This window comes from Xenopus laevis, chromosome 9_10S (genome assembly GCF_017654675.1).
Source record: "Xenopus laevis strain J_2021 chromosome 9_10S, Xenopus_laevis_v10.1, whole genome shotgun sequence".
Classification (NCBI taxonomy): Eukaryota; Metazoa; Chordata; class Amphibia; order Anura; family Pipidae; genus Xenopus; species Xenopus laevis.
The window spans coordinates 71,856,992-72,001,170 of NC_054388.1; the positions used below are offsets into that span (position 1 = coordinate 71,856,992).

At 39.2% G+C, this 144,179-nt stretch overlaps 3 protein-coding genes across 4 annotated transcripts; 2 read left to right on the forward strand and 1 right to left on the reverse strand.

The window, feature by feature from the left end:
- Positions 1-2,507: 2,507 nt before the first annotated feature.
- On the reverse strand, positions 2,508-13,967 carry slc19a1.L (solute carrier family 19 (folate transporter), member 1 L homeolog). 2 transcript variants are annotated; one of them, NM_001092530.1, is given in 6 exon segments: positions 2,508-4,734; positions 6,731-6,872; positions 8,050-8,242; positions 8,950-9,703; positions 13,029-13,311; positions 13,888-13,967. In NM_001092530.1, coding segments are annotated over 6 exon segments (1,596 nt in total). In that variant the 5' UTR covers positions 13,929-13,967; the 3' UTR covers positions 2,508-4,551.
- A 9,658-nt stretch (positions 13,968-23,625) lies between these two features.
- On the forward strand, positions 23,626-63,825 carry pcbp1.S (poly(rC) binding protein 1 S homeolog). Its single transcript, NM_001092743.1, is given in 14 exon segments — positions 23,626-23,661; positions 24,234-24,383; positions 25,187-25,272; positions 40,362-40,455; positions 41,125-41,148; positions 43,846-43,878; positions 44,050-44,166; positions 44,634-44,765; positions 44,900-45,028; positions 46,582-46,656; positions 50,412-50,453; positions 57,921-57,973; positions 58,951-59,120; positions 62,056-63,825. Coding segments are annotated over 10 exon segments (678 nt in total). The 5' UTR covers positions 23,626-23,661; positions 24,234-24,383; positions 25,187-25,272; positions 40,362-40,386; the 3' UTR covers positions 58,955-59,120; positions 62,056-63,825.
- A 39,909-nt stretch (positions 63,826-103,734) lies between these two features.
- Positions 103,735-141,379, forward strand: col6a1.S (collagen, type VI, alpha 1 S homeolog). The gene is made up of 35 exons (XM_018238906.2): positions 103,735-104,017; positions 114,047-114,176; positions 115,077-115,268; positions 115,552-115,711; positions 115,860-115,982; positions 116,945-116,965; positions 117,117-117,137; positions 117,323-117,367; positions 117,452-117,505; positions 118,994-119,038; positions 119,127-119,153; positions 119,934-119,960; positions 120,999-121,043; positions 121,436-121,489; positions 121,686-121,748; positions 122,203-122,265; positions 123,247-123,300; positions 123,651-123,686; positions 127,886-127,948; positions 128,782-128,844; positions 129,914-129,976; positions 131,398-131,460; positions 132,267-132,317; positions 132,969-133,004; positions 133,099-133,161; positions 133,739-133,804; positions 134,430-134,465; positions 134,684-134,720; positions 135,964-135,972; positions 136,488-136,621; positions 137,032-137,141; positions 137,770-137,953; positions 138,040-138,214; positions 138,568-138,597; positions 138,815-141,379. Exons 1-35 carry the CDS (start codon positions 103,840-103,842, stop codon positions 139,426-139,428), a joined length of 3,135 nt encoding a protein of 1,044 aa, XP_018094395.1. The 5' UTR covers positions 103,735-103,839; the 3' UTR covers positions 139,429-141,379.
- The last annotated feature ends 2,800 nt before the right edge of the window (positions 141,380-144,179 follow it).

A 144,179-nucleotide genomic window follows, 5' to 3' on the forward strand; every position in this document is an offset into this window, starting at 1 on the left:
CAGGACCTTTATGCATGCTAGTGTTGCTCTGCAACTTTTCTTTTTTACATTTGAATGTGGCTCATGGGTAAAAAAGTTTGGGGATCCCCGATCTAAGGCATGTAGCAAACAAAAGATATACAAAGATGCTAACTTGTGTTAAAGGGGCTTCTCATCTCTGAGTTAACTTTTAGTATAACGTGGGAAGTGTTATTCTGAGACGATTTGTAATTGGTTTTCATTTTTTATTTGTAGTTTTTGAGTTATTTAGCTTTTTATTCAGTAGCTCCCCGGTTCGCAATGTCAGCAATCTGATTGCTAGGGTCCAAATTACCTAGCACATTATAAATGTGTAGCCTTACAGAGATTTTTTTGTTTTTAGATGGGATCAGTGATCCTTAATTGAAAGCTAGAAAGAGTCAGAGGAAGAAGGCAGATAAAAAAAACTATACAAAAATAATTAAAACCTTTTGAAAAGTTAGACTTGGCCATCTCTTAACATACTGAAAGTTAACTTAAAAGTAAACTACCCCTTTAAGCCCTTTTTCCAATGTAGGCTATGTCTCCAAGGTTTGGTCTCACTCAGCACTATGTTGTGATACAGAACAGTATTATTTCTAACTACCCACATTGGCAGCACAGGGCATATATTTTATTTTATCATAGCCTCAGTTTGCCTTTACAAACAAAGCAAAGAGTAGGAAACAATTCCCTGCCTGGTTACTGCATCCGCTCCCATAGCTGCCATCAATAACATGTCCAATAACAATATGTGCCCAAAAGACAGTTCCTTGCTAACTGCTACTCCGCACAGACCTGTAGAATAGGAAAGAACTGAGGGAGGAGGATCCTAAAGAGGAATAGGAGTTGGGTATGCTCCTGTGCAGTTAAATTAACAAATTGTACTCTGCACCTTTACCTAAGACAGTGAAATTTCAAACAAGCATTTGTTACCGAACACTCCTAGGGGCCGATTCACTAAGGGTCGAATATCGAGGGTTAATTAACCCTCGATATTCGACTAGGAATTAAAATCCTTCGACTTCGAATATCGAAGTCGAAGGATTTAGCGCAAATACTGCGATCGTACGATTATTCCTTCGATCGAATGATTAAATCCTCCGAATCGAACGATTCTAAGGGTTTTAATCCAACGATCGAAGGAATATCCTTCGATCAAAAAAACTTAGGAAAGCCTATGGGGACCTTCCCCATAGGCTAACATTGACTTTGGTAGCTTTTAGCTGCCGAACTAGGGGGTCGAAGTTTTTTTTAAAGAGACAGTACTTCGACTATCGAATGGTCGAATAGTCGAACGATTTTTACTTCGAATCCTTAGATTCGAAGTCGTAGTCGAAGGTCGAAGTAGCCCATTCGATGGTCGAAGTAGCCCAAAAAAAAAACTTCGAAATTCGAAGTTTTTTACCTTCGAATCCTTCACTCGAAGTTAGTGAATCGGCCCCCTATACAATGCTAAGAAAACAATTGCAATGACTTGGATGGCTCCCAAACTCCCCACAGTACAGCACTGGATCACATTGTAAAATTAAACTCAACCTCTTATTAAGCTCACCTTATTGGCCAGGGGTTCGATAAAAAGGTTTGAACAAAATCTGGAGTCCATGTTTCTGTAACCTAGAACATCTACATTACATATGCTAAGAACCAAATACTGACTCTGGTGTAGATAACTCTAGTGAACGGATGCTTATTCAGAGATCAAGAGGACGGGCACACCAGCTAATTTAGTAAATTCAATGTTGCTTAAATTCATATTGTTTAAATACTCTGTAACATAACTCCATAGCTCTTATGGCATGTGTTATAAAACAATAAAAACATTTTACATTAAAAAAAAAGCATTTGTAATGAGCATAGCTTTGCTTTATTGTACAGCAAATATCTGAATGTAATGTAATGGAGACACAATAAGTAAATGCCCTCATAATCTGCACTCTGAGAAAATACATGAATTACTCTGAGTAATTACTTCATATTAGAAATACAGCAGTTTTGCCGGCAGTACCACATCAAACAATGCCATAATATCATACTACCAGCTTTTATCATTTGGCCACTGTGATGACTAAGGATACGGTTGCACAGGGAACCAGCAAGGCTTCCGTAAAATATAACTCCCACAGAAAGTGGGACAGTTAAAAATTCTGTATTGGCAAGTCACCTTTCTTTAAATCCCTACATAAAAATAGGAATTGTACATTTTCCAGTAAAGAGAGACATTCAGGGGTAGATTTACATAGGGTCGAATTTCGAGGGTTAATTAACCCTCGATATTCGACTGTCGAAGTTAAATCCTTCGACTTCGAATATCAACGTCGAAGGATTTACCGTAATTCGTTGGATCGAACGAAAAATCATTTGATCGAACGATTAAATCCTTCAAATCGTTTGATTCGAAGGATTTTAATCCATCGATCGAACGATTTTTCTTCGACCAAAAAAAGATCTTCCCCATAGGGTAACTGACTTCAGTAGGTTTTAGGTGGCCAAGTAGGGGGTCGAAGTTTTTTTTTTTTTTTTTTAAAGAGACAGTGCTTCAACTATCAAATGATCGAATAGTCGAATGATTTTTAGCTCGATTCGAAGTCGTAGTCGGAGGAGCCCATTCGAAGGTCGAAGTAGCCAAAAAAAACATTCGAAATTTTTTTTTATTCTATTCCTTCACTTGAGCTAAGTAAATGGGCCCCTCAGTTTAAGGAATATACTGATATAATGTTTGCTAAAAACAATAGCATTCTACTGAGTGTAAATATACTACAGATGATTTTAAGGCACAAAACGGTTTGTGATATGTTCATATTAAAAGAGAAGCTCCCTTTAGCACTTTAGAAATCATGACTCTGCGATTTCTGTAGATCAGTGTACATGAAACTGTTGCAATTAATAGAATTCCTAAAGAACCTGGAGTTTATAGGTTTAATAGCTGACCAAAGAAAACATGTTGCAAGCTTCCAGTACTAAAGTCTGTTATGCAATCTTCTTAAAACTCTGTAACCGCTAAAGATTCCAGCAACTTCTGCCCATTGATCATTAGCAATCAAGGCATTTGGTGAAGGGGAACTACACAAATATACTGAATATTCCACAAGTAATGGGGGAGATATACAGAGCAATGAGAGGCAAAAGTAGGTACTGAAGATGTTGTTTAACTACAGCTTTCAGCTTTCCAAAGCAGCCTAATTCCCTTGGGCACACTGGAAGTGATAGTGTTGAATGAGGCAGTAAATGTGTGAAACAGATCACCGTCTCCATGAACAAATTAAAGGCCCAGTGCTGTGGGGTTCAGTAAATTTAAAGTAGAACAAAAAGTAGAAACAATGAGGGTACCAATTTGTTAGGTACCCCACAGTGATTCAAGTAACTATCTTTCTACCCCCCAAAAAATGCACCGGTCTGAGGTACTTTTCCTCTCACTGTACTGGTATATATTCTGACTTTTCTAGGCACCCACCCATGCACCTATTGAAATCAGGGAAGAAGCTCTGTACCATATATGTGCTTTTCCAGAGAAGCACAAGCAATGTCTTAAATACTGAGACAATATGGTGGTGCTCAGAGGAAAAGTATCCCAGCTGGGGCATTTTTTACATAAACTGGCATAGGGTAGGAAATAAGCAACTAGAATAAATGGGGTGTGCCTAACAACATGGCACCCCAATTATTCTAGCTTTCGTTCTCCTTGAAGCTATGCCACTGGTTGATAGAGGTTACCTCGCTTCCTGGACTCTCTGAACCTGTAAAGTTGATATGTGAGGACCTGAGTACAGTCACAGACCTATCATAAGAAATACAAACAAATTCACGGATTCATATTATCCATAAAACTATACACAGAAAATTCTGAATCATTATCTGCTTGAAACTTGGTCCAAAAATGTTCACCATACAATATAACAGGACCTAGTGCACTTGTGCATTGTGAAATGGATACCAGTCCAACACATTTGTCTTACTAGAGTATTCTAGTATTAATAATGCATTGCTACTGGAATATTTACTGAAATGCTGTACCTAGTGAATATGGCAAAAAGTCAGTTATTGTCTATTTCAAAATTCATTTTCAGAAAAGCAGTTATTTCCTTGGCCGTCGTAGAATGTAACACACTCTAAGGAACCAGCAAAAATGTCATACGGTATTGAAGATTCTGATGAAAAGTCTTTCTACTTATGCAGATTTCTACATCCAGTGTACTGCGGGAAGTAACATTTTATCAAGGAAATAAATCTGCCTATTAAAAAATATCTACAATATCAGTATTTTAGGTCACTTAGAATCTTGGAATCCTTCAGCTTGGATGAGTCCAGTAAAACAGAGATGTGTGAGCTTTGACTCTAAGTCAAACAAGTTTTTGTAAAGGATGAAGAAGCAGAAACCACATTAGTTCCTACATTTCTCTGAAGAGAGAAAGAGAATATCTCTAATCACACTTACCTTAGTTTAACCCAGTCTCACTAATCCTAAAATTGTTCTCCCAAAGTTGCAGCAACACATACAATTTTTCTGTGGATAATGGGACTCCTTGGCTTCCTATTGAGGGTCTGTGCCAGGAATTATGCACGGGATTCACATGTGACTGCACTGCTGGATGTCGTTTTGTGCTCACTTTCCACTTTTGGAGGGATTTGAGGTTTTTCTTTCAGCCTTTCTGCATGATAATGCTTGATAATAACAAAGGCAGCAGCCCCCAGGTACAGCACAGCCAAAACAGTAAAGTACACAAAGTAGACATAAAACTGAAAAGGTAAAAATTAATTTCTTGTTAGAATTACATCATACATGGCCCTATCAACATACAGATATACAACATGGGTACTAAATGTGTAGAAACTTATCTATCTGGGTTATTGCCCTGGTGCTAACAGAATATATGTATAAAAGTTGAATAAAAGCTGTTGTGCAACAGCTTTTATTCAATATATATATATATATATATATATATATATATATATATATATATATATATATATATATATATATATATATATATATATATATATATAAAAGATAAAGCAGCACACGAATGTTGCAAAAAGTGTATTAAAAATTCAATACATCATATAGCAGTAACGTTTCGGACAGACTGTGTGCCCTTTATCAAGCCAAATGAACCACAGCACTACACAGGTGTAATCTTTTCAAGGCAATAAAGAGGAAATGACCCTGCAATTTGCATCTCCATTAGTTCAAGTTATTATAATATATACATATTCATAGATACAAAAACCCAATGGTCTTACCTAGGGTCGCGGCCTGGCCGGTAAAAACGTTGCTTGATGCCAATGTTATTTATAAAAAAAACCCCATAAAAATAAAGGAAGTATTTTTTTCCAGATAAGGTGGCAACCCTAGTCTTAACCTACGATATGAAACGAGGGGAGGCATTCTAAATTCTTGTATACAGTTACGTGGACACTATACTGGTATCTCCAAATTTGCTACTTATGTGTTGGCATGTCCGTGTGGTCTCATCTATATAGGTGAGACCACACAGATCGTCAAGTCACGCATCTCCCAACATCGTTCGAGTATTAATCTTGGCAATACTATAGTGCTGTGGTTCATTTGGCTTGATAAAGGGCACACAGTCTGTCCGAAACGTCGCCTTGGATTGATGTACTGAATAAAGGTTTCTTTGATTAACTACAAATTGGAGTGTGGGTCTTTCCAAAAAAATAAATAAATAAATATATTTATACACCTCTCCAAATAGCATTTAACAAAGCCTGAACCTATAAATAACTCTACAAGAGGTTAGAGCCATGTCAAACAAAGTATTTTCTCCTCCAATCCAATTCCTTCCATCTTAACACAACTGTTCACTAACGGGCATATCTTGTGTTGTTTAGCCCAACTGTGCACTAAGAGGCCCATGTCATTCCTGTCAATGTACAGTGATGTCAGGGCAGAAGGAAGCAGATCAATATTCCCCCCCCCCCCAATATGTTAATGCCTCATCTGACATGGCCCTTAAGCTGGCCATAGATGCAAAGATCCGATCGTATGAATCTTCGTTTCGTACGATTTTCGGACCGTGTGTGGAGAGTCCCGACATTTTTCGTCTGGCGGAGATCGGTCGTTTGGTTGATCGGACAGGTTAAAAGATGTCTGTCGGCTGCCGATAATATCACTGCATGTATTGCCGATTGTACGATTTTCAACGGGAGACTGACACTAGCTTTGGTCGGACATAACTTTCGTACGATTGCTGTCAGGGGCAGAACATCGGCTGATCTGTTCTTTTACTACTTTATTTGATCTGAATGGATAGTGGCAGGTCGGGAGATGGGGAAGTCAGATCATTCGAGGATTCGAACGATCGGATCTTTGCATCTATGGCCAGCTTTAGACCATCATCAATGGTACAATGCCACCGTCCCCCCCCCCTTACAAACCTCTATTTTACAACATTTATTGACCAACCTCCGACTCCCACTTTCTGTCTCTACCTAAATGTAAGCACTGTCTCACTGTTGCTCTTGGCATGTTTCTTCACCTTATCAAAACCAAATAAATTATAATCACTCAACAATGGATTGCAGTTCTTTTAGTATTCAATAACACAATAGCAGCTAAATACAGGTTTGGCATTGCTTTAAATACTGCAGATGTCTTCGCAAATCTCATGTGCCCAAGAACTCCTTACAGATCCCAGAGTAAACACCTAACATAAACAGAGCATTGTTCAAAGAGCTCTGCTACTTGTGTAGTGACCATAAACTATTGCTTTACCTGCGGGTGTACAGAGAGAGCCAGACCTCTTTTATCCGCGATGATGATAGTAATTATAGTTTTCAGGATTGTGGCAAAGAAAGTGTTTACTCCAAACACTAAAGCGCAAAGCTCTTTGGATAAGTTACTTGCAATCTGGAAGCTAAAAAAGAATAGAAATTGTGTACACATCATAATGAGTTATATTAGGCACCCCTAAGTGATCGCATGTACTTACCTGACACCTCAGGCCGGTGCTCCTATCTGAAGAAAACTCCACCAGCCCGGGATTCTTCTAGAAAACCCCACGGAGCAATCGTCTTCCGGCTTCTGGTATCTTCAAATTTCCCGAGGCAGATGTGCAGACGCAGCTTTTCACACTACTGCATATGTACAGCCGCAAGAAAAAAGGAAGAGACAGAAGACTAACGTTTCGTTGTGCTCACTGGAAGAATCTCGGGTCGGTGCAGTTTTCTTCTGATAGAAGGTGTCAGTTAAGTACATGAGTTTACTTGGGGGTGCCTAACTTTTGGCACCCCCCAAGTTAAAAGATCTTTCCTTTTCCTTTAAATTATCACGTAAATAGTAATATACTTAGACAGTATTGGTCTTAATTTAATATAATAATTTTTTTCATTTTAATTTTTTTTAAATGTATTTTGAATTATTTAGCCTTTTGTTCAGCAGCTCTCCGGTTTGCAATTTCAGCAGCTAACTGGCTGCTAGGGTTCAATTTACTCTAGCAACCAGGTAATGGAATGAATGAGAAACTGGAAGGAGAGAGGCTTGAATAGAAAGATAAACCATAAAAAGTAACAATAGCTGCCGAGGTCAGAGTTCCTCCACTGAAAGAAAAGAGGCAGAAGGAGGCACAAATAATTGAAAAGTTGCTAAGGCCATTATATAACATATTAGTAAAAGGAACAGTAACCCCAAGAAATGAAAGCATTTTAAAGTAATGAAACTATAATGTACTGTTGCACAACACTGGTACAGCTGGTGTTTTTTCCACAGAAACTCTACTATATTTTATATAAACAAGCTGCTGCTGTGTAGCCATGGGCGTAGCCATTCAAAAGGCACATGATACACAGCAGATAACAGATAAGCTCTATAGTATACAATGGGATTCTTCAGAACTTATCTGCTATCTACTGAACATCCTGTGCTTGAATGGCTGCCCCCATGGCTACACAGCACCTGGCTTATATCAACTAATTGTGTTTCTATAGCAAACACACCGATTTTACCAGTGGAGGGTAAAAGTACATTATATTGTAATTCCTTTAAAACACTTTCATTTTTAGGTGTTACTTTTCTTTTAATGTTACACTACTTACATGGCTATGGGAACCAGGAACTGGTATGAACTTCTAAAAAGGATGTAGGCTACATAGCACACCCATATATTTTCTGTTGTGTTCATAAGAATAAGAAGCCCCGCCTGAAAAGCAGTCACCAGCCCAATGACCAATTCTGACCAAAGATTCCATCGAATCTTTATATGTCCTGCAGCAAAGGATGTGATGGCTCCTGAGGAGAAAGAGCACAGGTAAATATTTAATATAAAGCCGTGGAGTGTGCCACTAGTCCTTAACAGAGTTATTGCCAGCAGTTCACAAATAATATGCTTATGGCACCCAGGGTGATACTCAGCTGGTTGAAAAGTGCTCTAAAATTGCCTAGCCACCTGCTATTGACCTGAATAGAAAATATCTGTCCGAACCAGTACTGACACTTTTCAGCACTAATAGTGCCAGGTTTTTCCATGCTTTTCAACTAGAAGGGGTTTTCAACTCCTTTAAACAACTTCTATACAAGAAATACTTTGAAAAATATCAGGGTCAGAGACCACAGATAGAAGTGTAAGAGCAATAAGGAAAGCAAAAGTGTGCCCCATAGTGCTCATTCAAAGGACACTTTAGTTCGGGTCTGTACCTTTTGAATTTTTAATCTGGCGTGAACTGCAAAGCATGGCCTCGGCAGGCACAAGGCATCCCTATCCTTACATTCAGCCATAAGTAAGTACAGGGCATCAATGCAGCCTGCCCCTGCCAGGCACTCCTACCACTTCCTCATGTATACAGGGATGCCAAATGCAGACAGCCATGTATTCATGCGGCAAAACTGCAGCAAGGCAGGGAGCAAAGTGCAAAAAACATGGCAGATTTTTTGGAGATAGAAAATTACCCTTTTACATTTTAAAATCTGAAGGACCCCCCCCCTTCCCCCATTCCTACCAAGGAGCGTGGACGCTGCATCAACACCACCATTGTACACTTTTCGATTATCAGTGGCAGGGTAGACCGTGTTCCACAGAATCTGCACATAATATAGCATTAGGTAATAGCCAGCAGAGTTAAATATCCACCACAGTGACCACAGACGGAGTCGGGGGTGACGTACAGTTCCTTTGAGTTCCATCAGCATACGTATAATCACGAAATCTCTCCATCGAGAGCAGAGACCCCCAGCTTTAGTTCCAGTACTTGCTTTTGGCTCCTCAGAAAGGTGAATGCCATTCTGATGCTTAGAAATGTTTTTATTAAAGAAAAGACTTCTTTTAGGCCGTTGAAGAAAAAAGGTAAGAAAAAGCCCAAGTACCATACAGCTCAAAGATATGTAATTAATGGTTCTGTATTGTACACCACCCAAGCTGATGCACAGCTGCCCAAGTACAGCACTTGTAAAGACACCCATAAGTATTGAGGAACGTGAGTATCCTGCTGCCCGCTGATAATTTGTTGGTGACACCAGAGAGAATATGTAAGAAGAATAAGCGACCCGAGCTGCCATGGTGATACCATAGAAGAACTCCATAAATTGCATGGCAATGACATCTGTACCAAAGATGAGCAGCAACCACACGGAGATGTGACTTAAACTCTGCAGGATCAACACGGGAGTGTAACGTAAATAGTCAGTGAGAAGAAAGACTGGCACAAGGACAGCCATGTATGAGTAACTCAGCACTGGTGTGATCTCATTGGTAACCTGCAAACAGATATGAAAACAGATCAGCTAACCTGATTATACATACAATTAATACATATGTATATCTGTCTAAATCAAATGCTATTTATACAGCTGAACATAAAATAGCAAATTACATGTGAAAATATTCAGTCACTTCATCAATGTTTTAATCACTAAACCTGCCATCTGTGGCTTTTGTACTGTTTCTACTGAGCCAAACTTCTGGCTGTCTGGGGGTGTCTGGGCTCAGATTACAGCACGGAGGGGAGGCAAGAAAGGGGAAGGGGAGCAAACTGAGCATGCTCAAGCCCTAGCCCTGGAGGTTTATGCTGAAAGCAGGAAGTCTGATATAGAAGCCCATGTATACACATAGAATGAAAGAAATGCTGTGTTTGTTTTGACAGAGGACTCAAAACAGCAGTACTGAGGGTTTACTGGTGTATTTATATAGACCTTTCTGATAAAGCTTACTTAATTTTAGCCTTTCCTTTAAGGAAGATATAAATCCATGCCTTACCCATAAACTACATAAGAAAATAAAATATAAGTCCCTATAATTTTTGTAGCTACAGCTGTGCATTATGTGAACCACGATACGGGATAGGAAGGAAGCAGTGAATGGATTCCAGGCAATTTACTTGCTCAAGCAAGCATAAAAGGGACTATAACCTACACTATTTTACACACCGTTTTTAGGCACAAGTACTTTAGAAATACAATCCATAGTACTGTGGAATTATTTCACTCTGTTTCCTTACTGCGGGAAAGTGCAGAGTTGTTTTCTTTGGGAAGTGTCTTTGGCTTCATAACTGAAGTCAGCTGGAGAAATTGTTGGTTTATTCCAATTGAGAAATAAACATCTTAACAGTTTAATATGAAAGTATAAAATATGTGTAACCAAGTAGGAAGTCCAGACCATTCAAAATGTAATAACTTCCTACAGCTCCTTGGGTTGAACTTTACAGAAGCAGAGGAACTTAGTGCTTATAAAACCACATTTTCATTTCAAAGAAAGCACAGGGTAGTGAGCTACAAAGACAGGTCAAGCAAAGTGATGAACTATCACTTTCACTAGACTTTCTGTGATATGTATGGAATATTTATGGAATAAATATTGAAAAAACATTGCACAGTTAAATAAGTTTTTAATATAGTTTATAGTTTTTTTTATATATAAAAGTTGCCCATGGTCAGACTTCAGCTGGTGATTCGAACCCTGCAGACTAAGTTGGCAGCTTATCTGCCTGCATATAAGACCCACGGACAGGACCACCCTCCTGATATATGGACGAAAATCCCGTCAAAGAAGAATCGCATTGGCAAGTTGATGCAATCCTAGGCCAATGTCTGATTTATATGGTTATAGTCCTACTACCATATAAATCAGAAACCCTAGACTGTGAGGTGAATGTTCTCACAGACATTTGAGAAATACAGTAGTTACTTTATTTAAATGAAATAGACAAAGGGCACATGCCATCCCAGCAGTTTGCAGCTTAGTACATTCCTCAGTAAATATGGAATGTTCAAAACTCCTTAGTCACAGCAGTAAGTCTTACCCCTAACAGCACAAATGCTGCATTACAGGAGTTCAGCAGGCACCATGTGGAGGAGAGAAGGGTCAGAGCTCACATTTACCTAGTTGGCTGTTGGCTGTGGATGATTTGCTATTGTCATAAACTTATTACACAAATAACAATCCATGGCCAAAGGTGTCTTTTACTGGTAACTTTTAACATTCTGACAATAAGTGAAACTGCACAGCAGAAGTGCAGATAAAAGGAAAGAAAGCTACAAGCACCATTTATTTCACCTATAATAGTCTATTAGTAAATTTTTACTATCCTTTAGGGCAATGACACATAGTAAAATCTGCTGCCCATGGGTAAATCTGGGCTACGTTTTATGCAGAGACTATACCAGTCCTTGCCCTAATATAGCTTAGACTGAGTATAAGGCTATGGGCACACAGGCTGTTGTCAGCCTGGGGATGTTTGCAGGCTGAAAGAAGCAGATCTGTTCCATGCCCCTGCTCCATTAATTTGAATCTGATCAGCCTGTGTGTGATCACACACATTGAAGCTGAAGCTGAGATAAGTATCTGGCCTGACATCAGCCTGTGTGTGACAACACATACAGGCTGATTGGATTCAAATCAATGGAGCAGGGGCACTGAGCAGATCTGCTTCTCTCAGCCTGCAAGAATAGGCTGACCAACAGCTGGAGACAACAGCCTGTGTGCCCATAGCCTTAACGCACACCATACAGATGCAGGCAGTGCAGCAGAAAAGGAGCTGTGCGGTAGTGGATTTTTGGCCTGCATTTCTCCAAAGACCAAGAATCTACCCCCACGCTGCTTCTCTTCCGCCTGCATCCAGAAACATTACCTCTACTCATGTGCAAAATACAAATTCTCACATTTTAGCTCCAAAATCTGATGTGTCTGCCTGCAAACGAGGTATTATTTCCTGGTGTAGACAGTGCAGCAGAAGAGGAGCAGTGGGCGAGGGGGAAACAAAGGCCAATATCCATATGATGTGGCCCTAACCTAAGACCCCTATTGCGTGCAAGCATACTATGGTCAATATCCTCAGAAGCCAAATACCTTTCTTGTATGTTTTTGAACTATGGGAGGAAGCTGGGGTACTGGGAGGTAACCCATACAACATGGGATGAACAAACTCCTTGCCGGAATCGAACATAATACTGCAAAGCAGAAGTGCTAACCATTACTCCACTGTGTAAATGTCAACATTAACAGATATAAAGTAAATAATGTTTTACCATTAAATCCATTTTTGCATATGCAGTTTGTGTACAAACAGCTAGCACACTGGCTATTACCTCACTTTGCAATACCGGGGACCTGAGTTGGACTCAACCCGATTACTAGCTGCAAGGAGTCTGTAGATTCTCTCATGTTTGCTTGGGTTTCCTCCAATTATTCAGTGTCTGGCCAGATTCAAAAAACATACAAGTAGGTTATATGGGTGCTGATGAAAATGACCTTAGAGAATATACCAGTATATGATAAGGAAATATGTTTTTGAGCTCCACTGGGACAGAATCAAAATTATCTGTAAAACAATGCATAACATACCAGTACTGTATAAACATATGTGCAGATGCTAGAAGCAGCACTAATAGCAGGGCTCTGAATGACTAACTAACCAAACAGATACTAACCTACTACCAGAGTTTGTAAAGAACCTTTATAAAAATAAAGTTGAAATGATACAACATGCAGTTCAAACAAGACTGAAGAACAAGGTATGAGTTCAAAGATTGCAGAATATTCAATTGGGGTTGCACCTCCAGCAGATGCATACCAATGGGTCCTCACCTGTTCTCTTGTGAAATTCCTTTCTGTGCTCAGTAAGTATGGGGTTATAAAGCTTTCTCCAGGACGCAGCTGAGTCATAAAGCCATACAGACACAGGTAGAAGAGCAGGAACTTCCATTGTGTATACTCCTCTGGTGGACTCTCCTGGCCCTCTAAATGAGAAGGCAGCTCAACTGTAGGTGACTGAAGCTCCACGGGAAGAAATTGCTGTTCCTCACTAGGGGTTTGCTCCACTTTCATTTGCCCATTCTCTGAAGTCATCTGGATACCAGGCACAGTAAAGCTGTATAAGACAAAAAAAAAGTCAGATATAGTTGACAAATTAATGTTAAAAATGCCAACACTACCCTTTCACAAGGAACCTAATGAAAACTATACCGAGCAGGTTATGATAAAATAAACCAATTTCATAAATCCAGTTCATTTTATACCTTATGTATGTACCCTCTCACTTCAAATCAATGCACCCTAATATCTCACCCTCTCCATCAACCTGTCACTCACACAAATGCACTCGGTCACCCTATGCTTTTCACACAATCCATATGAGACATTCAATCTCCAGACAGTAAGCCCTTGCAAGGCCCTTGTTGCATGCGGTATCAGTGTGTTTGTATGTTGCTTGTTATGTTCCATGCTGTGGAATGTGTTAAAATGTATAATCGATTATAATTATAAATGTACTAGATTATAATCTCCCCCTATATATCAGACACGTTTCACTGGGAAAAAAATCAAGCAGCTCTTCCTCTGGGGTTCTTCTCTCTCACTCTACCTGTCAGTCTCTATCAGTCTGCTTGTCTTTATATCTCGTTTTTAACTAACTGTCATCAGTGACATTGTCTCCCCATCCCTGTACCTCTTCTCTAATGCTTGGCCGTCGCTCTCATTCTGTGTCATCTCGGCAGCAACTCTCCACTCGATTAACACGTTGTCCTGATTCACTTCAGTACTAAGAACCGACCGTAGAAGCACATTGCCTCTGGAACTACATTTCCCGGTGTGCATTGCACTTCTAATGCAACTTTATGTGTATGCATCCCAAAAACTCATGGCCCATTGGTGTATCACCAAGTGCCCGCCCTATTCGCTATTAAACCAATCACGCTCTCTTAATCCCTATTAGGGCGGTACCTAGTGGTAGAAAAGTTGTACTGCAAGAGTGACGCGCCAGTCTAAACAGAAAGAAGGCTAAAAAATTTGTTTTAAAATGTTTACTGCTCTGTGACAACCTGAAGCACTATCACCATTATAACTGACCGGTTTATAAAGCACTTGCCTATGAGCATCGAGCACATTCTCACAGTCTCACTATTAAACACGCAAAAGCAGTATATGCAGTACTTAACTAGGGGCCAAGCCTGGACTGGGAGTCAAAATAGGCCCTGTCATTCCAAGTACACAAAGGCCCAAACAGCCCACCACCAGCCAACTATATGGTAACATTCTATAGAACATTACAGCAGCCCGGCCTCTGGCATTGCCAGAACCCACATATTACCAGTCGGGGCCTGCTTGTGGCGGAAGAATAGCACACGCAACATGGGAGCATGGGAAACCTAATGGGAAGATATAACTTGAGGCCGGAATATTTTGGGCAATCTTTCAGCTTGCTACAGGTGATTGGTAGAACAGCATAGGGAAAGGGTGTGGGTGTGACACTTGAGCAAAATAGGAAATGTGAGAAGGTGAAAGGTAGGGCGAAAAAGAGTGACAAGGTGGGCGCAAAAGAGGAGAAAAAGAGCAGTATGGAAATAGAGATGAAGATTGGGAGACCAGGCCCGGATTGGCAATCTGTGGGTTCTGGCAAATGCCAGAGGGGCTGCTATAAGGTGCCATAGAAAGTCACTATTTAGTGGGCTGATTGGGCCTCTGTGTGGGCTGATTGGGCCTCTGTGTACGTGAAATGCCAGGGCCTATTTTAATTCTCAGTACGGACCTGCGGGAGAGTAATTATATAATAGGAAGAATGCATGATACGTGTAGGTAGGGTTGCCACCCGGCCGGTATTTTAACGGCCTAGCCGGTAAAACACCTGCCAAGGCCGGGGCCGGTATTACAAATGTAATGTAGCTGCCGGTAAATTTGTAATACCCTTAAAAAAGCCCCTCGGCCCGCCCCCAATTCCCTGTAAACGTATCTTTTTCCTCCGTTTTTGTCCTGGCCATGCCGTGCCCCGCCCCTTTTACGCACAACCCGCCCCCTTTGACGTCACACCCGCCCCTTTTTGTACCCACCCCCCACCAGCCGGTAAAAAATCTAGCAAAAGGTGGCAACCCTACGTGTCTATGAGGGGGCTGCCATATTTGTACAGCAGAAGTCCGTTAGCAATAGAAACTTTAATTGGCAGGCTGTGATGGGACAGTCAGGTTGCAAAACAGTCAGGTTTAGGAACATCAACTAAAAATTACTTACAAAAACAGACATCAGTAAAAAATGATCAACATGACCTATAGGTAACTTTTAATGTTCTTTCATATTGTAAAAAGTAGTTTTTTAAAAAATCAGTATCACTTTAAGGTAAATTCCACTGATCCCCTTATACGAACTAGTGTATTATAGTGTAACATCAGCTGTTTATTTAATTAATTTACTGAATTATATGCGTGTTTCCAGTGTGAACTGGAAAACTTACATTACTTACATTGTCCAGCTGTTGCAATATATTCAAGCTGGCTACCTCAAAGTCATCCCTGGTCTGGCCACTTCTACACTTAACTTTCATCTGATTCATTAAGAATTCTATTGCTTCATTATACATTTTACACAAGGGCTAAGTTTTACCTGTGGAATGCACAATGATTCATATGAAAATGAGTGTAGGACTGGCCAAACTAGGGATGACTTTGATGTAGTAGCCTGAGAAAACAAAAACACCAATGGCACTACTGGTACAGTTGAACCTGTGTTGGCAACGTTTCAGGCCTGCAGAAGGGCTTCTTATCAAGCGTAATGGTATAATACACATAAAAACCTTTATAGTGATATGGAGGCTCAACCCCACCTACACAAAATAAAGTCCAAAATGTATTTTATGTAGCCACACTAAATCCCACTTAAAGGAACAGTAACATCAAAAAATAAAAGTGTTTTAAAGTAATACAAACATAATGCAGTGTTGCCCTGCACTGGTAAAACTGCTGTGTTTGCTTCAGAAACTCTACTATTGTTTCTATGAATAAGCTTCTGTGTAGCAATGGGGGCAGACAATCAAAGGAGAAAAGGCTCAGGTTACACAGCAGATAGCAGATAAGTGCTGTAGAACATAATGATGTTATCTATTATCCACTATTTAACCTATGTCATATAGCCTTTTTTCAATTTCCTCTATTGCTACACAGCAGCTTGTTTATATGAACTATAGTAGTTACTGAATCAAACACATCAGTTTTACCAGTGCAGAGCAACAGTACATGATATTTTCATTACTTTAAAGAACTTTCAGTTTTTGTTGTTACTCTTCCTTTCAGATAATTAGAGTTCATAGCCATAAAGCCAAAAAGGTAAAGCTAAGTCCTTGTGGCCAAGTGTCTAAAACAATACAAATTGTTAGCACTATCCTTATAAATGATTCACACTGAACAGTGTTGTGATAACATACAATATATATGAAAAATAATAATCTGATCATATATGCACAAGGTCAATTCATTCTTAAAAAAAGGAGAAATAATCTATACCTGAGAGACCCTATAGTACCAATGTAACATACAGCACTGTATGCACCAGTATGCACTGGGTGATCATTGTAGATGTAGTAGTGCAGAGGATCACTTGTATTTGTCTGTATGAATTTTGTGCCGGGCTCCCTAGGCAACTCGGTTGGCCACCTTGATTCCTCCCTTGTGTGTTGTACTTCATGTACTGACATCACATGTGCGTTGGCTCCTTTGCACGCTGACTTCAGGAAGGGGGTGCCAGAGAGTGCATATAGTGTGCGAAAGATGGCCCGGACTAGGGGTAAGTGGTTGGAAGAGGTTCGTGCCCGGTGCCCCCTTCGTCTTAGCACCATAGGCACATGCCTCTTCTGCATACCCCTAGTTCCGACCCTGGCCTCATTGCATCCCCACTTAATGGTTTAAAATTAGTGGTGCAAAGGAATTCCAATGGCACACAGGACTGTAGGAAATCTTCGATATTTATTTCAAAGCGGAGTGCGATGCAACGTTTCGGGGAGTAAAACCCCTTTGTCCCCGAAACGTTGCATCGCACTCCGCTTTGAAATAAATATAGAAGATTTCCTACAGTCCTGTGTGCCATTGGAATTCCTTTGCTGTACTCTGTCGTGGGGTGGCCGAACCTCTATCATTGTGCACCAGGCATATCGTTGTTACTGATAGGGTGTGCGATATCCTGCCTCGTTCCTAACTTAAAATTAGTGGTGAACACAACTTTCCCATTTTTCCTATAATAAATCATATATTAAAGGTGTGGATTTACCAACAGCGTATGTAGAATTATCCTTGCTTTCCTTGCAGTGGTGCTGCTGCCAGTCTTGCCACCAACTATTCTAAGATTTATTTCCATATCAGATTAGTTCAAGTAAAATGTACTTTAATGTAGATACCTTGTTATTGCAGTGCTGGCTCATTTCATTTCTTGTACTGTATGTACACTGAGCCTCATTTTCCAGCTTTGCCCAGTTTCTGTAGTGAACAAATGTCCATCTCTGGTTTAACTAATTCAGTGTATGATCATACAGTGCATTAGATTCATACTTTCTAATAGCTATATATATATATATATATATATATATATATATATATATATATATATATATATATATATATATATACTTTCTATACCTTTGACAGTACCACTAATAAAGAGACAAATAACTATCCATTATTGCTCAGGTTTCTACTCTGCTATTTTGAGAAGCGATGAAGCGCCTATAGAGAGTGCAGGCAGACTGCGGGACAGATAGGACCCAGGCCCGGCGCCTCCTCCCTCTCTCTTTCTGCTTCCTCCAGTCGGTGTGCAACACAATCCCCCCTTCCTGTCTTGGCCCTCCGATGACGTCACTATTTTAAAGCACAAACTAGCCAAAGTATGGATTTGGGTTTCTTTTTGGGTCTTTGGCTGATTTGTACTTCGGAAACCAGCCAAAGTTTTTTCTCGTCTCCCAATGCATGTTGGGTAATGTAGTTTTTGTTTAACATTTTGCCGACTGCCAAGTTTAATGTAAGACTACAATACCCATCATGCAATGGAACTTACTTGTGTAGAAGTCATGAGTTACCAGATTTTGGCCTCTGTACCCCAGTCTCCCATACCTCAATTTCAGACAATTTTGTGGCAAAAATCTGCTGGCCCCCAAAATGTCTAGAGGCTGACTTGTTTTACCAATATATATTGAAATTCTATATGTATTAGGGCCTTATGGGGCACCTGACGGGCGAATCCCTTTTTGCTTCATGGAATATTTTCATATATATTGGTTTTGATCTTGCTTTCCACATGGCACCGCATGGGCTTCATGCCTTTGTGTACCGTTACCTTTTGATTTTGCAGTGCAATGTGAAGCAAGTAAACATGTAGCATAATTTTAATCAGTGGGAAACCCAACAACATAGAATCTGCTGCACTTTTTTTTCCAACACTTTGGATTCAACATTGTGTAGCGCACTTTTTTTTCCAACACTTTGGATTCAACATTGTGTAGCACAGCAATAAAGTAACTAAAACAGACCCCCTACTTTAAAAAAACAAAAAAAGGAAACATGTACATTTACTTAATCTTGTTGAATCATACTGTACTTTGCTTCTGCCTTTATTAACATTGCAATCCACAGATTTTGTCATGTACTACAAGGTTTGTATGTGGATGTGATTATTAAGTGGTGATCAGTCATTTAGTCAGTCTGTTAATTTTAACATGTTTTATTTGGTATTAGCAAATGTACATATCTGTGCTGTCAGTCAGAATATAACAAGATCATATGGGATGAATTCTGCTGATGAATTGCAGATTACACTCACACATCCTGATGCTCCAAAAAAACAAGTATCATAAAACAAGTATGACAAACAAGGTGCACAATGAAAGAGGAATCGGAAACCTCAAAACCAACGAGGGAAAAAAAGGAATTCACTGGCACACAAGGGTAATGCTGGCAGGGTGAGCCCTTGCAGAATGCAAGGTTTGGGGGAGAAGCCCTTTGACAAGCTGATATTCTGCTGATATCTTCTTTTTATATTAAATAGTTAAATAACCATTCTTATGACAAAATGGTCTGGCCTATAATTTTTAGTTTGTCAGACATGCATGGATTTTGCAGTCAAATGGTCAGCTTTTACAAGGTATTAATGGCTAAAAGCATAAGTGGGCAAGCGTTACACAAGAGATTTTCCAAATGTTTCTATAAGTTGTTCCCTTGTCAATATAAAAGAACATAATAAAAATGTATACCTTTTGTACTACCAGTAATTAGGGGTATTTCTTAATTTGTTCTTATTAGAGACACATTCTTTAGTTTGTATCTTACCACAGTGGTGTCATAGGGGCAAAATTTTCGCCAGCGCAGGCTCCTCCATACTTTGCACCACTTTGACAGGTGTATATACGTAACCGCTACGCTAATTCACTAACATGCGAAGTTGTGTCTCTGTAGCCGAATGCTGGGGAAGTTTTGCTACTGTTAATTCATCAGCTCAAGCATTTCATAGCAAACTTTCACTAGCATTAGTTTCTGCTTGGTCAATTTGAATAGTGCGGGTACATATAGGTCATATATATGTCTTAATTAGTAATGTTGGTGCAAATGCTTGAAGTGGCCACTTATTATTACAAATGTCCAAGGAATCAAAATAAAGACAAAAGAGATCCTCTAATGCCCTAGACATGAACCCACCTTCAAACAAATGTGGCATACCCCTCAAATTGACACAAATTTTTAATAGTTTTTAGAACTTTTGTAGGCAATGCTGCTTTAAAATATGAAAAACAAGTTTTTTAGAACTTTTATGACTTTTCGGCATACAGGATATGATGTCACTGACATAAAATTGAGGCGGATGTAACTGATGCACAACATGTTTTGGATACAATAATCCTTCCTTAGGTGCACCTTATTTATTGTAACTGAAACATGTTGTGCATGAATAAAAAAAACACTGAACTTCATGTGGTTCTCCAGAGTGAAATTTATGCTGATCTTGGAAATTGGATTTTTCTGACGTTGCCATTACTCTGTGGAGAGGAACCCTTTACAAAATAAAGTATGGGAGCATATTACCAAAAAGATTTTAAAACTACCTGTGAGGCGTATGTAGCTTCATCTTATCAGTTCGCCAGGTCTAAGGTGGCGAAGGAAACTTTGGTGAAAGGGGTAATGTAAAGTAAAATTCACATTAGTGAATTTGTGGAGTAACGATCGTTTGCCTCTTTCGCTATCGAATTATCCTCTACGCCTATTAGTAAATTGCCGATGTCCCTGCAGATTGGATTTCTGGTGAATTTTCCATAGTGACAGCCACTTCGCCCTTTAGTAAATCTGCCCCATAGTGTGTGGCTTTTCTTGACTGTAGTCAATGATCTGACACTTTATAGAACTGCCACCTGCAAGAAGCAAATAAACTTATACTTATATATATTATATATAATAATGGTCCGTTGCAGTATATTTGGAGACATGATTTTGGGTACAGATTATGGGGTGATTTTCAGTTTTAAAAACAATTATCCTTTTTTTTTTTGCTTGAGAGAATTCCATCCCAAAAATAGACTTTTGCTATACTTAATCTGCTTCTCAAATCTGAATTTCTAGTGTGTCTCTGTTCAGGGTCAGACTGGGGGGCCCGGGGGCCCACTTGGGCTGCTGTCGTAGGGCCCCCCTGCAGGGTTCCCCCGCCGAGAAGCCCCCCCCCGCACATGCGCACGATTGCCCCGAAAAGGGGTGGTTGTTGCAGGAAGATTTGAGCAGGGGGCTCATCGGGTTTTTTCCAGTGCCCCGCTGGCCCAGTCCAACCTTGTCCCTGGTTATAGTTGGATTACCGTAGTGTTGGGCACACTAATATCAAAAACATATAATTATTTAGTAGGTTTGAAGTCCATTTATTGTGTTCTATTATTTGACAATAGTCAAAACAGCATCATACAAATACAAAAAGTGCAAATATAATAACAATATTAGCAAGTTAAACATACAAGGTGTGTCTCCCTTAGTTAAAATGCACCATCCTTGTAAGTGGCAACCAACAATGTGTTCTCTACACTCCTCAGGAGTTCACAAGTCCTTTTCTATGCCTTTATAAAGTCTTAAATTCCTGCTACTCAGGCTTTATCTTCACACAAATTGTGAGATGTAGTTCAAAAGTATGCAGAAATCCTACTCCATCACGATGTGTAATGTAGAATTCCTGTTACACAGGGGTAATCCTTTAACATAAGTTGTGAGTTATATTGCCCCATTCTTGCTCGTTCCACAGTGCTGTTAATACCTTATTCCTGCTACCCATCTGATCTCCTGGTTTTTGACCCTTTGCCTGTTCCATGGACTTGTATTGCCTGCCGCCCGCCAAAGACCTCGCGCTTGTTCCACGGACCTGTATTGTTTGCCGCCTGCCAAAGACCTCTTGCCTGTTTACACGGACTTGCTTCAGCCAGTAGCCAGCCCGACCCCTGGTTTGTTATACAGTATGGAGTTATTTTCAGATTATATTCTCTTTCCTCATTTTTCTTCTGTTTTATCAGTATTAAACATCGTTCTGAGCGTATTTTCTAACACCAAACATGTCACCATATTACCATGCACTTAGGCTCCTACCTACCGGCCACTCACCTACAGTATGGCCCAGCATGACAACAAATGCCTCCAGTGGCTCATCAGGAATTGACTATCATGCATACCAGGGTTTGAGTCCCTGAATATTGTGACAGCATCAAGCAAATTGTACCCACTAAATGCTTATGCAGATCCACTTTCAAGTTTTTTAGAATACATAGTACGGGGATTGCCTTCTGTTTCGCAAAATAGAGGATATACTGTATAAAGATAAGTGATCCAGAAATTAGCAGTACCAAAAGAAAATGAAAAATAATAAGAGACAAGAATTAGAAATAAATTAACAATTAAACTGAGACAAACATTGCAAGAAAAAAAGTCAAGTCAGTCAAGTTGAGGGAGGGGAGATTAAGGTCACAGTCAATGAGTAATCAAAAAATCAGCTGACCATTTGCAAAACGGTCTCTTTCTCTAGAGAATTGTCCTCTACGCCTGTTAGTACATTGACGATATCTCTGTGTATTGAATTTATTGTGAATTTACACTAGCAACGGCCTCTTTGCCCTTTAGTAAATCTGCCCCATTGTTTGTATTATTGTGTAATAGCTCACAGTTTAAAAGCATGTTAATACATTTTGTGTTATAGGGTAATCTAATTTATACCAGTTACATGGATGGTACACTTTAATTAAGGGGAACACCCCTTGTATTTTAAACTTGCTAATATTGTTATTATATTTGTGCTTTTTGTATTTTTTATAATGCTGCTTTGAGTATTGCCAAATAAAGGGACACCGTAAATAGAAACCTTGTTTAATAATTATATGTATTTGGGATTATTGTGTCCAACAATACACCATTTTTCTACTTTTTGACAAAATTCAGTTATTGTTTGTGGGTTGTTTTTTTTTTGCAAATTATTGGGGACCTAGAAATACTTGGTTCAATTGTCTCAAATACTGGATAGTTGGATTACACCATTGCTTAGTTTAGCTGTCTTTTTTTAGGTATTAGTAACAACTCATCAAGAGACATTTTCTGGCTTGCCCATGTAAGCTATTCAGCTGCACTTAGAATATATCTTTACTGGTGAGACATAAGCAGGTCATCTAATCAGTTGGCTAAGGAGTTGAGCACATCCAATCTGCATAGAGAGATATCATTTACCTCCATATTTCCCCCCATCCATCTGTTTCCCTCCTGCAAGAAGTCTGTGAACTAATGCATGGTCAGTAGCCAAGAATAAAACCATATCACAAATAAGCTGTATAGGACAGGCACCTCCTTCTTTCTATTCTTCTTACCACATTGTACTTACTCTCTATATTTCTATGTATTTACATATGTTTGTCCTCCCTGTTTGTAGTTCTGTGCTGTAAAAATGTTCAGCATCTTGCATACTATAAATGCTATAAAATATATAAATAAACTTTTTTATTTGTGACATAACATTGTATATTTGTTACATTTATGAACAGACTATATATGTGTGTGTGTGTGTGTGTATGTATATATATATATATATATATATATACTTGCTAAAATAATTGAACTATATCTTCTGACCAGTCGTGCTAGTCTGTAATGTAATGTGTAGTGTTATTGCTCATCTCTGTTCCATTAACTGCTGAAAGTTAATTAAAAGGTGCAGCATTGATTTGCTATTGAGGGAACTTTTTTCCTTGCCCTAGGATGTTCATATCGGAACATGTGTTTGGATTCCCACTCTCTATTCTCCTCTCCCCTTCACGCCCTTCTGAAGAGATTAGTGCAAACTGCAACAAGCCACCTCCCTCCCAAAGAACTGACCTTGCTGGGGGCCATGGCAGAGGTTACTTATAGGGTGACAATGAAGAGACTTTGCAGCACTGGAGGCCACCTGCCTGATCACAGACCAAACTTATGTGGTGAGTTACCCTTTACAATTATACATTTTCAATGTCTGTTAGGAGCCCAGATCAAAAATGTTGATTCTATTCTAGCACTTGCTTGTGTTGTTTTCCACAATGTATAAAGGGTCAGACCTATGTATATGCCCAGGTTTGTCATTGCCATCACTGCATTCTGCTCACATTCATTTTACAGAGGGCTCATTAGTATACACAGGGATCTGCAACCTATGGTTGTACAATTTGGAGTCACATAGATTGAAGATTTTGGCAAATGCACAAGAAACCTTAATATAAATTAAATTATAAGGAGAGAGTCAGAGCACAGCATAATTTATATACATACATGCAATTGCTGCAACGCTTGTAACATACTTGTTGCATATGTGTCAGATCCTTTGCAATGATTGGAGAGACCTGCAGCTGACCTAACTTGTATGTACTTAGGGGGCTTTCCAAGATATACGGTTCTGTACATACTTTTATAAACCTGGGTCCCACCAGTCCATTCACTGTCCATAACAAACTAGCACTGTGTATTTACAGAATTCAGCCCTGTCCTGCATAAAAATACGGAATTATCGTTTCAGACATCCGATGCTGATGGGAAGTGTAGAGAGATTCTAATGACAGCTGAGTGGTTTTAATCTGGAGAAGCCCAGCAATTTGAGTCTATAATCCAGCTTTCCTTGCTTCACTGAAACAACACACATTTAATATGAAAGCTGATTGTTAACCTTGTAAGTACCAGGTCCAAGCTCAGTAAATGTTATGGTGTATATCTATGCTAATAGCATACTTTATTCATGATCTGTAGGAATAATGAACCCAGAGATTAATTTCACGATTGCCATTATATATTGGATGTTTCTGCATATTTTATCCTAAAACTGTTTAACAATCCTCAATGTAAAAAGATCTAAAGGAGCACATCCAAATGTATTAATCTAGAGAAATGCACTGGACGATTACATACCCCCCTTCCCTCTTATAAGGAGCATCTGGGTTATTTTCTGCCATCCATGGCTGCTATCTCAAATCTCTGTCAGGCAACTGTAATTTCTTTTCCCTTGACTTTAATTTTGAGGGGGCAAATAGAGATTCCTAAAATCATGTTGAGGTTAAAGCAGGCTTTATATGATGCTGCAGCTAAAATAATGTAGAATAAATGTTAAATACAATTTAATTCTGCAGAACCCTGGTTGGAAATGATCTTGGCTTTTCTAAGCACTTGTCCTGAATACCCATGCCCTCAACAGACAGGAGACTGTGTTGCCAGGGGCTATTGCCCCATTTATGCATCAGTGGAGTCCAGTCACAGCAATGAGAGACAGCTGTAGGAGATGTTGTGCGACTATCTTCACCATTGAATTTCATTTACAGAAAACAAGGGATTTTTAGAAGAATATAGGTCACATGCGCATCATGTGACTTTATCTTGGGGCCAATAACGTTATATCAGCCTTTGTGAGCTCAGGCAAAAAAATTTTGGATCAAAATTTTCCCAGTCCTTTCTTTTTCTCATCTCAATCTCAACAGCAAGACTACGACCTTCCCACCAAAGTGTCCATCAAAGAAAGAAGACCCTGCAAGAATTTTGGTTTCGATTTAGTACAAGACGACCACACAGTAAGGAAATATTTAGGATTGTTTTTGTAGGCAAATGAAGCTTGGATGTATAAAAAAAAGTCTATTGACTTCCAAAATAGATCTCTACCTGATATAGAATTATTTTCCTTTATTAAACAGAATCTGTTACTTTAAATTATAAGGGTTGGGTTACATTAAATTATGAAAATGTTGCATCATAATAATACGTGCTGGTATTCATAGATAGGAATGGGGATTGTGAGATCATGGATACAATCATATAAATCTATTTATTTATCTATTAAATATTACATTCTTATGTATTGTAGGATTAAAAGAAAATGGCCACTGATCATTATCCAGTTTTCTGCATAATTCCATTTGCCCCGTCCTTTTTATATAGTCCATTTAACTATAATGCCAGCTGTCGCTTTTAAGGTTCGTCTTAAAATATGAAAAAGCTATTCTTTGTGTTACCCTTAGGAGAAATCCGAAAGAATAAGTACAACCTGATAGAGGATTGGTCCCCCAACATAGAAACATTCTTTACATCTGCTTTTGTACTAATATATAGTCTTTTACGGACTCAGTAGTGCAATTGCCATAATGGTGGTTCATAAATGTCAGCTAACCCAAGCAATTTACTTTAATCATTCCCGTGTGCCATTCTGTTTTCTTGCCCCATATATAAGGGTAACATGCCAAGATATATTACAAGAAGCATATAGAGAATTTCCAGTTTTTAGGAAAGATTTCAAAAAATATTTCTGATATTGATAATCTATCTCCCATGTTTTTTCTGTTAATATTTTGTATAATAAAATAATGGTATAATGGCTCCACAGGACTGAAAAATAAATGATCTTTTTTTTTTTAATGTTATGTCCGCCATTTGATGTTAGAGCTCAAGTATTATACATATCAATGCATCTACAGTATATGAATAAGCTTGACATGCACATATGATTTTATGTTTTTAGGAATGACAATAATTATGTAGCTTAATTTGCTCTTTACGGCTTGATGTCAAGCAGAGCTGTTTGATATATGTGTCTATTATTAGTAGATGTCTCTTATTGCTATGTATTTGTCTCAAGTAATCAAAAGGCTCTCCTCTCATAGTTCCCTATGTACCCTCTGATTATCAGCAAATCCATATAAGTGTTATATGTTTATTATGTCTTCATTTCGTCATTGTGTTTATTTTGGCTTTGATGCATTTGGTAATTTAAAACTAATGATGTGGATATTTTAAATTGAAGAAAATGTTTTTTCTCTTCCTGAATCTGTCAGGATGATACATTAGATAGTTTTAAAAAAGGGGTTGGAAGGATTTTTAGCAAATAAGAGAGGCTTCAAATGGTTTTTTTTTTACTTCCTCTGGATCAACCAGCAGTTAGGCAGGTTAAAAAAAGAGTTAAAAGGTTGAACTTGATGGACTTGTGTCTTTTTTTAACCAAACTAATTATGCGAAAACAGCATAATAGTTTTATTTGTTTTTGCATATTAAAGGGGTATTTGGAATGGCGAATTCTATGTTTTACTTAATTTTTTATTTTATATAGTTTTTGAATTATTTGCTTCTTATTTCCAGCTTTCAAATGGGGTTCATCTACCCCATTTAGAAACAAATACACTGTAAGTCTACAAATTTATTGTAATTGTAAATGTCTCAGAATATCACTCTCTACATCATGCTATAAGAGAGATGCAGATCCTCAAAATGTAGTGATTACTGTGTGTTTTGTGCCATTGTTTCTTCTTGGAAATGATACATAGCCAGATTTTCAGGTAATCTGTAAACTCTTATACTGCTCAATTCGCCCCAAGAACGCTGGAGTACATGTTATATTTTGTATATTAGCATGCCATGGCCTGATGATAAAGAAAAATAGACTCTATGCTTCCTTAATAACTACCAAAATGTTAAGGAAATGCAGACAACCTCTCCTTGCCCTTCAGATATTAGAATCATTGTGGCTAGTTCTTATTTAGTGCATCAAAAAATCCACATTTTCACAGCTCTCACTGAAAAAAAACCCTTACAAATATTTAGACGGAACCTCTTTTCTTCTAATCAGAATGGTTGACCTACTGGTAAATAAAGTATTAGAGAGATTATTATATGATCCCCTTATATATTTATACATAGTTATCATATCACCCCTTAATCACCTCTTCTCCAGTGTGAGCAACCCCAATTTGGCCAGTCTTTCTTCATAGCTAAGATTTTCAATACCTTTCACCAGCTTAGTTGCCCTTCTCTGTACCCTCTCTAATACAATAATGCTCATATTTGAGCACTCGAGACCAAAACTGTACGGCATATTCTAGATGGGGCCTTACCAGTGCTCTATACAGTGGAAGAATAACCCCTTCCCAGTGTCAGACTGGGATGTCAGGGGCCCAACAGAAAACCTTAGGCTGAGGGCTCACTTTCTAAATTATTATACCCCCTCTCCTCACTCAACCTCTTTTCTCTACATATTTTACTATATTCTTCCATTATTAAAGCCTCTGTTCCCATAAAGAAATAGGAAATGACCATGAAAAAGGCCAAATTATTAGAAGCAAGAGGCCCACTGACACCTGGGCCCACAGGGAGTTTTCCTGGTATCCTTGTGGGCCAGTCCGACTCTGCCCCTTCCTGCCGTGAATTCCCCTTTTAATACGGCTCAAGACCTTATTTGCCCTTGATGCTGCTGATTGGCTTTGCTTGCTACAGCCAAGTTTATTATCTACAGTACAAGGACTCCAAGGTCCTTTTCCATAATGGATTTGCCTAGTGCAGTCCCATTAAGGGTATAAGTGGCTTGGATATTTTTACATCCCAGGTGCATGACTTTACATTTATCAACATTGAATCTCATCTGCCACTTAGCTGCCCAGTTTGTCAAGATCCTGTTGCAAGGATGCCGCATTCTGGATGGAATTAATTGGCCTGGATAGTTTTGTGCCATCTGCAAACACTGATACATTACTTAAAATACCCTCCCCATAGTCATTAATGAATAAGTTAAATAAAAGTGGACCCAATACCGAGCCCTGAGGGACTGCACAAGGAATCTTTCTCCAAGTAGAGACTGTAGCATTAACAACCACCCTCTGTACCTGATCCTGTACCCAGTTTCCTATCTATGTGCAAAGAACTTCATTCATGGTCGGCATGTGTGCCGCGTTCGTGCGCATGCGCACGGCGCCGTGTCTGTGCACGCATAAAATTTTTTCCCCCTTTGTCGGCGGTTGGGCCGTGGGTGCCCCTTTGTCGGAGAAGCTGTTGTGGGTGCAGACCTGGGACCACCGGTCCAGTCCGACCCTGACTTCATTAAGCCTTAGTTTAGAGAGCAGTCGTTTGTGGGGCATGGTATCAAATGCTCTGGCAAAATCCATCATAAAGATAGGTTATGTCAGACAAATTTGATCATATTACAGGTATGGAATCTGTTATTTTGACCCTCTATAATAATAATATAATACAGTAGCTTGTACTTGAGCCCAACTAAGATATAATTAATCCTTATTGGATACAGAGCAATCCTATTGAGTTAATGCCATTGTAGGTAATGATACACAGTGCTATTTGTTGTTCAGTGTTTTGTTGCAGCTACAGTTGTCTCTGATAAAACATAAAAAATGGATAATTGTGCAATTATTCATACAAAGGCATTTTTGATTGATTTTGTGATCTGAGTTCATTGAGATTAATTTTGAATGCGATTGTGAATCAACTAGTTTGTTCATTATTACACCCAATCACATCAGCCCACATCTTAGGGGATATTTATGAAAGCCTTGGACAAAAGTGCAAGAACAAGCCCCTTAGTGGGCATGCAGAGAACACTTCTGTCTAGTGTCTTACTGCTCTCTGCACCTTGCACCAGATAATATCCAGCAAAAGGTGCAGATGAACCCTGTCCTATGGAAGTTGGTAAGTACAGATCCCTGTTGTGGCCTGCAACAGGGCTCACCTATACTGAGGGGGTCACCTACATGGCTCCACCTGCCCATCCCTCTTGACTATTGAATACAGCATTGCCGAAAGCAGGCAGCACCATATTCATAGGGGCGAACACAGGTCTCTGTGCAGAGACCTATCATAATTCATCTAGAGAGGAAGACAAGGTTCAAAGTGCAAAACCCATTAGAAATGTGCTAGGCAACTAGCATTATTTTTGTATGTAATTAAGCTTAACCTAGACATTGGAGAACCAGTGTAAGTGTCAGATGGAAAGAGTGCTGATGGGGAGATATTTTCTGGCATATTATATACAGTATAACAAGAATAAAATTGGTAATATAAAATGATACAGGGAATGATTACATATTACCCAATACATTAGAGACCTTGCAGGAATAATTTTGGTCTAGTGAATTGGCATTAGAGCTGGAAGTGTGGAATTACAAATTAAAATAACATAAAGTGAATTAAAGAATTAAAGCAAGTTAAGTAGATATGTTTTAAAGGCCACCTGTGTAAATTTTAATGGAAAATAATTGTCTACACGTCTTTTTTAAAGAGCTACTGACACTAAAAATTAGACCTTTTTATATATCTATCATAAATGCTATTTATAATTTTACCATATCAGTATGTGCCCATTGCTTTTACTTTATCCATCTGATCCCACATTTTCCTTTATGAAGGGGCTGCCATAATTGTGCAGCAGAAGTTCGTTAGCAGTCAGGTTTAGGAACATCAAGTAACAATTACTTACAAAAGAAGAACTAGCAGCGAAAAACCACCATCATGACCTATGGTTAACATTAATATTTGTGAAGAGTAGGTTTTTTGGTGTCAGTATCACATAAGATTTGTTGTGTTTGCTGAAAGAACTGAATAGATTTGAGGCTTTGAAGGAAAGTGCATTGTCCCAGACCATGATTTTAAAAGTAGGTAAATATTTTAAGAAAATGTGATATTATTCAAACACTTTCAATTAAAATGAAGAAATAACATTAGGGACACTTTTGATGTGCTGGCATAGCTTGTGAAATTGTAAAAGTATTGCATCTTCAGTAAGGGGAATACAAATGTAATGGAGCTGAAGTGGGTAAAAGGAATATCGGTTGTATGTCTAGCAGGGTCAGCATGCAAGCTTGCTTTGAGATAGGTGCCAGAACAATAGATCTCAATATTCTGGAGAATAAATGTCTCTACTGATAATAACAAACCATTTTATTGACATGATATATCCAACTAACTTTTGATACAGCTGTAGGATCAGATACAATGCCAAAGCTGCTAATTTTCCTTTAACAGGAGGATCTAAAAAAACATAACATTTATTTTTAATTGACTGCACACAGTGCTACTCCAGAATGCAAGCTCTCATGGGATACCATGCCCTTAAGACTTGGTATGTTTGTTTTTACTGCATCATTTGTTTTACAATATGAATTGCAACTTGAGATCCCAATCAAATAGGTTATTCACGTTCTAATGTTGTGATACCAAATACTGTTCAAGGGAATTTTCAGTGTAGAAAATGAAATGTATGATATTTACAGTTCTGTATCCTTAACATTCAACTCATATCAATCAGGAACTTGACAATGTGCAAGTATTCTTTTCTAATACCATAGCATATTTTGCAGATAAGGGTAAGTTTAGCACCTATAGAGAAATTATTCTATGTATGTGATTTCCAATGATTTGATTGACTTTAAATCCATTCCAAAATGACTACTGGGCAATCCTTTAGTGTGGCAAAATACCTACTTGGCTTAAATGCTGTGCAGATAATTACCCTCCTCCTATTGCAATAAAGTAGTAGAGCAAATGATTCCTTTTTGGCTTGAGGAAGGTCATAGAAGTAAATATTATTTAAAGCCAAGCCATCCATTTATATATAAGTCTTTTTTTCATTTGTTTTAATATATCAGGAGAATTCAAACCTATGGAAATTTCAGGGGATGCTATGGCATAAAGGCAAATTTTAAACTTTGGTTTCAAATTTGTTTTTCGGTTTCATATATCATGAGAATAGTTTGGTGTGTGCGAGTACCCATGGGAAATACACAGACACAAAGGACATACACAGACTCCTTGCAAATAACCTAGGTCTTCAGTACAGCTAGGCAGCAATGCTAATCACTGTGCCACCGTGTATGTAAATAAAAAATCAAATAACTAAGCAGATTCCTTAATTAAAATGGTAAAGAAACATAGCAAATGAAAGCATTACAAATAACTAACAGCTAAAATAATGTATGTATACTGTTGATGGCTGACGGTTGTTTTAAAAGAAATTTTGGAAGTATATCAAGTTTGTATAGAAACAACATTATGTTTAAAATCACAGAGGGAAATCTAGGCTGTTAAGAACAGCAGCTCTGAATAGTTGACCACTAAACAGAACAATGAAATATTTGAGCATTTTAAGGAACTAGAATACAAGAAAGCAGAAAATAGCAGCTTCACCACCTGTACGAAGGAGTGAATCCTTATTGTAAAGAGTACAGGTAGCTATAAAGAACTGCTGACAAGTCACCCACCTTTAACACCTTTAAGTGACAGCATCACAGAGCATGTGCAGTGAATCAACAGATGGGCTGGTACAGAAGCCCAGAACATAATGTTCAACATTTCTAGCATATTTCTTTAGTTCTCCTTTAAGAAACCAATCTGAATGAGTCTGTATCTAGGAAAACAGAGTTTAATTCAGTGGGAAACAAAAAAAAATTCAGTGGGAAACATAAAAAAACAATAAAGATCTAGCCTCAGAATGAGTCGGCTATTGGGTTTCGGTAGCTCCCATAAACCAGATTACATTTCAAATTAAAGGAAAGTGAGTGGCAGAAGAGAAAGGAAAGCAAAAACATACAGAAACATAAAAGAGAAGATCAGATACAAATGGTCTCAGTGAGTTTGACAGTGTTTTGGAAAAAATGGGCAGTTTTAAAAAAAAAAAAAATTTCAGCATAAGCAAAATCCTAACTTTCTTGCATTTCTGCCATGCACTTATTGGAGCTATTTCATGCAGTAGTCGTAATTCCATTGATAAATAAACACTGTTTTGCTGCACATTCGGATGTGATTTTATTCCTGTACCTTAGCCCTAGATTTTCTATATTAGCACTATATTAGTTTGCTTATTGACATTACTACCTATGAAGTATACAGTATATAAGGCAGTGATCAATGGTAAAATATTTGAGGAATTGGTGAAAATTGGGTGTCTGTAAATAATAGATAGTTCACATCCTGTTTGCCTGTGGCTTTGCATCCTATGCAGCTCAGTAGATGGACAGCCCCTATGCTACAATTTTCAGTGTGATTGTAATCAATGTAGAGGCTTGGGAAATTGACATGTGATACAGAATGGCAGCTGTGATGTCTGCATGCAGAGCAAAGCTACAGAACCCATAGCATGGAGTAAGCTAGCTACAGCTCAAAGAAAGACAAGATAGGAGGCTGCCATCATGGATAAAGCAGAGTAGGAAATTCAGCAAAGCAATGCAATTAGACAGAGGAACCCAGGTCATACAAAGAAATAGCATTTCTTTGTCCAGGTCACCAATATTTGACAGATTCCCTTTAAATTGAATAATCTGAAAAATGATGCAGTATCTGGAGGCTCCAATTTTTTATTTGTCTAAATTATGTTTTGCATTAATTATTTTATGCATCATAGTTACATAGTTAGATTGGGTTGAAAAAAGGCCAAAGTCCATCAAGTTCAATCCCTCCAAATGAAACCCAGCATTCATACATACATATACTGACCCCTCCATACACTCACATCAACTATATACTGTATACTCATACTATAGATTTTAGCATCACAATAGCCTTAGATATTGTGTTTGTCCAAGAAATCATCCAAGCCCCTTGGAACAGAATCAGCCATCACAACATCATTCCACAACCTCACTGCTCTCACTGTGAAGAACCACATACGCTGCTTCAAATGAAAGTTCTTCGAGTCTGAAGGGGGGGTCTCTGGTACATTTATCCCCTTTATGGGTAAAAGGTCGACTGCTTTTTGTCTATAATGTCATCTAATGTACTTGTAAAGTGTAATCATGTCTCTTGTCAAACAATGCCATAAATGTAATTTTTGGCAAAAATGAGTCAAAGCTCAGTGTTGTTTGTTAGAAGCTTTCCATACGCATCCATTATACATTAGACTTAGCTGCACTTGAGACATATGTCTATAATGAACATTGTTTGTAAAGTTCTGTGAAACGTTGGCTCTGTATATATAAGGATTTGAAATAACCTTTTTAATACAATAATGTAAAAACATAATTCAAAGTAAAATGTTGGTGGCCAAGCTTTCAGCTATATAACAGTTGCAAACTTCTTGAAGTGTTTCCTTAATAATTATGTATAGAATTCAGTCCATTGTATGTTCTTCCATTGAAATAGTAAATACTAGGATGCAGAATTATATGTAATGTTAATATGATCACATCAAGATTAACCTTTTATGTGGAAACATCCAGTCAGGCCAAGCTTTACTCACAGCATGAGCTGTATTATGGCATGTTGATCTCTGTATTATATTTTACAATCATTTCAGAGAAATCTTCATTGCAGTGCTTGCTTTAAAGATAAGTGCAAAAAAAAGTCCCAAATGACAATGCGTTCCCCTTGCCGCCCTAAGCAATTACATCATTGTGCATTGTGCCTAGTGCTCAGACCCCTGAGGGACTATTTCTATACATGTTCAATTTGGGTAACTGAAAACTCTTAATGTGACTTGTCAGCTGAGCATGTAGACATGTAGGATGCAGACTTACAGGGAATGTTGAATGTCCCTGCTTATGAGATGCAGTATGAATGCTAAATTAGTTCTATCATGAACATGCTGCTGATATAGAACATAATTTGGCCAGACAGAGAAGGTAAGAACAGACAATTGCAGATAAGTACAGAGAGGCAACCAAGTGCAGATAAGCCATGCAGTGCTTCACCATTTGAACCAAAACAAGGTTAACTACTGAAGCTGCACTGGGATGCAGAAAAAGCTACCAACTTACCATTTTCAGAGTAGAAGTGGACTGTGCCTTATTTAAATAAAGCGTCAGTATCACTCCATCACTAATGAAGAGAAAGAATCTCCTGAGAGGTTCTGTTACCAAACTTGAGCTGACTCACAAGCCAACTGATCGTAGAAGATGCTCTAATTAATTATTTTGTACAGTTTAGGGTTAATAGAATTTGCACCTGCTGATGCAGAAACATATTTCTTATTTTTATGGACTGACAGTAATACGTTAATACAAAACATGCAGACAACATTCTGGTTGGCATGCTGCACATCCCTTTTTGCACTTTAAAGTAGCAGGGCATAATTGGGCTTTTAATAACCTAGTATCATACATAGCCATACTGTATGCTCCTTGTTTTCCAGGTACAGTCCTGAAATATGAGATACAAAAGTGGTGAAGCTTTCTGCAAAGCGTCCCAAAGTATAAGTAAACCCTATAAACCCTACAGCCTTAAACTATATAGCTCAGTGTTTTTCTTTTGACATTTTGGTTTCAAGCCCTCTTGATATAATTTAGAGAATTTAGGGAAGAAAAAAACATAAGCCTCCACTCCCCTTAATTGGCCTTCAAACTGGGAACAGAGGATGTCCAGAGGGGAAAACTAGGACTCACCTTATGTATCACCTAGTCTGCTATTTAAGTTGGTTCCCATTTTCATGGCTTTTGGGGCCTCCTTAAGGGTTCTGCTTAACAAGGTGTAGGACAAATGCAGTGCCTTCAGAACAAATAAGTGCTCTCAGGCTATGTCTGTCATCCTTTTGTGTGCTGCATAATGGTCACTAATGTAATCTATATAGCTAGCAGGCAGCATTTAAACATTAGATGGACTTGGAAACTATAATGTAGGAGTGTATAAAGTGGCTTTGCAATTGTGTTTGCTTCTTTAGCTGTGTTCATTTTTCTTGTTTTTGTTTGTTTTAACCCATCTAATCTTTAGCACAAAAATATGGATATTTATAGTTGAATCTTTTTCTAGTACCAGCTAAAAAATATCTGGAAGCACGTTAACTTAGCCATTGATGAAGATGGTACAACAGTAAAATATTTACTGTGAATTAGAAAAAATTGTTGTGGAATTAAAGCTGGGCGCACACAAAGAGATCCACTTATTTGACAAGGTCACTAAACATACTGATTCTCGCTTGGTTTGGCAACCCACATGGTGGGCTTATCTGATTGTTCGCCTCCTCTTGGGTGAGAAAGCCTATACAAGCTTGTCCATTATGTAGTCCTTTCCAGGCTTACCTGACAGATATCTGGTTAATCCTTGGCCAGATATCAGTTAAGCAGGACGTTGGATTAAGGCAACTTTACACTTCTGTTTTATTTCTTTGTTATAAATCTTTTTTTGGTTCTTTTAGTTAGCAACTGTATGCTATTGTATATAATTTAATGTGCAGCTATTTCTAAAGTCTGGCAATATAGATCGTACAGAACATGCAGTGTTGTGGTCATTAGAGGTGGACTGCACTCTTGGGAGATATTATCTGTGCTATAACTTATTTATAACTATTTATAAATGTTATTAATATTAACTCCAATCCTTCCTGTACTGCAATGGAAGTGATTTCTTGCCCTGGGAAGAGGTTAATTTCCATGTTGTGCTCAGGGTGCAAGGCTGTCTGGGTGGGGAAAGAAAAGACCAGCGTTTGCGGCTGTGCAGTGGAGCATGAAGCGTGATTAATCTAATAACCCTGATAAATCTCACCGCTCTAACACATGACCCACTTTTTCAATCAATTGGAAACATTTATACAGGAGATAATATATGAAGGGGAAGTCTCTGCGGACCTGCGTGGGTGTCTGCTGTATGTGTATCTGCATTCCAAAAAACACATTTAAATAAGTGTTTACTATTATGGATGTATAATGTGGACATTAAAACCCATTTGTGCAGAAGAAGTTTCTGTGTGTATGTATATACTGTATATTATGATGAGTGAGATACAGAGTGGAAATGATAATGCAGGGTACAATGCATGTGTCATCCCATTCATACAGTCAGAAAAATAGATCCTTATACCATACATTTTTTGAAAGAAGCCAAGAAAATTCCCTCCCTTTTAACAAAAAACAAACAAACAAACACACAAAATACCTGAATGTTTGTCCCCACAATATATAACCTAGCAAATTATGTCATCCCTGGTCTTGTCAGCCCTACACTTCCTTTCATTGGATTCTTTTAGATTTACAGCATTTCATTGTTTTACCTGTAATAAGAAAATTAATTGAAGATTTGGTTCAAATTGCATATGCACTACCACTTATACAAGATAGACAAGTGGCCATACACCAGCCAATAAAAGCCATATAGATATGGCAATGGTGGGTGCTAAACAAGAGATGGCAGCTGTTCCTGTATATATCTAATAGCAAATGGGAAGATTTCAATCACCACATAGACAAATATTATGCACTCAACAGATCTACGCATACCATGGGACAGGGATTACCGTGTGGTAAATGCCCAGAAAATAATGTACCTGAATCCAATTTCCTAGGAGGTATCATCCAAGCACAATGGGCACAGGAAAGTAATATAGTAAAGGGTATTGCTTCTCCTTGTATATATATATATACACTCAAGCCTTTCTCAAAGTGAAAAAAACAAACAATTAGCAACCCTTTATACCCCCAGTGGCGGGAAAATGTAAGTGGTGACATCACAACAATGTGGGTGAGGGGTAAATCCACTTTCATTGGTTAAACGACAATAGGGAAAATAACTAAATGCAACAATATATATAGTAATACATTTGTATTGAGAAACATCGTAGCAACAAGTCCCAATAGGATTATCCCTGTTCTATCTCATTTGCAACAATGTATAAAAATTATAGCTTGGAAAACAATAACTGTGTTAAGATTATTTACTGATAAGCGTTTATCATGTGCTTAGCGTTTCTAGTTTATATCCTCAGAAGTTCTCTTATGTACAGTCCTGCTGTAAAGTATAATCGCTATTAATGCTCAGAATAAGCATAGGCTAGAAGCAAAGCCGCGTACAGACCTATCCCATCTAGCAGCATCCAGCTGTGTAATGGAGGCTAGAGCCTCGCCGTATGTACCGACCTTGTTCATAGGTAATTGGGTGTGGAGCGGACACATTATAGCTGTGTGGTCACTGTATTCATGTGCCTCCCCAAACTCAATTCAATGTTGTACCGCATCTGGCAGCCACCATGCAGGCCGTAGTCACTGGTCACTCTGGGTAGTCGCAGGGCCAACACACTGGGACTCTGTATGTTTGTCATATCTTGCGTGGTGCCGCTGTCATACTCGCATCACAGATGGAGGGAGGTATCACTTGTTCCCAGGACATCGAATAAAGTTTTTTGTAACTGCTATAGTCAGTTAACGTGTCTATTTACACATGTGATACTGTTAAGTGCAGCTGTTGTAACGAGGCTTGAAAGCCTGCAGCGAACATAGTGTTTGGCCCAATTGTGGTGTACTACCGCTCAACCAACAGTAGGGGGCCTGCAGCTCAACAATGTTGGAAGGGATCCGTTGTCACGGTGTGTGTACATAGTAACACAGCTCATCTTGGTACCTGTGAAGAAACGTACAGTATTTAAATTCACATATGTGAGGTACATACGATCCACCACTATACCAAGCTAGGGTTAAGGGGGGAGATAGAAGTGTTGGGAAACAACGAGGTTTTTTTTTCCATATATATATATATATATATATATATATATACATACAAAAACAAAAAATGCAGCCCATCCATGTGTTGCAATTAAAATCAGTCTGGTGCATGGGTGTGTGGCTTATATCATATACTGAACTAAACAAATTAACCCAGCACTATCATTATACAACTTTAAGGAACAATTGGATTAAAGAGAACTTATCTGAATTTGGCAAAAAGAGACACTTTTGGTTACATGGTTTGTACAAAGTATGCATAAGCTGATGCGCCCCGCCAAGGCAGTGTCCATGCATCAGTCCTACCTAAGTGAAAAAGGGTATTTTCTTTATATGTATATATATATACAGTAAGAAATATATATATATATATATAAATATATATATATATATATATACAGTAAGAAAAATGACCAGCAACACCGAGATATTTCGTGATAATCAAAAAATGTATTAAAAAAAATCACATGTAAAGCCTGATTTTTTTCTAAACATTTTCGATTTATCACAAAATATCTCGGTGTTGCTGGTCATTTTTCCTTTATCTAATTCCACCCGAGTTGAAACTCTAAGAGCGGAGCGCTGCCGACATGAATATATATCTATATATATATATATATGTATATCTATCTATCTATATATATATATATATATATATATATATATATATATATATATATATATATATATATATATATATATATATATATATATATATATATATATATATATATATATAGATATCTAGAACCAGAAATGCCGGCACAGCACGTATACTGGTATAAGGTGCCTGGGTGCAGAGCTATGTATTAATATTTACAATGGCTCAAAAGAAGCTAGCACACACAGATCTTATGGGAAAAAAAAGGGTTTTATTTTAACAGAAAAAAAACTAACATTTCGGCTAGGTCCCTAGCCTTTCTCACTTTGAGAAAGGCTAGGGACCTAGCCGAAACGTTAGTTTTTTTCAGTTAAAATAAAAACCTTTTTTATATATATATATATGATAAACCCAGGAAATTTGGCATGCAGGTTAAACTGGTGTAGATGACTTTAGACCAATTACACCCAATTGTCAGGATTCTGTTACAGTTAAATATGTTCAATTACAATTAGATTATATTATAGATAATATTGTTTAATTGTTAAATAAATATCTGAACAGTGGGGTGCATTTAGGAGGTCTATGCAGTAATGCAGCTGTTTGTGAACAGTATGTGTCCTTGCAATCAACAGCTGAAGGTCTAAAGGTTGATCATCATCTACATATTGGGCACCCTTTATTTAGAGCATAAACGGTTATATTTTAAATATGCCCAAGAACATGTGGCAAATACCTGTACATGGCTGCTTTAGCAGTGATAATAGAAGCTGATGTTGCCCATTAAATAGTTAATACCAGCCTTGTTTATTAAATTCTAGTACTGCTTAAAATAAATACAGCAGATTTTTGGGATTCAGCAGAATCCCAAAATAGTGCATCCCTAGTTATTTACAATGTCATATACTTACATTTATTATTAGTTTTAAGGTCTTGTTTTATGTTACAGGCTGTAGTATTGTCGATTTAAAATGATTGTTTTTAGAATTTTCATTTGTTAAATAGATTTCTTTTTTAGTTGCGCAGGAAATTAACATCTTAACATTTTTGTCAGAGTTTTATTATACAAATGAGATTGTGAAGTAGTGTTGCTAGTTTATGCTGGCCATGCACTGGCCAATAAAAACTGCCCCTATATATAAATATATTGCATAAAACAGCTCATACTGTATGTAAAACCCTGCTTCATGTAAATAAACCATTTTCATACTAATATACTTTTTTAGTAGAATGTGACATTGGGTAATCCTGAATAGAAAATTGCCATTTTAGAAAAATAAGGGCCGTCCCCTGGGATCCTAGGATTCACCGTGCACACAAACAATGCAAACAAACCATACATGTTAGGGCACATGAGCCAATTAACAGACAGGGTTGAATCTTTTACTCCCAAACTTCTTCCTCTTACAGTTAGAGTTGGTCAGGTGATCTCTGAAGCAGCACATAGACATAGACCATCACGAAAATGTTGGTTCAGGGCAAGAGATGTGAAAGGGCAATATTTACTTAAATATATCAACCAAAATGGTAAGATTCTTTAATATGCCACTTAATTTGATATAAACCATCTGTTGCTTAAAAATTCATGGGTATAGTTTTCCTTTAACTGAAGTTGATTATGGCTATTTTGAAGCAAATATTGTTCCAGTTTGAAAAAAATATATGTATATTTCTTCTTTTGACTGAGAACGGAAATATTAGAAATAGACAAATACAAACAAGCCTATGGTGCTACTCAGCATGCTGAAATAGGATGGGAGTATTCAGCAGAACAATGTAATAGGAGAAACTTCTTTATAATAGTATGTATGTTGTAAGTAAGTTGCTGATCTACAATACTGCAGTGTAATAAAATACAGTTCATATTTTACAGGTGAGAGTTTTTTTGCTGCTGAAACATGGAAGCCAAAGTGTCAGAAGGAGGTCTAAATGTAACACTGACTATCCGCCTACTAATGCATGGCAAGGTAAGTAATTACTCGTCCTGTATTTATGGTACAGAATGCTAACATCTATAGTTATTTACACCAAGAGGCACATTTATCAAAGGTCGAATTTCGAATTCATATGAGTTTTTTTTAAAACTGTAATGAATTCAAATATCCTAGAAATTCGATTAGGGGATTAATTGATTAGAAAAATTGAATATCTAAAACTCGCATTCATTTTACCGACTGCAAAACTGAAATCAAATTTGAATTGCATTTCACTAAACTCAACAAAAAAAACACAAATGTCAGAAAGACTAGTAACATTTCCAGATTGGACCCTGGACTACTCCCATTGACTTATACATGAACTCGGCAGGTGTTAGGTGGCGAATAGTCGAATTCAAATTTTTAAAGGGCCAGCGTTTAATAAGTCTCGAAATTCGAATTAAAATTTGAATAGAGTTTGGATAATTCACAATTCAAATTTGAGAGTTTTGACCATAAAAAAATTCAGAAATTAGAATTTTCAATTCGACCCTTAATAAATCTTCCCCCAAGTCTAATTGTCTGCATATCATCACCATCCCTATGAAATGATATATCATCTCCTTTATTATCTGTTTACATCTTTCTATCGATGTGTCTTTTTACTCTCTTCGGGAGTTTAATGCAGGACCTAAGAATGTATGTATTTTGTCATTGCAGGAAGTTGGAAGCATTATTGGCAAGGTGAGACTGTCTGTTCTCCAGTGGATGGGTATAATAATTAGGGATGTAGCGAACGGCGGAAAAAATGTTCGCGAACATATTCGAGAACTTGCGACAAAACATGCGAATAGTTCGCGAACGTCGCGAACCCCATAGACTTCAATGGGAAGGCGAATTTTAAAAGCTAGAAAAGACATTTCTGGCCAGAAAAATGATTTTAAAGTTGTTTAAAGGGTGCAACGACCTGGACAGTGGCATGCCAGAGGGGGATCAAGGGCAAAAATGTATCTGAAAAATCCATTGTTGACACAGCGCTGCGTTTTGTGCTGTAAAGGGCAGAAATCACACTACGTCACTCAGGTGATGTTTCTGGACACGGAATGTGAAAAAGCTCACACAGCTAGGTGGCACTTGGTTAAAGACTGGGCAAACAATGCCTGCAAGGGCAACGTATACACTACAGCCGTTGGATACGGAATATATTATTGCTGCTTGAAAAACGTCACTCGGGTGGTGTTTCTGGAGACGGTATTATTATTGATATTTAGACAGCTAGGTGGCAGTTGTTTGAAGAACAGATGCAGATGAGAGATCAGCAGCAGGACAGCTGCCCACAGCAGCTACATACAGAGCACTGCAGTAGAAGGTAGATTACTAGCCAGCAAAGCTACCTAACCTAAAATGTCCCTCAAATCCCTGCAGAGTTCTGTCCCTACAATACAGAGCAGTATCAAGTAGATTACTAGCCAGCAAAGTTACTATCAACTGTCCCTCAAATCACTAACAGCTCTCTCCCTACACTAGCTCTTCCAAGCACACACAGGCAGAATGAAAAAACGCTGCAGGGCTTCAGTTTATATATGGAAGGGGAGTGGTCCAGGGGGTGTGGGGGTGGTCCAGGAGGGAGAGCTTCCTGATTGGCTGCCATGTATCTGCTGGTCTGGGGTGAGAGGGCAAAAATAAGCGCCAGCTAAGGCGAACCCAAATTGGCGAACGTCGCGCGACGTTCGCGAACATTCGCCGAACGCGAATAGTCGATGTTCGCGCGAATTAGTTCGCGGGCGAACAGTCCGCGACATCCCTAATAATAATAAGTGTTTCTGGACATATGGTTACCAATATGATACCTTGACTTATAGTCACCATGCGATTGACTATATGGGTATAGATACAGATAACTAATCTTTCCTTAATTTGGATCTTTATACCTTAAGTCTACTAAAAAATCATGTAAACATTAACTAAACCCAATAGGTTGTTTTTGCTTCCAATAAGTATTAATTATATCTTAGTTTGGATCAAATACAAGGTACTGTTTTATTATTACAGAGAAAAAGGAAATAAAAATGTGAACTATTTGCATAAAACTGAGTCTTTTGGTAATTGTGAGATTTCTGGATAACGGATCCCATACCTGTAATATCATCTATAGTTCATATAAGGGAACAGAACCCACCCTCTAGAATTATAGTATTGTAACTTAATGCGGCGAACATTTAAAACTAGAGTGTTATACAATGTAGGATCAAAACCAGTTCAAATAAAGCTCCCAAAATGTAAACCTTCATGCTTCATGGCAAGGCAGTGACTGGAGTCATTCTGTCTTCGTAACAAACTTAGCACAAGACACTAAGGGGCAGATTCACTAAGGGTCGAATTTCGAAGTAAAAAATACTTCGAAATTCGACCCTCGAATTGAAATCCTTCGACTTCGAATATCGAAGTCGAAGGATTTAGCGCTAAACGTTCGTTCGATGGATCGAAGGATTTTTCGTTCGATCGAACGATTAAATCCTTCGAATCGAACGATTCGAAGGATTTTATTCCAACGATCGAAGGAAAATCCTTCGATCAAAAAAAGGTTAGCAAACCTATGGGGACCTTCCCCATAGGCTAACATTGACTTCGGTAGGTTTTACCTGCCGAAGTAGGGGGTCGAAGTTTTTTTTAAAGGGAAAGTACTTCGACTATCGAATGGTCGAATAGTCGAACGATTTTTCGTTCGATTCGTTCGATTTCGTTCGTATTCGAACGAATTTAACCAATTCGATGGTCGAAGTACCAAAAAAATACTTCGAAATTCGAATTTTTTTCATTCGAATCCTTCACTCGAGCTTAGTGAATCTGCCCCTTAGACCCTCCTCCGCCATAGAGTTTAGTGTTATGAAGGGGAGACACCATTAAAAGAATCATAAATGTTTCCTTTTTATCTCTGACCACCTTATAATATATACCGTAACTCAAGGTTTAGACCTGTGTAACATTGATTGTTGCAATCTACTGTGTGATTGCAATGTACTGATAAAGAGCAGTAACGAAACACTGGTAGCCATATTCCATTATAATATGTAGGAATCAATAACAAAGATTATGGTAGAGAATCAGGATTCTAAAAGCTTTTCCTGTAAAGATTGTTGAGGATAAAACTTCTGGCTGTATACTGTATTACCTAAAGTTTAGTATAAACCCTACCTTCCTCCTGCAATATTGTCACCTTGTGAGATATTAATTTCTAGTTTAATAGAACTGTCTGGCTGGGAGTAAAATGATTGTCTGTACAGTCTAGTGCAATGTCAAATGCAATGGGGGATATCACTGGCAGTAGGGTCCTGTATTAATGTATGTATTATACTGTGAATGCACAATTTGAATATTTGCTCTTCCATAATGCCTTGATCGTATTAAGCAGCTCTCTAACAAATAATCTTATGGTTTCAGAAAGGAGAGACTGTGAAGAAAATGAGGGAAGAGGTAAGTGCCAGGTAACTTATGAATGAGATTACAAGACAACAATTTATTACAGTTAAAAAATATATCTCAACCAGCACATTCTATGCCATAAATAGCTCATATTAGGCATCTTATATTAGGTCTGTATAACATTTTTATATTTGCTTTGTGTTATGGCTGTCTTTATTCTAGAGTGGAGCTCGTATTAACATCTCAGAAGGGAACTGCCCAGAGAGGATTGTAACAATTACAGGACCCACAGATGCAATATTCAAGGCCTTTGCAATGATTGCTTATAAGTTTGAGGAGGTGAGATAATCAGTATTATTGGCACATCCATAACAGGTCACTCAGCATGTTATTCTGAGCCCAAAAACCTACACACACTCTCTCTAGCCACCAAGTTGAAGGCAAAACTTCTATACTTAATAAGCAAAGGTCATAGGAATCAGTATTTAATTAAATATAAAACCTGTGATAGGAGACCAAACTCAACATAAAGAAGGCATAGTTCTCCCCAACCAACCAGCACAGAAGAGCACACACTTTTTATATTAGCATGTACTGACGTTGTGTGAAGGTTTAGTCAGCAGTGCACTCTAGATTCCTGAGTATACACCCAAGCCTCTGCCTTGGATAATGCTTGGTGCTTGGTAATCCCAGGGGATGGCACTCCCGTGTCATATATGACATCAAGATGCCAAAATATGTTCTTGACCGTCACAATACAATCGTTTTCCCCATAAGATTTAACATTTATTGTTCTCTTTGTATAGGACATTATTAACTCAATGAGTAACAGCACTGCTACCAGCAAGCCACCTGTCACTTTGCGATTGGTGGTACCAGCAAGCCAATGTGGATCCTTAATTGGGAAAGGTGGCTCTAAGATCAAAGAGATCAGAGAGGTTAGTGCTTTAAGAATATCTTATAAGTTTGCATAAGATGGAAGAAAATAATAGCTTATGAGGCAAATATATTGGTTCTCAGATTAATAGGGATGATGAAGTAATATCATGTTCTTTGTGTTGTACTTTTTTAGTCCACAGGAGCCCAAGTGCAGGTGGCTGGTGACATGCTGCCGAATTCTACTGAGCGGGCAGTGACTATTTCTGGCACCCCTGATGCCATCATCCAGTGTGTGAAGCAGATATGTGTGGTGATGTTAGAGGTACAGTGTGTGACAACTGTGGTAATGTATTAACACCATAAATATACAAGAGGATCAACAGTATTGGGCATTAATCAGATGCATTAAAAGTAAGAAAAGCAGAAAATGTTTTTTTTTAATTCTTGGAGAGGATAACAGGTGATAGTCAGGGTTACACTTTACAGTATAAGAAGTTCAAGAACAGGTGGCATACATACATACCATAGTGTCTTTTATGCGATACCCTGAAAATATATATATATATATATATATATATATATATATATATATATATATATATATATATATATATATATATATACAGTACTTCACAACCTGATTTTACATCTAAATAAAAACTGTAGGCCATGATGCAAACATGATGAAATACAAAGAACAGGGGGTTCATGGTATATGTAAATACTAAGCAAAATGTAGCATATTCTATGTACCCACTACTTTCTTACTTACTAGGTGAAAAATACTAGGTTACAGTATTCGATCCAGGAAGAATAAAGCCTAAAAATAATATGGCTAGAAATACTGATTTAATATGACTATACCATACCCAACCAGATGTTCAGTAGCGCTATAACAGTAATCATTCATCCCTTCAAACTTGTCCACAGCAGCTCCCTATTATCTGACCCTTTTCAGGCATGTTTTGAGTGTCAGTGACACTGCACATGCTCAGTGTTATCTGGGCTGCTGTTATGAAGCAATATTTAGGGGTTGATGGAAATCTTTAAAACTTCCTCTGTCATAGAAGCTAATGCTTAAAGGCTGATATGGATGCCTTGTAACATTAATGGGAATTTACTATTACAGCCTGGAGCATATGCTGTAAATCAGCAAAACCAAGATGAGGTGCTACAGGGACCATAGTCAGGGGCACATACGTATATTCACTGCCAAAGGTCTGTGGTGGCCTTGGGCTGGTACAGAATCCCAAAACACACTGTTCAGTATTTCTGTCCTAATTAGTTTTTAGTCTTTACTTTTCATTTAATAATACTATGGAAATACAGTAATTACAGGTTAAGAACACATTGAAGAATCTTCTATATTCAATGTGCTGTAAAGAGAAAACAGACCCTTATAAGTTAGGGTTATACGTTTTTTAATTTACTCTGCTTATAATGTGAAGGTTTGGCCTGGTGTTTACACAGAGCATTGTGTCTTGTACATCTACTTGTATATAGAGAAAGAGAGTAAAATAATGATGAGTTAAAGACTATTAAATGCACAGTGTCACATTATTCTCACATTTTTTATGTAGTTATTATAGTGCAGGTATGTAATATGTTTTATTACAGTAGAACCCTAATTTTATATCCTGGAGCTTTATGTTTTCTTGGAATTTATGCTGTTTTTTTTTGTAGTCCCATTCAGGCAAGCTGGTTTTTATCTTTTCCGAATTAAACATTTTCCTGGAATTTATGCCATTTTGACGCAGTTCCCTGGGAAATATAAAATTGGGTTTCTACTGTATTCTATATGTGCTTTTCAATTGGGGTTGGCTATTTCTGGGGGTGCTCTAATATTCTCTCTCCCTCTCCTGTCCCTTTTCCTAGTCCCCACCAAAAGGTGCCACAATCCCTTACCGTCCAAAACCCGCCTCCGCCCCTGTCATTTTTGCAGGTGGTCAGGTAAGAGCGGACCCGCTGGGTGCCTCCACTGCCAACCTCAGCCTATTGCTGCAGCATCAGCCTTTGCCCGTTAGTTTGTAAAGATTTTCTTGCATGTTTCCTCATCCTGCAGATTATCATTTGTCAAACAGGAGCATATGCACAAGAGACATTCCTGGCATCCACATCTCACATGCATAGGGTTGCATTATGCTTCATGTCAATGCTACTAATAGGGAAGAAAGCTAAAAATATGGCAAGGCCAGCTTTTTTTCTCCAAAAAAAGTTGACAAATCTACACATGCAGTATCACAGCTGCCATGGCCTAGTTATGGCTTTTATAAGCTGTGCAGGAGTTAGCTTAGATATTTAACACTTACAAACCTGTTTTTAAACTAATGTTTAATTTTGTGAGAGGACTTTTTCCTTACACAATGAGCCTGTCTGACTCTCCAAAGTGCTGGTAGTGACTCTCTGTGCTAATGTACCTATCATCCTTTGCATGATTTGTATGGTAAGATGGGAGAATGATCTGACTTTGTTGTAAATGATTGGATGACTTTATTATTAGATAGCTTTTACATGTTCATTAGATCATTTGCATGGACTGTCTGAAATCATCTTTTTACTGTACATGCTGTCTGCCATATACTGTACATATGATATACAATGAAAATGTGTGTGAAATTAAAAATGTTTTAGTAACTGCAAAGAAAGCACAGATGGAACTCATATGATATATATAGAGAGGTAAATAAAAGGGGACGATAAATATCTTCCATTGGGTTAAAACCTTGGAGATAATGTAATAAAAGACACAGAGTTTGCTCCAGGTCTGCAAACAAATCAGCAACAAATCAGATATCTGCTTTTAAACAGACTCAGTGATACTTGCCGATTGTTTGTTATAAATAACTAGATGTGGTGCAATATTTATTAATTACATTACTGCTTAATTATAAGGAAAAAGCAGAGTTATATATACGTTTATCATTATTATATCAGTAAAAAATTACTGAAAGGTAATTTGGGAAATGCCATATTTTTGCTGCCCTAAGGAAAAAACATGTAAAAACCTATTATGCAAAAAGTACAATGGTTTCATGGTTGAACATTAGACTATTTTTTTTACTTACAAAAGACATGCTTAAACACATACATTGTATAGATGTTATACATTGTTTCATCTATTGGTCACTATAATGTCCCTTTAATGAAACTGCAAGAGGTGTGATCTGAGCCACCCTATTAAAGATGAAGTGGAAAACCAGGACACAGAGGATGGGTTGACTGCTGCTGTTTAGGTGGAAAGCAGAGACAGTCAAAAAGCTTTAAATCACCTGTCATGGCAAAGCATTACAAAATACTTTATTATCTCAGAAGTGCTTGGCAGCTTTTATCACTGCTGTTTTCTACCTGAGGCCAAGAGTGAACAAAACACCCACTGTGCTATCAGTGTAAGGGCAACGGGACAGCCAGAGCCAGCGCTTTACAGTACCTACAGGTAATGGGGCCAAAACATCCTATGTCAGTCCCCATTGCCGACTGCAATTTCAGTTATGTGGCATACTAAAAAATTGAAGACAAAGTACAGTGTCCTGTGTGCTATTGCCCTACATATTAAATATAGAATGAAGTAGAGAATGAGCTTAGCTAGGGATAATGATATTAAGGAGTTACACATGGAGACAGTGTTAGTACACAGTGTGCCCCTTTGAGCTGTGCTGAGTACTAACACCTCACTTTTTTTGACCTAGCCTACTGCCCTAATTCTCCCAAATGTCAATCTTGCATAAAACTGATCTGGTTGTTACCCTTCCCGCCAGTGATAAAATACATTGACATTGCTACATGCCATTCAGGACCTCACAAGTACCTCATGTGGGGCTCAGGGGAAAGCATAATCCAAACAGGAGTATCCTGAAAAGTATGTTGGGAAATTGGGGTCAAACATAGCCTGCTGCATATGGGAAATACTGTAGATAAACCTCATGCATTGATATAAACTAAAAGGGTGTTAGTTTGATGGTGTCTTTAGTTCCCCTTTTATCAAATTAACCAGACTGTCAAAATGACTACACTTACAAGCTTTATCTGGAACTTGAGAAAAAAATTGGTTGTCTGTGACACAGACTCACAACATATTTTGTCAGCTACAACACACTTTGGAGCTGTTTTTATGAGCTGTCCACGAAGGCCAGATCCTATTCACTAATTGACTTAAGACTTGTGATCATTTAAGTTTAATTAGCTTTGAGAACTTTGATCACTGTGTACCAGATGAGTGAAGATGAGTACAAACCAGGCATGTGTTCAGGAATGATATTATTTGTCTTTAGAAAATTGTACAACACCACAGTATTGGCAATAAATGAATTAGTATTTTGTCTCCATTTATCAACTACCTATAGAACCTAATTTACCAATGTTTGGGAGAATATATTGGGAAAACAGTTGCTTTCAATGCTGTTATTGTTGGCATTTTTTCTAATTCAAATCAGGCAAAAATATTCTCTTGAGCAAGACTTTCCTGTGACTTTTTAAATTAGCATGTTAATAGAAGGCTGGCAAACTTAGGATATACCAACTCAGAGGGAAATTTATAGAAAAAAAAGTCTTAGTGAACGTCAATAAAAATTTGCATTTAGGAAGAAAAATTATTGCTGCGAAAACCTGTGACAATATTTCTATCCTCAAGCCTCAACATTTTTTGATTTGGTTTTGTGAATTGGAAAAATATTGACACCACCCCCTACACATATACACACAAATTGTGTTCAAGTTCCTGCAGGAAAAAAAAACCATTTAAATGTCAGTAAATCAGCTCATTAATATGTATTTGTATAAATGGAAGGGAAGAAGGCTGCAAATGCTTCTGTAAGTGAATTTTAGGAAAGCCAGGATCAGTGGACAATCACACAACAGTTTCACTAATTGTGATGTTTTCCACCATGGGTCAAAGTACCAGTAAATGTCTGCCAAAATACTGCCTTCCGTAACAGTCAACTATTAACACTTGGGTATAACAGGCGTTATACATGGGATGTTCTTGTCAACATTAATATATGAACTGCTTTGCCATGGTTATTGACCTGATTTAAAATGATATTGTCTTAATTCTCTGCTATTTCTACTGATGTGTATCTCCAAATATATTTTTATACTACAATGCTCTCCTCAATTAATTTTGGTGTCAGCCAGCAGCTACTAAAGACATGACAGATCAACAATTCACTTTGATTAGTCAAGGGCAAGTCATAACCTGTGAAAACAAATATCTGCTTAGTTAGTTTATGGGTTACTGGACTTGTGGACTTGTACTGTTAAACAATCATGCCCCAGTGACATTCTCAGACACATGGCAAAACTTCTTCCATTCCACCTTCATCCATAGAACAAGAATTGTATTTTGGTCTATGTAGTCTCTCACTCAAATAAATGGGGGATTAGGGAGATTAGATGATCACAAAAGAGACCAACTGTCATTTATCAGTCCATCTGTCATTAATTAAACAAACATATAACATCCTCCTGAATACAGAAATCATCGAATAGGTGAATAGAATATAGTACAGATCAAACATTTAATTTACCATTTAAAGAACTCTAATCCCCCATTTTCTAACAATAATTATTTGCTGACGGCTCCAGAGATATCTATCAGGGATATCTGTAAATTTACTCATTCAATTACCATAACCCGTTTGTTTGTCTGAATTCTTTCCCTTTATGTTTTATGAAACTCTGACTTTAATCTCTCTCCCCTTCTGTTTCAGGCCTATTCTATCCAAGGACAGTACGCCATTCCTCACCCTGATGTGAGTTTTCCATCTCTCACCCCCTATTTCCCTCCCCCTGCAGACTCTTTCTCCCCAGCATGTTGCTATTACCGATAATTAATATTAAACAATAATATTAATATGTCTGAGATGGGAGCTCTTTATTTGTCAAATTGAGAGAAGTCATGGGGCACATGTTGCTTTCTGGAAGAGAATACTTGGCTGGTTGATAAAATATAGTTTTGAAACTAATTTTCTGAAAAAGCTTTAATAAAAACAGGACTATAAAGATGTTTAGAAATAAGAATAAACTTGTTGGTTTAACCTCATTAGAGGTGTACATGGATGATGTACCACAGCTCTAACTTTATTACATATTTTCTTCCTAGTTTATAGCTAATTTTACTTTAAACTTCAGTGTTACCAAACGCACGTAAATGCTTCACCGGACTTTAAGAAATCCATATTTATAACTATCTGGTGTTCTTCCTTTTCTTTCATTCCTTTACTTCCATCTTCTTACTTAAATATTTTACCTTGTAAAAAAAAATTCTAAACAAAGAGGACATGTTTTTTTCTGTAATCTGACCACTTCATACTCGAAAAGCATACATTTACTAGGAGAACCCCAGCAACAACATTTTTGCCTGTCTTGCATGAGATTGTCTACGTCCATTACTGGGAAGGGCCTTACAGCATTATCAGCATTATAGTTATCTGGAGAACCTTTGCAAAGTTGCCTTCTTATGTATAAGTGAAATGTTATTGGATCTTCTCATATCAAGGTCATCACTCACAGGGGTGTACAGACACTGACATGTAACCCCTTAAAGGGATACTGTCATGGGGAAAAAAAAAATTCAAAATTAATCAGTTAATAGTGATGCTCCAGCAGAATTCTGCACTGAAATCCATTTCTCAAAAGAGCAAACAGATTTTTTTATATTCAATTTTGAAATCTGACATGGGGCTAGACATTTTGTCAATTTCCCAGCTGCCCCCAGTCATGTGACTTGTGCCTGAACTTTAGGAGAGAAATGCTTTCTGGCAGGCTGCTGTTTTTCCCTTCTCAATGTAACTGAATGTGTCTCAGTGGGACATGGGTTTTTACTATTGAGTGTTGTTCTTAGATCTACCAGGCAGCTGTTATCTTGTGTTAGGAAGCTGCTATCTGGTTACCTTCCCATTGTTCTTTTGTTTGCCTGCTGGGGGGAAAAAGGGAGGGGGTGATATCACTCCAACTTGCAGTACAGCAGTAAAGAGTGATTGAAGTGTATCAGAGCACAAGTCACATGACTTGGGGCAGCTGGGAAATTGACAAAATGTCTAGCCCGATGTCAGATTTCAAAATTGAATATAAAAAAATCTGTTTGCTCTTTTGAGAAATGGATTTCAGGGCAGAATTCTGCTGGAGCATCAATATTAACTGATTAATTTTGAAAAAATATTTTTTTCCCATGACAGTATCCCTTTAAGTTAAAGGTGACTATTTTTGCCTTCCTCAAGAGTTTCCTAAGCAGACTGAAATGACGTTGCCATTATATGAAGGATTGGCAAATATGTGCTTTCAAAAAAGGGTTGCATGTGTTGAATTCAGAATTGTAAAAATAAATTGTCCTTTTCCCACATCTTAGTGAATCTGGTCATCATAACTTCACTGACTATCTTATGCTGGCTCACCTGTTGATTATATTGTCCTGTGGTAATTCAATAACAGATGTCCACAGAAGGGCAGTCACACACTGTAGTTTGACTAGCACTTGTTTTTTTAGCCAAATTTTCAAAAATATCTTTCTGCTAGAAAAAGGAGCAGTTGAGCTTGACATATATACAATGTGCACTTACAAAATGGTTAAACAAGGGTTCAATGTTCTTTAATCTTCATCTTAAAATGGAAACAATTAATGTGTTTGTGTTGCCCTTTTTATAAAGGGCTGAACATGATGGCATACTGTTGGTGTTTTTGCTACAGCAAACTGGAGTACTGCACTGTTGTTATTGTCCACTATTTATATAGTGTCCATTAGCTAAATATCACTTAACAGAGAGTATTCATTCACAACAGCCCCTGTTCCAGTGGAGCTTACAGTCTTAAGTTCCAAATCACATTCACACAGCACCCCTGCACTATGGTAATTTTCATGGGATCCAGTTAATCTGCGTGTATGCTGTTTTTAAAGCATGTGAGGAAGTTGGAGTTTCTAGAGGAACGTGACACACATGGGGGGGAAATACATACTTCATTCATAGTACTCAGGTAGACCTAAGGACCCAAGTGCTTCAAATCCATACACTAAGTCACCTTACTGTGTCCAAGAAAATACATATAAATGAACAGTATGCTAACTTTTAATGGACCACTATGAAAAAGAAGAGTTCAGGCATACCATATCAAATGTGCAAAGTCTTGTTCATCAGATCAAGACATCTAGAAGAAGAAACCAATATTGTTTCAAAAGCTTACTGGAACTATTTACTATACAGGTATGGGATAATCTATACGGAAACCCGTTATCCAGAAAGCTCTGAATTACGGAATATCTTTCATGCTCCATTTTATCAAAATAATCCAACCTTTTAAAGGAGAAGGAAAATCGTTCACCACATGGAGGTGCCAAATGTTAGGCACGCCCAAGTGATTGTATATACTTGTATATGCTCCGTGGTGCTCGCTGGAATAACCCCGGGCCGGTACAGTTTTTTGTTGATAGGAGCACTGGCCCGGGGTTTCAGGTAAGTATATACAATCACTTGGGTGTGCCTAACAGCACCTTGTACTTGATCCAAACTAAGATACAATCAATCATTAATGGAAGCAGAACTAGCCTATTGGGTTTATATGATTTTCTATTAAACTTAAGGTATGAAGATCTAAATTACAGAAAGATCTGTTATCCAGAAAACCCCCAGTCCCAATCTAAAATACTGTTCTTAAGCCAGTTGCAGTAGGAATGCTTTTTTCCAGACCAGTTCACATTAATGTTAGTGTACTTTTAGTTTGCTGAATTCCATAAGTCTAAGGTCATTTGCTGGTAAAACAGTGTGTAAAAGACGCTTTGCTTTTGGGATATGCAGGGACTCTTTTTTTTTTCTTTTTTTTTGTCTTCTTTAAGCCAAGTACTCTCTCAGTAGAAGCACACCTTGAGTGCCATGGCTCCCTGGTGGCTTGTTGTGTTTTATTATTTGATTCTGTTTTCTTGTGCCTGTGACTTCTTGAACTTTCTAACAATAACCTTCTTAGTTCTAATGTCCCTCCTACCCCTCAGCAGTTGACCAAGCTTCACCAGTTGGCCATGCAGCAAACCCCCTTTACTCCCCTCGGACAGACCACCCCTGCTTTCCCTGGTACGTACCCAATTTTCCCGTTATAGAGTCTTCCTTCTCTTCTCACGTCTCAGGCATTTTCAATTCTCTTTCTCTTCTCATTCATTGTTTTTATGAACTACATTTTTGTATCAAACACTAGAATTAGCTACTAGAATCATAACTCCATGTTGAATAGTGCACTCATTTTTAATGCTGTCTTTCTCTAACTTTCCTGTCCTAGAAACCTGCCTGATGGGTCTCTCACAGTCAGATATTTATTAATTCACAATAATGGAGCTAATAGATAGAATATATTGTCATCAGATTCTGAGCCTTTTTAGAAGATGTAAGAAATGCTGACCTCCTCAAGGGCAAGAAAGTTAAATGTATTTCTTTTTTGCTCCTTAGGAGAAAAGCTGCCCTTACATTCTTCTGAAGAAGCTCAAAACTTGATGAGCCAATCAGCAGGTAAAAATACTTCATATAGAACTGAAGCTTCATGCAGCGCACTAGGGGGCCCATTTACTTAGCTTGAGTGAAGGAATAGAATAAAAAAAACTTTGAATGTTTTTTTTGGCTACTTCGACCATTAAATGGGCTTCTTCGACCTTCGACTACGACTTCGAATCGAACGATTCAAACTAAAAATCATTAGACTATTCGACCATTCGATAGTCAAAGTACTGTCTCTTTAAAAAAAACTTCGAACCCCCTAGTTCGCCACCTAAAACCTACCGAAGTCAATGTTAGCCTATGGGGAAGGTCCCCATAGGCTTTGCAATCTTTTTTGGGTCGAAGAAAAATTGTTCGATCGAACGAATTGTAGTAAATCCTTCGATATTCGAAGTCGAAGGATTTAACTTCGACAGTCAAATATCGAGGGTTAATTAACCCTCAATATTCGACCCTAAGTAAATTTGCCCCTAGGTTCTGAACGGTGATCCCTGTGTTTAGCACCCAAACATAATATTTGATTTACAAGATAATGGGCTGGATGTTAATGTGTCTTTAATGCATAAAAATCCTGTCAGATATGGTTGCAATAATGGAAGAACACCATGTTTAATATGAATGAGAGGAACATATGAGGAATATGAGAATTTAATATATTAATGAAATGTAGCACAATTGTGTAGCTTAAAAGTGGAATACACTTGGGGGCACATTTACTAAGGGTCAAATTTCGAAGTTAAAAAAACATCGAATTTGATACTTCGATAGCCGAAGTATTTTTTCGATCGAAAATGGACGTTTACGATCAAAGTAAAAATCGATTCAAACAATTTTACAAAAAAATACTTTGACTACTCAAAACTTAGCCAAACACTCAGAAAGTTTATAGGAGGTCCCCCATAAGCTAAACAGCAACTCAGCAGGTTTAAGGTGTCGAAGTGTCGAAGTCAAAGTTTTTTTTAAAGAGACAGTACTTCGATTTTCGAAGTCAAAGTTTTTCCAATTCGAATTGAATTTTGGCCTATTCGATGGTCGAAGTACCCAAAAATTACCAGTTTGATAAACTTTAAAGGAAAACGATACCCCCAAAATGAACACTTAAACAACAGATCAGTTTGGCATATTAAACAATCTTACCAAACTGGAATATATATTTAAATACATTTTGCCCTTTTACATCTCTTGCCTTGAACCCCCATTTCATGATGGTCTGTGTGCTGCCTCAGAGATCACCTGACCAGAAATACTACAACTCTAACTGTAACAGGAAGAAGTGAAGCAAAAGACAGAACTCTGTCTGTTAATTGGCTCATGTTACCTAAGAAGTATAGTTTGTTTGGTTTGTTTGTGTGCACAGTGAATCATATGATCCCAGGGGGGCTGCCCTTATTTTTTAAAATGGCAATTTTTCATTTAGGATTACCCAGTGGCACATACTACTAGAAAAGTATATTATTATGAAATAGTTTATTTACATGAAGCAGGGTTTTACATATGAGCTGTTTTATTCAATATCTTTCTATAGAGACCTACATTGTTTGAGGGGTATAGTTTTCTTTTAAGGTGGCACATTTTCAAATTAGGACTGTTTCCATGGTTGAGATATGATAAATCTCACATTCAAATTTACATTCAAATAGGGGTATTAAAATTTTGAATGTGTGAATTTTGACACTTGAAAATTCGAGTTCGAATTTACTATTCGACCCTTGATAAATCTGCCCCTTACTGTTGAGCTTTATGCAGTGGTGTAATATCTGGCCCTCACCACCCTACACTTTATTATTCTCATAAATTATTCATATAGAGGCATCCTTCTAGGGAAAAGCAAACAAATACTGTATTATATGAGATTTTGGATACAAAACATTGTTGTAAGTTAGGCAGAAACATTATACTGTATATACATACTGATAATGATACCATCTTCCTCACCCCAGCATCAAAAACTGCTGCATTCCTTTAAATACAGCAGGCCCTGAGTATATATAAATCTGCAGCTTTTAGTGTTCATAATATTATATAATATCTATGAAATAGTTAATACTCATGGTAGGAGAGAGAGGACTCTTGGTTATTATTAAAATGTGGGCTCTTGCTTTAGTGAAGCTATCACATTGAAGTTTACCACCTCAGATTTTACTTTATGATAGGAAATATAACTTCACTCCTTTGACAAACCTTTGTTTTAAAAACCTAATTGGCAGATACCCAAAAGATAGGTCTAAAGGTGGCCATAGACACACAGATCGGATCGTACGAATCGAGGAAGCGTACGATTTTCGGATCGTGTGTGGCGTGTGCCGACATCTTTCGCCCGGCGGAGATCGGTCGTTTGGTCGATCGGTCAGGTTTGATTTTGACCCGACCGATCCCGCCGGAGCTCATGGCACATCGTAATCTGATCGTTCGGCCATACGGCCGAACGATCAGATTACCCCCGATATAGCCATGCCTGTTAATGGCATATCGGGGAAAGATCCGCTCGTTTGGCAACATCGCCAAACGAGCGGATCTTTGCATCTATGGCCACCTTAATGGAGCTGTATGAGAACAGTACCAGGTTGTATTGATTTACTCACCACCACCTCAAAATCTGCTGGTAGATTGAAATCTACATTTTGGGCACTCATGTTCTTGACTTTTATTACATTGTGAATATGCTGAAAACAGATGTCCAGTGCTGAAGAGAGACATATATTGGACACACCACTGATGATGCTGCACCACATAAGATATCAAGCCCTGTTATAAAACTTTAGATCTGAGGGCAGTTCATAGCTTCACTGCAAGGGCACCACCAAAAATGCACATTTCTTAATAAAACATCTTCCTCCCGTCTAGTGTGTCATGTGTCAGTGTTGCATTAGATCATGGGACTGTGTTACACCAAATGCATCTTTTTAACATTGTGGAGGGTAGAATTAAATTGGAGTGATACAGTTAGGTGGGAAATTAGTACAACTAAGGTTGCCAAGGACAAGACTATTATGGTGCAAGCCATTAACCTTCCACTGGTAATTTCTATTTAGGGGTTTGTGCTATTTTATATATAACTGAAGTTGTTTTTACCTTTAATGTATCCTTTAGCAGATTCTGATGCATTTTTGTTGTTTATTCTGGATAGATCTAGTTCTTACATTTATATACAATATATTCAGTGTCGCTTAGAAGCAGAACTAGAAGCAGAACTAGAAGCATTTCATATTCCTTTGGTGTCTTAATGATTCCTATTACTGTCATATGTAACCTCACTGTTATTTAGCTCCACTCATGACAAAGGCTTGCAATTGCCAAGTTCACCCCAAATACTGTCACCCCAAACACCTAGTGGATGGGTAGAATACTCAGCTTGATGATGTCCTGTAGCCTGGTATACTTTTCTTATCTCATGCAGCTTTAGATTAGGTTAAGCTTTCATTAGAGCATGGTGTTTTGCTTATGTGATCAGAGCTGTGATTCCATATTACATGGCACCTCACTTTAATGAGAAGAATCAGTAAACTCTGAGGACAAAACTGTAAGGATATTTGTGCCCAGTAAGGATGGCTTGGTTGGTATTTGTGTGTACAGGTGTGAGTGATATTTGGGAACTTTTAAATTCATACTAGACATGGGAACAGAGCTCAGAGACAGCAGACAAGTGTAATCCTACCTAAATTCCAGGTGAGAGTCATCAGGTTATTCTAAGCTTAGGTGGGTAGACTTTGCAAGCTCTTATCTAACTCTTTTTGCTTCATGTGTTAGGTATGGATGCCAGTCCCCAGGCAAGTACTCATGAACTCACCATACCCAATGATGTGAGTATTCATCTTCTTCCATGTCTTTCTAAACTTTTACATTCAGTTTTATCATACTCTCTTCAGCTTTTTACATAAACACATATATATTTATTTTATGTAAACAGGACCTGGGTCTGGCCCACTCATTAAAGGGGTGGTTCACCTTCAAGGTAACGTTTACTGTGTTCTAGAATGGCCAATTCTAAGCAACTTTTCAATTGGTTTTCATTTTTTATTATTTAAAGTTATTTGCCTTTTTCTTCTGACTGTTTGCAGCTTTTAAATGGGCGTCACTGACCCCTTTTAAAAAGCAAATACTCTGTAAGGCTACAACTGTATTGTTATTGCTACTTTTTATTACTGATCCTTCTATTCAGACACTGTCCTATTCATATTTCAGTCTATTATTGAATCAGTGCATGGTTGCTAGGGTAAATTGGACCCTAGTTACCAGATTGCAAATTGAAGAGCTGTTGAATTAAAAGCTGAATAACGCTAAAACCTTCGATAATAAAAAATGAAAACAAATTGCAAATTGTCTCAGAATATCACTCTCTACATCATACTAAAAGTTATCTCAAAGGTAAACAACCCCTTTAACAAGTGGTAATAGGCCAAGTAAGCACCATTATGGCCAACCACCATTTTTATTTAGGTGAAAAAATTAACTCTATTGGAGAACAAGCTGTAATTTATGTATCTTGATGCAAAGATTAGTGTCGGTTTGCCCTCAGCTCAGTTGATGTTGTTCAGTTAAAGTTACATGTTGTGATATAGTGTAACTGTTCAGCCAAGTACATGTGACTTTCCAAACCATTTGTCCTTCCAGTCTATTTTTTAATGTTAGAAGCAGTTAGTTATTAAACTGGATTAGTGTGGCAGTAATATATTTCATGAACATGACAGCAGGGTACAGCATGTGCTGCTTCCATTTTAGCCCCTTTAACCCTGAACTATTTCACCCTGGACATGTTTCAGCCGCTCTGTTTTTCCAGCTAATAGGCTGCATAATCGGACGCCAAGGGACCAAAATCAATGAAATACGACAGATGTCTGGAGCACAAATCAAAATTGCCAGCGCCATGGAAGGGTCAGCAGAGCGTCAGATCACCATCACTGGGAGCCCAGCTAATATCAGCCTTGCACAGTACCTCATCAACGCCAGGTGACCAAACATACCAAGTCTTAATATATACAATAGTGTACAATTTGTTTCTTATCTAATGAAAGAACATGCTATTCTAAGCTACTTTCCAAAATGCACCAGTTAAAAAATCTCAGTGTTTCTAAATATATTTGAAAGAAATATTTGTCCCTTTCTGCACTGCTGGTTCTAAATGTAGCAGATGCCAGTACTTGTCTCACTAATTCCCACAATGCCTTGACTGTTTCTTAACACAGCTATCTTGCTATATTGTTTCAAGAATTAGCAGTGCAGTTCCCTCCTTTAACATAAAACAGTCTCCATTGTCTGGATGTCTAACAAAACATAACAGAACACTACTTCCTGCTTTTCAGCTCTCTAACTCTGAGTTAGTGACTTTAAAGGGGCCACATGTGACATAACTGTTCAGTGAATTTTCAAGTGATCCTCAGCATGCAGCTCAGATCCAAAACCAAACAGTTATGACCCATGTGCCCCCCCCCCCCTCAAGTTACTGCCTGGTAACCAATCAGTGGAAACCAAAAGAGCTGCAAAGCAGGAAGTAGTGTTCTGGCTATTGTTACCTAGTTTTTATTTTTACAATGAACAATTCCTTTAAAAAAAAAGTAATCCATCAGGACCATATCAACATGCAGTTGTGGCCCCTAATCAAATGGCAAAGTCAATTCTGCCCAAATTATATCTTATTGGTTTTCCGCTAGACAGGGCTGTTGGTTGGCACCATACACAGGCCAATAAGCTGCCAACTTTGTATGGACTAAGTTGGAACTTTTCCCAAATACTTTCTATTTTCTATTTGTGAGTGTTTTTCTAATACCGAAGTGTAAGGTTTAATTTTTCACCTTTTAAAGCAGCTCTGGGAGCCGGCTCTTTAACTGTTCTAAATTGATACATTTTAAATTGATATATTTTTATCTTTTTCCCTGCTGAGCAGAATTCCTAAGTTTCATAAAAGGCAGCTGTTATAATTGATACAATAGTTGCTACAGATACTGCTGAGAAATGTATCAACTAAATGTAGCAAATTGTAATAGTTCAGAGTGGATCACTGAGCTGCCAGACTGAAACCCCAGAGACACGAACATTACATTTTAAACTTAAATTTTGGTAAACTGTAAAAAATAAAAGATGGAAGGAAATTGAAAAAAGTCTTTGTTTATGGCGAACAATCTGAAAACAACTCAACTGAAAAAGTGTTTGGAAGGTGAACAACCCGTTTAAGTAAGATTTGCTGATATTTTTGCTGACCTAGTTAATTCTAATCTCTTTGTGACCGCCACAAGTCAGCTCCATCTGTCTTTAGAGACATTTGGTTATTTCAAATTATGGTGGAACACAACTGCTGCTGCTGGCACATCCACCTAAAGGGAACAAGTGACAGCAGATAGTTTCACATTGGAAAAATAAAAAATTGTCTTTGATGTGTGTGTATATGGCCCAAATAAGAGCCAACATTCTGTTACAGATTAACAACTCCCTGCACAAGGGAACTACTCCTGTGGTTCACTCACTAGAAAAGTAGCCATAAATTGACTGCTTAAAGCTGCAGTCAGACCCTGCTTCATTTAAATAAACCATTTTCATAACAATATACTTTTTTAGTAGTATGTGCCATTGGGTAATCCTAAATAGAAAATTGCAATTTAAGATTCTAAGATTCTTAATAAGCCACTTAATGTGATGTAAACTATCTGTTGCTTAAGTGTTAATTTTGCAAGTATAGTTTTTCTTTAAAAAATACCTTCAATGTCTCTCTAAATAAGTTTCAAGACCTTTTGTATGTATGTATAACTTTATTTGTAAAGAGCTGGTAAGGAGCCACAACGCTGTACAGTGCATAAAAGTACAATATATATATAAAAGGATAGGCCCTGATTTGTGGCAAGTCCCGGGCCTAGGGCGGCAAAGTATTGGGGCAGCATGCCGCTCCGGCCTCTTTATCGGGAGCACTGGGGATGCCCAGCTCGCGGGTGGAGGGGCACCTGCCCGTCAAATCCGGCCCTGTAAAAATATATACGGGAAGACAAATCACCTAATAAATATACACAGAGTTCATATCAGGACAAAGAGCTTAAGTGCTATGACCTTACTCCGCAAATTCACTAAAAGACAGATTTTACTGAAGTTACCTCTTTCACCACACTTGCCTTCTCCAGCTCAGACCAGGCAAAGTGCAATGGAGTGCATAGAACTTCCTCAATCTTCAATTACTTATATCACATATTTCCAGTGGAAAAACTTCTAAGTCCAAAAAACGCTGGCGTCTTTTCCTTTTTTCAGGGTGATAGGCTGCAAAAGTGTTTAAAATGTTTTTTTGTGTAACCGGTTTCCCCCATACATTTTATAACATATGGAAACATTATTTTACACTGGGCTTTGTGTAGGGCATTATAACAACTCAATTTACTTTATTAGGCTTCCCTTGGCAGGTGTAGTTATTAATGTAAATGTAATGTATTAGATGCAGCATTGAACATAAAGGTCCATTCAACTTTAAATTTACCATTGTATGCAAATTAGCCTGAGCGCAAGACCTAGGCAGAAAATTTGCCATCGTTCGACGCCCATGATGAAACATAGCTTTTTAGTAAATTAGTGTTGTCTGAGCGAACAACACGTCTGGCGAAGAGTTGCGATGGGTGCGAAGCCGTCGCTGGTGAATTTTCACAGGTTAGTAAATTTACCCCCATAGTGGGAACGAGGTCCCTGCTGTGTAGAGCTTACTTCGCAGTTATGTGTTGTTTTAGTGAAATTAATGCCTGCTAGTGTGCCATAAGAATATTATACAATTAATACAAAATATGTTTAATGATGGTTTTTACTCATTTAATCTATTGCCCAAAGTCTTTGTCATGTTTTATTTCTCTGATTATTACCTTATTTACTTCTCTCCACTTCTTTGTTTCTTATCTTTTCCACCCCCTTTTTGTTTTAGGCTGACATCGGAGATTACTGGGATGGGCGCGCTGTAACTTGGCCTTGAGTCCTCTTTCTCTGACCCTTTCTGACCACTGACGACTGTACAAGCATCAGATTTAATGCTTTACTCTACTTCATCTCCCCGTCAAAATGACCTTCACTTGTGTTATAAATGCAGGTTACACACCAAAGCTGCTTACTGAAACATTATATATATATATATATATATATATATATATATATATATATATATATATAATGGTATAGTAGAACCGGCACTCACCCTCAAAACATCAAGCCCCGGGTGCTACTTCAAGGGTTTGCATATTGGATCATTTAAGAGCACTCACGGGTGTTGTGAAAAATACTTTTTTATTGGAGTGTTACAATCTACCCCACATCAATAGATGTGGGGTAGATTGTAACACTCCAATAAAAAAGTATTTTTCACAACACCCGTGAGTGCTCTTAAATGATCCAATATATATATATATATATATATATATATATATATATTGTTACCATTTATTTACTAAACTCATTATTTGTTTTATATTTTACACATTTTAGTGCACCAGAAGCTTATACATTAATTGAATGCTTTTATCGAAACCTCTTATTAGAGACTCACACATGACCCTATGTTGGACTTATACTAATGAAATATATAAATGCTTTAAATATTTTATACCTGCATTTAGCTCAGGCACTGACACAAAGATGTCAGTGGTTTATCCTCCTACTGATGTTACAGTGGGCATGGGTGACACTGCTAAATACAGCATAAAGACACACATTTGCAGGGCACAATGAAATAATGAATGTAGTCTCCCAGCTCCATTTCAGTGTTGCTGTGTGCATAAGCGATGCCAGTATGGACAGATTAAGAGGCAGCAGGATTTTTCTCATTCAATACCCTTATGCCCGAATTGCATTTTGTGTATGAGATTTGCATGTACACAGATCATGGGCTCTGCATGTAATTCAGGCTGTGGTTACATTTATACAGGCCTAGCATGTTCATTGTAGAATAAATGTGAGCAATATGCTTCTTTTGAGCACATACAGGAGCCTGGCTAATATAGCATGATTGCTTCTTAAATGTACATTGCGCACTAAGAAATGCAATGTTTTTACTCATCTCTACACTAAAAAAAAAGCAGGTGGCAGTCACATACTAAGCAGTGTATATTTTAGGGTTCTGCCACATATTCACCAGTAATAATTTCCTATAAAAGCTGTTGGATACAGAATTTATTTCTATCAGTTCTTTTTTCTTTATACATGACACCCCCCGGGGACTATACAAACAGTTACTACTCTGTCAAATTTTCCAGCTGTAAATATCCTCCCCACCAGCTCAGAGAATATCACCCTGAAGGTCTTTCCAAGCTTCTATCCACAATATTTACTCCCATATACCCCCCTCGTGTACATAAAACACTTAACTCATAAGTATAGGTACTCCTATCCTTCAATAAACCACATATCCTTCAATAAACCACATATATCATACAGCACCTTCTATCCTGGTCATTCTCCCCCTGTATATATAGGAGGTTACTTCCCTCTGATCCCTGCATATTTCTTAATTTAGTGTGTTATGTTTAATTGCTGGAGAAGCATGGGCTTCTGGTGTTTTTCTTGTGGAATTGATCTTAGTTTATTAAAGGATGAAATGTACAGTAATGTCTTCTTGCTAGTGTGAGATTAATCATGTGAATTCAGTTGATGAACTATTTATTCAAAGTCTGATGATATATATATATTATACTATTTGTGCTCACATTTGCCTCTGCCTATTTATTTCTAGTGTGGGGGTGTGTGTGCACTTGTGTGTAGTGATCACAACTGTGTGTATATAGAATTCCACAATAATAACTTTGTGTAGGAACTCATAATCATTCGTATGTGTGTCTAGCATGTGTGTCAGAACAGGGTGAAGCAAGGGGGGCATGCCACCTGCAGACTTTTTCTTCCCAGTTTCAAAAGTTGATGGATGCAGGCAGGTGTGGAGCCAGGAAACAAAAATAGTTTAATTCCGTGGTAAAACCTACCTCACTGGCCTCCCCATTCAAACTGATCTTCCATGGGGACAGTGGTTTCCAGAAGATGGCAAAATATTACAACTAAAAGAACTCCTTTTGATCCTAAAAGACTTCACATTTGTTATTTCATTAATTGGGGCACACATATCATAGTTTATTGGAAAGAACTAATTAGTATAGGATTTTTAGAGGCATAGTTTGAATTTGGCCCTATGATTCCTGATTCTCTCTAATAGGAATTAATTAAATTCATGAAGTTATACTAAATCAGCGAGTATAATAAATAAAATAATAAAAACTCTACATAGCATAGATGCCGATACATAGATATTCAACTTTATATACTGCAGGGGGCTCATGGATAGACATTAGTTCACAGCGCAGTTATTAAAAAATTTGTGACAATCGCTTGAACACTCTTCATAGCACTACTGTAAATAAAAGCACATATTATGCAAGTATTATTCTCAAATATCCTTGGTTCTGCCCCATGTTGCTGCAAGAAACACAGACATCAGTTACTCCCTGTACTTGTATACGAGAAGGCAAGGTTTCAAGTGTGAGAGAACCCAGGCAGGCCCAGAAGCATAAACACCCACTGACTGACTGTACACATTGTCATTTACAGCAGTCATTTGCAAGAAATTAAAATGGTTGTCAAAATTTCCATTGTATTTTGTAAGAAGCTTAATAAGTATCCAACAGAGGGCACTGTTTCACCACTTAACCATCCGCAAACCTTTGCCTTCAATTCTGGGATGCAGGAGAAAGTTTCCATTTTAACTGTCCAGGAAATTCCCATGATTAAATTCAATTCTATTTCTGACTCTGTCGTCTGACACCCATTCCCAAGTTATAAGTAACACTGAGGAGTTCTGTCCTACATTGTCAATCCATTAGTACTTGAGATGCACAGGACAGCAGGAGGGCTGCAAGTAGGGTTGCCGTCTGGCCGGTAAAAATGATGGTTGATCCCAATGTTATTAATATGGAAAAAAAAGATAAATATATAGGAAGGCTGTTATTTTTTACCACAAAAGGTGGCAACCCTAGCTGCAAGGCACACAGCCCTGACATATATACTGAATATATTATATTTATAAACTGTTATACAATAGAATGTGTACTCTTTGCTTTTTCTACTTTTTATATCCTTTAAGGGGCCACTCTAATTTAATCTCTGCCCTACCCTAAACCTAGTAGTGCAGATGTGACCTCTAAATTAGAAAATCAGTCCCTTACTGCTTAAATACCCCATTACTGTTGTTCCTCCTCATCAGGAAATGGATCTTTTTGTGATCAGCCCTTCATCAAGGCCACACTCTGACCCCTAACCATTCATAACTCCCATTCATTGCAAATAAAAAAGGGACATATTTGATCATGTACAGTCAGTCCTTGATCCTCCCAAGCCCTGCACACTACTGGCAAGTCCCGTGCCTCTATCAGTTTGTAGAAGGCATTTATAAAACTTAAAAAGCAGTGCAAAAATACAGTGATGGGCACCTATTATTTCAGTGTCATAAGTATATCAGCAAGGTAAGGGTCATTCTATATGTGGACAGAGTGCCATGCGGTAGCAATGACATACTATTTATCATTCAAATGCCAGAATATTTAGGTTGTAGAAAGTAAAAGTCATTGCAGGGGCTACTGTATTTAATTATTGGATTAAACATGGTATTGTGTTAATGTCTCCAATGCATTACAGTGAGAGGCAGGAATTGCCAGAATAACTAAGTATTGTAGGTCACGACAGCAGAACACTATAGGCTCATTTATGACTCCAAGTGTAATTTATAACACAATTTGTAACTTTGTTTACCTATTATTCCATAATTCCAAGGGGTGTTGCAATTGGTGCAATTGTGTCTGATGCCACAAAACACACAACTGTGCTTTAACACAAATCTGACACGGTTGTACTGACAATTTTCTAAGTCTAGATGGCATCATTACCAGTGCTCTGGGACTGGCTCCTTGAGTGTAATTAAACTGCAAGTATTAAAGTATTCTGTAATGGGAACCCACCTCAAAGGTTCCCTGCACCATCGGTCACACTTGTCTGTGATTTATCTGAACAGACTGGCCTGACACAATGGTACTTGCCTCATATTTGGACACATGTACCTTAATAAATGGCATTGATTTGTCTTTATTTTGTTTGCTGTTGTAAATGTCCCCTTATGTATGTGAGTTTATTGCCTAACCGGCTGCTAAAGATTGCTGGCAGCTGAAGGCCACAGGTTGGAAATATATAATAGTACCCTGCAAGGTAGAGTCCTGCAGCGGGTCGGGTAACCCGCGGGTTACCCGCAAAAAACTGCAGTACCATGCGGGTTTTTTGTTCAAGGTGCGGGTATACCCGCGGGTCGGCGGTTCTGCGGGTTTGCGGGTTGCGGGTCGGGCTGCGGGTCTTCTCAATATCAATATTTGCTCCTTTTTTCTGGTCACGTCCACTTCCGATGATGTCATTTCCAGCACACAATGACAGCACTTCCGGTTTTACCCCCTTTTTTCTGATCATATCTACTTCCGATTATGTCACTTCCGGTTTATAATGACAGACAGCACTTCCTGATTCTTGATGGTCAGCGGGTCGCGGGTCCGGGTTGCAGAGAAGGTACTTGCGGGTCGGGTCGGGTTGCGGGTCCAAGAGGGTAAGAATGCGGGTTGCGGGTGCGGGTTGCGGATTGCAGGTTGCGGGTACGGGTCGGGTTCGGGTCCCAAAAAATGGACCCGCGCAGGACTCTACTGCAAGGTCTGTTTTGCCCTGGACCTGCAGCCATTAAATAAGCTCGGGACCTGGGGTTTTCCGGATAACGGATTTTTCCATAATTTGGGTTTTTATGGCTTAAGTCTACTAGAAAAAGGAAATCATTTTTAAAAATTTTGATTATTTGGGTAAAATGAAGTCTATGGGAGACAACCAGTCCATAATTCAGAGCTTTCTGGATATTGGGTTTCCGCATAAGGGAATCCTATACCTGTACAATAAAAACTAATTTTAAAAAGAAGAAAAATCTGGGAAATACTTATCTTAACAATTTTAAAAAAAAATCTTAATATATGTCAGAGTGACAAAAAGCGTACAGTTGTAAATGGAAACTATTTAGTCCTTTTTAGGATTTATGGGGTGGTGTCTAACCAAAAACCAGATATATTTTCCAAATGTTGTTCTTTGGCAGTGGATCATGACCATTCATGTATGGACTCATGAAGGAGTCCTTCAGCTCAGTTCAACTGTCTCCTCTTTGATGGACAAACTTGAGTGGAATAGTTAAAGCAGATTTCTGGCTATGTGCACTACGGGATGAGTCACAGATGAGTTGCATGATGAGATCTTTTAAGTGACTTCTTATATCCTTTTTATTTAAAGAAGGGGATGGGGTGCATTATATGTTACAACACATAAGTTACACATTTTGGGGTGTGTCTGTAGCTGTCACTATAAAAAGGTGAAGGGTAATGGTCGTATGAAATGCTGAAGGGCCACTGTATATATATGTCTGGAATGCATAAACAAGGTGACCAAAGGAAATTGGCCAATAAGTGCAGCAGGGCCGCCATCAGGGGGGGACAAGGGGGAGAGTTGTAGGGGGTCCGAGGTTAAGGGGGGCCCCGGCCACGCCACACTTACTTGATTAGTCGGGCCCCCTGCTTTCTGAGAGGTGCCAACTTCGGGAAGGCAGGGCGGGAGCACAGGGGGTGGTATCTTCTGTCCATCACTTTCCCTTATTGGTCACAGAGGTTAAGTCCCAGTTGAGCTGCTCAGGGATTGGATAGCTGAGGTTTGAACTCCTCCTCCAGCTCATCCAATCACCATGCAGCTTTACCGGGACTCGAAATTCTTTGACCAGTAAGGAAAGAAAATGCTGTCACTGGAAGAAGATGCAGCCACATGTTCTCCCCTCCCTGTAGTTGGCAGCAGGTGGGCCACACTAATGAAGTAAGTGTAACATGGCAGGGTCCCCCTAAAGGTAACCCTTTGTGGTCCCTGTTGTGTGGTGGTGCCCTGGACACCAATTTGTTTTTTAAACTTTTTTAAACTTTCATAATCCATTTAAGGGGGGCCTTGGCCACCAATGTTCTTATAATGTTCTGATGGGGCAAGTTTTTTTCATAATCTGTTTTAGGGGGGACCTGGCCACCAATGTTCTTATAATGTGGGGGGGCCCTGGTCACAAATGTTTTTTAATGGGGGGCCCTGACCACAAATGTGTTTTTTATGGGGAGCCCTGACAACAAATTTTTTATGGGGGGCCCTGACCATAAATGTTTTTATGGGGGGCCCTGGCCACAAATGGTTTTTTTATGGGGGCCCTGACCACCATTTTTTTTTATTTTTTATTAACATGTGGGAACCCTAACCACCAATGTTTTTTTTTACTGTGTAGTGGGGGTGGACCCGTGGGGTGGGGAGGGCGGACTTGTAGGTGGGGCTTGTGGTGGGCACAGCCCAGGGGCCCCAGGAAATTTTATCGTATGTGGCCCTGCGATTTCTGATGGTGGCCCTGAAGTGCAGGGTTGCTGGGCACAAGGCAGCCCTGTCCTTACCACTTGCCATAGGGCAGAGTTGAGGGGGAAGAGGGTCGCGTACAGCCTAATTTTTTGATTGTAGTGGTAAATAAGGGCCCTCTTTCCCCTGACAGATAAAAAAAAAAAGCCTGGTTCCAATCAGCCAGTTAAAAATACCACATGGATTTCAGTAACGCTTTGAAAACTTATGGTATTTATGAATGGAGCAAAATGTTTTCAGTTAAAACTTTGCTTGAAAAATAAATAGGTCTTCAGTGATGGGAAAGATGAAATTCATAATGTCGCAACTGTGTAAGAGAAGGATAAATACACCCAATTCCTGTGTAAATTGTTACTAATTTCTGCCTGCTGCATGTCAGGACTCCCCGCACTAAGTTTATAAAATAAATCTACACACACAACTCTGCTCTCAAGTACAGAACAGCTTACCCTGGGGATATGTTATTCCTCCCTTGTAGCTTAAGTTAGCACTGCCAGATGTTCCCATTGGTGTTTATATGACTACTAACAAAACATCAATCATAAATGCCAATTAGTTAGTGTCCCATCCATTTCTTATGTAGGATTCCAACTGCAGTGAGATCCAATTGAAGGAAGATGCAAATTAGCCGTTTATTTGGGGAATTGTGGTTAAGTCACAGCAAAATCTTGTGTGTGAATGCCATTGCATCAATAAAACATCTAATTCACTGAACAAAACTCAATTATGTGTGTGTAGACACCATCAGCTAATGTAACTCTGGAGTTACCAGCAAGTCAAAGTTAATAGCAGTATCCCTGGTATCCATGCATGCAATTCATTGGAGCAGGTTCTAAGGAGCATGTGTAGATACGAGTACCATTGTGAATAGCACAATGCACATCCTATTTTGCATCCATATCATATTTGTTCTTTGCACATAGTAATAGTGACACCCTTTTAAATGAGTATTTATGTCTGCCATTGCTTCTCAACATGAGTGGATGAGAAATCAGCAGATGAGAACATTAGTTAGTGTAAGGACAAGCAGTGTATTAGTCCATGGTGTTACCTTTGAGCAAACAGCTGTATTTTTACCCATGTGTTTCCCTACACGTCATACGTATGTCTCTATGTCAGCCCATCATAACAACCTCGGGCATATTTAATAAATGTGACGCAGCAAGCAAAGCCACAATATAAATGTGTCACGGAACCCAATAATGGCAACCAGATCAGGACATGCTTTTTCCTATGTCCCTTTCTACAGCATATTGTTTTTTTTTGCATATATAACATTTGATTAACTCAATGCGTGACTAGTGCGGCCTCATTGTCACTCTTACACAGATGTCAGTTATTTGTCGACACAAGATTCTACAGCTATGCCTTATGTATAGGGCATATTATACTCAAGAGAAGCTGCACAAAATAAATCCGGAGATTTCACCATGCTGTTGTAGGTGTCAATTGCATACAGACACCATACTCCATATACTCTGGGAATGCTCAGTACTCCAAACATACTGGTCTGAAGTAGTGTCTACATTAAATGATCTTCTACCTGAAAATATCTCCCAAGATCTGTCTGATGTTTTCCGATGACAGGATCCCTATAAGGTAATGAGCCTCCTCACCTGAAATAGGCTTTTGATTAGAAAAAAATGGTTTTTCCCATGACAGTATCCCTTTAAACTCTGGACTGACTTTTACATGAAGCCAACAGGACTGGGGTTCCAATCACAGAATGCTGCTCTGCCTAGTCACTTAATACAACTTTGCACCTTCCCTGCATATTAAGTCATATGGAGCACCCTGAGCTGTGCCCCAGATTCCAATAATAGCCAAACCTCCTGTTTGCTCTGTAGCAGTAAATGCAACATCACCCACTCTCTGCTGCCTCCCTTACTTCAAACCTTGACCAACAGCATTACTGATATCATATAAAATCATATGGCCTCCACATATATATAATTATGATTCATTTTAAAGGGGTTGTTCACCTTCAAACACTTTTACAGTTTACAGTTGTTTTCAGACAGAAAGAAAGACTTATTTGCAATCACTTTCTATTTGTGAATGTTTTACTAATATTGAAGTGTACAGTTTCATTTTTCACCTTATAAAGCAGCTCTGGGCGGGGAGGGGGGGTCGCCAACTCTGTAACTGTTCTAAATTGATACATTTAGTTGATACATTCTTTATCTCTGTCCCTGCTGAGCAGAATCCCTGAGTTTCATTAAAGACAGCTGTTAGAATTGATACAATAGTTGCTAATATTCCAAAGATGCTGCTGAGAAATGTATTAAAGTGGAAGTAGTCTAAAATAGAATAAGGCTAGAAATGCTGTATTTTGTATACTAAATATAAACTTACTGCACCAGAAGCCTAATCTAAGAAATGATTTATGCTTTCAAAGTTGGCCACAGGGGGTCATCATCTTGTCACTTTGTTAAACATCTTTGCAAGACCAAGACTGTGCACATGCTCAGTGTGGTCTGGGCTGCTTAGGGATCATCATAAAGTATCAAAACAGCACAAGTCAAATAATATCTGACAGAAGCAGATACAGCAAGACTGATTAATAATCAGAATAGGCAGACTGCCCTGGGTCCTGTGTTGTCTGTTATGTAATCTAATGTGGATTTTATAGTTTTTGTATTGTATAATACAAACTTTCTCCAAATCTGCAGATTCTGTGGCTGCAGCAAAATAATCATCCAAATAGAATCCAAGTTAATCTGTTTAAATCTGGCTCAATGATCTTTGTCCCTGCAGTTGGAAACAGTAAAGGGGATATAAAGGCAAAAATAAAATCCAATACAAATCTGTACACAGTCGCCGACTGCTCTACAGGGAAACAAACAAAGCTGCTTGAGTTCTGCACAGCTGGGAAGTAAGGTGGGGGCTCCCCCTGCTGTTCATAAGTATGATTGTTTCCCTGCTCAGCAGTTAGGGACCATCTGACAATTCCTATCCACAGCAGTAAATGAAGGGAGAATTTCACTGCATACAGTCAGGTTTCTTAAAAAAAAAAGGGTACACATTTTTTAATTAAAGTATATTGGAGATATGTTTTTTTTCATTAAGAAACTAAAAATGGGATTTTATTTTTTTGCCTTTACATGTCCTTTAACTAAATGTAGCAAACTGTTCAGAATGCTTCTGGATCACTGAGCTGCCAGACTGAGACAGGAACATAAACTTTAAACTTCAGTTTTGAAAAAGATAAAAAATGGAAAACAAAGCCTTTATTTGTGGTGAACAATCTGAAAACAACTCAACTGAAAAAAGTGTTTGGAAGGTGTAAAACCCCTTTAATACCATTTTCAATACAGGGCACAGTTGTCAAAATGTAGAACGTACGAGAAATTCTGATTCACAAAATAAATGTGCCACCTAAAGCAGAAATACAAAGTGAGTATGTTTAAGTGCCAGCTAGAAGCACCTTTTCCAGTCCTTCCTAGTTTCCTCCTGCTCTTCATAGTATTATAGAGTCAGTCTCCACACTGGGAGTTCCCAAGGGAGGTTGTTCTGCTTTAAGTCAAGTGTAAACCTTTCCAGACCGCCGCTCAGTCACCAGCTGGAAAAATATATGTCAATGAACACAAATGGAAACCTATGAGGGAAAATAGTGGTAAGTTTATAATTACACAGACCCCCAGAACATTCCTAGTGAAACCAGGGAAATGACTTCAGACAGACCGCAAGCTTCAGGTGATTCATAAGTGTGGGCGAGCTTTTGGCCAAGACCTTCAAAGGAGGAGCACGGACGGATTCATCTAGCAGTATGAAGTACTACACTTTTCTAGAATCACTTTATAAAAAGGGGAACGTTGCCCCCTTCAAAAATAGAAACAATACTGATAATTGCCTCTGATATAGAATAACAATATTAAATAGAATGACTTTTTTATTTTTTTTACTTAACATGACAACGGAGTCACATGAATTATTCTCTGTATGTTCCAAATGTTATTCTGGTGTTTATAGAAATGTTAACCCTCTTCTATCTTAAAATACCACCGGAAAGCTGTTAGTATGAGGGTCAGTTTTCTTGTTTGCTTCACATGGTAGAAACGCAGAATGCAGTGTGCAAAATGCAAAAAAAGGTCACAATTGGCCATTTTTGTTGTAGATTTCACACTGCTGTAAACAAATTGCTGCAGACCTCTACACTCAGTTTCAGAGCAAAGCTAACTTGGGACAAGCCCCTTAAATAGAGCACTGTCTTCATTAGGCAGCACGAGGGGCTGGTGGGGGAGTCATGTAGAGTCCACTACCTGTCCCTTAATTTAGACGCAGAAGTTATTTAGCAGAAGGAGGCAGAAGGTGTGAGGAGCAGAGTGCAATGTCCCCAGGGCACAAGTGCTTGTTAGATGAGCACTAAGGGACAAGTTCTGGCATCCCATAGCACTCTAGCATTTGCGCCCAGAGGAACAGTAAATTACCAGAAGTGTCCGATGTCCAGGCCTAGTAATAATTTTTTTTTAGTTTTCATATTTGTCTCTTATGTAGCTAAGCTGCTAACTGGTGTTGCACCATGAACTAAATTATCTGGCCTTTATCTACATTAACATGAAAGAATAACCCCTATTTGCCATAAGATCAGTAGTGTTTATGCACCTTTTCTACATAATTACCACTGAACAGTTCAAGTCAAAAAATATTTTACTTTTAGGGTAAGTCCACACAGGGCGACGACCAATCTCCCCAAACGCCTTCCCTGAATCTGCTCCGGCTAAAATGAAAAAAACGTCGGGGCTCATCACATGCGGTGATTCGTTTTCCGAAGTCGCCCGAAGTTTCCTCATGAGGCAACTTCGGGTGGCTTCGGAAAACGAACCGCCGCGTGTGATTAGCGCCGGCGGTTTTTCATTTTAGCCGGTGCAGAGTCAGGGAAGGTGCCGATTAGTCGCCAGGCGACCAAATCTCCCCAAAACGCCCTGTGTGGCCACAATAACTTTTAACTTTTCAAACAGTGGGATTGTAAAAATAATCCAAACTATTTTTTCTTTTTCTTATTTTAACGTTGTTTATTTTGCAAAAAAAAGGGCTAAAGGCCAAAGTCCCTGCCTTATTCCTCTTGTGTACTCAACCCCTGCAGGATAGGAAGATTTTATACATTTTCACAAGCAAGGCAAGCATAGGCAGGTTCAATGCAATGGGATTTCTTTTAACTTTAATACTTTATTAAGTATTTGCTCTTCTCTCTAGCACAGACATATGGTATGGGTTCTGTTCTTGGAATTGCTGCAGACCTGGGTTTTTTTTGGATTAGGGTAAATCTATAATGTGGAGCACCGTGACTTAAGCAACTAAAAAAGATAAATATAAAATAGTATGGATGACTTTTCCCCTCATGGCAGTTATGCCACTACTTAGTTATCAATACATGGTACTGTTTTATTCAGGGGCATGACTACAGAGGAAGCAGACCAGCAGTTGCAGGGGGGCACAGGAGATAAAGGCCCAAATCATGAACAATTTCATTATCTATTGGTGGAACAGGACAACCTCTGGATATGCTTGGAGCCCTAAAATTAATTTGCTGTGGGGCCCAGTAACATCTAGTAAAGCCACTGGTCTTATTGTTACAAATTAAAATTAAATCTGTCAAAATTTGAGAATTGTTGGTTTAAATAGGACTCTGTGGGGCTTATTTAAGGATTGCACTCCAGATGTACATAAAATGTATGGAAGCAGGTTGAGGATGTGCATAAAGGTCTCTGCATGGTCAGGCCTGATCAGGAGCCAAAGGCTGTACTAAGTCATTAAGGTTAAGAAGGTCAGTTTGAAAGTGATTTTTTTCTCCAGGACAGGATGAAACACAGGTGATGATGAGATCATCTCATTTTAAGCAAAAATTGGTTGCTCTGACAATATAGCCCCTTAGGCGAAAATGCATTCAGGCATTAACGTGCCATTGTATGGGTCACTGACTTAAGCTGGCCATAGATGCAAAGATCTGATCGTACGAATCGAGGATTCGTACGATTTTCGGAACGTGTGTGGAGAGTCCCAACATTTTTCGTCCGGCGGAGATCGGTCGTTTGGTCGATCGGACAGGTTAGAAAATTTCTGTCGGCTGCCGATAATATCTCTGCGTGTATTGCCGATCTTACGATTTTCAGTGGGAGACTGTCACTAGCTTTGGTTGGACATAGATATCGTACGATTGCTGTCAGGGCAGAACATTGCTGATCTCTTCTTTAACTAATCTGACTGGTAAGACTTTGATCTGAATGGTTAGTGGCAGGTCGGGAGATGGGAAAGTCCGATCGTACGATGATTCGTACGATTGGATCTTTGCATCTATGGCCAGCTTGTAGGTGGATATAGATTTTTGAAAGATCTTTTCTTTATCGCAGGACCAAGCTTATCCTGAAAAGATCGTTTAAATGTGCGATTTGTCCATCAACAAAAAAGACTATTTCAAGCAATATCATCTGGTTTAAGCCAGGAAAACTGAGGGCAGCTGCCTACTTGGCCCTGCAAACAATTGGACAATGGATACATTTCACTTGCAATGACGAAAATCTAGCCGATCAATTTTCTGACCAATGTCGGATGAAAAATCGTTCGATCATTCAGTGCCCACTAACCTCACGATAATTTGACTTATTTGTCGGATCGCATTAAAATCAGTCGTTAGGGAGAGAAAAATTTTAACGCCTATGGCCATCTTTAGTCATTAGAACAGTTGTAGGAACATCTGCCAGGAGAAGCATACCATACATACAAATATAACGGCATGCTGCTGTGGGGATCCCTCCAGGGTAGACCACCCATAATTGCCAGCATAACCACTAAATTCTACCAGTCAGTAAACCATATCAGTCAGATCTTTTCTATTATTTGCCAACTTGTAGTTGATTAAACTGGTCACAGGCTGATATTGGTTGGCATATCAGAAATGTTTTACCAGACAAGTCAGCAGCTCATCGGTGCATACAGTATTTGGTCGTTTTGGAACATGGCACACTACAACACTACATTGCAGGTTATTTTTCTGCTAGCAGTGGTCCCACAGCATTCACATGTAGACAAATGTACTTTTTATTTTTTAGCTTTGGGACCCAGCCTACCTTCATTGCCTAGGGACCCTAAACATTAACATTAACGTAACTATACACTGAGGGGGTACAGGCCTGATTACACCCCCCATAGTTCCACCACTGGCCCTAAACCACCATCCTAGGTAGATGTTAATTGCTTGATGCATACTAATTTTTAAATCTATACTTATATCAGTCTATATTGTCATAGCAGAATACATGCCAGATGGTTGGTTATTAGCAAGAATAGGTATAAAGTAGGCCATTTGATAGGAAGTTTAGTCCATAATTAGTGTCACCTTAGTGAAATGGCCGCAAGAATGTATTGTTTTGATTGGCTTATTGGGATTAACGGGACAAAGTGAACATTAGATTTTGTCTTTGGGAGAATGTTCACGCATGGACAAACTCTTCTCCAATATGGAACAGGCAGAGCATTTTGAAAGGTCCAGTAAGTCAGCTGCCCTATTTCATTCTTAGCAGATGATTTGTGTTTGTTATGTCAGAATCAGGATGTTAGAAACATCACATCATGTAAATTAGAGCAATTTGCCAGTAACATCTGCACCTTCTCCTATAGTGGTGTAAGGGGCCCATGATAGGGAAGTGCTGTAACTAGAACATTTTCACGCTGAACTGCAGAATGATTTTTAATCCTCTCAAATGAAAACAACAGAAATGTATAATATTGTTTGTAGCCATATGCTGTATTGAAGGCTTCATACAGTGACTGAGCAGACAATGCATTGCATGACCAAAAGCTCTCTGGTTCTTTGTGTTTGTATGGAATCAGGAGATGTATGGTCCAGACAGTCCCTGCATCCCTTGCATTGGGACCCTCCAAAAACATTTAATGCCACCAGGTGTATATGTGGGCTATTTTTTATAGAGGTACCATTCTACTTGTTGACAGGCCCTTCAGAGGAGAGCCCAGGTGAACAACAGTAATAATAATTGTGTGTGGCTCACTGTGATGAAAGCCCTTCTAATTTAGTAGTATGGAGCCCCATGATTCTTGATGATGGCTGTCAATGCCAATGGAACTGCTACTAGGCCCTGGCTACTGCCTCTAGGTCATTCCCAAGGTCTGCTTCCACTCCGCTGGGCTTTGAGCAGTTGCAGGTATAGCTTACTTTGAAGGCTACTTGTTTTGAGATCTGGTGTAAATGCCTATTCACTCTCATTGATACACCTGAAAGCCAGCTTGAAGAAAAATATTGGGAGGGAATCTTATTTTGGCCCTAGATACACTTAGAACTTCGATAAATGACTAATATCCCATGGTGGGCAGAGCCAGCATCACAAATCCTTGGGCCCCATACTACTAAGAATGGTCCACTCCAGCCAGGGTCCCGGGTTAGTCCATGTGCCTAGGCCTCTGAACAAACTCTAACCAAATTGCTCTTCTGGCAACAAGTCTGATCTTCCCCAAAATGCCCATTATTCCCAAAATACTCCCCCAAATGCCCAAACCCTTTCCCTTTTGTGAGCCATGAATTAGACCTTCATGTTTCTTGGGTGCTGTTCTGCCACAGGACCCATGATTGGGGCACCTAGGGATGTAGCGAACGTCGGAAAAAAAGTTCGCGAACATATTCGCGAACTTGCGCAAAAACGCGAGCGGTTCGCGAACGGTTCGCGAACCCCATAGACTTCAATGGGAAGGCGAACTTTAACATCTAGAAAAGACATTTCTGGCCAGAAAAATGATTTTAAAGTTGTTTAAAGGGTGCAACGACCTGGACAGTGGCATGCCAGAGGGGGATCAAGGGCAAAAATGTATCTGAAAAATCTGCCTGTGTGTGCTTGGAAGAGATAGTGTAGGGGGAGAGCTGTTAGTGATTTCAGGGACAGATGATAGTAAGTTTGCTGGCTAGTAATCTGCTTGATACTGCTCTGTATTGGAGGGACAGAAGTCTGCAGGGATTTGAGGGACATTTTAGCTTAGGTAGCTTTGCTGGCTAGTAATCTACTGTTCTCTTTAAACAACTGCCATACGTTGACCTTGTAGGCATTGTTTGCCCAGTTTTTTTGGACGCAGCCACTGAAGCACAGTTGCCAGAAAAAATATGCCATATAAATGCTGAAAATAGTCATTTTTCGCCATACGTTGACCTTGTAGACATTGTTTGCCCAGTTTTTTTGGACGCAGCCACTGAAGCACAGTTGCCAGAAAAATTATGCCATATAAATGCTGAAAATATAAATTTTTTTGGTTGCAGCCACTGAAGCACAGAGGCCAGAAAAATTATGCCATATAAATGCAGAAAATATGCATTTTTTTGGTCGCAGCCACTGAAGCACAGTTGACAGAAAAATTATGCCATATAAATGCTGAAAATATAAACTTTTTTGGTTGCAGCCACTGAAGCACAGAGGCCAGAAAAATTATGCCATATAAATGCAGAAAACATGCATTTTTTTGGTCGCAGCCACTGAAGCACAGTTGACAGAAAAATTATGCCATATAAATGCTGAAAATATAAATTTTTTTGGTTGCAGCCACTGAAGCACAGAGGCCAGAAAAATTATGCCATATAAATGCAGAAAATATGCATTTTTTTGGTCGCAGCCACTGAAGCACAGTTGCCAGAAAAAATATGCCATATAAATGCTGAAAATAGTCATTTTTTGCCATATACGTTGAGTCAACGTATGGCAAAAAAATGACTATTTTCAGCATTTATATGGCATATTTTTTCTGGCCTCTGTGCTTCAGTGGCTGCGGCCAAAAAAACTGGGCAAACAATGCCTACAAGGTCAACGTCGTTGACCTTGTAGGCATTGTTTGCCCAGTTTTTTTGGCCGCAGCCACTGAAGCACAGAGGCCAGAAAAAATATGCCATATAAATGCTGAAAATAGTCATTTTTTTGGTCGCAGCCACTGAAGCACAGTTGCCAGAAAAATTATGCCATATAAATGCTGAAAATATAAATTTTTTTGGTTGCAGCCACTGAAGCACAGAGGCCAGAAAAATTATGCCATATAAATGCAGAAAATATGCATTTTTTTGGTTGCAGCCACTGAAGCACAGAGGCCAGAAAAATTATGCCATATAAATGCAGAAAATATGCATTTTTTTGGATGCAGCCACTGAAGCACAGTTGCCAGAAAAAATATGCCATATAAATGCTGAAAATAGTCATTTTTTGCCATACGTTGACCTTGTAGACATTGTTTGCCCAGTTTTTTTGGTTGCAGCCACTGAAGCACAGAGGCCAGAAAAAATTAAACCAGTAGGGTTTGCACCCTAGTTTGTAACGGTGGCGGAGGGAGGAGGAGGACGCTAAAGGACAGCTGTGTGTGGAGTCATGAGGCTTGAAGAGAAGGACAGCTGCATAGAAGTCAGAACAAGTCTTCCGGCGTGCAGTAACCCTCCGAGATCCACCCCTCATTCATTTTAATAAAGGTCAGGTAATCGACACTTTTGTGACCTAGGCGAGTTCTCTTCTCAGTTACAATCCCTCCTGCTGCACTGAAGGTCCTTTCTGAGAGCACACTTGAGGCTGGGCAAGACAAGAGGTTCATGGCAAATTGTGACAGCTCTGGCCACAGATCAAGCCTGCGCACCCAGTAGTCCAGGGGTTCATCGCTCCTCAGAGTGTCGATATCTGCAGTTAATGCCAGGTAGTCCGCTACCTGCCGGTCGAGGCGTTCTTTGAGGGTGGATCCAGAAGGGTTGTGGCGCTGCCTTGGACAGAAAAACATTTGCATGTCTGACGTTACAGACTGGCCAAAGGGCTTTGTCCTTGCAGGTGTGCTCGTGGCAGGATTACTGGCACCTCTGCCCCTGGAATGTTGATGAGTTCCTGAAGTGACATCACCCTTAAAAGCATTGTACAACATGTTTTGCAGGCTGGTTTGTAAATGCCGCATCTTTTCGGACTTGTGGTATGTTGGTAACATTTCTGACACTTTATGCTTGTACCGAGGGTCTAGTAGCGTTGCGACCCAGTACAGGTCCTTCTCCTTAAGCCTCTTGATACGGGGGTCCTTCAACAGGCATGACAGCATGAAAGACCCCATTCTCACAAGGTTGGATGCAGAGCTATCCATCTCCGCTTCCTCATTATCAAGGACTGCATCATCCACGGTCTCCTCCCCCCAGCCACGTACAAGACCAGGGGTCCCCAAAAGGTCACCACTAGCCCCCTGGGAAGCCTGCTCCTGTTGGTCCTCCTCCTCCTCCTCCACAAAGCCACCTTCCTCCTCTGACTCCACTTCTGGCACCTCTCCCTGCGTTGCAGCAGGTGCCTGGGTTCGTTCTGGTGATTCCGACCAGAAATCGTGCGCTTCCAGCTCCTCGTCACGCTGGTCTACAGCCTCATCTGTCACTCGTCGCACGGCACGCTCCAGGAAGAAAGCGAAGGGTATTAGGTCGCTGATGGTGCCTTCGGTGCGACTGACCATATTTGTCACCTCTTCAAAAGGTCGCATGAGCCTGCAGGCATCGCGCATAAGCACCCAGTAACGGGGGAAAAAAATCCCCAGCTGTGCAGATCCAGTCCTACCACCCAGTTCAAAAAGGTACTCGTTGACGGCCCTTTGTTGTTGCAGCAGACGTTCCAACATAAGGAGCGTTGAATTCCATCGAGTCTGGCTGTCAGAAATCAAACGCCTGACTGGCATGTTGTAGCGCTGCTGAATGTCAGCAAGGCGTGCCATGGCTGTGTAGGAACGTCTGAAATGGGCCGACACCTTTCTGGACTGGGTGAGAACGTCCTGGAATCCTGGGTACTTGGAGACAAAACGTTGGACTATTAAATTTAACACATGTGCCATGCAGGGCACATGTGTTAAATTGCCTAGTCTCAACGCTGCCAACAGATTGCTTCCATTGTCACACACCACTTTTCCGATCTGCAGTTGGTGTGGGGTCAGCCACCGATCGGCCTGTGACTGCAGAGATGACAGGAGTACAGATCCGGTATGGTTTTTGCTTTCCAGGCACGTCATCCCCAAGACAGCGTGACAACGGCGTACCTGGCACGTCGAATAGCCTAGGGGGAGCTGGGGGTGCACAGGTGTGGAGGAGGAGAAGGAGGACCCAGCAGCAGAGTAAGAAGAAGAAGAAGACGAGGTAGAGAGCGATGGAGGAGTAGAGGTGGTGGCAGAACCGCGTGCAATCCGTGGCGGTGACACCAACTCCACTGTTGTTGTTGAGCTACCCATTCCCTGCTTCCCAGCCATTACCAAGTTCACCCAGTGGGCAGTGTAGGTGACATACCTGCCCTGACCATGCTTGGAGGACCATGCGTCAGTAGTCATATGGACCTTTGGCCCAACACTAAGTGACAGAGATGCGGTAACTTGGCTCTGCACATGTTGGTACAGGTGTGGTATTCCCTTTTTAGAAAAAAAATTGCGGCTGGGTACCTTCCACTGCGGTGTCCCAATTGCTACAAATTTGCGGAAGGCCTCAGAGTCCACCAGCTGGTATGGTAAAAGCTGGCGGGCTAAGAGTGCAGACAAGCCAGCTGTCAGACGCCGGGCAAGGGGGTGACAGTCAGACATTGGCTTCTTACGCTCAAACATGGCCTTCACAGAAACTTGGCTGGTGGCAGATGACTGGGAATGGGAACAGGTGGTCAAGGTGGAAGGCGGAGTGGAGGGTGGTTCAGACGGGTCAAGGAGAGCAGAGGTAGAGCAGTAAGATGCTGGACCAGAAGGAGTGTGGCTTTTAGTTTGCCTGTTGCCTTTGAGGTGTTGCTCCCAAAGTGCTTTGTGCTTGCCGCTCATGTGCCTTCGCATAGAAGTTGTACCTATGTGGCTGTTGGGCTTACCAAGGCTCAGTTTCTGACTGCACTCATTGCAAATTACAATGCTTTTGTCAGAGGCACACACATTAAAAAAATCCCACACTGCTGACTTTTTGGAAGTGTGCGATCTGGCGGTAACAGTAGAAGTTGGCGGAGTTGGCGGTATTGGCGGCAATGGCGGGTGCGTTGGCCGGCTGAACACAGGTGCCGATACATGTTGTTGCCCTGCTGATCCCTGCGGGCTGTCCTCCCTGCTTCTTCTAAGTCTTATTCTCCTACTGCCTCTCTGACTCTCCGTCTCTCCATCTGAACTACCCTCCTCTTGCTCTCTTCTACTAGGCACCCACAAAACATCAATCTCCTCATCATCATTCTCCTCAGATGCATCAATTTCTTCTGACACATCACAGAAGGAAGCAGCAGCGGGGACCTCCTCCTCATCACTCATTATGTCCATCTCTATCGTGTTCTCTGCCAGAATTAAATCTGGTGTAAGGTCCTCATCTCCTTCATCTTCTTCTGGCAATAATGGTTGCGCATTACTCAGTTCAAGAAACTCATTGGAAAATAACTCCTCTGACCCCAGTGAAGAAGGGGCACCGGTGGTGGAGGAAGTGTTACGTGGGGTGGCCATAGCAGTGGAGGATGAGGAGGATGTTGTGGTAAAGTTAGAAACGGTAGAGGATGGGGTGTGCTGTGTAAGCCAGTCAACTACCTCTTCAGCATTTTGGGAGTTCAGGGTCATTGGCTTTTTAAAACTGGGCAATTTGCTAGGGCCACAGGATTGCATAGCAGCACGGCCCCTAGCACGGCCTCTGCGTGGCGGCCTGCCTTTGCCTGGCATTATTTTTAAAAAAACAACAACAACAACAAAAACTCAGTTGGTTTTTCTGGAAACGATAATACACACAGCTAGATGGCGGGTTGAAGAAAACACTGTGCAAATAATGCCTACAAGGCCAACGTATACACTACTACAGCGGTGGATACGGATTACGTAAAATATATGAATGCTGCTTGAAAAAAGTGACTCCGGTGTTTTTTCTGGAGACGGTAATATTATGGATATTTAGACAGAATGGGAACAAGGTCACACAGCTCGATGGCGGGGTTGAAGAAAACAGTGTGCAAATAATGCCTACAAGGCCAACGTATACACTACTACAGCGGTGGATACGGATTACGTAAAATATATGAATGCTGCTTGAAAAAAGTGACTCCGGTGTTTTTCTGGAGACGGTAATATTATGGATATTTAGACAGAATGGGAACAAGGTCACACAGCTCGATGGCGGGTTGAAGAAAACAGTGTGCAAATAATGCCTACAAGGTCAACGTATACACTACTACAGCGGTGGATACGGATTACGTAAAATATATGAATGCTGCTTGAAAAAAAGTAACTCAAGTGGTTTTTCTAGAGACGATAATATTATCAATATTTAGACAAAATGTGAACAAGCTCACACAGCTCGATGGCGGGTTGAAGAAAACACTGTGCAAATAATGCCTACAAGGCCAACGTATACACTACTACAGCGGTGGATACGGATTACGTAAAATATATGAATGCTGCTTGAAAAAAGTGACTCCGGTGTTTTTTCTGGAGACGGTAATATTATGGATATTTAGACAGAATGGGAACAAGGTCACACAGCTCGATGGCGGGTTGAAGAAAACAGTGTGCAAATAATGCCTACAAGGCCAACGTATACACTACTACAGCGGTGGATACGGATTACGTAAAATATATTATGGCTGCTTGAAAAAAGTGACTCCGGTGTTTTTTCTGGAGACGGTAATATTATGGATATTTAGACAGAATGTGAACAAGGTCACACAGCTCGATGGCGGGTTGAAGAAAACAGTGTGCAAATAATGCCTACAGGGCAAATAATGCCTAAAAGGTCAACTTATACACTACTACAGCGGTAGTAAAATAAAAAAAGTAAAATAAAAAAAAAATGAATATTAAAAAAAAAAAATTAAAGTTGGTGCTGCCTGAACTACTAGGAGCAGCAGATTAGCACACCAGTCCCACTCCCCAACACTGCTAGACTAATAGCACTGGGCTCTTATAGTAGTAGTAGTAGTAGTAGTAGTAAAACAACAAAAAAATAAATAAAAGCAGTCCTTACAAGGACTACTGTTATTGCAGCAGTCAGCAGATGAGATCAGAAGCAGGACAGCTGCCCACTGCAGCTACATACAGAGCACTGCAGTAGAAGGTAGATTACTAGCCAGCAAAGCTACCTAAGCTTAAATGTCCCTCAAACCCCTGCAGACTTCTGTCCCTCCAATAACAGAGCAGTATCAAAACGATTACTAGCCAGCAAACTTTCAACTGTCCCTGAAATCACTAACAGGCAGCAGCTCTCTCCCTACACTATCTCTTCAGCACACACAGGCAGAGTGAAAAAACGCTGCAGGGCTTCGGTTTTTATAGGGAAGGGGAGTGGTCCAGGGGAGAGCTTCCTGATTGGCTGCCATGTACCTGCTGGTCTGGGGTGAGAGGGCAAAAAAAAGCGCCAACAATGGCGAACCCAAAATGGCGAACGTCGCGCGACGTTCGCGAACTTCCGGCGAGCGCGAACACCCGATGTTCGCGCGAACAAGTTCGCCGGCGAACAGTTCGCGACATCTCTAGGGGCACCCCCTGTATTCCTCTGATAGCCCTGCTTCTTGGACAAGAAAACAGTGTGCAAATAATGCCTACAAGGCCAACGTATACACTACTACAGCGGTGGATACGGATTACGTAAAATATATGAATGCTGCTTGAAAAAAGTGACTCCGGTGTTTTTTCTGGAGACGGTAATATTATGGATATTTAGACAGAATGGGAACAAGGTCACACAGCTCGATGGCGGGTTGAAGAAAACAGTGTGCAAATAATGCCTACAAGGTCAACGTATACACTACTACAGCGGTGGATACGGATTACGTAAAATATATGAATGCTGCTTGAAAAAAAGTAACTCAAGTGGTTTTTCTAGAGACGATAATATTATCAATATTTAGACAAAATGTGAACAAGCTCACACAGCTCGATGGCGGGTTGAAGAAAACACTGTCCAAGAAGCAGGGCTATCAGAGGAATACAGGGGGTGCCCATTATTTTTAGACCCCTTTATATAGGGACATTGTCTGCCAGGTGTGTTACTGTATGTACATATAAAAAATGGGCCTTCTTTTGTGTGCTAACATAAACTTTAGAGGAGAAAATCCACAAACAAATGTTATGGCATGTTAGTGTTTTTGCCACAATTAGCATTAATTGTCACTGACAACCTGTGTAATATAATAAAAGGCAATGAGAGTTTGCTATTAGCTGATTGGTTGCTGTTGGTTACTATATCATATTTTGTATTAGAAACATATACATTTGTCATTATTGTGGGTGCAAAGGTACTGCCGTTTTCCAAAACAATACAGAATACAGCTTCTAGAAATTCTAGTTTTCTATAGGCCAAATTAATACTCTTAGGGATTTACTGTATGTAATAAAAGCCGTAAAGTTCAAATTGGGTATAGTAACAATAACAACTTCTAAAACAAGCCCAATGCACACCTTAGTAAAAGTAGCATACTATGGTATATTCAAAAGCAAATGTAGGGGGGTGTGGGGGCATGGCAGGGGTCCCTTGGGGGTTATGGGGGCCCCTTTGGTGGCAGCCCTGGTGGGCCCTGCACCCAACAGTCCGACCCTGCATGTTACTGTTTTGTCCTGCTGATATGATTTAGTCATTTTATTGACATGAGCAGACAGAAGGTGCCCGTCAACTTGATAATAATACGGTGTGTCTGGGCATAAAAAGGCAAAAGGCATGGTCAGAGCAAAACGGGGCCGGGTCCTTCAGTTGAGATTTTAAAGGTCGGGAGATATGCATTCTTGTATAATTTACACAAAACAGTTTCAATTTGTGTACCCAAAATTGGCAGGGTATAGCAGAAAGTGGTTGGTTGTGTTTTAACATATCTGCATTGTGACTGGGTACAAGTGGGCATGACTGGGTTGGATTATGGCAATGCCTACATTTTCTTGTTTTCTCTAATGGAAATTGTTACAATTGTGACCCCCCCCCCGGCCCCACACCCCAGCCACAACCCCCCTCCGGCACCCACAAGCCTACCTCCTTCTTCTATCTCGCACGCGGGGGGACCAGGTCAGAAGCCGCAAAAAGCTATGCACAGGGATTGGGTCTGGGCCAGCAGGGCTTTTTTCTGGTGTCCGACCCTGGTTATAAGTACAGTCCTGCTCATACACATTTTTTTCATAGATAGTGAAGCTCAAGTATGAAGGGAAAATGTGCTATCTGATACATGATGCAATTTCCCCTTTAAGGTATCACTATTTAAATGCAAATTAACTCGAGCCCAAGGCTGATGAGGGAATTCTTTGGAAATCTGACCAGTACAAAATAACACTTCTCTATCTGGGACTGATTTGTAGCATGCAGATGTTGGAATCAGTCAGCCAATTATCCTAAAATCCTTCTCTGTGGATTCAGGAAACTGCACTTCCTCTCATCTATGGGGAAATTAACTTTTTTCTCAAAGTATTTTTGTTCTATGCTGACAAACTTTCTTTATCTAAAAAGAACATACAACTTTTATTACCTTGAAGGTAACTCAGATAATTGGTCATTTACAGTGGATTCTTTACATACCCGGACAGGCACTGTATAAGGATGGATTACTAATACAGTCCTTAGGACATACCCTGGAACACGTAGGGTTATATTTCCAATCTGACCTATGCAACTGATTCTGAGCCTTTTGGAGAGTTGGTGAATTAATCTGAAGAGTGATTTGTGTATGCATTTCATATCAAGCTAGGGTTATTATCTCAGATGGTAGCAGACTCTGAGCCAAAAATTACTGTGTGAGGCCCCTTTATTTACTTTATCTACTGTATTTATATAAAGTTGGACTGTACTATAGGCACCATCTCTTCCTACTATACCTGCTATCCAACAGCCACAGTTCCTTCCCAGAAGCTATTATCCCATTGTTACTAAAGGTACAACATCTCCCTACTGTACATCTTTGAGCTGGTTTAGTTAGACACAGAGCATTAGACAGAGATTTTAATATGGCTGAAGTTTTCCAAAAAGCAGGACTTGTACAATATTGACAAAACCTTACCAGTAGGGATGGGCGAATTTTTTCACCTTGTTTTGTTGAAAAAATGACGCCCATAGACTTGTATGGCGTTGTGCGACAAACTTTTTTTGATGCCCATAGACTTAAATGGGCGTTGGCAACATTTCCCGACGGCGAATTTTTGGCGAAACGGGTCAAATTCGCCCATCCCTACTTACCAGAAAAAATCGTGGTTAAAAAGTTGTTAGTGCTGCACAAGGTGGTACAAGGTGGTTCTACAGTGTGAAGATCGAACATTGGTTAATGTTTTTTTTCCTTTAAAAAAAAAAAAGGATTTTATATTTAAGTAAATGAATCTTGAAAAAGCCGTTTGAATTCTGATGTCATCATATGGTAAACTTGCCCTTTTCAGTAAAGCTCTGACATAATTCCTTCATATGAGACTCCAAAGCCTGGTCCTCAGACAACTACCTTAAAGTTCTGGGCAGCTTTTTGGCATTGGTTGTCCCCCATCCCAAAAAAGGAAACATTTATTGTTACATCCAAAACAACATATGTTATATCAGCTGTTTGTCATCTAATATTTAGAATCTTATAGTAAGCACTTTAACTTGATCTAAGTTTCTGAAATGTAAAAAATGACACCAAAGTAGAGGCCAGTAAGCCAAGTCACAACTGACCTCAGGTTCTTTCCAGAGTAGCACCGTGAGTGTCAGGTCCCAGCAGATCTGGCTCAAGCTGAGCCGACGTCTCCTCGGCCAATATCCCCACACCGGCGCCTGTTGCTAGTTCGGGCGCGTGTTCTGATGCGCGCGCGCGTTTTGGCGCGGGCGCGTGTTCAGACGCGGGCGCGCGTTTTTACGTGCATTTACGTTCTGACGCCAACATGCGTCCTGGGGTTAAAAGGTCACTCCGGCCTAGGCTCAATGCGAGGTGATCGTCTCTACTGACACTAAGCGTATTTCTACTGATGATTATTCTGATTACGACTACGGCTTGTTCCTGACTACTCTTCTGATTATCCCTGGATTCCTGTATTTGCTTCTCCTGATCTCGACCTTGGCTTCCCTGACTACTCTACTGGATTTCCCTCAATTGGCACCTGTTTCTTGATCGTTTCCTGTGTATGACCCGGCCTGTTCCTGACTTCGCTTCTTCAACTGCAGATAAGTGCTGAGTCCTTATTACGAACTGTTATTTCTGCGGGCTCACCTAGCACTCCTGCTATTCCTTATCTGGGACCGTCCTGTACCAACCTTCAGGGCGCAACTCAATGGGAAGCGTGGGGGAGGCTCATACCTTCAGACTCGCCTTGATTCCTGACAGTATCACCTCGCCATGGAGTCTGAAGAACCAGCCCTTTCCCCTTTAGAAATCGTTGCTCAGCAATTGGCTGGCCTTACTCGGGCTGTTCGAGATTTACAGGGGGACTATCAACAACTGCAGACCCAGATGCAAGACATGACTGTTGCTGCTGCTCTTCCTCCTGGACCCCCAGTTCCGGCTGCTTTTCCGGGTGTAGCTTCTTCTTCCACACATCCGACGCCCGAGCCCAAGATACCACTTCCTGAACGCTTTTCAGGAGATCGAGCTAAATTCAGAGCTTTTGAAAATGACTGTCGACTCATGTTTTCCCTGAAAAGTCAATCTTATGCTACAGAACAAATCAGGGTGGGAGTGATTATGTCCCTATTGTCCGGAGAACCCAAGACTTGGGCTCATCGTCTTTTTGAAACCCAAAGTCCATTACTGGCTAGTATGGATATATTCTTTTCAGCTATGGCTCAGATCTATGATGATCCTAAGAGGTCCGACACTGCTGAAACTATGATCAGGACTCTTTGTCAGGGCAAACGCCCAGTAGAAGATTATGTGACGGATTTCCGTACTTATGCCACCGACACCGAGTGGAATGACAAGGCCCTAAGACATCAATTCCGCTTGGGTTTGAGTCCTACTGAGTTAGCCAGAGTAGGAATACCTAATTCATTGGAGTCCTTGATTGATCTGTGTGTACAGATTGATCGTCGTCTAAGGGAGAGACGCGCAGAGAGAGCTGCAACACCTTCTTTTGGAGCATCCTGGGTATTACCTAAGGCCCCTCTGTCTCCACATGTCTCTGCAACTTCGTCGTTCATCTCCTCCCCTGCTTCTATGACAAGTGCTCCTGAACCTATGCAGATTGGACTTATTAGAACAGCCATCTCAGCCCAGGAGAGGTCTCGCAGAAGAGAGAACAATTTATGCCTTTACTGCGGTCTTTCTGGTCATTTTCTGAGGAACTGTCCTACCCGGCCAGGGGGTAAGCATATTCATCCAACCTGTCTTCCATCCTCATCCTCCATCTCTCGAGAATTGCCTATGCTCATTGTTCCTATTTCTCTACAGTGGCCCCAAGGGTTCCTAGAGAGTAAGGTCGTCATAGACTCGGGAGCCTGTGGTTGTTTTGTCGATACGAAGTTTATTAAAACTCACAATATTCCGACCCGACCCAAGACTCAGCCGTATCTTGTAAGGACAGCAGATGGCTCCCAACTTTCCTCTGGACCAGTGATGTTAGAGACCACACCACTTATTGTTATTACTGACTCTAATCTTATTGAGACTTTGTCTTTTGATGTGGTGTCTTCTCCTCTTTTTCCTTTAATTCTTGGTTTCCCATGGTTGAAATTACACAATCCCTCAATAAATTGGAGCACTGGGTTATTGCAATTTTCGTCTGTGGCTTGTATTTCTCATTTCATCATGCCCAGAACCACTTCTAAAGCATTTGCCTTGTGTTCACCTCAAGATCCTCGTTTTCAGGCTATTCCTTCATTTCTTCAGGACTACATGGATGTCTTTGATCAAAAGGGAGCTGACACATTACCTCCTCATCGAATTTATGATTGTCCTGTAGATTTGCTTCCTGGGGCTCATATTCCTTTCGGACGCATCTACCCTCTGTCTGAGCCTGAACTGTTGGTCCTGAAAGATTATATCAACGAGAATTTGAAGAAGGGGTTTATTCGCCCTTCCACTTCACCTGCAGGGGCGGGTATTTTCTTTGTGGAAAAGAACGACCATTCCTTACGTCCCTGCATTGATTACAGACACTTAAATCAGATCACTGTAAAAAATCGTTAACCGTTACCTCTTATTCCTGAATTATTCCAGAACCTTCGTGGGGCTAAGATTTTTTCTAAATTAGACTTGCGGGGGGCATATAATTTGGTAAGGATTCGTCAAGGAGATGAGTGGAAGACAGCTTTCCGAACACGTTTTGGACATTATGAGTACCTCGTTATGCCATTTGGTTTGTGCAACGCTCCCGCTACTTTTCAGCATTTTGTTAATGATATTTTCAGAGATTTTTTGGATCAATTTTTGATTGTCTATCTAGACGATATCTTAATTTTTTCTTCCTCCGAACAGGACCATGAGGTTCAACTAAGAAAGGTTTTTAACCGTCTGCGAACTCATCGTTTGTACGCCAAACTGGAGAAGTGTGAATTTTGCAAATCTTCAGTGGAGTTCCTGGGGTTTGTGATCTCTTCTGATGGAGTCTGCATGGACAAGAAGAAGGTGTCCGCTATTCTAGATTGGCCTGTTCCTTCTTCCCGGAAAGCAGTACAAAGTTTCGTCGGATTTGCTAATTTTTATAGAAAGTTTATTAAGGACTTTTCTAAAATCATAGCTCCTATCACAGATTTAACTAGTTCCACTAAACACTTTCAGTGGACTACACAAGCACAAGAGGCGTTCGATCAATTGAAACATCTTTTTACATCTGCTGCTGTCTTAAAACATCCTAACCCTGTACTGCCATACATTCTGGAAGTTGATGCGTCTGAAACTGCTATTGGTGCTATTTTATCTCAGAGGACCGGCAATAACAACGCTCTTCATCCGGTGGCTTTCTTTTCTAAGAAACTCTCCCTTTCAGAGAAGAATTATGATGTTTCTGACCGGGAACTCTTGGCCATTAAGGCAGCATTTGAAGAATGGCGTCATTTGTTGGAAGGAGCGTTGCACCCGATCATTATTTTTTCAGACCATAAAAATCTGGAATATTTACGGACCGCCAAACGTCTTAAGCCAAGACAAGCCAGGTGGGCATTGTTTTTTTCTCATTTTAATTTCCATATAACCTATAGGCCTGGCTCTAAGAACAAGAAAGCTGATGTTCTTTCACGGTTACACAGTCAGGAAGAGGATCCTTTTCCTCCGGATACGATATTACGTCCTCAGAATTTCTTTCTTCTACAGAGTGAACTTTTGTCAAAGATCAAGGAGGCGTCCTCTTCTTTATCTCCACAAGGGGAGTTACAAGTTTGTGATGGGTTATTTTTTTTGAAAGACAAAGTCTTCATTCCAGAATCGCTTCGTTTGGAGACTCTAAAATTACTTCATGATCACCCATTGGCGGGTCATATGGGATATGTCAAGACTTTGGATCTTGCTCAGAGATTTTTCTTCTGGCCTCACATGGCTAAGGACTGCAAAGATTACGTATCCTCTTGTGAGACTTGTGCTCGGTTTAAGGATTCACATGTTAAACCCCTGGGGTTGCTACGTCCTTTACCAGTGCCTACTCGATTGTGGGGTTCCATTTCCGTTGATTTCATTGTAGAGCTTCCTCCCTCGCAAGGATACAATACAATTTTTGTTCCCCTCTCCGGAGTACCTTCTGCATCTTCTACGGCTGAGGTGTTTATTAAAGAAATTGTCAGGCTCCATGGAGTTCCAGACGAGATTGTGTCAGATCGGGGAGTACAGTTTACGTCTAAATTTTGGAGAGCATTGTGCAAAGCTCTAAAAATCAAGTTGGCCTTTTCCACGGCTTTTCATCCACAATCCAATGGGCAGACAGAAAGGACTAACCAGACGTTGGAACAATACCTCCGTTGTTTCTCGTCCTTCCTCCAGGACAATTGGAGTGAACTTTTACCGTTGGCTGAGTTCTCCTACAATAATGCTCTTCATTCCTCCACCAAGCAAACTCCTTTTTTCGCTAACTATGGTTTCCATCCGCACGTGCTTCCTAACCTTCCTAAGGGAATAGAGGTGCCCGCGGTTCAAGAAAGACTTTCTTTTCTTCTTGATAATACCCTAAGAATTCAACAAGCAATGTCTCAAGCACAGAACAACTTCAAGGTTTTTGCTGATCGTAAGAGGAGGAAGGGTTTTGAGTTTCAAGTTGGAGACCTGGTGTGGTTGTCTACCCGGCACATCAAACTTCCGTGTCCGTCTAAGAAGTTGGGTCAACGATTTTTGGGTCCTTTCTCCATTATTCGACGCGTGAACGAGGTAACTTTCAAGCTCAAATTGCCAGCTACTTACAGAATTCATCCTGTTTTTCATGTAGCTTTATTGAAACCAGTGGTGAAGAACACTTTTTCGGGGAGAGATCACAGTCCTCCAGCTCCAGTATCTATTGAAGGTGTCGAGGAATTTGAAGTGGAGGCTGTCTTGGACTCTAGATTCCGGCGAGGTCGGCTTCAATATTTGATTCAGTGGAAAGGTTTTCCTCCAGAAGAAAATTCCTGGGAACCCGTGAGTAATTTACATGCTCCTCAACTTATTGAGTTGTTTCATAAATCTCATCCTGACAGGCCGGCTCCCACATGCACCCGGAGGTTGCATATTGAGGGGGGGCAGCAGATCTGGCTCAAGCTGAGCCGACGTCTCCTCAGGCCAATATCCCCACACCGGCGCCTGTTGCTAGTTCGGGCGCGTGTTCTGATGCGCGCGCGCGTTTTGGCGCGGGCGCGCATTTACGTGCACGCGCGTTCAGACGCGGGCGGCGTTTTGACGCGAGCGCGCATTTACGTGCGCGCGTTCAGACGCAGGCGCGCGTTCTGACGCAGGCGCACGTTCTGACGCCAACATGCGTCCTGGGGTTAAAAGGTCACTCCGGCCTAGGCTCAATGCGAGGTGATCGTCTCTACTGACACTAAGCGTATTTCTACTGATGATTATTCTGATTACGACTACGGCTTGTTCCTGACTACTCTTCTGATTATCCCTGGATTCCTGTATTTGCTTCTCCTGATCTCGACCTTGGCTTCCCTGACTACTCTACTGGATTTCCCTCAATTGGCACCTGTTTCTTGATCGTTTCCTGTGTATGACCCGGCCTGTTCCTGACTTCGCTTCTTCAACTGCAGATAAGTGCTGAGTCCTTATTACGAACTGTTATTTCTGCGGGCTCACCTAGCACTCCTGCTATTCCTTATCTGGGACCGTCCTGTACCAACCTTCAGGGCGCAACTCAGTGGGAAGCGTGGGGGAGGCTCATACCTTCAGACTCGCCTTGATTCCTGACAGTGAGAGTTGTACTGGATTGTTTGGAAACAACCAGATACCGTCCTACTCTTCAAATTATTTTTCATCCTCTCTTCACTCACTTTCTTTATGACCCTATTATAGTCTCGTAAGGTACCCACATATGAGCAGATTCAGCATTTCAGCAATTCGGGATTTTATCTGCTTTTGTTTGGGGACCTCCATTGGACCCACCAGACTGATATCTCACCAAAAATTGTCCAGATGTCAATCGGCATCTTTTCCTGTAGGATCGCATTGGTTAGTTGATGCAGTCATTGCACCAATGGTTTCAATACCCTCCATTGTAATGAGTTGTTTTTCCCTTGGGCCAACGATCTGATTAAAGCCTGATATCGTCCACCTAAGGTGGGTATACTGTATGGGGGTATACTGTATGATGGAAACTTTTACATTCTATCATTCCCTTTATTTCTTCTCTTTGTTTTCATTCAAAAATAGAAAGACCAAGGCCAAATGGATGGCTGACCAGGAGGGCCACTTTTTTGACAACACAGATTTCCCTTTACTACTGCAAGTCACTGTCATGCTTTCTGTATTTTTAATTAATATCACACTGTCCCAAATATTGCTCATTCATCACATAAACGTTTTCCAGCTAGCAAAATGTTTTATAAACATAAACATCCTTCTGTGTGTATTACAATTATAGCATGGAATTTGTAATAAAACTCACTGAGCCTGGGAACTTTCCAGTATGCAGAAGTACGCAGTAGGGTACAGCTGTCATTATTCTCACTTAGAAATGTGTCTTAGTGAAATTAATTAGTGAATTAACACACAAGAATTTACACCACCATATTGCAAAAATAATGAATTGTGCTACTGAACAAATGGTAACATCATTCACATGCCTTGTTAATAAAGTTGTACATATCATATTATTTATGATTGGGCAGCTGCAAACCTAAGTGTTAATGAACAGTTACACACAATTATATCACTGCATTAAAGGGGTAATTTACCTTTTGAAATAAACATTTATTATGAAATGTGACTGAAATATTCTGGTAAAGTCTGCAAATGGCCTTTTTATGTTTTGTGGTATGAAATATTAAATTTTTTGTTCAGCAGCTCTCCAGTTTAGAATTTCCAAAGCTATATGGTTACTAGGGTCCAGTTTACATTAGCCACCAGGCAGCATTACCAATGTGAGACTGGAATATAAATAGGAGAGGGCCTGAACAGAAAGATAAGTTATAAATAATAGCGATAACAATAAAATTGTAGCCTTATAGAACATTTTTGTTTGGGGCAAATCATTTTAAAACAACGAAGACCAAAAATGAATACCAAATGAAAAGTTGGTAACAATAGAGCATGCTGCAGAACTATATTGTTAGCTACAATAACAACATAAAAAATATCAAATACATTGGGGCAAATAGAAAACGAAGGACTCTGGATCAATAGATTCTTCATCCCCACCTTGTCATTCATGGAATGATCACACACAGTTGTATAATTATGGAGATGGAGATTACAGTAGGGCCGAATTTAACTTTTTGAGGGGGCTGTAATGAGAGGAATCACATTTATGCAGCACTTTACAGAAATGATATATCCTTCACATCAGTCCTGCCTCCAGTGGAGACTACAGTCTAATGTCCCTATAACAATCACACACAGTACAGTCAGGGGGCTGGGGTTAACAGTTATGAGAGGAAGCACAATTATGCCACGCTTTACAGAAATTATACATCATTTACCTCAGAAGGGTCCGTTTTAGTTTGTGGGTGTTAAGTTGGAATGGTAGAAATCACATTTATGCAACATTTTACAGAGATTATACTGTACATCATTCACTTCAGTCCCTGCCCCATTAAAATGTAAGGCTCACACACACACTGTAGGGTCAAATTTATCAGATGCCAATTAACCTTCATGTTTATTTTGGAGGTTCAAGACTGGCCCTTAGTGGGGCTAGTGGAAGGATGGATGTTTAGGGATTCTAAGCAGGGGTTAGTCCTGAGCCAGGCTCTTCTTGTGCTAAAGGTAAACTGCTGGAGCAGGAGCATGACTACTGTGGAATAGGCCAGTGTGCAGGATGTGCACCTGGGCTCTCTTCCCTCTGGAAGCACACCCAATCCCCTTCGGACTTCTCTGCAGTTTTGCCCACAATGAGACGCCATTGAAGTTCCTTCAGGCCCCAAGGGTTGTGCTGGTTTTGGGGGTGCACCACATAAAGCAGCAAGACATAGTCCTACTATGGGGGAATAGTGCCAGGAACATATTGTGCCTTGCCTGGCATACAGTCTGCTTCAGCCAGTAATCTATAAACCAGACAGTGCCTGGAGTTTTCAAAGTGCATGGTTTGTCAGCTGTGGGTAGAGGTCACTACTGCACATGTTACAGTCCAGTAGCTACAGTATATAGTAACCATGGCCACCCCCTAAAGCTGCCATCCTAGGTGCTGGTTCTTGGATGCCTATAAGAAAAAAATAAAGACTACTTATTGTACATGCCAAGGTTACAGACAGCTTTATTTTTATAAATATGCCTCACTCACCAAAGCTGAAACAAATCCTTTCATATCAGACCAACATATATTTCTGTGTTAGTCTCCCTTTAAAGCTATCTAAAAGAATGAAGGGCTGCTGGAAAATTCTTTGGTCATTGGACCAATGCAAAATAATGCAAACAATTTTTGGTTGCAAACAGATGTCAAAACACAACATCCAGTTGCTGGGAAACCATTATCCATACATCAAACTCATCAATTATTTTGATTTAAAACTCCTGATATAAAACGAAGAGAACAGATTTCTGTAAATTCCATCGGGAGCAGCTGCATTTTTCACAGAGACTCTATAGCCTCTTACCTTATCAAATTGATATGTTAAGGCCAGGAAGGATTTTAAATCTGCTCCCTGTTTCAGCTGAATTGCAGATGGAAGTTAGGTTTGCCTTCTTTATCCATTTTTAGGGGGTATATCGGAACCCAAGGCTGTGAGCAAAACAGGTAATGTGGCATTTTAATGAGTATTTTGTAACGTGTGCCACTGGTAACTATTATTGTCTTGATTATTTCAAGACCCTTTTCCTACTTGCAATATTCTTTATCTTGATAGGCTACCAAAATAGTAACTTCTGGTATAAGGCTTTGTCAACCAGGGAGGCATTCTTACAACCTTACAGTCTGTGTCAGAGAACAGGTCATTAGTCAAAACCAGATGACATTCAAACCACCAAAGATGTAATGTAAATGACAAACATTATGTAAATTGACAAATACACCAAGAAACCTGTAGTTCTGCACCCAAATGGGCAAAAACATTTTGGCAATTAAAACAGAGTATTAGAGAGTAATAGAAGCAATCACTGTACTCTCAAAGCTCTGAGTAATGAAATCTTTACTGTAACTTTCTCTTATAATTTCGTTTAGCATAAAAATGAAAACTGGGCAAATAGATAGACTGTGCAAAATAAAAAATGTTTCTAAAATAGTTAGTTAACCAAAAATGTTATGTATAAAGGCTGGGTGTGTAACATAATAGCCAGAACACTACTTCCTGCTTTTCAGCTCTCTTGGTTACTACTGATTGGTTACCAGGCAGTAAGCAATCAGTGGCTCGAGGGGGGGGGGTACATGGAACTGTTGCTTTTGAATCTGAGCTGAATGCTAAGGATCCATTGCAAACTCACTGAACAGTTATGTCCCACGTGGCCCCCCTTCAAGTTGCTGACTAACTCAGAGTTAGAGAGCTGAAAAGCAGGAAGTAGTGTTCTGGCTATTATGTTAGACATCCAGTTACTCCAGCCTTTATACATTACATTTTTGGCTAACTAACTATATCAGAAACATTTTTTATTTTGCACAGTTTATCTATTTAAACAGTTTTTATTTTCACACTGAACTGTTCCTTCAAAGGAGAAGTAAAGCTTAACTAAAGAAGTAGCTAGAAATGTTGTACATTATGTTTGGACTTCTGTTCCAGTCCAAGGCAACCGCAGCCCTTTAGCAGTAAAGATCTGTCTCCAAAGATGCCCCAGTAGCTCCCCATCTTCTTTTCTGCTGATTCATTGCACATGCTCTGTGCTGCTGTCAGTTACATGAGCAGACAGTTTCCAAGATGGTGACCCCCTGTCACAAGTTTGAAGTCCTGGATCATTGCTGCTATTGAGAAGCTGAAATTTTAGGCTGGTGCAATAAGCTCAGTATATAAAATATGGCATTTTTAGCCATATTCATTATTAGGGTTTAGTTCTCCTTTAAGTAGGCTCAGCCATTCAGTAGTTTACTAGTCCACATATGGACCCAGCTGGGCAGCTATTTGCCCCACTTTGAGACAGTTGGCCCAGGTATGATTCTAAGCTCACCGGATAACTTTAACAACCCTGATAATTATAACTGCATTTACTATTCTGTAGTATCCATGGTAGTATAAATAAGCCCTAATGGTTTATAAGCATTATTTGGAACTTCGCCATACTGGTGCATTCTGTATTTATCTACTCTAATACATGGGAAATTGGGTCAATACAAAAATGTATCCATCTGGGACACACATGATACAAACAGATGTTAGAAAGTGATGGCAGCCAATTCCCCATAATTCATTAGCTGCTGATCAGGAACCATTAGCTCAGTAATGTTCAGTTCTGGAACTGACACTAACCGCAGTGTGATCATGGAATGTACAGACAGAATCCGCCTGCTAATACTTGGCCCATTAACATTCTATTGTTATTGTTCGTTCCTTTAATCATAGAACACTAATCCTGTTCCCCATGTTTCTTTTTGGCGACCAGCAGAGACATTATGGATATGGATGTTGCCCTGTGGCTACTTATCTCCCACTGCTGCCCCTGCACTGCAACAAATTTTTTCTATAAATGACCATTTTGCTTTGTCTGTCTTTTGCCAAACTGCCAAACTCAGACTCCTATCCCAGTTCCTTTCTGACTTACATGTGATCTTCCCCAAGCTGCTGGAAACCAGATGCTGCATCCCCCTTCTTCCCCTCCCAATATTTGAAGATTTTGGACCAAATCCCTTTGTCCCTTAACACTCCCTTCTTGCTTTTTTCCTGCTCTCCCCCTTCCTCCTTAGAGCTTTAATCTGTCCCCCGCTTTTTTTATATAGAAACATTAGCCAAATGTGTCCCACGAACTTGGTTATTAAAGATATATAGTTAGCAGATGTGATGAACTGAAGCATGAGGCTTATTTTAACCCATTTTATTCTACAATCTATAGAAAATACTGAAAGATGTGACCAGTGGCATAACTAGAGTTTGGGGGGCCACCCTGGAGACAAACATGCCCCCCCCTGGGGAACTAATGAATACCTCGCAAAACTAACAAAAATATCCCCAGACTTGCCAGTAAGACCACTACAAATATGTCCAATGATCACTCCATTAACTCCAGACTTGTCAATAAAATGACTGCAGAAATGGCCTCTGGGCACTGCACTAATAAATTGAAAGCATTAACTCACCAAGCTGAATACCACACTTTTCTTCTTTCCCAAGCCCAACTGTGCATGTGTCTCTCTCTGCCTCTTCCACCTCGTTGAAACTTCATAGAAAACATCAAAGATGGCTGTGCATTACACAGGTTCCCCGTACAGCCATCTTTGATTTATCCTGGCCTGAATGGGAAGGTCAGAAAGATGTGTTTAAACCATGTCTCAATGGCAGGAGCCCCACAGGACTAGGGCCCCCCGCGGTGCGGTCCTGCGGGGGCATTATTTAATATACTGGATTTGACCATTGTCCACAGACATAGCTAAACTACCATGAACCTATAGTATGTACAGTATAAAGCAGACCTGGGCAGGCAGCTACCCAACAGGCAACTGTAAAGTGTATATCTTCACATGCAGTAAAAGTGCAGAGGGTAAGTTATTATCATGACAAAATATCCCTTTTTTAAATTTCTATTGTATATTAGTCATAATCTCAGCCATAAAGCATGACAGAATTGCTGCTTTCTGAAAGGAAGTTAGGATACCTAATAGCTGGATTACACTTCCCCATGTTAGCACAAAGTGAATACAATATAAACAAACTATAACTACTCTACTTTACTAAATATTACAGGTATTTTTCAGGCATGATAGTGCCCCTTTAATGATACAAATTGGCTAAGGTGAAGGCTAAGAGGGTGGCGTTCCTGGAGTTTGAATGGAATTGGATATGAATGTTCTGCCAAAACTTACAGTTGGATACGTGGGAGTATTGGGGACTGAGATACAAGTTTTTTAGGTAGAAAAAGAAGGTATGGGGATGCCAGAGCTCTAACAATAGATAGAGTGTGTTGATGTTCGATACTTTGTCTTGGGGTCTGGTAGTGTCTGGATGAAGTTATCACTTTCACCTCCAGATGGCACTGTGGCTATGCCTATTTTTCCATGGGACACAAATGAGATTTGGCACAGCTGTGTAGCTGTATAAGCATATGTGTGTGATCATTTCCAGATGTGGAAGAAGAGCCATATATGGGAAGGGATTGACTGCAGACTCTGCTTGTGTCAGATGCTCTTTCTTGGAGTTATTGCAGCAGTTCTTCAAAGTAAGAATGTGAGGTGCAGAGGAGTATTCATTTGTTCCATCTGTCTTTCCCAAGGGACTACATACAGAATGGAAATATTTACTAACAATCTGTAGATCTGTAAACATGCAGCAATTTTGAAAAGAGCCGGGCCCCCCTTGAGAACAGCCGAAGGACCCGAAGCCACGGAAACAGCCGAAGCCGAAGTCCCGAAGCGGCGAAAAGACCCGAAGTCACGAAAATAGCCGAAGCTATTTGGGGCCCCAATTTTTTTTTACTTGTAAAGGGGGCCCTGCCCGTAATGTTTTTTATAACTTATAAGGGGGGCCCTGGCACCAATGTTTTTTTAAAAAATATTTTTTGGGGCCCCAATTTTTTTTTACTTGTAAGGGAGGCTGTGGCACCAATGTTTTTTTTTTTAACTTATAAGGGGGCCCTGACCATCAATAGCTTTTTATAACTTGTGTGTGTGGGGGGGGGTTACTTTTGTAGCGCTGATGTCTGTGTAGTCTTTGTGGCGGGATGGAGTGGGGCTTGGGTGGAATCTGGGGTGGGGCTTAGGCGCTAGTGTGGGTGGGGCCCCGAAAATGTTTGTTGTATGGGGCCCCGTGATTTGTAATGGCGGCCCTGACATGGTGTGATACTGAAGTTCATGAGTAGGGGGTCCCATAATGTGCTAAATATTCAGTATTGATGGAGCAGTAGACTTCTGGGAGAGACTTCTGGGATGTGTGAAAACAGAAAATCCCAGCACCATACAATCTTCAATCAGAACATAAAAATAAGTTTGCTGAGTAGTCCTAAGAAACACTATATAGCAGTCAATTCCTAAACTGTGCCTGTGGTTTTGTAGTTTTACAGTTGCTATTATCATCCTATTAAAGCAAACAGAATTCCCATAATGCATGTTTGAATACTGAACAGGCCAGACTGGCTAGAATGGGATAAAAGATGGAAAGAGCAGGTAACTGTATGGGATTGACATCAGTAGACATTACTAGAACCCAGCCCTGACTTTATTTTACTTTTTAACTGGTAGGGCTCATTTGTTAATGGTCAAGGGGAGGCATGTAGGTGTCCTCTAATTTTCCTGTAAATTCAGACTCACATTAGGGATTATTGGCGGGCAAAACGTGCAAAGCAACCCTTTCCTTACTGTGGCTACATCGAGCCCACCATCACTATGCTCTGCATTGCTTTGAGGTGCAGAATGAAGCTATACCTCGAATGCAATTTTTGCGCCCCTTACATCTCTAGCACTTGCAACTGTGGCATTGTTAGAGATAGATAGAGTTATTTGAGATCCCTTGTTTTTTGCTGGCTGCCAGCTCCATATATTGTGATAAAAGTTGCAAAGTGTGCAGCACATCTAGTAACCTGTAGCATCTACTAGACCAATTAGTGTGTAGCATTTACTATCAACTGTTTGGAAACAAAGCTCTGATTAGTTGCTCTGGGTTACTAGACCAGGGCAATCATGGTGCCTTTTATTGCATTAGACTAGTAGGATGAGAGAAATATGGTGGAGAGCACTGAGCATTGGAAGAAGGTTGGCATGCTGTCCTTGTAGCACCATTAGGTGTAAGAGCACCGTGTCCCAGAATTGCATTCTGCACACACACTAAATAAACTAAATACTTACTAACCATGCAGCTTACCCATTTAGATAGATAGATAGATAGATAGATAGATAGATAGATAGATAGATAGATAGATAGATAGATAGATAGATAGATGTACTTATGGTACTCTACATATTTGGCACTATATCTATATCCAGAGGATGAGGTATTTGTTACAACCTGACCTTTCCCAGACAAACAAATCAGACAGGCTCAGACAAGTCTATATATTTATTTTTGCCTTTGTGCAATAATTGGAATACCGATTTTAAGTGTAACCACTGTATTCCCATTGAAAGATATGTCTACTACATAGGAACAAGTACAGCCCAAAGCCAAACACACATCAGCTATTGCTAATAAAAATATATAGATGTTATGAATAAATGGCAATACAACGTATAAATGCACGTTAGAATGCAGAATATAAATTAGATGCTCTGATTACAGAGCGTATCTCCTACAAAATGCAGGGTAAAACATATTCTGTATATTATTTATTAGGCATGGGTTATCCATGGTGGGTACAGACAACTATTGAGGATTCAGCTGTTTCAGTCTCTACACACCACTTTATAGGTACAGCTGTTTTTTGAGTGCTGAAGTGCAGGTAGGTTGCCTAGCTCAACTTACCTGATTTTATCTACTCCTACTTGCAGCATTGTATGTATTCTTCCTTTTTTAAAATGTCAGAAAATGTTGGTGTAGTAATAAACAACTTCAAATAATAACGAAAATTACTTAAAGTGACAATGCACTTGAAAGTACACATTTCTAGATTTATGACTTTGTGATGAGAACTATCCACTAGAGGGCGGTGTTTCTTTACAGTCTAGAAAAGGCTTCCTCTCTTGCCATAGCAGCTAGAATGAATAAATACACAACTACAAAAGGCTTCTTGGACTGAATAACTTGAATAAGTGATACATTGCTGTTCCTTCCTAATGATGTCAAGATGTTTTGTTGGCAATTTAATGTTGGCTATCTAAAATCTGTTTGTGAATGGTAATAAAGTTGTTTTTGGGATGTTTTGGGCATCACATGGGCAGACAAAATTCTTATATTTAGTTGAAATCAATATCAATAAAGGGTTATTTACAATCCACAAGTGCAGTGTGAAAAGTGCAATTGCAGACATAATATTCATTTTTTTTTTATCCACAATGAAGAGTTTTTCCCATAATTTCAGCAAAACTGCGGTCACCAGGGGGAGCTGCACCTGACACAATATAGGTGCAGTTGAGCTTACACTTCAATTTCATTTGAATGCAATACTGAAAATTGTGTCAGTCCAATCACTGTCACTTCCAGCACTCAGCATTAACATAACATGTGTACTGATTGTTTGCACTCAAGTACACTGTGGTGACTGAATGAGGCCTCTATGGGAACCCTGGAGCTATTGCCACCTTTAGACGGGCCAGCAGCTCCCCTGCTTCAATAAGCAAAACATAGTGTGGTGGATCCTTAGGGACAGGGAAGGACCCGAAGCCACGAAAACAGCCGAAACTCCCGAAGCGCGAAAAGACCCGAAGTCACGAAAACAGACGAAATTGAAGTCCTGAAGCAGTGAAAATACCCGAATTCACGAAAGGAGGCGAAGTTGAAGTCCTGAAGCCACAAGCTCAATTCTACTGAACACCAATGTGGGTTTTTGTTTTTTTAATCCCCTGGCCACCATTGTATTATTTTAATATTCTATAGGCCTCTGCCACCAATGTTTTGGTTTTTTTTTAAATTTGGGGCCCCAATTTTTTTTAACTTGTAAGGGGGGCCCTGCCACCAATGTTTTTTTTTAAAAAATTTTTTTGGGGCCCCAATTTTTTTTAACTTGGAAGGGGGGCTGTGGCACCAATGTTTTTTAAAAAAAACATTTTGGGGGCCCCAATTTTTATTAACTTGTAAGGGAGGCCCTGGCACCAATGTTTTTTTTTTTAACTTATAAAAGTTAAAAAAGCCCTGACCATCAATAGCTTTTTATAACTTGTGTGTGGGGGGGTTACTTTTTGTCTGTGTGGTCTTTGGGTGGGATGGAGTGGGGCTTGGGTGGAGTGCGCGGGATCTGGGGTGGGGCGGTAGCGTGGGCGGGGCCCAGGGGGCCCTGAAAAATTTGTTGTACGGGCCCCGTGATTTCTAATGGTGGCCCTGATAATATACATATAATTAATCAACCACAAGCAGGAGCAGAAACGTTGTTTTTTATGGAATAAAGTACTACACCTTCATTGTATGTATTAAACTTTTTGATTCTAGGCACCCAGCTCTAAGGGAGTGCGGCTTTCACACTATTTATATATATATATATATATATATATATATATATATATATATACCTCTCTGAAAGAAAAACTTTTGGAACCTTCACTTCTCTGAGCAGGGTTTATTATATACAAAGCTTCTTACAGTTGACTAAACTCTGCATTTGAGTATGTGAATGGAAACTGCCAGGCTTATTTATTTTTTGAGAAACATAAATATAACCCTAGATTCCAAATCAAACTGTATCCACCATTAGCAGACGTACATAGACTTGTCCCCAGTCTCAGGAGGAGTACAGAATAAGTACCTCTCCAGCCCTCACTATAGTTAAGTGCCCTATGTATGATATATACCGTTTTCAGTATGCACCCCCTCCTACCTTTGAATAATGCCTAATGTCAGACTCAGCAGCACGTTCATGGCAGCCCACCCGAGTCCCTGCCTAATAGAGTCCTGCCTCCAGCTCCCCTCCCTCTCTCTGTCCGATCCCCTCGCTATACCCCTCCCTCCCTCCCTGCAACTTGTCTCAGGGCTCTCTCTTCTCAGTAGCGCAGGGTTTGGCTGATTCTCCTTGGATCCCTCACTCTTCCTCCAGCCGGACAGTCCGGGATATAGGGGGGCATCATGAAGATGCTTCAAAGGCGCCTCCCGCTCACCGTCCTGCACCTCTTTCTTCTTGTTTGGGGTGGCATGACCCAGCAGAAGCCTCAGGGTCCTATTAAAGATATCAATGGACTTCCAGTGGAGGGACCCACTATATCTGTTAGACCTGATCCAGGGCCTGATAAAGTCACTTTCCAAGGTAACAATCAGTTGGGAGGGGGTGTTGTATTGTTATTTTGCAAAGACAGTGGCACTATGTTGTGCTGGGGGGGACTCTTCCACTGTGGGGGGAACTAGCCTTTTTTTATAGGGGACATCTTGTTCAAAATTCTAATTCCAGTTCAGCAGCTAAGAGTTGCCAGTTTGCTGTATGAAACACTCAGGGCTTGTCTTTTGCTTCCCAAGCTACACAGGACATTTATCTCAGTCACACAGTGGGGGACAAACAGCAGAGATGAGACCCTGCCTGAAGGCCATCAAGAGAATGGTTGTTTAGTTCTAGATACTCCTGAAAGGCCAAGTTAGACTGAGATTTGGGGGTGCTTTTCTGGTTGGTATTACAGCATCAATATCCAAATTACTGAATCAATAATGCTTTTATATATATATATATATATATATATATATATATATATATATATATATATATATATATATATATATATATATATATATATACAGTTTATATCTCTTGTTATGAGGCATGGGGGGCTGACCACATATTGGCCCTCAAAGTGGGGGCTTTAACCTAAAATGCTTAAAAGACACTGCGCTAAATTACTCCTTCCAGAAAACTATTTAGGTTTAATTTGTAAAATTATATGCTTTAATGTGAGTTAAAGGAACAGTAACACCAAAAAATGTAAAGTGTTTTAAAGTAATGTAAATATAATGTACTGTTGTTCTGCTACAACTGGTGTGTTTGCTTCAGAAACATTACTATAGTTTATATAAATATGTTGCTGTGTAGCCATGGGGCAGCCTTTCAATGCTGACATTTATTTTTTTTTAAAAAAGCCCAGGTTACACAGCAGATAATAGATAAGCTCTGTCATATACAATGGGATTCAACATGCATGTCTGCCCCCATGGCTACGCAACAACGTGTTTATATAAACAATAGTTATTTTCTGAAGCAGACACACCAGATTTACCAATGCAAGGCAACAGTGCATTATATAATTATTACTTGTTCCTTTTACATTACTAATGTGGTGGTGTCAGATCTATTGTAGTACAGGAACTGACCCTGCCTTTCAGGAGGTGGATACATATATCACTTTTGTTATTTTGTCTTACTATGTGATTTGGTTCAAAAGTTAAGAATATACATTCTTTCTCTTTTATTTCTCCTTTCCTATCATATACTATAGAAGCGTGTGTGAGTCTATCTATCTATCTATCTATCTATCTATCTATCTATCTATCTACACATCATAATACATGCAAGAACATAGTTGCTAGAACTGTTTATGATTTATATACAACGCATAGAATGAGGGCAGTCACGTCATTTTAATAAACAATGTAAATTTGTATATGTTAAAGGAGAAGGAAAACTAAAGAGGCATTTTCTTGCCAATAGATTAGCTGCAACAGTGCAAGCTAGAATGCTATATTTATTCTGTAGAATGTTTTACCATACCTGAGTAAAAAGCTCTAGCTGCTCTCTGTTTGTTTAGGATAGCAGCTGCAGTATTAGCTTGGTGTGACATCACTTCCTGCCTGAGGTTCTCCCTGCTTACGCATAGCTCTGGGCTCAGATTACAGCAGAGAAGGTAAGGGGGGTGAAAGAGGAGCAAACTGAGCATGCTCATGCCCGGAGCAAGGTGGTTTAAGCTGAAGGCAGGAAGTCTGATACAGAAGCCCACGTGTACACAATAGAAGGAAAGAAATGCTGTGTTTCTTTTGACAGAGGACTCTGAGCAGCACTACTTTCAGGTTTTACTTCTATATTAGGTGGACCTTTCTGATAAGGCATACTTAGTTTTAACCTTTCCTTCTCCTTTAAAGATATGCAATTGATGTTGCCATTTTTATGTATCACCAATCTATCCCTGTACTATACTTTTCTGCCCATATATAGACAGTAACAATAGGCACTATATACAAAATTAAGTGTCCCATTGCTCAAAGTGAGCTGAGCTCACAAGTTAGTTTACAAGCTGTTACATTTTTAGTGATGGGGGTGTTGGAAACCAGGGGAAAAAATTATGTCAGCTCCAAATCCACAACAGAGTTTAAAATTCTATGTTTGCAGATGCTATTTGCTGGCAGGCACACAGGGGAAGCCATTTTCTCATGGACACATGACTCTGATCAGGAAGCTCTGTTAAAAGCAGCAGGAAGTGATGACAGAAAATATAGTTAATGTGTTGCCAGATACCCATCAGTGTCACATGGGGCATGCATGGCTGCAGTGTGATTTGGTTCAACTTGGTACAACTTGTCTGCCTTCACCAGGCTATTATTAAATATTCATGGATTTATAAAATACCAAGATATTCCACAGCATGCAGATGTCAAGGCCTAAGCCAAAGGCCTATCACAAAAAGTATAATTGGACAATGGATTTGTGCCTATATTGTTCTGATCCCTGGGCAAAAAAACTTTTCTTTACAATTATATATACAAATATGGGATTGGGCAAGGCTTCAGTGGAACAGCACCATCTTGTGTGCATTAATAAATATTAATATACTGTTGATGTCTATGGAAAATGCTAGAGCAGAAGCAAACAAGATGGTAGATCCTGCACATGTTTGGCTCACGTTTAAGAAGTGGATTATATTAAAATTAGATTGTTATAGAAAGACATCTTTTGCATCCTTGAGCAGACTGGGGGCCAGAAAAATACACAGTAGGGCTACATCTTTTCTGTGGTCCTTCAGTTGGTCGACCCTGCTCTATATGCAGTATTTTATAATAAAGTGCCCCCTGTTAAAATACCCACCTATTATTATTTTGGAATAGCATTTTAATATTATCGTTTTGTGGGAAGTGGGCTGACTATCCAGTCTATTATGCATTTAAGGGTGATATTGCCTTAAAATTATATTTTGTAAAGAAAACTATAGAGACCTTATGGACACTGGTGGCTATTAAAATCCATTGTGGAATGCCATATGCAAATTTTGGACAACCCAAGGTCCAGTAGATGTGTTCAACTGCAAACCAAGGCTGGAGCTAGTTATACCAATCACTGAGGAAGGGCCAGGCAATCCCAAAAAGTTTGATCATTTGTCATGAGCACCTTGTAATAAAGTTGGGATCACTGCATCTTCACCTTAATATTCAGGTATTGACTTTCATTTTGTCTTAAAGTTAAATTACCTGTAATCCTGTTATCTTTTGAGCTAGGCAAATCTTGTCCATCTCAAGGCTTTTTAGCACATGACTTGTATTGGGTAAAGACTGGCAAGACCCAACAATGACTTGCAGCAGTATTCTTTCCAGTTGATGGAAATAAAAATGGCAGCGATTCTTAATTATAAACTTGTTGTTTTGTTTTTTTTAAAGAAATGTACCACAAATCTGCAATCATGCCATCCAAATTTAAAGCCAAAGTAGCATAGTTTCCACTATTTTTTTGGTCCCCAGTATTAAGGGTCTTACAAATCTTTTACAAATAACTGGCAGCGGAGCTCATTTGCTAATCTTAGGAGCATTGACCCCATCATTTAGCTCACAGTTTTCAAATTTAGGTACTATTTTTTGTGCCTGTTATCCTATGCACTTCATCACTTGTTTGCTGTTTTCTTGCATTCTTAAAGTGATGTATAGGGCCATTGTATTGTGCATCAGCTTTATGTAAGCAAATGCACCTGCACCTAAAAATTAATTTGGGACTTTCCATGAACTTTATAAGGCCCTACTAAAATAGTAACCTTTTTGTACTCTTGGTGCAGTATTAGTGTCATTTTTATTCAAATGATTGTTAAAGTTCCTGTTACTGCTACTTAAAAATTCTTGTACCTGCTACCATGTAGCTAATAATGGTAAGGATCTGCTTGTAACATGCTGAGAAGGCATCTTACGTCTCCTGGTGTGTGCCAGGGAAATATGCCAACTGCCAAGTGGTGATGTTTGGTGAAAAAAATCTTTATAAACTTGCTCTTTGGTGTTAAGAAAGCATGATTAGTGTCTGATTGACACTGGGAATTTCAAAAGCCCCAGAGGGTTACATGCCTTGTATGTCTGCTTTCCAAAAGAAAGTGAAAGGGAGAGTGAGTGTAGTGATTTGATTTGGAATGTGTTTGAATAACAGCCTGTATGAACATATGAAATACAGTATGTGTTCCATTCAGGTTTTGGTGAATATTTGAACATGTGGGTGAATAAATAAATATATTCTGATTCAATGTATAAATATGGTTTAAAGGAGAACCAAACCCTAAAATTTAATAAAGCTAAAATGTAATATTTTATAAGGGGTGTTTCAAGGGCTGCTGCCTGATGCTGCCCCTCCCTCTCGCATCACGCTTCTAACTTCTATCGTTGGAGCGGGTCGAGGGGGGGGCACATCGCAAGTGCAGTGAGTGCTATTGTGCTTGCTGCACTAGCAGAGCCAAATTTCCATTTTAAAAAATGGAAATTTGGCTCTTAAAGGAGAACTAAACCATAAACATGAATATGGTTAAAAATGCCATATTTTATATAATGAACTTTTTACACCAGCCTAAAGATTCAGCTTGTCAATAGCAGCAATGATCCAGGACTTCAAACTTGTCACAGGGAGTCACCATCTTGTTGAGAATCTAAGCTTAGGGGTAGTCGCAAATCATCAAGCAAAAAATGAGCTTTGTCTGTTATGTCTGTATGAGCTGATGCTACAGGGCTGATTATTAAATTCTTATGCCAATTTTGTTGGTTTCTGAGCTGTCATGTACCATTAAAGGGTGGTACACCTTTAAGTTAACTTTTGGTATGTTATAGAATGGGCAATTTTAAGAAACTTTTCAGTTGGTCTTCATTATTTATAATTTATATTTTTAATTATTTGCCTTCGTCTTCTGATCCGTTCCAACATTAAAACAGGGGGTCAGTGATCCCTTCTAAAAACTAAAAGTGAGGAGCTACTGGGGCATCTTTGGAGACAAAGATGCTAAACACCTGTGGTTGCCTTGGGTTGGTATAAAAGCCCAAAAGATAATGTTCAATATTTCTGCCACCTTCTTTTTATTTGGGTCTATGATTATAAGTGTAGGAGTAAGTGTGCATCAGTTTGTGCTTGAATGCGGGCGAGTACATGCATGGGTTGAGCAACCTGCAGCAGCACTAAACAAGTTACAAAGGGCAGCAAAAAGCAGCTCCTGGTGACTTTAAGAGTCTAATTTAATTATTTTTAGGGCAGAGACACATGCTGCGATTCAGGGATATTAGTTGCCCAGCGATAAATCTCCTCTTCTTCGGGGCGACTAATCTCCCCAAACTGCCTTCCCCACCGGCTAGAATGGAAATCGACATTGGGATGGCACTCGGATCGATTCATTTTCCGAAGTCGCCCGAAGTGGAATCACAGTGTGTGTCTCTGCCCTTAAACTGGAAATTTGGTTCTTCTATTTCAGAGAGCACTATTGCACTCTCTGCATAGCAATTGGGCCCCCCTTGCCTAACCCAACGCAAGTAGGGTAAGTGGTGGGGGACAGCATCAAAGGCCTGCACAGTATTCGGAATCGCCCCTTGGTATATGAGTTCATGTTTATGAGTAAGGGTTGCAGCGGCTATGCCAATGAATGTGTGAGAGCACTTGAGGCTAAATGTGGCCATATGCTGGCTTATAAAAGCTGCCCCTCCAGACCATCTTGGCTCTTGATTGGTCCATTTATGGGGTCCTCTCGAACTGATAGCATTTTGTTGATGCAGTCACAACATAATCCAATCAATGTCCAGGGACAAGGCCAATTTGGCCCAGTGGGTGGCAATCAGAAGTATCACTTTTACAGAGAAAATGATGGAGTCATGTATTATATCAGCACAAGAGTGTAAGAGTGTTTGTGCCTAGGTGATGGTGAATGTGTTTTGTGCAGGTGTATGATTGTTTTTTTGCAAGATTGTCACTGTGTGTATGTGAAATGTAATAAAAGTCACAAAGAGCAAAACAATTCGCACCAATAAGGCTAAAAATCCACATCTCGCAATGTAATATTGTTCCTTAAACTGTTATTGCATTGCGAATTTTAATTGCGCATTGCGAATTTTAATTGCGCACTCATAAGAAGTGCTTGAAGGTGTCGTAATCTTTTGGAGCAAACATAACGACTTTTTCAGTAAGAAGCTTTATTACATTGACGCATTGGCGCAAACTATAAAATTCGCAAACGGTCTTTCACTGTCGGAAGTGGTCGCTAAACAGTTTCTGGGCTCGCAAAAGCTATATTAAATTCGCACAAAGCAAAATTTGTTTGCGCAAAGGCATAACTTTTCACATTGCGAATAGTTTTTCCGTTAGCGATTTTTATTTCATTCCTCCGTATGAGCTTTGGTAGAACTGATTCTCCTTCGAGTGCATGTTTGTGTATTTTCTGTTTCCTGCTAGCATGTGTTACTGATTTTTAGCAATATGTTTATTTTTGCTGGCACCACAATGTTTGCCTGCTGTTCATTGAAACACATTCTACCTCTTATGCTTGGTAGCCAAGTCTAGTGTGCCACCCATTGAGTTTATTTTCAATCCCCTATTGTGGTTGTAGCTGCCTAAATTACATGTGCTCGCTAACTATGGGACCTGGTGCCTACTGATAGAGATATATTCTTATATGAAATCACAATTTTTTTACTACACTTATTGGGTTATGTAATGTAAGGTGCTAAGTTTGCAACAGTTCTTATCACCTATAGCAACCAATTTGCAGGTAACATTTCTGGGCACCTGTTTAGAAGCAAACATCTCATTGGTTGCTATGGGTTATTGCACCTGGGCAAAATGTGTCCCTGTTGTTACATATGGGGTTATGGGGGAGTGTATCTGTTAAATTATACTGTATAAAGGGAAAAGGCCATATCTAGAAAATCTAATCTAGAAATGTTCTTACTGTAGATCTAGGGGCCCATTTACTTAGCTAGAGTGAAGGAATAAAAGAAAAAAAACGTCGAATTTCGAATGGTCGAATTTGGCTACTTCGACCATCGAATAGGCTACTTCGACTACGACTTCGACTTCTAATCAAACTAAAAATCGTTCGACTATTCGTCCATTCGATAGTCGAAGTACTGTCTCTTTAAAAATACTTAGACCCCCTACTTCGGCAAGTAAAACCTACCAAAGCCAATGTTAGCCTATGGGGAAGGTCCCCATAGGCTTCCTAACAATTTTCTGATCGAAGGAAAATCATTCGATCGATGGATTAAAATCCTTTGAATCGAACGATTCGAAGGATTTAATCATTCGATCGAACTATTTTTCCTTTGATCGTTCGATCGTAGGAATTGCGGTAAATCCTTCGACTTCGATATTCGAAGTCGAAGGATTTACATTTGTCAGTCGAATATCGAGGGTTAATTAACCCTCGATATTCGACCCTATGTAAATTTGCCCCCTAGTGTATCTGTGTAGGGAACATGAGACTGACAGAGGGAGTTCTAGCAGGATAAAGCTATTTAAGACAGAGCTTGTCCTGAGGAATACATTTAATTTCACTTCATTCATTAGTTTACATTTCATTAAGCAAATATATAGGGGAAATAAAATTAAAGGGGTTGTATGCCTTTAAATGGAATAAGTTCTTTATTTAGAGCCTAGGTTTAGGCAATATAAATGTTTATAAAGACGTGTTGGGAGTTGCAAGTCAGGTACAGTATGTCTGCTTTTACATTTTTTTCACACAGATTAGGGGACCAGACCATAATGCATTGCTTAGGGCACATCCTCTCTTTGCTACTTTGAAAAAGACATTATTGTAATTTGTTTCCATTCATGTTGCTGTCTTTCCGTTCCACCTCTCAAATACATTAGAGGATTGCCTTTTAAACTTGTGTTACCTGTTAATCCCTTCTCGGCACAACATGCCTTGTTATAGGCTTTTCACTAAGGGCAGAGGCACACTTGGCAATTCTGGGAGATTGGTTGCTCGGTGACAAATCCCCTCTTCTTTGGGACGACTAATCTCCCCGAATTGCCTCCCCTGCCTTCCCGCCAGCTAGAATGAAAATCGTCGGCGGGATGGCACTCGGAGCGCTTCGCTTTCTGAAGTCGGCCGAAGTTAAACTTCGGGTGACTTCGGAAAACTAAGCAGAGTGCCGTCCCGCCGGCGATTTACATTCTAGCCAGCGGGAGGCAGTTCGGGGGGATTAGTCACTGGGCAACAAATCTTCCCGCATTGCTGCATATCTCTGGCCTTAAAAGCTTTTGTCCTCATAGGAAGGACTGTGAGGAGAAGTATTGAAAGTAAAACATTACTAAGGTGGACAGATGCTTTTAGCCAGTGCGCACACACACACACACAAATGGCCAGCTTCCATGAAATCTACTGTATTGGTTTGAACAAGCAGATTTCATAGGTAGATTGGAAATTACTGCAGCCACCGCCTCTGGATCAACCAGTGACTCTCCTCATTCTCCAATCTCCAGTGCCAGTGCCAGACCAAATAGTCAGCAGACCTGATTGTCTCTTGACAGAAATCTGCAGACACAAGATGGGCTGTTGAAACACCAGTAGTAATGGTTGGAGAATTTTTCTTAATCCAGGGTCCTGCTCAATGCTTGGTCACCTCAGGCACAAGCACTAGCAGAGAGATCAGAAGAGCGACCCCTCACTAAATGCTAATAAGCCTAACTTCTAGTTATAATCATTAAAACAGGACAGGCCCAGATCTGCTTCAGTGGGATGGACCTTACCCAAAAATGATCATGGCCAAAAAAATAACTTATTTCAATTTTAGATTATTGGGAAGCATGTATAAAAGGATTATGTTTAAAGATCAATTCCAGGACAGAAAACCCACACAAAAGTTATATTGCAAAACAACTATCCACAAAATGCAGGAAAACCAGAATAAGGAGCAATACAAAAAATATACAATAATTCACAATAACGTTAACATAAAGATAAGATAAAGGTAATTATACTGGTACACTGTGAGAATACAAGAAAAATTGTTTCTATTAAATGTTATTTTATGAAATGCATTGCATGTATGAAGTAAACCTACACCTTATTTTATATAATAGAGCCCAAGTCACATCATACAGACTCCGAAATAGGGCGCCTGCTCCACTGTACCAGTACACATATTGCAGAGTAATGCACTGGGATTGGTAGCTTCCAGTACTAATACAATATGTGATTTAGTTCTCCTAATGAAAAGTGTGTCTGTCATTTACTTAACCGAATGCAATGTGCAAAGTGTGAAAAATGGCTTCAGCCGGTCATTTTTTTGCACAATGTACACTTCCTTTAATTGGTCCTAAATTGTTGCAGGTGTCTGAGGCTCCTTCATCCTATCCTTACCCTAATGTGTCTCATTCAGCCATGCAAGTTAGGGAGCATCCCGGGAAGAAACGCTCCTTCCTTTGGTGCCTTTGCACTTCTCCCCCTATCATTTTCAGTCTGTTCTGCATTATTTCTAAAAAGAATTATATATAATTTTTATACTACTTGTACTGCTGGTCTCCTGGGACAGTCCATGAATATGTGAATATATGTGATCTAAAACTTAAATGTATAGCTCGCTATGGGATCTGTAGTGCAATCATATGGCTGGAAAAGCTGCTACCTTTAAAGGGGCTGTTCACCTTCCAACACTGCTTTCAGTTCAGCTGGTTTCTCTACAATTACATTCTATTTTCTATTTGTGACCATTTTTCTAACATTTCTGGTGAGGCAACTTTGGAAAATGATAGTTGCTATTATTCCACAGATACTGCTGAGGACTATATCAAGTAACGGGTCAATTAAATGTAGAAGATTGTTACAATTCAGAATCCACACCTGCACATTAAACTTTAAGCTTCAAATTTTGAAAAAAAGCTGTAAAAAATAAAAAATGGAAAGCAATTGAAAACAATTGTAAACAGTCTATTTCTGGTGAACAATCTGAAAAAAACTAAACTGAAAAGTGTTTGGAAGGTGAACAACCTGGTCGCCTGGTCACATGTCCCCTCGCATTGAGCTGATGCATTACATAGTACGAATGAAGTAACACAAGCATGGCTGACTTCAGGTGACTGGTTTTATTTCATAGGTCTCTGTTGTATTGTGGTAATGTGATACATTTCTCCCATCTGCAGACTGCCCTGTGGATGTCTTCTTTGTGTTGGATACATCTGAGAGTGTTGCTTTGAGAGTGAAGCCTTTCAAGACCTTAGTGACACAAGTGAAGGATTTTACCCAGAAATTCATTGATAAACTGACCTCCAGGTACAGTTATTCTTGCTGTCTACACCCAGGCTCCCCATGTCTTATTTTCCACATGCTTAGTACTTATTCATACTGCTATAAGAATTCCATATCATGCAATGCTTTATCTGCATTTTTAGTAAACTGGGTTGACTATATTCAAAAAAACAATACAGTCCTGCAAGCTGAATAGCCATAGGCTGAACAACCTGATTAGTGCAATTTAACCCTTTATGGGTATGGCCCAATTACAAAACATCTGGCCGTTTTGCCCACAGGGCAAAGTTTTTATAATGTAACAATGCTTTTAAACCCCAACTCACGTGTTATTTTCATTAGTAGAACATAGGCAAACCCTTACATACTCTGTTTTGATTGCAGAAATATTTATTTCAAGAAAGGATATTGTATAAAAGCTGCACACATTTCCAGAAAAGTTATTTCTCAAATACTTCCATTTTAAAGGGAAAAAACATGGTGAAATATATCACATAAAATAGCCCATATTTAAAATACAGTTTCATTTTAATAAAATTACATAAGCAAAACATTTACATATGTATTGTTTGTTGTAGAAGTGGCCATGCATGGACTGATAAAATCTATTTCGGACAATTATTTGTGCCTGTATGGTGTCTTGGCTATACCAATATGTATCTACTATGGATATCAATTGGTTCAGAATTCAGGGAGGTATAAATTTAGTGATTCACCATGATGAGGAGAACAATAGAAAATACCATATGTGGCCCTCTCGTACACTGTCCGTCCATTCAGCTTGTGGGCTGATCAGGGAGTTTAGGAGGTTGGCCCATGTTTCACTTTATAAATTTATTGAGTAGTATTGAGAATCTGTCAATTCCCCATTGCATTACAATAAATTGTGGATTGCCTGTGATCGTATCATCTTTCTGGCTGTAGGTATTATCGTTGCGACCGTAACCTGGTGTGGAATGCAGGTGCTCTACACTACAGTGACGAGGTGATCCTGATCAATGGCCTCACCAGGGATATGAAGACTTTGAGGGATAACGTGGAGGCAGTTGAATACATTGGAAAAGGAACCCACACTGACTGTGCCATTAAAAGGGGCATTGAAGAAGTTCTCATTGGGTTTGTACTTAAAATAAGCAATAAAGCTTGTGCATGAAACTCTCTTCTTAAGTCACTTCTTAAGTAACAAAGCGCATAACTCAAAATTTGTCATATATTAAGTTAAGATACATAAATTGGGATATTTCTCTCCTTGCCATTAAGTATGATTTGCTATCAATGTTTTGGAATTTTATTGCAGATCACTGCTTGTATTTTATCATAACCTTCAGTGCTTTCTTGTATGGGATATGGGAGAAATCAGGGGAGAATCAGAATAATGGGGGATTTCTTTCATTCATAGAGGGTCACACCAAAAAGAGAACAAGTACCTCATTGTCGTGACTGACGGACATCCTCTGGAGGGCTACAAAGAGCCATGTGGTGGTCTAGAAGATGCAGCTAATGAAGCCAAGCACTTGGGCATCAAAGTCTTCTCTGTTGCCATTTCACCAAATCATCTGGTATGGTTACACTGGAGCTTAAATTATTTGATATCTCCAAAGCTTCTGGCATTCAGCATGAGGGAAATTATATAGAGGGGACATGTGGCACTATATGGCATTCTTTTAGTGTGACCTGGACTGAACTCAATGTTTTTTCTGCTTTAAGGAGCCACGACTCAGTGTAATTGCATCTGATGCAAGCCACAGGAGGAACTTCACAGCTACCAGTGCCGCTGGTCTGACTGATGAGGAAATAGACAATACAATTGACACCATCATTGATATGATTGTAAGTATCAGTTTGTATATAGCCTATATGAGTTTGGTGGGAATGCAGAAAATTGCACAAAATGACTGCTATTGTTCCCAAAAACTTCCATTACCTCTTAGCATCCTGGAGTTGTTTGATACCCTGATGGTATAATGATGGTATAATGAATAAAATGCTGATATGGAAAAAGATTATACTCACTAGTTCTGTGTTGTAAGACTATGACTGTGTAATTCTCCACAGTAATAGTCTTCTAGTATGTGTTGTATGACGGCATTCAGTAACCCTATGAGGTACTGACCATTTATTACTGCACTCCTGTGTGTCATGATACTTGTGGCAATTCTCAGTAACATTAAAAGGCATATTACTATTCATTAGTCTACACATCAAAGGTGATTATGTTTGGATATAATATCATCTCACAGAAGGCTCATTATATGAGCCTGTTTATAATAAATACAGTTGGTTACAAAATGCTAAGTATATTGAGCTTTAAGGCTCATGTATAAAACTGTGCACTCTTTAATGCTAAAAATATTTTTTTTTTACCTGTGCATAAACCCTACAACCTGCTTTTATAGCACATACTCTGGTTCAACCTGTTCTAATGAAGTGCACACATGTTATATAAGTACAGGCTGGGAGTCTTGGAATTAACACTTGCCTTCAGGAGAAGATTCTTCCAGGACTTTCTTTGCATGTTGTGTAGTGAATCACATGTCATTGTTGTGATATCATTAGTAACTCATTTGAAGGTTGAGGAGTGGGTATCGGCAGTGATACTGGAATTGTGGGGAAAATGCATAGTGGGGAATAAAACATTGTGACTTGCTTCTATTTTTGCACTTTGCACACTAAACTTGTGTTTGTTTCTTTATTAGCATTTTGTCAAGTAGGACATAATTTAAACATGCCCTGTGGGAACTGATATAATTTTAGGTACCTTCCACTAAATGAGTATTGTATTTATTTTTCAGAAAGAAAACGCTGAGCAGGGGGTAAGTATCCATTCTTTTTTTAGCAGTAACAGTAATTGTTTTAAACCATTGGTATCATACTGAGTTCCTGTGCATTAATTAATTTATCTCACCAAAAATGAAATCTTAATAGCCTTCTCTTTAGTAACATCTATTTTGTTTTATATTGCAGTGCTGTACCTATGAATGCAGGGTGAGTAACTTTCTTTTAAAGTTAACAATGCATGGAACCAGATTCGAAAAAAAGATTACTATAATCTTAAACTGGCCACCTTCAGATATCTATAGGGCAGGTCTCAAAAAGTCATCAGATTAGAACCACAAAGAAATGCTTCTGCTCTCTTTAATTTATTTAAATGACACTCTTTTGTTTCTTAGCCCTCTCGTGGTTCTCCAGGATCAGCAGGACCACCGGGTTATGAAGTGAGTTTGCATAACAATTTTTTTAAAAAAAATCATAAACATTTATGATCAATAAGTAACCTTATTCTGTACTATTGAATGCAGGGAGAAATTGGAAAGCCAGGTCTTCCAGGAGATCGAGGGTTACCAGGCGATCCAGTGAGTACTTCATGACTAAGTTCCAGCAAGTATCAGATATCATAATAGATGTAGTCACTCTGTCATAAATGTATATGGGGCTATTATTTACTAAACCAACATGACCAACAGCACAGTACAAAAGCACCAGTAGGAAGTAATCTTCATCAGAACACAGGGTACCATTCTGCATGACTTGAATGTCTAGGCACACTTGTATAATACTGTACACCACAGCAGAAATCCTGCAAAGTAAGTCCTAAAAAGTCTTAAAACTTCCAATTTCATGGGATTACCCATAGATTGAAACTCATTTAGTGAATTTGAAAGGCTCAGCAAGACTGTTGAAGCTGTGAATGCCAGATTCTGCCACTGAGTAGAATATACATTTAAAATGGAACATTTTGGCTTGACTGTACTAAATTATCCATAGGTTCTTTGCTTACAAGGCCCAGTTAGCACAACTTCATACAGAAAACATGCTAAGCTATATAGATGGGCACATTAAATTCTCCACAAGGTGATAATATACTGATAATATACTGATAATCACCCATAACCATTAGGCCAAGACTGCCAAGACAGGGACATCTGTGTTGTGTCTGGAAGTAGCCATTTTCCTACAGAAAGTTTAAATTCTATATTCTGTCCCCTAGACAACATAGCATGTTCTGTTTGCATATTTATAACTGGGATAATTTCAGATGGTAGAGTTCATAGGCAAGGACTTAAGAAATATGAGAAAAAGCAAGTGCAGAGGCCATTGGAAAAGACATGGATGCAAAGTAAAAGGATAAAAAGTTGGAGTCTAATAGTGGAAGTAGAATTATTTGGGTAATTAGAGGAAAACAGTGACATGACTGGCAAAGTGTGACAACAGGAGAGCAGTGTCAGGTTAAGCGTGAAAACACAAGAGTGGCATTATGAATAAAAATAATGGACCCAGTGGAAAACAAGCAAGTATAGTGCAATACAGTGCAAGGCTAACACAGTCATTTATGGCAGCTTGTAGGCAGGAGAATGGCTGATTATTTTGAGACAAAGCAGTGGTCAAGGTAATTCTTTGTTTATAAAGTATATTTGAAGGAAGAGGGGACCATATAATTTATAGCTGACTAGTGGGGGGGGGGTGGAGTAGCAAAAATAACTGAAATAGAATAAGGTCTAGGGAAAGTGTATGAAAGGAGTTTGGTGGCTTCCATTTCTATCACAGATGTAAAAGTACTATGTGGGGACAAGTGCTGTGAAGCAAAACTATAGTGAACTGTGCCACGTTTTGTCTTTAAAGTAGCAAGTCAGCATGTTCCTGTATAATGAATATTACATACTGTAATTGAGAGTCTGGGAAGGACAAAAGAGTTTTACAGATGTACTAAGGGGGTTGTTGTATTGAAGACAAAGTACAGGTAATTCTCAGAACACAGGGTGCATTTTTTTGGGGGACAGTATTTGCCATGTAAATCATATCTTGACTATGACATGACAACATGTCCTTTTGTGTCACTACAGGGTCGACAGGGTGATATTGGACCTGTGGGTTACCAAGGAATGAAAGTAAGTGTACCTGAATTCTGGTGATGATATTGAACAGTCGTTTGATTCACAAGCAATTCCTAACACTTTTTATTCTATTTTATTATAGGGTGACCAAGGTATCCGAGGAGAGAAGGTGAGTTCATAAATTAAACCATCTGCAACCTATTTATAATACTCATCTTAAAGAGACATCTCAAAGTGTCATTTAGCATGGCAAATGGGAGGGAGGTTTAGTTGTATTACACTTGGGTCTATCTACTTTATCCCTTATGGGGCATAGTAGTGCTCAAGATCTGGGGGAGAGAAGGAAGTCAATTTAGAAAAAAGGTCACAGAATTGTCAGCGAGATAGACTGAAACTAATCTACACTCTTCTGGCAGTTGTTACATAATACATTATGACTTCTGTAATATTGGTAGGGCTATAGGATAAACATCTCTGGTTAAGTAGATATCAGGGTGAGTGACAGAATTATATCATTTTGCTCTCAGAAAGGTAACCTTGTGGGAAAGTAGATGGGTCAGCCTAGTATTCTGAGTCTAAAGTAAAATCACTGTTCCAGAATTGTTTTATTGTCCAGCATGCATAAGCTTGTCGGACTGCCCTTATTGTGTATATGAAGAGGAATCTATATTTAGACTGTTCTCACAAGGAATGCAGACACAGTTAAAGTCTTCATGTAACAGTATAAAAACAATCCAATATAAGGAAAGTATCAATGTGTGAGAAGCAGAGCACTTTTTAATCCATACTTTTATGAAGTGACACATTTTTCTAGTGCTCCGTGTCAGTATACAAGGTGACATAAGGATTAAAGGAATCAAGGCGCATATTGCAATCTGGTTTATTTAAAATAAAATACTTCTATGTAATGACTGTGAGCTGTAAATGTATTATTTATCTTCTCTAACAGGGTGGAAGAGGAGCCAAGGGATCCAAAGTGAGTATTGTCTACTAAACTAGCCATCTGAAGCGTCCTTCTTTCTGTGCCTACAAAGCCATCATTATACATAAATCTCTGTCAAGTACATTGCTGCACAGCCTCATCAATCTGTCATTTATATCAGACCTCAGGCTGGGATCATTTGGAGACCTTTACATATTTTGTGAAAACAAAGTGCCAGTACATTATACTCTTTTAAACATATATTTTTAAAAAAAGTAGTGTTTCAGGCTGAATTAATGAAAATGTCTTTTAAAAACCATACTAATCCATCTGTTCCACTTCCTGCTGCCTCCTTTGCCAGGTTATGCAGGGGAGTCAACAAACTGCACTGTAGCATAGCAACCAATCAGCAGCTAGGCTGACCTGATAGGGAACTAAAGCATATCTTTGCTTGTGTGCCTACAGGGCTATGATTGGCTATCCCCCTCCTACTGTGCTTCTGGCAGGGACAGTTAGGACATGCCCACCCTCATTTGAAACAGGAACTCTAGCAGATCTAGGGAGCTCCAATAAAGGGGCCATTTTTAAAGAAAATATAAATTTTTAGCCCCACGTGAAACCAGCACCATATACTATTCATTATTGCCTACAGGATTAGGGAGGTTTCACTAATCCTGCATGACTCCTTTAAACCAGTGGCATTAAGTATTATTTATCAGATTAATGCACAGTGCTTTACAGAGGTTGTTCATAATCACAGAGGTCTCTGCCACAGTGGAGCTTAGAGTTCAATATCTTGATGTTCCCTGATTGCGTTTTTATAAATTTTATATAAATAATTATTCCCACACCAAGCCACTAAACAGAACAACAGTGAATTATCCAAAGTGACTCTTCAATGGCTGATAATGTGTTCATACGGCTTCTGGAGTTCATTCTCTGACTCAACTAGTAAACTATTGACTCCGATTTTTTTTGGTGGCCCCTCACACAATACCCACTTCTCACAACCTACAACTGGACCTTTAACAAACAAGTTGCTCATGGTTTTAAGTTTTATTGTGCTATTAATTTTGTTTCTGTCTTTTACAGGGAGACAAAGGAAAGAGAGGAATTGATGGCATTGATGGACAGAAGGTATGTACCAAAGTTACTGATATGTTACTGATAATCAAACTGGTTTATGGCAATGTAATATGTACAGTAGATGCTACAGTTAATGAGCCTCTGCCTCTTCAAGAATGGTACAGATTTTATAGTAGGTCCACATACCTGCAGTGATCTGCAAAGTAGATACATTAAAAGAAACCTGGAGCTGTTACAACTATGATCAATTCCAACACACAAATGCTTAAGCAAAGGCTGACAAGTTAAAAACCACATATATGTCATTATACCTATACATGTTATGTGACAAAGACGTGCGATATTGACAATCATTTTATTTATTATACAGCACATGGTACAGTATACACTGATATTGTACACTGATATGCAGTAAGCCTTTGTACTCCTGTTTTATTTAACAGGGAGAGGATGGATACAATGGCCTTTCAGGGTGCAAAGGATCTCCTGGGTTTGATGTAAGTAGCGAGTATAATAAAAATATGTGTTTTTGAAACTAAAAGAGTGTTATATTTGTTTTGTTTCTTTAAGAAGCTAATAGCATGTGGTCATATTTGAGCATATATGCAGAATACCCATCATCTGTGTATTTTATTTCATGTACAGTACAATGTAATCTGAGGCTTGTTAATTATCCTTCTCTGACTACTACAGGGAGCCCCTGGAAGTCCAGGACCTAAAGGAGATCCAGGACCATATGGCACAAAAGGAGAAAAGGCAAGTCATTTTATTATTAAAATGGGGTTCATCACCACACCAGTCAAAACAGGAGACACAAATATTGCAAACATTACAAAGTGTCTCGCAAAGGGATTACAGACACCAGAAAAGGTGATAGAATCCAATATGAAATTGGGGCTAAAATGTAAGCTATAACCATAGGAGCTGGCTATAAACAGGGAGAGAAAGAATGTGTAAGAATAAAGCACATTTTTTGATGAGGTGTTTCTCATATCTGCATATGTAATTAACTTTTGCCTTGTATTTGTCAATGTACTCATTGACTAAGACAACCAGACAACATAAGTGATGGTAATAACAGTAGGAACAGAGATGTTAGTGACATGCAGGCAGATGAGTAACTATAAATGCAAAAATAATAGGTTTAAATTTGGGTAGTTAGTGAAGCAGTTGTATACAATTCAATATAAGCCAAGTGTCTTCTCTTCAGGGTGTCCCTGGAACTCCTGGAACTGCTGGAAGACCTGGAAACACTGGAAACACCGGAGACAAGGTATGTAAATGACATAATAGCCATATAATGACAACTTCTGATCTTTCATGAAAGAAACAGAAAATTAAATCTAACCTTGGAAGCAAAAATAAAAAATAAAATAGAACAAAGTATGTCTGATCCAATCAGTTATGCAGGAATAGGCCCAACCTGGGCTTCAATTTGACTCAAAATTAAAGGAACACTTATCTATTAATTTTTTCTGCAGGATTTGGGTGCTACTAGCTGTACTATATGTAATCAGGCGCTTTTCTTGGGGTTATTATAACTGCAGGCTGGTTAACTGGAAGGGAGAAGTGTTTTCAGATCAAGCTGAGGTTAAAGAAGCCAAAATAGTTGCATTTGGGAAGGCAGCAAACAACAGATTCCAGAGAAGAAACAAGTGTGAGCGCAGATAGGCAAAGTCAGTAGTTGTGGTATATTCATACCTAAAAACAAGCACACAAATAGTGCACAGATTTGCCTATGGTAAGCAGTGGGAGCTGTCACATTCCTATTAGCCATTTCCATGTGTTTTGTTGCAGTGTGCTTGCCCCACCCTCATCCAAAGGTCAAAAAGTATAGGGCACTGTATTATACTGTGGCTCTCTATACTACTTGGCACTACACTCAGTCAAGGTGGGGTAGAGCAGTTTGACCCACTATATGGCACTAGGATATCCATGTGGGAACATGATTTTATTATCCTAAAAAGCAAGATTATCACATTTACTGCATGATGCTCAAATCTAAAAACTGCCTATTATTAAAAAACAAATTAAAAAAAACAATGTTTAATGTGTGTCAAAGTTGATCTTGTTTTCTGGTCTTTCTGTTTTTTGAATAAGCAGATCAATGGTTTTTTTTTGTAAAGGAAGTTGTGGACCTTGGAGGCATCACTCCAAAAGCCATTCTAGGCCAAGATCTATCAAACGCTCTTCTTGGCTTTTTCAGCAAATTCTTGTGAAGCAGTATCTGACCTTTGGCTTTTCTGTTTTGCAGGGAGATCCAGGTTCTAATGGTTCACCAGGAGAAAAAGGAGAGTCTGGGGATGAGGTATGTGACCATGTGCATTTCTTTATTGTATTGAAATATGTTTAAGGGAAGTAAATCCATACAAACCCATCCAACCACCTGTAGGCTACATAAAAATAACACATAGGGCCCCTAATTTTGAGATACCGTGGTAGCTATGAATGAGGGCCTCCTAAAATTTCAGGTAGTGTCGAGGCTTGGTGCATAAATTGGTAGACTTTAGTTTTATAGAACATTAGATCTAAGTTGGATTTCTTTATATTCAAGAAAGTTTTCCACACTCCAGTGATGCCATTTATTTGCTAAGGTAAATGAATCTTGTCCTTACAGGGTTTGAATTGGTTAAAATGGTTTATGTCTTCTCCTTACAGGGTGATGCTGGAGCTGATGGGTCTCCTGGAAAACGCGTGAGTAACTAATGTGCTTGATTTTTTTTATGGGGATTAGAGTTGAATGACTGCATTACAGCAAGGGTAGGAGCATAATTATTCATCAGTCGTTTTACAAACCACTGAAATTCTCACGTGGAAAAAGCAAGACGTAGTGCCTAACTATGAGGTGTATAATCCATTCGATGTAACTTGGGTTTGTATCATCCATATAAAGACCATGTTTTTTGATACTTAATTCTTGATCAGAAACCTTATACCATTTTTGAGCCCAGTGGAGAAGCAGCCAATTAAGACATCCATATGCAGATACATAAAGGCATTAGCCATAAGTTTTGGTCTCACACTAACACAAAGTCATTTTGTCTGCTCTGATGAACTGTCTTGGTGCACAAAGCTCCACTGCACAGAGCTGTTGTCCAACCATTTTAAGCATTCAATCCAATCTGATCTCTTCTCTCTACATGTGTCATTCACTTATTCCCCCATCATTGTAGGTGGTTGAAATCACTTACTGAAAATGGAAAGGAGAACCTAATACTAGTGGGATGGCATGCCAGCTAATTGGATGCATTTATTCTGACCATCCATGTGTGTGGGTGTGACCAAACTGGATACAGACTCATTGGCTCATGGGTTTGACTTTTGCATGAAACTGACCATATGGTGCCAAACATAGAGAACATCTCTCTTCTCTTCCCCTTATATCCCTAAACTTACCCTGTACACACAAGGTTGTTGGCCCTTAGAGCTTGAATTCTATATCTATTGTTAAAAATACTGGGGGATCTACTTGTCCAAGTTCAGAATGAGTTGACACAGTATTCCAAAGATGCAGGTTTGCTGTGAATCAGCGAAATACTCTTAGGGGCAGATTTATCAAGGGTCGAATTTCGAAGTGATAAATACTTCGAAATTCGACTCTCGAATTGAAATACTTCAACTTTGAATATCGCAGTCGAAGTTTTTTTCACCGAATTTGGCCATCGAATGATCGAAGTAAAATCGGTTCAAACGATTTTAGTGTACAATCGAACGATTTTACTTTGATGTGTGAAGACTTAGAAAAATGGTCTAAAATGGTCTAGAAGGTCCCCATAGGCTAACATAGCACTTCGGCAGGTTTAATTTGGCGAAGTATTGAAGTCAAAGTTTTTTAAGAAACAGTACTTCGATTATGGAATGGTCGAATATTCGAACTATTTTACTTCGAATTCAAAGTAAATTCGAAGTCGTAGTATCCTATTCTATGGTCGAAGTATCTAAAAAATTACTTCAAATTTCGAATTTTTTTACTTTGAAAATTCCCTCTAATTCACTTCGACCCTTGATAAATCTGCCCCTTAGTGTAAAAATCTTCCAACATCTATTGCTGGGGAGAAGGGTGAAATTATTTTCAGTGATGCAACCAATGTAAAGCTTTTAATTGGAGAACATACTGTAAAGTTATACTGTACATAAATATATAGCAGTTGGTCTCTTTTAGGGGAGGATAAGCCTCCTTTAATCTCCACCTTATAATAACCATGCAGACACCAGAAACAGTACTGCTGATTTGAGCATAGAAGCAAGTGTACAAATGAGAAAGTTCATAGATTATGTGTATGTTGCGTGTTTGTATCCAGTAAAGAGTCACAGTTGAAACTTCCTCCACTTACATTCATGTTTAACATTGTTCTCACAGATTTCCCTTAACTGAGAGATGTTTTGCTGAGCAAATGCAAACAACATTGTTGTAATTTTCCTGAAAATATAGCCATAGCAGAATCTTTGTATGGTGTTTCCTCTTCAGAGCAGTCATGGCTTTACCCTCAATTATATTAGACAAAAAGGCAATCATTTTTGTTTTTACTGGGCTATACTAAAACGAATGCACTTTGTCAACATTAGGGGCAAAACAGAAACAGCATCTTATTATCTGGAGGTCTAGCAGAGTTTCCAGGGAAGACTAGGAAGAAATTGAAAATATTCAGGTTGCTTGAGTTTGTGTTACCAGAGGGGTAGGGAAGCTGCTTGTATGGTAATAGCAACTGTGCTTTTACTCTTTAGCACCACTTTAGTTATTTAGAGATCAGATCATTATGTAGCCAAAATCTGCCTATGGATAGGCACCTTTAGGTGTGATATCTGGTCCTACTCTCTCTATGTTGCCCTTGCATCTGATGTTCTGCGGGGCCTTACAATGTGAAGGGCCTGGGTACTTATCCCTGTTTTAGGCCCCGCAGAAAGAGCTCTGCTGCTAAGCATTTCCTCTCTTTCTTCTTAAATTTTTACCAGCTGGAAATTAGGGAGTCCAGAGGGTATTTAGACACCTGGGACTATATTAACCTTGAAAGTTACATAAATGTGTGCACGCTGCTGCGTGTCGGGATGTATTGTACAAACCAGCTGCAATTCAATATGCTGCTCATATGCTGCAATTCACTTGTAAAGCAGTTTGTATGCAGACTTGTGACTGAACCATAACACTAGTTCTGGTAAGTTGCCTTTTGCATACAAGTTGCTAAACCTGCTAAATACAGTATTTCTCATGAGCCATCACAGTGAGGTGTAAGGAGGAAAATGCCGCAGATGCACCTGGCAGAGAAGAAAACTATGGTTCTTGTAATATTGTCTTAATGCTGCTCAATATTGCTTTAATACTATTTATCTTCAAATGGAAGTTGTGGAGAACTTTTTCTTTTGTTTTCAAATATAGCCTGTGGCAAAGATAAAATCAGGTTCAGTTGTGAAGTGTCTTTTACAAGACTATATAGAAAATAGTAGTAAATTCATCTCTGAGATCTTTGGAGACTGGCACTATGACAGATTTCTTCTTTTGGAAGCTGGGTGGCATTTTTCTTGTTGGATGATGAGTGAGGACATTTACAAGGTGCAGAGTTTTCCTTTTCCAAGCAATTTGTTCCCTAGTAATTTCAGGTCAGGGCCTGATGGCCATCTAAAACAAAAGAATGCTGTAAGATCTCAAGTCTAGCAGAAAACTTACCCTGAGGGGATACTGTTTATATTGACAGCAAGTGTCAAGGTAAATTTGGGGCCAGTGCAAAAGAAGAAGATGATGCATTCAAAAGGAATGAGATAAAATGCCTTTACACAATAGCAAAGCAGCAACAGCGTTTATCTTCATTTGGTGGATAGTCCTGGAATGGGTTTTGGTAGCCACATGCGTTTCTAAAAGAATATAATGTAATGCTACACACACAATTCCTTCTCTGCCCATTATTTATACATATGAGAATGCACGGTAACATTCTCCCATAGACATGAAGACATCGTACTTATCTGTTGTGAATTTGGAAAAGTCAAACTGGGGATCCTCTATAATTGAGTGGCACTCTATTTAAAGGATGTTGGTCAGTAAAGCTACTCGGTTCTACTGATTAGTATTAGTAGACAAGTAGGAGGCATGCTCTACTGAACTGTGCATTACTTACAGTGCATTTCTTCTTTTGTCACAAAGATCCATGTAGACACTTGATAATAATAGGGCCCTATATAAATACAGTGAGCCACTTTCTTTTCCTCCTTTTCACTTTCTGGGACTGATGTGTTAACAAAGGTGTTAAGTTGCACCAGCGCTACTGGAAACTACCAGTAATTACCTTTGAATAGACTACTACACCTTAGAAAATGTAAGCAGTGGCTTATTGTTGTTTGGTAACTATACTATTTACATCCTATTAGTATTTTTTGTTTCTGCATATTCTGCAACATTTTACAGAGATTATACATAAGTCCCTGCCCCAGTGGATCTTACAATCTAAGGTCCATATGACACACTCACATGTAACCGTCAAGTTTATAAGATGATCAGGTGCCACCTGTATGTTTTTGGAGTATGTGAGGAAACTTAGGTACCCAAAGAAAAAGAAGACGGGGAGAAATCTGTGCGATAGTGCTCTGGCTTAAATCAAATGAATACCCCAGTTCTGCAAAGCAGAAATGCTAAACACTAAGCCATACTAATTTGATGACTGTGAATCAGCCCCTCTGACTTATGGGTACACTTTCAGGGTCAAAGAATAAAAATATGTATACATCTTGCAGCAGTGAGCTGGATGCTATGGGTAATATAAAGAGATCTCTCCATTGCCAGATCTTTGCCTTCTTTATTATCTGTTGCCATTCTGTTATCAGTATAAAGATGACTTAGTATTGTAATTGTATACTGTAGTGGTGAGCTTGCTCATTGATGATGGCTTTCCTTCATCCTACAGGGTGAGGCTGGAGAGCAAGGTCCTTCTGGAGTATCTGGGGCAAGAGGAGGTAGAGGAGAAAAGGTAAAACCTGTTCATGTTTGTTAAATTGCCTCATCTGATGTGTCACAGTAAAAAAATATTTATTGCAGTTAGTAATTTAACTTACAATAGTAAGTTATAAACTTGTTTTCAGATACAGAATTTGTTTCCATGTGCCTCCCAATATATCAGATTTTAAAAACAGATTGAACTTTAAATCCCAGATCTGTCTAAGCCCCATCCCTCCTATTGTTTACCTCAGAATACACCCCCTGCTACTAAGCCCCACTGCATCGTGTTCTTGAATTGGAAACTTCATGGGGAAACACAGGACAGTTTAGAGATGACCTTAGATGAAATGTATATTAATCATTCCCTTTCCCTCCCAGCAGCCTAGAACAATAGAACAAAGCAATCAATCTATACTTCTTGGTTCAGGAATTAGATTTTATAGGGTAGAGTGAATTATTTGCAGTGTAAACAATGTAATTTAGAAATAAAAACGACACCATACAAATCTTGACAGTATCCCTTTAACCATTTACACCATGGCTTGGGATAGCTCCAATACAAACTCTTGCTTATTTTATTGGCAACAAATATGTTGGTCCCTACAACTAAAATTATGTATCACCTTTTATATATATATATATATATATATATATATATATATATATATATATATATATATATATATATATATGTTGTTTAGCTCAAAAATTAACTAATTGAAAAATATAACATTAAAATTGAGAGTATGGCCTCCCTGTGCAGCTGTGGAAAGATTTAAATCCAAGCAATGTGGTTTGTATTGTTTTACCTGCTTTAACAATTGGTTTCTGTCCTAAACGCTTTTTCTTTTTTGGTTTGAGTAGGGTGAACCTGGCCCACCAGGAGACCAAGGACGTGATGGGCCAGCTGGTCCTTTTGGTGATCCAGTAAGTACATTTCAATGCAGTTTCTTTGATACTGACACACCTGTGGTTGTTATAAAACTCTGGGAGTCTCAATATATAATTGTTTAATAAGAACCAATAGGCCTACTACAGGTATCAGCCCCCCCCCCCCTCTACTATATCAGTATCTGTACCTAAGGTACTGTCCATTAAGGGCAATGACACATGAGGTTAGTCGCACGAGACAAATGCCATCTTCTGTGGGAAACTATTCTCCTCCAAATGCTTTCCCACCGGCAATAAGGTGAATTGCCCATGGTGAAACATAAGTGGCACTTTTTTTGTTCTGAAGTCGTCCCAAGTTGCTGTAAGAGGAAACTGTGAGTGGATTTTAACATTTTTTGCTCAGACACCACCTCAGATCTAAAAGTAGCACAAATCTAAAGTTTTCATATATTTATTGTTATTATTAGGTTAATGAAAAAAAAAAACATTGGATAGGACCTTATACTTCTCAGACAAGCCTGCCAGACTTCACCAGCTGGTTCCTTTTACTGTATTTCCTTCTGCTACAGAAAATTACTCTGTTTATTGCTCATTTTTTATAGAGAGCCACAAATTACAATTTGACATCAAAGACAAGTTTATAATGCAAACTGACCTTACCCAAGCGTCACCCCAAGAGTTTCATACTGTAACTTCTTATGGGGCCCAGTTTCACCAGTTTTGCTCCAGTGCTCACATTTTTCTTCAGATTATCTAGGAACATAACTGTTTTCTTTAATTGTTCAACCTTTCAGCCACCATTCTCACAGCTTCATCCTATCTTGTTTTCACTCATAATAAGAATTCATTATTATCCCCTCTCTTTGTTGTTTCCAAAGGGGCTATTATTCACCCTTGTTTTCTAGCTCCTCCTGCTTCCCTTACTGAACTCTGTGGTTCCTGCTTAATGAATAAAACACTGTCATATTTTAGATAAACTGTGAGAATTGAAAGCCACTTTACTATCTTATCAGTATGCCTTGTGGTTTCCGCATTCTCACAGCCACTCTCCTTCCTCTAGTCTACTGTGATGGGGGAGTTTTAGTATTCACATTTTTCTTTTCAGGGAGAAGCTGGGCCTCAGGGACCCAAAGGATACAGAGGGGATGAAGGACCACGAGGTCCAGAGGTTGGTAGCACCATAAATCTTTACTGCTGAGAGTAATTAGGATTTTTTGAAAAAGCATAACATTTTGCATTGCATCAGTCACCAATTAGCTATGTTCATTTAACTACAGATTCATGCATCCCAATTTCCCTGTCTTTTTTTGCGTGACAGTCCTGTATCACAGGCTCATAAATGGGCAGAATTTGGCAAATCAAGGACTTGTCAAGGTGTAACTGGGAGTGGTTGAGGTAGAACAGGGGTGTGGTCTATTATGGGCCACTGCACTTTAGCAAAGTTTATCCTTGTCAATAACTTAGCCCAAATATACTTTATATTCATCTAATAATATATTTAATGTTTTCTGCACTGAGATCCCATATGTACTGTTCCCTGGTATTTATTACATTTCCAATCGAAAGTTCAGTGAGAACTTCAATTTCAAAATCAGTGCATTTGCCATGTTTTTTTCCCACAATGCAGCTGTTTCAACCCAAATTCCCTAATTGTTACACTCTCTTGTTGGAGTTTTGCCTGATGCAGTTATGGCTGATGCTTAAAAATGAATGAAATTGACCTTGAATTTGCACTGAAAGTCCAGTTAGCATCCATCTCTTGTTTTTGTTTTGAGAGTGACATGTACACCCAATACTTAAGAAGCAAGTGCATTGCACCTATTATTGCAAGGTGCTGAGGGAACCCATGTTGCTAGGTAGCGGAGTCAATAGCTCCAGGGTTCCCCTACGTTAGTGTCACCTTGCCACCAAACCTACCCCCAGTAGTTTGCCTGCTCGCCCATTGGAGGGATAAGCATGAATGGCGTTAGAGAAGGAAGTATTTGTATCTACCTAAAGTCCAAACAACCCCCCCCCAACACTTTTGCACTGTCTGCACACCCCTCTGCCACCTACCCCTAAATCTAGACCTGGTTAAACCCAACCAAAATGAAAATGCCTCAAATCAAAGTCTACATTCAAAAGCTGTATTTATGTGTGTATTTTTCACTGTTGTCCATATACCTCACTTTTTTATGCATATTGTGTTCTGCAATATGTACCACTTGTTGTTTTATAGATTATTTTTCAGTAATGCGATCAGTATTGTGTGCATTCTGCACTCAGTACTCTGGTGTGACAAGCATTATTTTTGTTGTTTTCTACACAAACTGTATCCTGACTCATGCCTTGTTTACCCCTTGTACCCTTTATTTTTTTGCTTATCATGTGTGGAAACATATGCTAAAACTACATGGCATAGCAAACCAAGGGACAAAGGTCCAGGCTGAGTCTTGATTATTTGTTTTGAAATCTCACTGGACTGTACAGCACGCGTTTTAAACTGGAATCATCTGCAGCTGTTTCCTGTGTCTCCTGTTTCTCATTAGCTTTAAATCATTTTTTAAAACTTTTATTTATACTATTTCGTTTTAATGTTTAATTTCTTAGGGGCCTAAAGGACCAAGAGGAGCCAAAGGCTTACCCGGAGAACAAGGCATCGCTGGGGAGAGAGTAAGTGCTCTGCTTTTAAAAGAGATGATTTGCCAGACAGATGTTTAATGATATTTTATAGAGTATAAAAAAGCACAATTATGGGAAGCTTTATCTATCCTCAGACTTCCCTGTGCCTTACGCTTACTGTCTTGAAGGAAAAATCTTTGGTGTTTAGAAGGATGTGAAGTTGGAAAGAAATGAAATGTCAGAAGTTGGCTTTGATTGACATTGACATCAGATATATTTATGATAATGCGTTGTGTTCTGTGCCATTGTTTTGTGTTGGTGAATTGTGTTAGACTTTAAAGACATGCTTCAGTGCTGTTTTACTCTTTAGCAGAATTCTTTATTTCATTTGCTTTAGATTCCACTTAAAGTTTTCTGCCTGTGTATTGTTTCCCCCACTGCCATGTTGCATTTGAAGTGTTTTGGAAGTGGTGATTGTATATTTAGAATATATTAACTAAAGGGTTGATATGGTAGGTTGTTTTGGGATGGAGTTGGAGGCTTTCAGTTGTACATTGTTCTGCTGGATTTTCTCCAGCTGATGTCATAGGAACTGTTTATGTTGTTGGCCTATATTTTATTCTGCAGTTTGATGCATTTCTTTGCAGGCTAGTGTTAGACTATTATGGGATATTAAGTTACTGCATTACTAGCACTGGTTTGAGATGAGATGTGTTTTGTGATGCATTATTCTTGATTGTTGGGTTTGGCTATGTATCTGTTTGTATGTCTATTGCTAAAGTTTCTGAATTGAATTTTAAAAATTACAGTTTGTATTTTTACTTTTACTGAATTTTAACTGGATTTTTTCCTTTCAGGGAGATGATGGCCGCCCAGGAAATGGTACTGATGGCTTCCCAGGATTCCAGGTGTGTAAGTGGAGCTTTGCATTTAAGGATGTTCTACAACTGTGTTTCTTGATTCACTTAATTGCAGTTATTCTTTCTAAGATTGCAAAGAATTTTGAGTCTCAGTGAACTTTCAAATTTGTGTTGCATTTCACACAATTTGAGAAACTTTCTCCTAAAGTATATTAATCAGTATGACATCACAGATCATACTAATATAATCATTTCTTTCCTTTATTTTACCTTTGATAAAAAAACTTGGTGCCTGGAATATCCACTTTTCATTATGATTTTTTTATTTATTAATATGTTACATCAAAGAAGAAGTTTGGCTCCCGTATACAGTATTTACTCTAAAGTGGTACTTTTTGCCAGGATTCTTGGGTACAAAAGCTACTTTGGTGACCAGAAATCTGGTCATTCCTCACATTTCTTAAAGCAATGTTTCAGGTGAATAAAACATCAAAAAGTCACTCTGTTGAATTTCTAGTAGAACTCAGGACAAATAATAATTTACCACAAAGCAACCTTTGTGGTGTGTCCACCACAGCTTTGTCCGCCCTAGAGAAGAGTCTCCACAATTTGGGAGCCAATGCTTTTTAAGTTTTTGTAACTGTGGTGTAGCATAACTGTGTTCCTATGGCATCTTACTCTCTGTTGTACTTTCCTCAGGGCTATCCTGGTAGCCGAGGAGACCCTGGTTCAAACGTAAGTGACCATCAATGACTGTCTTAAAACCAGTGATATGATTTTCTCTTGTAAAACAAAAAGTGAGAAAAATATTGATCTGTAATCATTTTAGGGAACAAAAGGTTATCCTGGACCTAAGGGAGACGAAGGAGAACAAGGGGAACCTGGTGATGATGTGAGTATAAAGCAGAAGTGAATGGTTATGGAACTCCAGAAACACTGAACCTGTTATGTCCTCCTTTAATGTTGAAAACTTGATGAGGCTAAAGATATAAATGTACCTAGGGTAGTAATGTGAAAAAAATGGTTCACCCCAACTAACACAAATAAAATGTTATATGCAATAATAATTTAAATTGGTGTATTGTATCATATTTCAATTGGTTGAATATTTTACATATAATACCAGTGATCTAAGATCAATGCTATGCATATGCACACACTATGACCAATTTCACCAGCAGCCAATTAACTGCCTATATAGTTTTGAATTGTGGGAGGAGACCAAGGTACCTAGAAATAAAGCCACACAAGTATGGAGAGAACATACAAACTTCCATCAGATGGTACTTTAGTCAGATTAAAGGTTCCAGGGAAGCTGTTTGGTTGTGAATACTACTGGTCATTGGATTGCAGTAGCTTCAGAATAAATAATGTATTTTAACATCACTGTACATTTATGTCTTATAAATCTATAAAGGACAGACAGACTACATATATGTATAACAGCAGTGTATTTTCTTTTATATTAGAATGTAAGTCCAGGACCTCCTGGTCCCAAAGGAGCAAAGGGATATAGAGGACCAGAAGGGCCACCGGTGAGTTTAAGGAAAAACAACTGTGTACAAATTGTCCCTTTTTGTAAATAAATCAGTTTTTATAAGGAAAACAGCTCCTGCTCTTCCTGCACATGGCCTTGCTTAGTGCTAGACTGAATGCCTGCCAAAATCTAAGAGCCAGATTAATGCCATGATGGAGCAGCTTCTTAATAATTGTTATTGTTGAACTAGTTTCAATTAAAACATAAAATCATTTTGGGGCTGCAGGCCTGTGGAAAGATTATACAGGTGGACATTCTCTACTACATGGGACAATTCTGTTCCGCGCTTGGAATGCAGAGCTGTCACTTACAATAGCAATAAAGTCAAGGCTTGCATTGTGGCAGTTGCTTCAATCTCACTGGGAAAATGTAATATATGCTTTCTTCAGAAAAAAATTGGGCAGTCTAAAAAAAGAAATGTGCAAAAGTTTTTGGATGTTTGTGCCTATTTTTTTTTACTTTATATGGGCAACAAATACACTCAGATTGCTAATAGTTGCTACAATTTAGAGATTGTGTGTTTATAGTTTTCTCTCTAACTCACAAATAGATTAAAGCAGTTACACAGTGTTATGTTGTCTATTTCTTTACTAGAAATAAAGTTATTTTTTATTCCTTAACAGGGACCTCCCGGACCTTCAGGTCCTCCAGGCCCAGATGTGAGTATTGGGTTCCTCATGTATTACATGCCAACATGATATCACTATATACAAAATAAACAAAATATTGGCTTCTGTGAAGTATGTTTGCTTCATTACTGCATTAGTAGGACTTGGATATGTCCAGAATGTAAAGTTTACACAACCAATGGAGAGTTAGTCTGTCCTGGTGGTAATAGTATAATATGGAATTAATATGTGGTATCTCTGTTTTACAGGAGTGTGAGATTCTGGATATCATAAAGAGGATGTGCTGTGAGTGTTACTCATTATTTAATTTGGGAATGCACTGGTTATTGTAAAATTAAATAAAAATACTTTCAGTTTGAACAATATTTTCCTTGGAAAACATTACAAGCTGGAAGGCTTAGTATGCATAATAGGGTGCCAGAAAGGAAAGCATTTATTCCAGGAAATGTGCAATACCTACTGTGTAAGGAAAACTGGCATCTAAATAATAAAATAGATTTTGGGTGTCTTCTAAAGACTTGGATCCCCTATAATAAAACTCATATGTAAGAAGAAAATTTTGTTTACAGTTTGTTTTTAATGACACGAGGCAGAGCTGGCCTACTGACAAATGGGAACATTTCAAATGAGAATGCTATAACTGCTTTTATGAAATGAGCATGTTTGTTTTTGAAGCACAGTACATATATATTCAGCACATAACATATTCAAGAATTAACATTTTGGACATACCCATTATACCCAAACAACAACCAGAGTTTCCTACCTAATTTAAGCCTTACATTATTACATCATGCAATTTGGATGACTGCCAAGTATGCCAAAAATGAGTCATCAGTCTCAGCAAATTCCCATAATGTACACCTCCTTGTTTATTATTTATTTAGGGAAGAGGAGCCCATAACACCTCACTCTATTTATCTGTCATTGGTCTGGGACATAGAATGAAATAAATGAACCCCAAAAGATAAGAATAATATATTTTTTGTTTTAATTATTAAAATACCAAGCAATACAATATCCATTGCAAGACCTATTTAATTTATACATAGTTCTATATTACATAGGTCTAGGCACAACAGGCAATTTTAACCATGACAGCAGCACTTGCAAGTAGATCTGGTCTCATTGTTATTTTATAAGTACACATCAGACTGCTTTTGCACTGATGTTAGGGGCTACTTGCTGATTCAGGGGTCCTCATGGTATTTGACTTTGTCTTCATTGGGTAGAAGTTCATGGCACTACATGCAATTTTTATTAACTCTAAGTAACAATGATCAAAATTCACAGTGCAGCTTAACCTTAAAGGATCCTCTTCTTCATGTGTGAGTCTTGAAACCATGTAATTATATACTGCTAAACAAAACTCATGCATGATTATCAGGACTGATCTCTTTGATCTGATATAAGGTCTGCTTAGTCTGAGCTCTGGCAGGAACTTCTCTTTATACTGCATTTCTTATGTTTAATGGAGTGGCACATATATCTAGATTTTGATTATAATTGTTCTTGCTTTTCCTTGCAGCATGCTGTGGTAAGTATACTACCATTTTCCTCACTCTCTGTTTTCTATCTTTACCTAAATTGTAGTCTATTCTGCAGATCTGATCTGTTCTAAGCAGACAGTATTCAATCATTATTGTAATCTTCATTTTCCCTGGTCTGTTTTATTTCTCATTTTCTTTTCCACTGACCTAAACACATTTTCATTCTATCCCTGGTAACCATAGTTTTGTCCTTCTTTTCTCTCTTTAATTATTTTTATTCACCTCTCCTCGCCTTTACTACTTTCTATGTTGTTGGTAATATAATATAGAAGGTTAAAAGTAAAGTCTTTTTACTATCTCGTAAACTCAGATGTTTCAGTAGTCACTCTGATTTAACCCCCCTTCCCCACATCACCATGGGGGCCTTGTCCCTCTTAAATGTTTCTGTATGTTTCAGAAACAGCCTATGGAGTATTGTTCAGCACCATATATTCAGTAACAATGTGTTTAAGTTGGAACTTAGAGATGTTATAATATGGCATTTGTTCTTGGTGTTTCCTAGAATGTACTTGTGGTCCTTTAGACCTCCTGTTCGTGGTTGACAGCTCTGAGAGTATTGGCCTTTCCAACTTCCAGATCTCCAAAGATTTTATCATAAAGGTCATTGATCGTCTGAGTCGTGATGAACATGTCAAGGTAAGATATCCATTATAGGTTAAAAAGTGGCTAGTATTTGAACTAAAATATTTAGTAGTTTTCACCATGTAAAAAATACTCAATCTTTTCACCACCATCTGTAAAGTATTGAGACTTCTTCCAGTATTGATTACATTATAGATGTAAAGAGCCGTTATATTTGAGTTAGAGATTCAATGAATTTGAATTAGAGATTCAAACATTCATCGACTGGTTACCCATAAAAATAAAGCTGCAATTAGTTTATATTGCTCATGGACCTGTGGCTTGCAACATGTTCCCCTGTTCTGAGGTGTAGTGGACATTGGCAAAAACAGGAAAACAGGAAAATTCAAAACAGGAAAATTCTTATGCTACAAGAGGAATTTTTTTTAGATGGTTCTAACCATAGTGTATGGTATTTTTTACAGTTCGATGCTGACAATTCACATATTGGAGTGGTGCAGTACAGCCACGGACAGACTCAAGAAGTTGTAGCCATGGGAGACTCCACCATCCAATCCATTGGACAACTAAAGGAGTATGTTATATCCGGGTTACTTTTTGGTCTCTCATGGCTATTAAAGGGATTAGAAAAAAAGCTTTTTTTATGATAAGGATTAGTTTGTTGCTGCATTGGGAGCCCCATGGTATTTCTTAAACAGCTACTATCTTAAACACAAATCTCGTGTCACTCAGGAACAGTATAAGGATTATTCAATCAGCCTATGAATATAGTAAGAAGAACCTATGACTTTAAGTGGGTTTTTTTTGTTGCCTTTCTCTGCCCTTTCTCTGCATGTAGCACACTGAAGGGCTGAGCTTGATAACTTACAATCTTTAGTAGATATCCAAAATTAATAAGATGGCACAGGGTTCTGGAAGTTATAGTTCTGTAATAGCACATATTTTGGGATCTGTTTATCATGCTGTGTAAAAAGTGGTGTAAAACATTACCAGTGATGTTGACTATAGCAACCAATCAGCAATTATATTTCAACAGTTAGAAAACAAAAGCAAAGATCTGATTGGTTGCTATGAACAACTTCACCATTTTTACTCAACGTTTTTCACAGCATGATAAATAGACCCCTTTGTGTACCGCCTATTTAACCTTTTAGCCTTAAAAGGCAGTATTGTCACCCAGTAACCTGATATTCTGTTCCCAGGGCTGTGAAGAATCTAAAGTGGATTGCTGGTGGTACTTGGACTGGGGAAGCTCTTGCTTTCACCAAAGATAATCTCTTGAAACGGTTCACATTAGAGAAGAAAATAGCACTTGTGCTTACGGACGGACATTCTGATATCCTGAGGGACAAAACTCCATTAAATACACTGTGTGAAGTTACTCCGGTAAAGAGTGTTTTGACATTTATAATAATGTGTTTTTCTCTCTGGGCCATTTTAATCTTCCTATTGTACCTCCTTCTTTCTTACAGGTTGTGTCAGTGGGAGTAGGGGACATTTTCCAAAATGCTCCTAACTCAGATCAGTTGGTGCAGATTTCTTGTGGTGGAAAACCTTATTCAAAGGGGCTGTCCTTGCAGCGAACCACCTTTGCAGAGCTTCTGGACGATGGCTTTCTGCACAATGTTACTTCTCATATGTGCAGTGGTGAGAGACTATCCCAGCTTTACTGTTATCAGCTGCCTAGCAAATTGCATTGCAGGGCTGAAAGCTGAAAATAATAAAACATACATAAAATGTTAAAAGCTAAAGAGATTATAAATGTATTCATTGATACTGAAATAATAGACTAGCGTCAGTGATTTGATGCTCCTTGCTTTATAATGTTTATTCGAACCTACCAGTCCCTAAGGTGCAACCAATGATAAATTAATCAATTATGATTCTGGGATCACTACAACAGTCCATTCAGATTAATATGACATTGCCTTTTAATGCATGCAGTGCCAAATACAGTTATAGGCATTCATTTTCTTAATTCTTCTCATTTTGTTTTACAGATAGGAAGTGTCCGGATTATACCTGCCCTAGTAAGTAACTGATTCTTGTTTCTTATGTCTATACAAGGGACAGCTGCAGAATATATTCACAGTACTGTGTGATTACAAAAGCCAGCATAATGGTGAATGTGCATAACAAATACTTTTGACAATTATATGATTTGTGGTATGTGTCCAAATGAGTCTGATTAGTAAATCCAATCAGGATGATTTATCTGTGCTGTTATTTGTTTCCTTCTTCCACCAGTAACATATGAAGGTCCAGCAGACATCACACTGCTTGTAGACAGCTCTACTAGAGTTGGGAATCAGCACTTCCAGACCAGCAAAAGCTTTGTGAAGCTCTTGGCACAACGTTTTATAAAGGCCAAACCCCCTCCATCAGGCTCTGCACGTGTGTCAGTGGTGCAATACAGTGGGCAAAACCAGCAGAACGTGGAGGCACAATTTGTGTCCAATTACACAGTGCTAGAAGTTCCAGTGGATAATATGCAGTTCATAAATGGTGCTACAAATGTGGTATCTGCCCTGCGTGCTGTGACAGAGCTGTACCGTGAAGATAGTTTGCCAGGGGTGAGCAAAAAACTGCTGGTTTTCTCCGATGGGAATACACAGGAGGAGAAGGGCTTGCTGAAAGCTGTGCAAGATGCTCAGGCAGCAGGCATTGAGATTTATGTTTTGGCAGTGGGGAGCCGTCTTAATTATGCCAATCTTCAGGTTATGCTAACAGGCTCTGCTGCAGATATTGCTGGCCCATTCCCAGAGGAAAGACTGTTCCGCGTTCCTGATTATGCTTCTCTCCTTCAAGGTGTGCGTTATCAGTCCATCAGTCGTCGAATATCCCTTAAATCCTCCCAGTAAAATGAAAATGGAGCAGCTCAGCTCCTACTGATCACACACTGAGCCTGAGCATGAAACTCCAGAACACCACAGGAAATGTGATCTAAGAGTAAGCCATAGGAACCCTCCTTCACTTCCATGAACGCAGTTCCACCCTATGGGCCTCTTGCACCTTTTATTGGACTAAAAATGCACATTTTATTGGACCAAATGAAAAACCGAGATGTCATCTTTACATAAAGCACATGTCAATCTCTTCTATTTGATTAATATTGCAACCATTTTCATGACGGTTAACAGTAGAAAAATGCCAAGATCCAAACACTTGCATTTATTAACATATCATGCTTACTGATTCATTTTCTTTCTTTAAATCAAAGTTTTTTTTCCTATTACTGCATAATGATTGAGCAAAATTCTGTAAAGGCTGTTTAAGGAGAACTAAAGTTACATGACTTGACATTCTAATGTACTGTACCAGGGCTTAACAAAGTGCATGTTGTTTCCTTGCCTTTAGGGAAGCTTAGTCCATGAATCTGATTGCAGACAGCCCCAGAATTTTCTAAATGTTACAAGACATTATTGCTCCTTTAAAAGGTATTAGAGGTAGGGAGGCTGACAGTGTTGCAGAATTTGATACAATTTTAAAGTTTGGTTTATCTAGAAATATCCATAAAGATTTTAGTCCCTAGGTAGTCACTAGGTAAATATTCCCCTTGTTCAGAAGTCTTATTTTTATAACTTTTTTCCTCTCTACTTGTTCACGCAAATGTCCACAGAAGCTCTAATGCTCCACTGCCTTATGTCCAAATAAATGTTTTATTATGCTCTATGAACAGAACTTGTAGGAAAAGATGATGATCAGGAGAAATGTAAGTTGGAAAATGGTGATGTTGGGAAAGAGATGCAGGTCATAAGGTTGAACGTATAGAAAATGTAGTGACAGTTTCCACCTGCCACCCTAAGTCCAATGCTACTTTATATCTTGTGCACTTCTGCAACCCAACAAAAAGTTCTGCCAATGACAGAACATTATAAGGCTCTCTCTGTGTGCATGCTAAACTTCTTCCTTACTACTCTCAGATGTTACCCCCTTTGTCATATTATAGAATATACAAAGTCACTGTAAAAGTAGCAGAGAGTGAAATAGCCAAAGCCATACATTTGTATTTTTCCTGTTAAACATGTTACAAAATACCAAAATGTCATCACAAGGTGAAGGTCTACTTGCTGATCACAAATGCACATATGTTTTTGTAATCTCTGGTTTGGCTGTAAAGAACTGTATGAACTTCACATGACTCTTCCTGGGAAAATCTGTTATGGTAAACACTTACAAACACCCGTGGGTCAACTTGATCTTCTGCTAGGAGTCCATATGTGAAAACTACTCCCATATCAAACTACATTGCTTGAAGAAGACAAAAAGTGCATTGCACAGATGAAGAGAACGTCCTTAAGTGCTAGAGTACCTTCTACATTCCTATTTCTTATATTGTAAAAATTGTCTTGCTTGCCAATAAAGTAACTAATGAGTGGTAACAATAATATCTGGTTACAAAGATAAATCCAAGATGCTTTGTTTCATAGTTTACTCATGTTTACATTCAGTGTTTCACAAAGCAATCAGTGGATTTATTAGAGCCATTAGGGACCATTAGCCAGTTCCTTACTCTCTTGTTTACCTTTGTCTGCATATTTGCAGACTTATGCATGACACACAAGCAAGGAGAGGGGGTGCAAGGAAGAGACATACATTTATTATTGGTGCTATATTCATACAAAAAAAGTCTCATGTGAATGTTGTCCTTTGACCAATTTTTCCTGTAGGTACAGGTAGTATCTAGAATGTTTTGAAGTGCCAGAAACTGGGTGGGTGGTGAAACATCTCCTGTGGTTGGAGGCCCACAGATCCTCCTTTTGATGCAACCTGTAGTCATGTTGGTCTCTAAATAAAAGGGTTTTCCCACAAGTGACTTTGAGTTATTCATATTAAAGAGTTGTGCTAGATTGTGTATTACTTGTTGTTTTATACATAGAATCCATTTATTACTAGGGATGCACCGAATCCAGGATTCGGTTCGGGATTCGGCCAGGATTCTGCCTTTTTCAGCAGGATTTGGATTCGGCCGAATCCTTCTACCCGGCCAAACCAAATCCGAATCCTAATTTGCATATGCAAATTAGAGGCGGGGAGGGAAATCGCGTGACTTTTTGTCAGAAAACAAGGAAGTAAAAAATGTTTTCCCCTTCCCGCCCCTAATTTGCATATGCAAATTAGGGTTCGGATTCGGTTCGGTATTCGGCCGAATCTTTCTCGAAGGATTCGGGGGTTCGGCCGAATCCAAAAAAGTGGATTCGGTGCATCCCTATTTATTACATGTAAAACATATACTTTAGAATGGTGCTTAGTAATCTATAACGTTAACATTAGTTTTCAATGTTATGTGTATCATGTTTAGGACCACCTTAGGAGGAAGAAATAATCTGTAAAAAAGTGCCAAGCATGTGCTCAGTTCCTTCATATAGTGTAAAATCTTACTAACCAGTGCTACGGCTTCTATAATAGAATATAGAACTCCTCGTGACATCTAATGAACAATAGGTGGAATCACTTGCACACCTTAGTGCTCTTGCACTTTTGCCTGTGGCTTTTGTAAATTAACACTTAAGACACACAAGATTGTTTACTGCTAGAACATGCTTAGGGAGAACTATGGCAGTTAAAACACTGTCCTCTATGGCAAGCTACCAATTGCCTGCCTCTTGCCATTTTTTGTGATTTCAGCAAGATTTCTATTAATTATATAATGGGAACAGTGTGATACCTCCCAACTGTCCCATTTTCTGCAGGATATTTGTTTTAAAAAAGTCCTGAGTTTCTCTTTGATCTCCTGCACTGATGCCAGAAAAAGATGCAAAGTTTCCGAAACTCAATTAAAATAAGGCCCAAAACCCTCAGCATTTGAACTGAGATACATTTGTAACAATTTAAGATAAGCAAAGATACAATTTTAACTATTTAAGATAAGCAGGTCTCGTAGGGCAACTGTGACTCACAGCTTAAAGGGCAATTTCACCTTCATTAGCAAAACTGTAATAACAAAGAAGACATGACCCTAAAACCCTCAAAAATGTGTACAAACTTTCTGCCAATTTTTTTAATATGGGCATGGTAATTAGGGGGTGTGGCCATAAAATGGGAGTGACCAAAGAAGTTCGGCCGGTTACTAGAGGCAGCAATGGCTTTTTAGCTGTCAGTTCAAAGCCATTTTTTAAAAAAACCCATTGCATTTACAAAATCTCCTTGATAATAATAGTGCATCTCATATTTTACAACTGCAGTCCCTGCATATACACAGAGAACGCACACACGCGGAATAGGCTCAATACACATCAGTAAATGCTGAAACGGACACTATTCAGGACTGTGGTTGTAAAATATGAGGTGTGCTAATATCAAGGAGATTTTGTAAGTGCAATGGTTTTTTTTATCAAAATGGCTTTTAACTGATGGCACTTGCAGATGCCATGTTTTATTGTCCCTAAGAAAAAGTTGAAGCGTGATAAAAAAACCAGAATATAAGTGGAGAGTACATGATGAGCTTTTCAATTACAATTATTCTGTGAGTATAATTTGAGACTGGATTTGGAGTAAAGTTTGCAAGGTGTATCCTATCCTGGTTCCTATTCTTTTTTCAGACTATTTTCTAATGGTGATACATGGAGACTTAACACTGGATGTCCCTGGGCTTTAAGCGTGGGTGAAATTGAGTTAAGGAAGTTACACTGTATATATTTTATCTTGTTTCTCAAATGGTTCTATGTTTAGAGACGGCCAAGAGCACATAATTTTGGAATTAGAGTTTGTTTGATGGTTGAGGAGAACCGGAGGTGCAGATTTTGGGACTCAAAATATTCATACAAATTGACCATTAAATATCTCTTGCTCGTGTTCAGATAATGAGCTCTGTATAAATAACCCCCTCACTTCATCCTTTGTTGAGATATACATAAGCAGACGTCAACATTATTCAGGGGGATTATCAGTGCACTGGTAATCTGATTATCTACCTTGCAAGGACCAAACATGAAGAAGCTTCAGTTTCCATCTGCCCATAACTTATCTTGTATCTTAGCAAATAACACAAACTATATATTTTATACACTATATATTTTTCCTTATTAAAACAATAGTCAAAAGTATAGTCTGTCCCCACCCCTTGTCTTCCTACAGTAATAACTGCTCCAGTCTTGCAAATATACAGTTAGCAAATTCTGGGCTTCGTTCTCCAGAGGATAATAAATGATGCTCGAGGCCTGTAAAATCCCAAAAGAATGCTCTGTATAATCATGTACTTGGAAACAGGATAAATGCACTGTGTACACAATCATATTAGACTGCTTATTGTCAGCCCATATATGAGCATGTGGTTGGGAATTAAATATATACAGACTAATCACTGCCACACCACTGCAAAAGAGAATGAAGCCGGGAATGCTGATCATTGTGATAAGTATGGTTATTAGAAAGCAACTTGTCGTCCAGTTGGATGGGGATGAAGCAGTGATGCCAGGCAAAAATATGACAGTATTAGGCAGTGACCCCTTAAAACAAGCATTTGCCTGGTTAGGTCCTTGTAGTGGAAGAAAGAAGTCTTATTATATTATTAAATATGGGATCCGTTATCCAGAATCTCATTATCCAGAAAGCTCCAAATTACAGGAGAGACAGCTCTCATTATAGACTCAATTTTAATCAAATCATTCAA

Coding starts and splice junctions, on each gene's coding strand:
- col6a1.S (XM_018238906.2), top strand. CDS start 103,840: ATGAAGATGCTTCAAAGGCGCCTCCCGCTCACCGTCCTGCACCTCTTT. Junction 128,845..129,913: donor CTGGTCCTTTTGGTGATCCA/GTAAGTACATTT, acceptor TTTTCTTTTCAG/GGAGAAGCTGGGCCTCAGGG. Junction 136,622..137,031: donor GTCGTGATGAACATGTCAAG/GTAAGATATCCA, acceptor TATTTTTTACAG/TTCGATGCTGACAATTCACA.
- slc19a1.L (XM_041577757.1), bottom strand. CDS start 13,289: ATGACTTCAGAGAATGGGCAAATGAAAGTGGAGCAAACCCCTAGTGAG. Junction 9,704..13,028: donor GGAATTTCACAAGAGAACAG/GTGAGGACCCAT, acceptor ATCTGTTTGCAG/GTTACCAATGAGATCACACC. Junction 8,243..8,949: donor TGCAGCGTCCACGCTCCTTG/GTAGGAATGGGG, acceptor CTTTCTCCTCAG/GAGCCATCACATCCTTTGCT.